This window comes from Hypomesus nipponensis, chromosome 22, assembly GCF_054491055.1.
Source record: "Hypomesus nipponensis isolate SF chromosome 22, ASM5449105v1, whole genome shotgun sequence".
Lineage (NCBI taxonomy): Eukaryota > Metazoa > Chordata > Actinopteri > Osmeriformes > Osmeridae > Hypomesus > Hypomesus nipponensis.
In genome coordinates, this window is record NC_140382.1 from 3259461 (window position 1) to 3373606 (window position 114146).

Genomic DNA, 114146 nt, shown 5'->3' on the forward strand with positions numbered 1-114146 from the left:
TCATTTATGTATTGCTTGAAAGTGCTTTCCAGCTCCTGAACAGCGTTTTCAATACATCTACAGTGCAGTGACGTGCGGTGATCAGTAAGAGGGTAGGCACTGAGTTATGAAAGCCAGATTATCTAATTTGTTTAGGCTAATAGGCTACGTCAAAACAGTACAAGCGTTGCACACATGCACGGTTGATATCAAGAAAGGTCCAATCAGGATGACACATCTTACTTTCATGACATGTCATATTATAGTCTCTCTCTCTCGCACACGCAGGCAGACACACCAATGTCCAGCATCAGAATACAACCATCTTTATCCTTAATTATTGCATAGCGGCCAATTGTGTTTGTCAGTTAGCAACAATGAGAACACATACAGGCTCAATTGAATATGAAGGCAAATGGCTTGCAGTCGGCATTAATTCAACCAATTCAAAATTAAACCCAAAATAGTTTCTGACTCACCAATCGGTAGATTATTTGTAGATAAAATCCATCCGCCGCTGACTGCTGGCACAGCCACACATAGCCAATCTTTTTTGTCATACCAGTCCCTTTGAAACGAGCGGACAATTTTTGGTCCCTTTTGCTGGTGTAGTTCAGGCAAGGTTGGCATAGGCCTCCCTCTTGCTAGCAACTCATTTTTGCCATTAAAATCGAGCTTAGAAAAAAATCTTAGTTCTACGATATGGGGAGATACTGCTGCCGTCATTTTTACTTTGAATTTCGCGGGGATTACGTTTAGCTGGTGTAATGACGTCATCTGTGCAAATGTCCAGTAATATCTCGATTTTAATTGGTCCATATGTTTGATACGCAACGTAATGATTACTGGCATAACATATTTACGTGCAAAGGCACAGCAGAGTTGTGTTTTTCGACGTACATGTTAAAGAATACAGGATTGAGTTTTTCGTTGTCGTCCACAATGAATGGATAGTAAAAGCACTGCTTATTCTACCATTTTGTTGTACTTGATTATGCGTAATTGCTACATTTGTCATCGTAACGTCTAAACAATTGGAATAACACACATATTGCATATATAAATCACAAGAATAATCAGTAAAAATACAAATACAAGATTATTAAATACAATTATTTAATAAACATTTTTACGTTTGAATTTTGGCAGGGTAGGCAGTGCCTACCTTGCCTACCCTGACTGCATGTCACTGGCAAATTGTTATGTTAAGCTAGCCAATAGCCTAGCAGGGTGCTAGGGAGGCTATTCCTAAGAGAGAGAGGGGGGGGGGGGCAAATGTAACGAAGTGTTCCCCCATTTATTCCAATGTGAAACAAAACATTTTTTAGCGGTCACTGGGGGGTGGCCGTCATAATATCTTGCACCTGGGCCAGTCGTTACTACGTTACGCCACTGCTTCCGGCCCAATTTATAAGCGGGCAGAGCGGCCCACCGTGAATTCTCATCCTACCGATGGCCACTAGGGGCCTGAAAACTATTAATTAACAAGCAATATTTTGGGGGGTGCTTTGGTCTTTTTTGGGGGTGCTGAAGCACCTGCTAGACCCTACCTTGCGCCACCCATGATTAATAGCCATAACTTTGGCTTTCTCCTCAGGCGATCTGTCAGCCATGAGGTGTAGCAAAATACGTAAGAAAAGTCAATGACACCATACCCAGTTTCCGGTTTCAAAATAAAAGTCGACAGGGGGAAAAAAACAATTTAAAAAAATATTATCGGAAATATTTTGACGAGCCAAATAAAAGCGCTGGCGGGCCACAATTGGCCGCGCGTTGCCGACCCCTGCTTTATTCCATGCAGTCGGGGCATCTCCCCCTCCTAGTGGACAAAGCATTGATGGGACTGATGGTGAGACAGTGCTGAATTTTGATACAAAATTTGAGTTGCATTGTACAAGGTCTTTACGGAACAATTATCACTCAGTACAAGCCCAAATAACACTGCTGGGTGTAATCTTCATGATAATGATGAAATGTAGTGAAAAAAACGTTCGTGAGGAAAACAAAATATATAAATTATAAGAGTAATCGTTTTTCCCACGTTTACTTTCTGCAGTTTGACTACAGTACGGTGATCTGCATCACAAATTCCCACTGTCTCCAAAATGTGCTCAGATCTATGAGTTTGCGTGGAGGACCGCACATTCTCCCGTCAAGTTTGTTTTTTATAAATCACAACCTTTGCGTGGGAAGAGGAGTACGCACATTTTCAGCCCCGTTTTGTGTGTGCGCAACATTTATAAACTAGAGAGGGTACAACTTCTGGGGAAATTGTAGGGTGTGCTTGCTTGCCGGTTGTCGGTTGCACAGGGGTCCGTTTTTTTATGACATTTTTACAACTGATATTTCTGTAGGCTATATTTTGTATAAAAAATGCAGAGCCTACTTATTATCTATAAAGATTAAATAGATGTAAAAGCATATTTTTTTCTGCTCATTTACAACTCAAAATATTTAGAGTGAGGAGTAAAATGAAATAGTTGTCTTCTCATTTCCCCTGCAAAAGGGAGCAGCCTCATAGTTTATTCAAAACGAATGCATTTGGCAGACCAGTGTAAAACTGGACCTAATCTCTATGATTTAAACATAATTTTAAGTTTTTCCCTTCTTGTGATGTTGTCAGGCATGTAGCCTACTCATGTTGCATTCATTCATTAATAAAGGACCCCCTTTGAAGCTTATTGTAACAATGACGTTACCGGGCATATAGCTATCTCAGATTGGATCGCGATTCAAATAGTACCATCTGCTAACTGAAAAATATACCCCCATAAACGTAAATAAGCTTGACATTTATTTAGGGGAAAATCCCTCATTCAAAAAGCTCAGAAGTAGCGATCATTGTCAGTAAAAACGCAAAATAGCCCTGTGTGGAGAAGCTGCCCTGGTAAATTGTAGTACTACTAGCTAGTCTACAGTACAGTAGGCCCTACTACCGAGTACTTCGTCTCGGTAGCGATTGACCGTTCCCCAGGCCACGCCCCCTTAGTTATTGTTGCTACGTCCGACACAATTCCCGGTGTTGTATCACCCGATGCATGACTCTCTGGATTGGCACCCCCCCGCGGGAGCGCGCGCGATTCAAAGAGTGAAAGATTTCGTCTTGATATTGCGTCCAAAAGAAGGGGAGACAGAAGTCTCACATTGTACCGTCTTTGTTGTTAAATTCAAGAGAAGGATGTCTGTTATCTGTGTAAATATCAGATGCTATTTTCAACACAAAATCCTTAAAATTCGTCATTCAAACGGTATACGCGAACCAACATTCTTGCTCCACGACATCGCATTCTGAGGAAATATACCCCCCAGTATGATCATGATTATTGCTACACAAAATGTATTTTGTGTAGCAGGTTCAAAGTATTTCACATGGCATGGCTCTTCATACTAATGTATAGGTTCAAAGGCATGCGATTTCAATGCAGTTAGCCTGTGCGTAGGGTGGGTTACTCAGACAGGTCGAAAACAACAGCCTTCTGATCCAGAATCAGCTGTCCTGAAAAGGGACCAAAGGTTCACATGCCTAGCCTACAAAAGACAAGTACTAAAAACAATGTATCAACTATGTATCAACATCAAAAGAACCATCAAATCCTTTTTCAAGATAGGAAATATTATTCTTATTGTTTAAGTCAATGAAATAAATGAAAAAATAAAATATATTAATCCCTCACCTACCATGGACTATTCTGTTTTCAGACCTGTCCACCCTATACATACACATGTATTGGTATTCAATTTATGCTATTAGATGTACATAATGCTGGCGTAGAAGGATAGAAACGTATGCGGGGGGAGAGCATTTCATGGCAGGTTTTACATGGGATGTAAGTGCAATGCACCCCCTGTTAACCCTGACTAGGACAGTGTGACATGCCTGAAACTTACTGTGCTTACTCATATAGTGCCCTCAGTGTACAGTAAGAATCATTTGATGCTGGGATATACAGAACTGCCTTGACATAAAGAAATACTTTGTAAAGATGTACCTCAATAAACATTAGTAACAAAGAAAATAACACAAAAGGAGTCACGTATTTATCATACACTAGATTGTATTGGTTATGCATACAACTACAACAGGACAGTGGTTGTCCTGTCAGCTCATTTGTACTGTTTCCCAAAATCAAAATACCTACCAGCAGGTAATATGGGACTGCAACTGCATTGCAAATAATAAAAGGTTTATATTATCTAATTGTATTCAATATCTTAAATTTTATAGTGTCTGTTATTCACAGAGTGTGTGCAGTGCACAATATGGGGCTAGTATGAGTAACCACAGCAAGTTTCAGGCATGTAACACTTTCCTAGTCAGGGTTAGCAGGGGGTGCATCAAGCCTGTCGTGAGATGCACCCCCCCCTCTATTGTCTGTTCTGTATATCCCAGCATCAATTGATTCTTACTGTACACTGAGGGCACTAGTATGAGTAAGCACAGTAAGTTTCAGGCATATGACACTTTCCTAGTCAGGGTTAGCGGGGGGGTGCATTTTGTGACAAGAAGGAATTAAACAAGCCTGTCGTGAGATGCACCCCCCCCTCTATTGTCTGTTCTGTATATCCTAGCATCAATTGATTCTCACTGTACACTGAGGGCACTAGTATCAGTAAGCACAGTAAGTTTTAGGCATGTGACACTTTCCTAGTCAGGGTTAGCGGGGGGTGCATTTCGTGACAAGAAGGAATGAAACAAGCCTGTCGTGAGATGCACCCCCCCCCTCTATTGTCTGTTCTGTATATCCCAGCATCAAATTATTCTTACTGTACACTAAGGGCACTAGTATGAGTAACCACAGTAAGTTTCAGGCATGTCACACTGTCCTGGTCAGGGTTAACAGGGGGTTCATTGCACTTACATCTAATGGGAAACCTGCCATGAAATGCTCTCCCCTTGCATACGTTTCTATCCTTCTACGCCAGCATTATGTACATTTAATAGCATAAATTGAATACCAATACATGTGTATGTATAGGGTGGACAGGTCTGAAAACAGAATAGTCCATGGTAGGTGAGGGATTATTATGTTTTATTTTTTCATTTATTTCATTTATTTAAACAATAAGAATATTTCCTATCTTAAAAAAGGATTCGATGGTTCTTTTGATGTTGATACATGGTTGATACATTGTTTTTAGTACTTGTCTTTTGTAGGCTAGGCATGTGAACCTTTGGTCCCTTTTCAGGACAGCTGATTCTGCATCAGAAGGCTGTTGTTTTCGACCTGTCTGAGTAACCCAGCCTACGCACAGGCTAACTGCATTAAAATCGCATGCCTTTGAACCTATACATTAGTATGAAGAGCTATGCCATGTGAAATACTTTGAACCTGCAACACAAAATACATTTTGTGTAGCAATAATCATGATCATACTGGGGTATATTTCCTCAGAATGCGATGTCGTGGAGCAAGAATGTTGGTTCGCGTATACCGTTTGAATGACGAATTTTAAGGATTTTGTGTTGAAAATAGCATCTGATATTTACACAGATAACAGACATCCTTCTCTTGAATTCAACAACAAAGACGGTATAATGTGAGACTTCTGTCTCCCCTTCTTTTGGATGCAATATCAAGACGAAATCTTTCACTCTTTGAATCGCGCGCGCTCCCGCGAGGGGGTGCCAATCCAGAGAGTCATGCATCGGGTGATACAACACCTGAACTGTCAACTCAAAAGCCATGGTGAGTACGGGGATAAGCGTGACAGCTGTCAGTGTGAGTGAGGATTTTTTGAGTAATACCTCTGCGATATCTCCCAGATCCAGGGAGAAAGGACTGCAATATGCAGTGGAAGGATATATTCAAAATATTAAAGTTAGCAACGAAGGGGAAACAACAAAAATCGAAGCCAAAGCATATAGGTCTCAAGTAGCCTTGTCTGGCCAGGCATTTGAACAGCAAGCACAGGGTTGGGATACTCAGGAATAGGTCGCCCACTCACAAAATTCTACGAAGATTAAAATAAAATACGTTTATAATGGCTTGTTGGGACGTTGTATTCAACATTGATACAGTATTTTAAAGCTCCTGCCAACTTGCTGGCGTTCGTTGGCTAGCTCAGCTTTACAGACGTTAACATTAACATTTTGATTTTAACATTAACAAATTTGTTGGAGTCACTAGTTATGCACTAGTAGTGGTAATAATACTAGTTTACATGAACCATAACTGTTTGGGGATGTTCTCTCAACTAACATCTTAGATATCGTTCGCTAGAAGCTTAATACTAGCTAGCTAGCGTAAGGGGTCCCATTATCGTCCACCTAGCTAGCTCTCGACGCTCGTTAGAAATGTTACCAAAATGTCGTTATATTTCAAATTAAAAACGTTATGTCACAGCTTTGTACTTTAATATATAGATACACACCTATATTATAACATTCCGGTTTTGAAATCCAATCAGGATATGCCTAGAAATGTTACTTTCCTGATTTTAGCAGTCAGCCAGGGGGTCCCATTATCGTCCACCCAACCACTTTCAATGGATAAATGTCAGTTTGACGCTGCGGAAGGCAGATGCTACACATACGGTTTGAGAGCGTATTTACATACTCAAATCTCAAAGTAAGAAGCTGTAATTTGGTGTGCAGCAATATAAGATGTGTACATATCGATGAATTACTTTCTTTCGTTGCTGCTGCATATCTTCTTTAAGAAATTAACGGAAGAAACGGTTGTGGACGATAATGGGGCCCCGAACGTTGGAGATTTAGAGTGGACGATAATAGGGCCCTTTACACTACCTTGGAGCAGACATATGCTATATGTTTGGTGATGTTCTCTAAATTAAGTTGGGAGTGGGGTCTCCCACACTGTTTTATCCACCGCCGGCACCTTCCCTCTTGAGTCTTCAGCTTTGTAAATGGAAAAAAGATCACACCTCCCTCTAAACTTTTGGGATATCTAGTGTCAGATCGACACGTCCCATAGGCACACCGTTTAACCATGTTGCTTCTGAGTCAAAGCTTCACGGACCTTCTTCTCTTAGTAGCGGTTGCTAAGGTACGATTGGACGAGGGCCGTTCTAGGGAGGAGTTTCGGGAACGGTCAGTTGCGTTGGTTGAATTCGATTTAACGTTCCGTTGTACGGTTTAGGCTGAAATGCATTATTTTCATTAACAGATTGACAAGTTTAGACTGTGGCAATGGACTTTAGGTTAGAAGTCACTAGTCAGATAGTTTCACCTATTGAAAGACTTTTTAAGTAAGGGTAGTGTCGATTATGAGCCGCCGTTTGACTTCCTTTAAACGGCTGTGCCTGTATGTTTTTGTTAGCTACTAGACTAGGCTACAGCGTTGCAGTGAGCTACTGTACACTGGTTTGAAACCACAGGTAATGATAATTTCACCCACACATCGTTTACTTGTAATTTAATGTCATAATAAATCCTACAACGAAAATGTATTTGTGAGGAATGTTTATTTAAACGATTGAAAACAGATGCATCATAGACCGCTGTAGTATGTGTTGCCCGGGCAACAGAGGCTAATGTCATGATGCTAATGCTTCAGTGAAATAGTAGTCTACTGTTTCCGAAAGTAGATGTACTTCCTTAATAATATTATCTTATATTGTACATTACTCATCACAATAGTGTGTCATATCACGAAGTAAAATGAGCAAATAGTTATCACCCAGGCCTCTTTGCTTGTGGCGTTTCTGCAGCTGCCTTGCAGTAAAGCAGTTAGCCTAGCCAATGCAATTGCCATCTCCCAGAAGTAAACTAGCTGCTAAACTAATGTTCTGCTAGAGATAGTCACGCGAGTTTTCGTGACGTTAGTGGCGTTGTCACTGACAGCTGTCAGGCCAAATAGTGTCCTAGGGCCAAATATTGTCCTACCTGACGTCACAATGCCGTTCCGAAGCAAGGACGCGTCCGTCGCTACGCCGACCTTAAATTCCTGAGATGGCTGCGCGCATAGATATCTATGGCTGCGCGTGCCAGCAGCGGGAAACTATCCTGGTTGCTACTCTGGTTGCTAGGTAGTCGCTTCTAAATTGCAATTTACCTCAGGCTCGCTCTCACACAGTTTTGGACCGTCATCGGCTGGAGTTGTTATTTATCTGCTGACGCATCAAGACATCCACCCGGAGACGATCTACTATCAGATAACCCTTAAATAATTCCTTTACATTTAGTTCTAGTCATAGTTAGTGTATTGTTTGTATGAAAAAAAAAGTAGAATAGTAGTAAATAGTTTATTTATAGTTTAAGTTATAGTAACTTAGACTTTTGAAACTAGCAAGTTAGCACTAGCTAGCTTTACACTAGAGTTTTTACAGAATAACATCAGTATAACATTTTGTAATAGCCTACCGATTGTATATATTATATCAAGTATCAAGATTTAACTAACTAGTTTAGTTACATTTAGATAGTCTTACAGAATAATATAAGGCATACATATAGGATCTAAATACAAAAGAAATAGACGGACATTTATACTTCATTAATACTTAACATTTTGTAAGTAGCTACTTAAATATGTCATCCTTCAGTGACATTTTTAATTATCTCTCAGCAGGGAAGTACAGGAGGATGCCTCTCCTGGGTACAAGCGCTCTCTCCGGAGATCGTCTGATAAATTCATGCTCCAGGGTGAGATTTGTTAAGTAACCATACGATATAAATAATCTTAACAACAACTAAATTGTTTTCCTTTATTTTAAGTTTTTTAAGACAAGTTTTCTCAGTCTTTAACCGTTTTATATTCTAGATGGTTGCATGTATTTGAGGGGCAAGGATGGTCAGCCACCAAGGAGGGTCATCATGTCTGACAAGGAAAGGGAGGCAGTGCTGACCGAGGTTCACGCTGGCCATTTCGGAGTAAAGCGCATGTTGGGGAAGATCAACCAGCGCTTCTACTGGATTGGCATTGTCAAGGATGTGGAAGACTGGGTAAGAAAAAAACCTATATCAATTACAAACTGTAACAATATTATTGTTGACACAATAACCGGAGTTGAAAAGCATCAAGCCTGTTTCCCCTTGGTACATGATTGGTGAGTTCTACTAATTCCACATTTAAATGAAACAGTTTCCTACGATTACTTAACGCCAAAACATGTATTTGACTGTATGCCAGGTGTAGACCTCATCGGACCGTTCAAGGCATCCAGGAATGGGAATCGCTACTGCCTCACAGCGACTGATTTCTTCACCAAGTGGGTGGAGGCCATTCCCATCCAGGTGAGTTACATCTGTGCATTTAGTAGACACATGTATCTCAATTTTCTCCTTGAAAATTCATATTTTAATATAACAACTATATTATAGCTCCATGTATTTTCTTGTGTTCTATGTACTGCTTGGACAAGACTGCCGTGGCAACATCCCAGGCCCTGATGGACATCTTCCACACCCATGGCGCACCAGAGGTCATCCTGACAGACCAGGGCAGAGCGTTCTGGAACAAGGTCAAGTAGATTTTTCAAGTGTTCAGGATATAGTACACACATAAACCAAACTAATGATTACATTTGTACTTATTTAGGTTAACCAGATCTTGTTCGAGAAGTGGGGGGCAAAGCATCGTATTACATCCGCCTACCATCCCCAGACCAACGGACTGGATGAGAGGACCAACCAGATGCTGAAGAGGGCCATCGGGAAGACTCTGGATGGGCATCAAGAACGGTGGGAGAATAACCTGAAGGTAATCTTGTTTGCACATAACACCAGTGTTCAGGCTTCCACCAGGTATTCACCCTACCGACTGATGTACGGTCGGGAGCCACGGCTGTCAACCGAGGTATGTAAACTTTTGATATTTTATTCTTATATATTAATTATATATGCAATATATTTGCAATAGAATGAAAAAAAACACTAACTTCACGCAATTATCTGCTGCATGTTCTGTATTATCATGTAATTTCAGATCACAGGTGACCTTCCTTATGAGGTTGAGGTTGACGGGCCTGGTGAGGGCGCCTTCGAAGACTACCTCCAGACGAGGGCCAACAATGATGAGGAGGTTTTCGACAAGGTGAGAGAAATGACCTTACATCACATATTACACAACTGTGCACTGTAGCTTTAAGGTGCACTCAGTTTCTGTAACACCAATGTGTATCACTCATCTGAGTGATGCTAAGTAATTGTTAACTTAATAACAATGGATCACAGACACAAAGTTATAAAACACTAGACAATATATAGCTTAGTTGCTTTCCTTTCTCTTGAACGGTCAAGGTGCGACTCAATGTGGAGAAAGCCCAGGAAAAACAACAGGAGGCCTACCGGAGGAGGACCAAGAAGGGGACCAAGTGCTTCAAAGTCCTCCCAGGCATGGAGGTGTTGAAGAAGGACGAGAGGAAGCGTGGTAGACCTGGACGCACAATGGATCCAGACTGGCCAACAATGTACCGGTTAATAGACTTAACAGTAGTCAGAATGAGAAGGTAGCGATTTGAAGCCAGTTTTGCCATTATAGCATGTCTTCTTTAGGGTGACTGATGTTGGAGACAACAACTTGGTGCAGTTGGAGACCTTGGACGGCCAACAACTGAAGACCAGGACACCCTATGCCTCAGTGAAGCCTCTGTTGAAGAGTGAGTGTAACTTATAGCACAGTTCTCAATACAAAAAATCATTATGACACCACATTTGATAGATAACATTTCTTTGTTACTCTGTGATTGACATAAGTATTCCGATCTAGCACCCCCACAGAGGAAGCTGTGTCCCATCCACCCGAGCCAGTGGGTTCTGATGACCCTGAAGAGCTGAGCTCTGAGCCGGAGGGGGACTCACTTCAGGTACATAAAAAATGCATTCAGCATACATTTTAAAAATGGTATATTATAGTGACTGAATACAGTCACAAGACAGCATCTACTCCTTTTTGCCAGTCCCTATAATCTAACATTATTATGTTTTTTAGGTTACATGCATTGGACTCCAGGAGCCTGTGTCCCATCCATCTGAGACAGTGTGTTTGGATGGGCCTGAACCACTGTGCTCAGAGTTGGAGCAGGATTGTCTTCAGGTAAACTAGCTGTGTTGCTTTATATCATTATTCATTTTATTATTCAAACATGAGGTTGTTGATGCCTATCATGTTAATAATCAATTTGTCTTCTCTCAGGATATCCAGGACTGTGATGTCCTGGACATCTGACCTGACCTCCCTCCCATTGACGAGTTCTCGTCCCACCCCACTAACACTGCCACTGACACCCTGTTAACCACTTTAACTGCATCACTTGACTCTCTCTGTCCCCTGTCAACCAGGCCTGCGCGATCTTCTCCCTCCTGCCCGTGGCTTACGGATGTTATTCGTGAAGAGCGGTCCACCCTTCGCGCAGCTGAGAGGAGATGGCGCAAGGTCCAAAGACGGTCTGGACCTCGATAAGTATCACTCTCTCCTTAAATCCTTCTCTTCTCACATAACTGGTGCTAAATCCCTCTACTTTCTTAACAAAAGTAACTCTGCTTCAAACCCCCACAAACTTTTCTCTACCTTCTCCACCCTTCTTAACCCACCTCCCCCACCCCCCCCCCCCCTCCACCCTGACAGCAGACGACTTCTCCTCCTTCTTTGAGGAAAAAGTCTCCGACATTAGCAGTCGGTTCCCTAAACCCACCTTTCTTACCCCCTCACCACTCATGACTGACCCAACTAAATGTCTAAACTCTTTCTCCCCCCTGTCCGAGTCAGAGCTCTCTGACCTCATTCTCTCTCATTGCCCCACCTCCTGCCCCCTTGATCCTGTCCTCTCCCCTCTCTTTCAAACCATCTCCCCCTCTATCACAACTTTTCTGCTCCATGTCTTAAACTCCTCTCTTACCTCTGGCACCTTCCCCTCTGCCTTCAAACAGGCCAGAGTTACCCCTCTACTCAAAAAACCCTCCCTTAACCCTGCTGTCCTCCAGAACTACAGACCGGTATCACTGCTACCCTTCTTTTCTAAAACAATTGAACGTGCTGTATCTAACCAACTGTCTAACTTTCTCTCTCAGAACAACCTGCTTGACCCCAACCAATCGGGCTTCAAGACCGGCCACTCCACAGAGACTGCCCTCCTTTCAGTCACCACTGCCCTCCAGTCTGCCAGAGCGGCTTCGAGGTCATCCGTCATCATTCTGCTGGACCTTTCTGCAGCGTTTGACACGGTTAACCACCAGATCCTGCTCTCCAGACTTTCTGAGATGGGCATCACTGGCACTGCACTCCAGTGGATCTCATCCTACCTCTCGGGAAGATCCTACCAGGTCTCCTGGGGAGGCAAACTGTCTGACCCTCACCAGCTCTCCACCGGTGTCCCACAGGGCTCTGTCCTTGGACCCCTCCTCTTCTCTCTGTACACCACCTCACTCGGACCAATCATCACTTCCCATGGCTTCTCCTACCACTGCTACGCCGAAGACACCCAGCTGTACCTGTCGTTCCCCACGACCGATCCGGGGATCTCAGCTAGGATTGAAGCCTGCCTCGCAGACATCTCCGCCTGGATGACCTGCGACGGTGACCGCCTGGATGACCGAGCACAACATCCCCATGTAGGAGGCCTCTACGCCACAGCATCCCTCGCCTTCTTCTCCTCTGTGCCTGCATCAACCCAGGGGTTTGTTCAAATTTTAAATGTTTGTGCGAATCACTGCGTAACGGTAAGTGACATCAACTGCAAGGTAAATACAGTTAATGTCTATGACTCCTCTGGTCACAGCAAAACCGAGGAGTTCATTTCTTTAATAACTGGTCTTCTGTCTTTCCCAGGTCCCCAGGTCCGACTGCAGTGGCCTAATGTCAAGCAGCAGAGAAGCAGCTCAGATTGTGGGCTGTTTGCAATCGCAAACAGTCTCACTCTCTGCAGAGGTGAGGACCCAACATGCGTGGAGTATGAACAGTCCGCTATGCGTCACCACCTCTTTTCCTGCTTTCAGGCTGGGCACCTGACACCATTCTCCAGCTCCACACGGTGTCCCACGGCCAAGCCAGTGTATGCTATGGAGGTTAGCGTGCACTGCATCTGCAGGAGGACCATCCGGAAGGGATTCGAGCCCCTGGTTTCTTGCAGGAGGTGTGGTAAGTGTTTTCATTCATCATGCCTGCCTGTTGTGAATAATCTCAAAGAGTTTGTATGTTCTTGCTGTAAAGTTGTTTTTTAAGTATTTTACAGATTTTCGAGGACACAGAGTAGGTTTGTATGTTGTGGAGTTGTTTTGTATATAGCTGTGTATATCATATATGTTATATAGTTTGTCAATCAGTTATGAAATCGTTTCATAAAATCAGTTATGAAATCGTTTCTTAAAATCAGTTCTGGAATCGTTACATAAAATCAGTTATGAAATCGTTTCATAAAATCAGTTCTGGAATCGTTTCATAAAATCAGTTCTGGAATCGTTTCATAAAATCTGTTCTGGAATCGTTTCATAAAATCAGTTCTGAAATCGTTAAATAAAATCAGTTCTGGAATCGGTTCCTAATTTAATATATACACTTGTATACATATTTATTTTTTATGTTGTACAAATATAACTCATTGGTTACACTGTCTTACATTTTCCCTACTCTTTTGCAGGTGTAGCAAACGTGTTTAGGACCATTCAGGAGTTGTCAAGATGCAGCAATTATGTCAACCTCTGTTACCTTGTTCAGTCACTGCCAATTTAATTTATAAAATGTAACACTTTTTATGAAACCCATATGCAGACGGCATTACGTATACAGCAGAATGCATGCAATTCTAATTGAGTTCCATTGATGTATGTAGTCATAGTATATGTATACAATAAAGAATTACAAATATAGTTTTGAATTAGCTATCTTTGTGCTGCATTATAAGTGTAATTTAATCCGTGCTCAAACATATATTTGGACTTAAATTAATATTACAGTGCATGACAGAGCAAACTGGTCAAAATATGATTGTCACATAAATATAGAGGAAAGGTAAGAGGTAGGTTAGTTTTATATACAAACCCCTTTGTTAATACATGGCAAGTTTTGTATTTAGGACTATTTAAAACAATTTAGCCTCCTCTACGAATTGTCTATACTATATGTTTTCACTCGTTCGATAGCTAGTGCTAGCTAGTTTGGTAAACAATAAAAATATTACAAAGGTTATTAAACAACTGCCTTCTATGTTGAGCTAGTTGGTACCTTTTTTGTCGAAAAAATACATTATTTCGCATCGATTTTAACCGACCGGGTAGGCAAAGCGTATAGTATTCTCCATGCGCGCGTTGCTATCTCAGGAATGTCAGGAATTTAAGGTCGGCATAGCGACGGACGCGGCATTTTGATGTCAGGTAGGACACTATTTGGCCCTAGAACACTATTTGGCCTGACAGCGTCAGTGACTGTGGCTAACAAGTTAGCCACCATTAGCTTCACTTTTCGCCACAAAAACGTAATTTCTACTTAAACCGTGCAACAGAACGTAAATCCCAATACAAGCAACTCAATTGCTACCAAGACGAAACGTTTGACACCTAGGTTGTCTATGTAGTCCAAATATTAACAAAGTTTTAGGGGGGCATAAAGAAATAATAACTAGAAAAGGCTGTTCCTGCGAAACAGCAGTGAGAATGCTGAAAACCTGAATGGGGATAGCTGACCATGCAAAAAAAAGCTGAAAATAGTGAAAATTTAGTAGAAAGTTATAAGCTGAATGCCTTGTGAACATTTTAAAGGTTGAATGGTGTCTATCTGAAAGTATGCTGAAGTAGTTAAGTTTGAAAGAGGAGGCTTTTTCAATGATTTGAAAGGATTTACCATTACTTTTAAAGGGAGAATAATTTGCACAAAAACCTTAACATTTTTATAAAAGTATAAAAGTATAAAAGGGAGAAATACCAAAACACAGCACACATCTCCTGAAGGAGCTGAACGTTTGTTTTTTTGATATATATTTTTTTTTTATTGCTGAAAATACAGAAATGAGAAAATACCAGCAAGCTGAAAGCTGAAATGAATTTCAAAAATGTGTGAGTCACACAAAAAAGGCAGTGTAGAAGCAGAACTGCATGATCTAACAAAGCTAAGAGCTAAAATAGCCTACAATGAGGGAAAAGCTGAACTGTTAAACAGAGAAGAAGTAGGCTAGCTAGTCATAACAAGAATATTATCGTTTTAATAGCTGAAAATATAGTTGAGATAGTAATAGCAGTAGCAGATGTAGCCTACCATTGAGTGCATTTACTCGGCTTTCTTAGTAGGATTCAAACATACAGGGCCGATACAAGAAGACATGGCGACACTTTGTTGCAGAAGGATGATGGTGCAAGTTTCGTCCGTGAAGCATACAACGATTAATAAAAAAGAATCATGTAGACGTGTTTATTGAGTAATCGCACAACTAATTACACATGTAAACGGAGTAATTGTATTATTGGCATGAACCGACAATTGATAGTAATCGGGTTTGATGAATGATGAACTTTATTGGTTCGTCGAGAATAACAGAAATTTGCCTAGCATCCATACCTCAAACAAGTTAAACTAGACGCAAAACTAACGTCCAATCCCCAAAAAACTGATATTTTCCGAGACCCAAGACTCTGCCGAAACCATTGATATCCTTTATGTGTCTGTGCGGTCAGAAATACAACTCTTTTTGCAGTTTCCAAAACGTTACCCAATTCTGCTTTCATGGTGCGTGTCTGTTTGGTTGCCACTGCAATGGAGCAGTTGTACTCGCTAACGAGCTGGGCAGAGAGAATGACACATTTAGCTAGAATCCACACCTCAAACAAGTTAACCTAGAAGCAAAACTGTACGTCCAACCCCAAAAAATTGGATATTTTCCGAGACCCAAGACTGCCGAAACCAGAGATATTCTTTATATGTCTGTACAGTCAGAAATAGACTCTACCTGCAGTCTTGAAAACGTGTTCCTTTTGGTTTCCTGGTGTGTTTGTTTGGTTGCCACGGCAGTGGAGCAGCTGTACTCGCTAACGAGCTGGGCAGAGAATCACGAATTTAGCTGGATTCCACACCTCAAACAAGTTAACCTAGACGCAAAACTATACGTCCAATCCAAAAAATTCGGATATTTTCCGAGACCCAAGACTCTCCCGAAACCAGACATGTCCTTTACATGTCTGTGCGGTCAGAAATACGACTCTACCGGCAGTTTAAAAACACGTCTATTTTCGAAATTCTCTGACGAATTTTACCCACCTCTCCATTGAAGTTAGTGAGAGAATTTGAAAGGCTGCTCTCGCTTCAAGGCTCAAAGCTGAAAATCTGTAAATGTGAGCTCTTTAGTAAGTTTTCCTACATTTTAAGGTATAATTTGTTTCTGTAAGTTAAACTATATGAACGTCAGAGGAATTTGTTTTACAATTTAGTTGAATATCAGAAAAAGAGCAGCCAGAAGAGTGTGCCACTCTGCTGGCTGCTCAACCAAGAAGGAGCTAAATGTTTCATGTAGCCTATTTAAACCTGTCACGATTGAAAATCGGCTGAATATTTGAAAAAGCTGAATCATTTGGGAATAGCTGAATGTCTTGTGAACATTTTAAAGTTAGAATGGTGTCTCTAGCTGAAAGTATGCTGAACTGGTTAAGTTTGAAAGAGGAGGAAGCTTTTTAATGATTTGAAAGGATTTACCATTACTTTTAATGGGAGAATAATTTGCACAAAAACCTTAATTGTCTAAAAAGTATAAAGGTGAGAAATAGTCATAATAGTCATAGCCATCCTCTCCTGAAGGAGCTGAACATTTTGATACCAAAATTGTAGGAATCGGTGAAAGTATGCAGGACTAGTTAAAGGCCAAAAAACGGCGGAAGAACTAAGAATATGGAACTAGAAAAGGCTGTTCCTGCGAAACAGCAGTGAGAATGCTGAAAACCTGAATGGGGATAGCTGACCATGCTAAAAAAGCTAAAAATTGTGAACATTTTCAGAAAGTTATAAGCTGAAGCTTCAAAGCCACCGAAAGGTATTTTAAATAGGGGCTAGAGCCGGACAAAGGCATAAAACGACAGAAAAGAGAAGAAAAATGCTAAACAAAGTGAAAAAAATCAGAAGGAAGAGAAACAATGCATAAAAATGTGAACATTTAGCAAAAAAATAGGACCTGCTGCAAGATGAAGGCAGAAAAGTACATAAAAGAGGGAAAAAATGCTAAAGTACTGGCAGTTGGAAGATACTGCTGTGAAATGTTTTTTTGAAAGGACCTGGAGCAAGATGAAGGCAGAAAACGGAAGAAAAGAAGAAGAAAAATGCAAAACAAAAAGGGGAACATTTGAGAAAGATGAGCTGCAGGAAAATGTGAAAATTTAGCAGAAAACCAGTTGCTCAAGTCTGGGTTGAACGAATTTGAAGGTAAAAGGACAACACTGGAATGACTTGAACTTGCTGGAAAAACGTAGCAACCGCTGGTCATTGGCAACAGACTGGCAACATTTTAAAATAGAATTTAGATTTCAGGTTCAAGACGGAGGAGAAACTTTTAATGCGTGCCTGCACACCCAGTCCTGTTCAGACAATTAATTTAAGATGACATCAAAATAATAATCCATAGTGCAGTGTAGCCGATGTTGTCGTTGTCCCTGGTGAGTTTTTTATACGTAAATAATATCATACTACATCTAACCAGCGGATCATTTCTTGCAAGAATAATTTGCACAAAAACCTTAATTGTATAAAACGTATAAAAGTGAGAAATACCAAAAGTCATAGCCATCATCTCCTGAAGGAGCTGAACGTTTTGATACCAAAATTGTAGGAATCGGTGAAAGTATGTGTCACAGGCTTGAAAGTGAGGTACAGGGTGGATTTGTATATTTAGTTAACTGGGTTATTATTTGGGTTGCAGTGGTGTGCTTTGTTTGGTTGCTGTGTGGTTGTTTTGCTTTTCTTTTCACAGCGGAGCTGTACCTCCGGAATCACCAAGCCTGGTTGCCAATAAGGGAAGGGATCAATTGGAGTGCAATTGGGCCTAATTGACAATAAGGGAAGGGACCAATTGGAGCGCAGTTGGGGTGGGCTACCTGGCCTATAAATCAAAGAAGTCACGGGGAAATGGGGAGAGAGACGACCGACGAAGTCACGGAGAACCCGGTCGGGACAAATCAAGGACGGAGGGAGATCTAAGGACGAGGCTATCAGTCGGCACACACGGGTGACACTGTGGGAACGAGACGGGAACCGAGGTAATCAGTGGACCGAAAGACAGTGATCCGGATTACGGAGGGAGACCTACGGACGAGGCCCCACGGACGAGGCTACCAGTCAGCACACACGGGTGACGCTGTTGGACTGAGACATTCCCTCTTTTAGACTTTTAGACATTCTGAAAGCTTGAAAATACCTTTTACTTATTAAAGTACAATAGTTTTATATGGCATGGTTGTTGACTGTTTCCTTTGGCCAAGCACACGGGTTCCTCCCTCTCAGAACGAACCAATTGAGTTCCTAGACTTGCAACTAGGTGGCGTAGTCGGAACCTCATTACTCGTCGGCCACATATGCAGGACTAGTTAAAGGCTAAAAAACGGCGGAAGAACTAAGAAGTTGAGATAATAATAAAGAGAAACAGAAAAACAATAGTGAAAATGCTTAACAGCATTCTTGCAATGCTTAACAGCATTCTCACAATAATAACTAAAACATGCATTTCCTGCTGAAATTGCGTTGGAATGCTGAAATCAGATATTTTTTTTTTATGGCTGAAAATACAGAAATGTGAAAATACCCTCAAGCTGAAATTATTTTAACAAATGTATGACTTACACAAAATATGGAGTGTGGAAGCTGAACTGCATCATCTAACGAAGCTCGGTGCTCAAAAACTATGCGGGAGAATACGTTTGAATGTTGTGAAGCAATCGAAGAAATAGTTTAATTTCAAGAGGCAGTGTGGAAGCTGAACTGCATCAACAAAGCTATAAGAGCTTAAATTACAATGCTTTCTCATAAACACCCATGTAAATCTCAGAAACGGTTTGAAAAAGTCATGAAACATAATCAGTGATATAAAAAAAAGTTGAATAGATATCAAAAAGCTGAATTATATAAAAATAGTTTAGGGTTTTGTCAACGTTTTAAAGTTTAAATGGTGGCTCTAGTTGAAAGATTGAGGAAGAAGAAGGATTTGGAAGTTGAAGTTTTAAGAAGTTTGAGAGGATTTGAAAGAAAACTCCATTGGAAACCCATGTTAAAAATATTATGAATATTGATTTATATTAAGTCAAGCATAAGAGGTACAAAGCTGAAAAGTCACAGCAGTCATAGCCTGAAACTGCTGAATTTTTTGATAGCTGAACGGTTTTAATAGCTGAAGATTTGAAGGCGCTGAAAGGTGCCGCGGAAGAAATAGAATAAGAGGAAGTTGAATAAAGATTCAAAGAACAATACTTGGAATGCTGAAGCAGCATTCCAACAATAATAAGAAAGAGAAACAGGAAAACAATAGTGAGAATTGTGAGAATGCTGTTAAGCATTCTCACAATTATCTCACAAAATAATATATATGTGAGATAACAATCAATGAGACCCCAGGTTGAACATGGAGAGGCCCAGGTGTCCTAGCTGAGACACCTGTTTTGTGTGTGATGTACAGTAGTCGAACGCATAGCAATTCTCATTCCAACACCATGCACTAAAGATGCAAATTACTTCACTGGTCTGTTGCTCTTTGACAAACCATGAAATTGGTATCATGGCAACATTTGCCTTTGTGTAGATTAGAGCAAGATACCCTGGGACATAGGTCCCATAAGGAAATGTAAGCCCAGATGTCAAGGCAGCAATGATACATGAGTGACAAGGTAGCTGGTCGTTATTTTTTTCTAAATTGGGAGATCTTGCTCGTTTCTCATCATTACCAAACTAAACTGGAACAATTGTGTACCTTTTGATGACCAAAAATGACATCTGTCCCACTTCCACAAAATAAGTATTGTCTGAGAGACAATACTTAACAACACAGTTACTGCAGATAATTGTACTATCATTTTAAACCCTAAAAGGAATAAGTATTGATTTCAACAGCATTGACATCCTTCCAGATAGCTGTCCTCTTTCCCAAACACACACCAGCACCCTAAAAAATTGGGGGCATCTGACAAAGGGGACAACAATGGATGGCATTGACGGGCTGGATAATGAGGCATCTGTGTGTTGCCAGCGATGTGCCACCCAGCTGCCCAACAGGTAGGGAGAGACAATGGTACCACAGACGCCAGTCAATGCAAAGCATGTGATGAGAATGAACGTATAAAAGGCCCGTCTGCCTGAAAGACACAATACACAGTTTTGGACTGACACCTATACTTTCAGAGACCTACTACAGAGCAAAAATGAGATTTGCAGTGCCCTTATTTCTGTGCTTGGCTACAGCAGCATTGCAAACTGGTAAGAGAATAGTGTGATATGCATACCCAAATTTCCCTGATAAGAGCTTGGTTGATTGTTCTTCTGTAGTTCTATAAAGCTTGAACTCTAATCATTACACTACTGACTTGGCTGAGATGGTTTGTAGTTTTGGGGTGTAGCCTACGTAGTTACATTTAAAAAATCATGTTTGTGGTTGCTTCAAGTTCAAACTGCTTTGGGCCTTTGCCTTGTTTGTTACAAATGCATATATTGTTTTATTTTGAGTGTCCATTTAGATTTTTGTGTTATATTGATATATATTTTTATATCTCCAGCACTCACTGCATCACTCCAGTCTACAGAGAGAGAGGACATCAATGGTGAGGAAGATAAAAGTTGTGGGAAGGATGATGATGAGGTGAAGGAGGAGGAAAAGAATGATGATGACAGGATGATGTCAGTGGAGATGATAACGAGGAGGGAAAAGGATGAGGATGATGACGATGAAAAGAGGATAGTAATGATCAATAATTTCATGAATGTTGTTTTTCCAGTGGGTGAACTAACTGAACTACAAAAGAGAGGTAGATGTATATTTAAAACTTCTTTCAATTTCTAATAATTTACTGACTTCAATAATTGAAGGCTGTTTCATCAGTTTAAGACCCCTTTTTTAAAAACATTTTTAAACGAAAATTACAACGTCACTTTTAGCTCTAATTGCTTTCTTTTTTTAATTTTCTGTTTTAAGACCACATTTATCCAATAGCATTGCAAGGCAAGACAATAGGACCATTGGCTATGTAAATGTGGTCTTTAAAAAATCTTATTTGCAAATGTGTTTTTTGGAGAGCGAAAGGTGATGTTGTCATTTTAAACCGGGTCTTACAGGGTTAATACTTCCAGCACACTTCTCATCTTAACTACTGCAAGTAGTTTGAATTTTGTCCCTATTCCATTCTCCTATCTTTTATTCTCATATTAAAAATGTTACTTGTTTGCACTGATAAAAACCACTCTTGACTTTTGATCTTAGATCAGATGGAGTTTGAGGCAGCTCAGGTGGAGGCAGCTGAGTTTGAGGCAGCTCCGAGGGAGGCAGCTGATTTGGAGCCAGCTGAATTGAAGGAAGTTCAGAATGGTGAGGCCAGGGACAACAGTGGCCAGGAACAACTGACTATGGCTTTGGCCTGATAGCTAAGGCAACATGCCTTGAACTCCAGGCTTGAGGTGTCATGGTGTCTTCTTTCATTGTTAAAGTTAATTAACTATTGTGCAATTCTGTTGTTCTATCTCCAGAAAAAAGCTACATGGAGAATCAACGCTTCTTGGGTGAGAAAATTCTAATATTACTTAGAAGTATTATGTCAAACTATTTCTTGTAAATGACTTATAAGGTTGATAAGACTTTTATTTTTTAACTATAGAGGCTGGTCAAGATGAAAATTGTAATTTTTTGTCTGTGGTAACTAAATTGGTCTGATGATTTCTAAAGATTATAGTAATTTAGTCAGTGAGTAATTATTTATATTTCTCTATTTCTCATATCACTTGTTTTTTCCAGCTGAGGAAATAGTTGAAACAAAGAATGAAGAGAAAGGTAATGTAAAACGTAATAAAAAACATTGGTCCTTGTTCACCGCATGTGAACATTATATGTGCTAAATGGCTATGCTTTAAATCAACATTATAAATCTATTTTCATCTTTCCCCAGATGATGGCAATGAAAACGTGGATACAGGCCATGAGGGTAGGGCAAAGTTGTATTCATAATAATTTCCAGAACACACCTTGAGATGGCGATAAAGTATCTTGAGTGCATTGACAATTAGTACCTTGTGAATGCAGATTCACAGAAAGAGCCTTGTTCTAAATGAGAGCTAAATGTTTAACAGGCTAGATATAGGAAATGCAAATAATATTAATTCAGAGGTATGTGATCAGTGGAATATTTTCTGATCTAACAGAATCTCAGTCTGAATTTGAGTCTATTGAAAGCACTGATGGTGAACCAAATGTTTGACACTTTTCATTTTCTTTATTCAAAGTGTATCTAATATAGAATGTGGGGGGAAACACAAAATAGTTGCTTCCTTATCAATGCATACTTGTAATACTATTAATATGTATTATGTTTGGTTTTGCACAGAGCTCAGGCAAACGCAAGGTAAACTGACATTTATCCCACACAAATCTTCTCCTCTCTGACGAACACACATTTTTAATACATGTATTTGCATTCACCTAGAATTTAGACATTGTCTATGCGTTCCCATTGAAATATTTACATTTAGATTTTAATACATATTGTAATGGGAACGCATAGACAAACTTACCTAAGCACCATCAATAGTAATCCTCAATAACTTAAATCACTAAATACATTAAAATCAAGTTACAATGTTGTACAATGCTGCCACCAAATAAGAATTCTTCACTGATCTCTGTTCCCTTTTAGAACACAATAAGACAGAGGAGATAAGCAATTTAGGTAAGACAGAAGCTAACCACTGACTGGACATAGCTTTAACCAGTCTTACTAACTATAAATATCCTTCCCAACAGATGAGCTCATTGAGGACAAGTCAAAAGAAGAAGGTGATATCTCTTTTTAAAAGAGATAATACTGTGTGTTAAGGTGTGTGTATTGTGTCCCATTCATTTAAAAAATAAACAACACAATAAACAAACTTCACTTTTGGCAAAAAATATAGTTTTAAACTAACACAGGGAAAACGTCTTGGTTACAGTATGTAATACAGAAACAATGGTTTGTGTCGCTAACAAAATGTTCACATCTCAGTGTTGTTGTGTGTCCCTAGTTTGATGACTTGGGGGTGTCGACAGTGGATGCCATGTTATTATTTATAGGCTACTCATGTTAGCTCTCTTTACCTTTTTGCTGTAGCCTATATGGGCCAGAAAACAAGGGCACCTAAAGACTACTGTCCCCAGCTGCTCATTGTGTGTGATTTATAGAGTAGGCCTACTGCATCATCTGCTCTGTGTCCAAGTTATATTTGGACACAGGATGCACTATCCATTGTACACATCCCTTTGCGTCAAAGGATAGATGGAATAGTGTGGACAAACTATAGGCTACTAACACGGACGTCTTTAGTGTGCATAATTTGACACCAACATAGGTAAAAGATTGTAGTGTACAGCACATTAATAATAGAATTGTAGCCCGTCTCCCGACTATTTACCATGAAACTTGTCTTCATGTCCCTGCTGTTTAGTGGCATTTAAAGCATGAATGAGGTACGACGATGCCTCAGACGTGTTGCTATGAGCAGCATGGAAAAATACGAGCCTAAGTTGTGTTGAGTTCTGGGGGAACTGAATACCTGATGTAGGCTAATTGTTTTTTGTTTTTTAATTGTCCTGCGTCATAGCGGTTCTCGAGTGATACGGTGCAGGACATGTGACGGGCTGAGGCGGATCTTACAAACCCTATTGTTGCAGTACCGAAGAGTACTCATTGGCAGTAGGCTACTGTGCATGGTGTGATTCCTGTGATTCAGACAAGACAGCGGAAGTTTACAGTAAATAAAGAGGAAATGTGACTACCCAATATGTAGGTGTTGTGTTAATCCATAATTAATCTTCACAGACTGGAAAAATATGTGAACTTCTTGTCCTTTTAATTTCAAGACTTAGACACTTTGAATATTGTACTTTATTTACACACAATCATGTTTCCTGCCAAAGCAAAACACTTCGATTCAGAAAAAATAATAATTAAAAGACAGACTAAATAGTTTAAATTTGTATTTATTGTTCACTTCCCACATCCAGACTAAGTGCAGACTAAAGAGCATATGTGCACAGTCTGTGCATAACAAACCTCCAAGTCTTATCTTTGGTACCTACGGGAAATATTAAGGCAACTACCTTAGTAGTAGACTACTTCTACCAGCATCTATATAAGCGTAGTACTGCAGCCCCAGTTCTCACTCTGGGTTGCATGACAGCAGCGATTTATGAATATCGCCCCCCATCCCCGCCCAAACTTTTTGGAAGGTCTTAAGTGTTTGTCTTTTTGCATTAGCCAACACATTCTCCAGCTAAAATGTGATCATTTACTTAATTGAAAAGAGCCTACTTTTTTTCTTTATCTACCCCCCCCCCCCTAAACCAAGTTCTCAAACCATTTGTGATTTCCATATAAATAAAAAGAAATGTTCCAATTATTTATGGAAGTTCAACTGTCAGATGATGTGGTAAGTTCCTAAGTAACACCAGCAATGCCTTACAGCATCTTACAGCAACGACACCGAACCCATCTTTTCATTAAATTAAGGAGTGTAGTACACTGCCATTTTAACTTGGAAATAAATACAACTAAATTCATCAACTTCAGTAAATCAAGAAAAAATAAATAAACTAAAGTTGATCATTACAACAGTGAGCACATGAGTAGTTGAGTGGAGGACAAGATGATTAGTACAGTCTATATGTCTATATTGTCCGATTGTTAAACCTCCAACTCAATTCCATCTGGAAATTACATGAGACACAATGCCTCCCTGTACATAGGAGGGGGGGGGGGGTTACAAGGTGAAGAGTAATACCACTAATGAGTTGATTAGTGACAAAACCCTCACATTCTCTCAACAATGGTCACACACAAAAAATACTGCCTGTTCTAGGTTAATTTCAGCATGTAATTTATGACTGGACAAATACATCTGTAACAAACACTAATACTGCATTTTACTTGTTTTTTTCCTAAATTGTAAAATAACAAAAAAACTAAACACGAAAGAGATGATTGTATGTACATAATTACACAAAAGGTTATGGAGCATCAGTAACACAACATTTGGTTGAGTACATTTAAGTTTGGCTATGTACAGGATCAGAAGCACAAAAAAATAAAAGGAAAACAAACACTCATTTTGGAAGAGATCTGATGCAAACGGTACAACCATCAATTTATGGTTGGGAATGATGCAGCCAAAAACCATAACACAACACCTTTCAACCCCACCCCTTTTAAACATTTTCTTTTTTCCTTTTTCTTCTGATGTGTTGGCTTGGAAGACAGTTAATGATCCACTCTTCAGTTTGCCTATCCTTTGCCTCCCTCCTCGTGTGCCTTGACATACTCTTTTCCCCGTTGTAGGGGCGGCCTGCAGCCTCATGTCAGGATGCCGTAGGTGAAGATAGCCATGATGCCAGCACTGATCAGACCGGAGATGGGCACGGTCACAAACCAGGCCATGAAGATGTTCCGGAATAAACGCCAGTCCACAGCCTTTTTAGAGCGGAGCCAGCCAACTGCCACCACCGAGCCCACCTGGACACAAACACACCAAGGTCAGGTGACCAGCAACATTCACCTCAAATTAAACCCCTTAAACGTTTATGGTTTAACTGACACCCCTAACAAGCACCCCCTCTTTCCACAGTCTAGGTTGTGGCCCAATGTCTGGCCAAGGGTTGCTTACTTTACAGTGGGTGGTGGACACAGGCAGACCAATGTTAGAAGCAACCACAACGGTCAGAGCTGAGGCCAGTTCTATGCTGAAACCACTGGAGTAAAAGAAAATCAGACTCATGTCAAATGTTGGTGTGTGTGAGAGGGAGAGGAGAAGTGTTACTTTTGAGGTTGAGTACCTTGAGGGGGTGATGGGGGTGAGGTCCTTGCCCATGGTCTGGATCACTCTGCGACCCCACACCCAGAGACCAGCGCAGATGCCCACACCTCCATACAGCAGCAGCCAGATAGGGGTGGGGGCATTGGAATACACAGATCCACTCTGGTACACCAGCCACAGCGCCACCAAGGGTCCGATGGCATTACTGAAAAAGAAGATGCTTACCTTCATGTTCAGATACATGCTGGCCCTACTTATGCCTGCCAATATTTCAAACTGCATTTGACCTAAATCCAATGTGAGAGACCCTTAATTTAGCTATAGGTATTATTACTGTACCAACCTGACATCGTTGCCTCCGTGGGCGAAGGAGCCAAAGCAGGCGGTAAGGATCTGGAGGAATTGGAAAAGCGTGGAAACTTCTGGCCTGTCTGCCTCTAGCCCATCATCTTCCAGGGAACCGCGACTGCTACCTGCGTCCTCCTCGCACATCTCCAGGGTCACCTCCCCCTCCCCATCGGGCGTGCCGTGCACTGCCACAGCGTTGCAGTAGCTTGTGTAGCTGTCCATCCGGATGCGCTTCCTTTCCTGGCCAGCACCCGTGCCCTTGTCCCCATCCTCGCTAGCACGGAATTCACCTTCCTTGTGCCGAAAGTCTCCATGCATGCCGATGATGGCCATGGTGTAGGATGTGTAGCTGTTGTTGCGTCTGATTGGTCGGTCACCACCCTCGCCCATGCAGTCTCCGACCTTGGCCAGGTGCAGCTTGTGGAGCAGCTCCTTGTAGAGTCCTGAGTCCTTGTGAACTGTGTGATACTGGCTGTAACCGTTGCTGGGGACATGGGCAGGCCCATTGCTGAACTGGACTTGGTTATTAAACTGGACTTGGTTAGTGGTCTGGACCTGTTTAGGGACTGATAATGAACAAGCCAGATTTTAATGGACTACATCCACTGGACTAGAACAAAAAGATGCTCAGCAATGAGGGAGACAGGGAAACTATTTGGACTACATCTTGAGGAATTCAGTTCAATACTGCTCACCACAAGCACAGACAGTCTAGCCATTCCAGTGACTCACACTCACCACCGTTGTCGGTGTCCGTGCCGTCCTTGTTGTCGCCGTCGTCGGAATCTCCGATGTCAAAGGTAACCCTGCGTGGCTCCTCTGTGGGAGGCTGGGGCTGCATGGGGGAAGTCTGGGTGGTGGCAGCAGACGGTGAGGAGGGAGTGGAGGTCTCCTCGGGGACAGGCTTCAGAATAGGACTGTGGGCCTCCCTCAGCTCCCTCTTCTCCATTAGAGGGCTTTCCGAGGGACTGGAAGACTTGTTTTCCCCTGCGGGTTGGAGGGGGAGAAGTTGTCAAGACTGTTGGTGGGTGTGTGCAGGGGCGTCTTCATAGCACTTGAGGCCCCTGGGCTATGGACCTTTTTTCAATTTTTTGAGGCCCCCCTCCCGCAAATCGCAAACGTCAAGTTTCGTCTTGGTAGTAATTGAGTTGCTTGTATTTTTATTTACGTTCCGTTGCACGGTTTAGGCTGAAATTCAGTTTTTGTGGCGAAAAGTGCCTTGTGTCAACAAAGGGAACTTCATGTGCTAGCATACGTCATAACGTCAGCACACGTTAGCAACGACGCATGGATCCAACGAGCATTGCTGCAGAGCAAGTATCGTATTGTGCTATGGTGTACTTACATAAATAACGCTATACATTTAAGCAATTCAAGACTTGCATGTACAGTAAGTAATGTCACGTTAAATCATGTATTTAAAATCAAGCTTGTGTGGTGCGTTGCTGTCTTCAATGCCACAGCCTAAAATGTATGTCAAAAGAAACGTTTTTAATTTCCAGCGCATTCAAACAATCCCCTCAGTGTAATTTGGCTAGCAACAGCAGCTAGGCTAGCTTCTCCACCCAGGGCTCTTGACTGAAACCAAAAAGTCACATTTGGGGGCATATTTTCAGTTAGCAGATGGTAGCTACTGTTTGAATTGCGGTTCCATCTGAAAAATATACTGCCGGTGACAACGTTGTTAGAATAGCTTGTCTCAAAGGGGGTTCAGCTTGTTTCATATTAAATGGACCCATCTGCAACCGACGCAAGTAGGCAGAGTGACACCGCAAATATGGATGTTTATCATCATTATTATTTTGTATTATTATTATTATTAGGAGGCCCCTGATTGGTTGAGGCCCCGGGCTTAAGCCCAGGTAAGCCTGTGCATTAAGGTGCCACTGGGTGGGTGCCCAAATATGCAGACTATATAAAAAGCACAAAAACTTGAAGGCACACATGCTTCCTTTTTCAATATAAAAGATACTACTCCCGGTGTTTCTCACAGATTAGAAAGGTATTTGGCGGGAGGGGGGGGGGGCAAAATGATTCCTTCGTTAATGATTCGTTACACAGAACTTTTATATGAAACCAAAATGATTCACACCCTCACAGTAAGTAGCTAGTAGCTAGCTCCTGAGACCTCTCACCAAAAGAACGAAGGGGAACCTTCAATTAAGACATGGTCATAGGTTCCTAGCGAAAAGTAGCCTGAACTTGCCTAGATCTTTAGCTACGGCACTGATGCTGAAGGCTCACTGATATAGCTGTCTGTCTTACTAGAATGGCGGATGTATGCATCGTTGCTAACGTGTGCTGAAGTTGTGACTGTATGTATGTAAGAAATACGCGTAAAGGCCGATATATGCTGCTGCGTTTTTCGAAAAACGGACACATGGGAACGCCCTCGTCTCCGTCGAACGCCCTCTACGGGCTCTGCGTCAGCCCTCAGGGAGCCTCGGAGAGCTTGACGTGCACCTCAATTTTCTAACTATCCGTCGTAATTTCGGAGAGCTACGGAGACCCCCTTGGCTGTGATTGGTCAGTTTAAGAACTGCTTGCGTCAGGGGCAGGGTTGCCGTGATAAACAGGACGAACAGAATCCTTTGACCTCCATTGCTGTACGTTTTTACAATTCATATTTCAGCTAAATAGTACATGTAGATCAGCATCTGAATTAAAATGTGACGAGAAATGGGCAGTGTAGTTGCTGAAAATTTGCTTATTTTATTGATGAAACGGCTAATTTGTAAATTTGCTCCTACTTTTCGATAACCTAGCTAGCATCGCAGTGCAGCGCTATCTACTGTTCTGGCGGTGAATTGCTTTCAGCACGCAGAGCCGTCGGAGTAGTATAAATTCAACTAATTCGTCCGACTGTCTACATTGTCTACACTATCTACATTGTCTACATTGTCTACACTGTCTACATTGTTTCAGTGGGTTAGGTCAATGCAGAATTCTAACTCGAACTCTGTCCAGGGCTCGACATTAACTTTTTGAGGCACTTGTCCTTTGGACAAGTACATTAACGTTTCACTTGTTCATACACAAAAGTCGGGTAAAGATTCATCATTTTATATAAAAAAATAAATAAAGTGTACCTAGCAAGCTTTAGCAGCATTTGTATCGGTTAAATGTATACAGTTGAATATTAGCTGATATTTAACTACAAAGTAGGCTATACACCATTGGTGATTTTAGATCCTTTATGGGTGCTCAAGCACCCCTAAAAAAATATATATTATTCTTTATTAGGGGCCAAGCAGCGAAGCACCTATTATTAGGATTCCTCCGTAAGGAGGAAACCTATTGTTATTGGTGGTTTTATTATTAGGATTCCTCCGTAAGGAGGAAACCTATTGTTATTGGTGGTTTTATTATTAGGATTCCTCCGTAAGGAGGAAACCTATTGTTATTGGTGGTTTTATTATTTGTAATTCTTGTACCATGGGAGTCAATGGCAGCCCCTAGACCCCATCGACAACTTTTTGTGAAATTTGGCACACTCATTAAGGACAGTTTCTTCTATACCTACACCAAGTTTCATGTCTCCCATTAGACCACTCTAGCGCCACCAATGGGTCAAAGTTGGACTTGTGTTTACACACGCAACTTTTGAACCGTATGACTCATTTTCAAAAATGAGGTACCATTGGATTCCCTGGATCAAGCCGAGTTCAACGCACACCATGGCGTTAATTTCCGGTTATATAGATTTCCCGCCATTTCCGGTTTTATCAAAAACCTTTGAAAGCCTACTCCTCCTACAATTTTTGTCATATATTCTTCAAAATCACCAGAGATGATCTTCAAACCAAGCCTCACAAAAGTTATCAAAGGAATTTTGATCCTCATAACCGTCTGTCCGGTACAGCCAATCAAATTCATTAGAAAAGCCGCCAAACAGGATGTGAAGTCATGTCTCAGCAAATCTTTGAGATATCAACACTAAACTTGGTCGATCGGAGGAAGACACTACAACATATTACCATGTGCAAAGGCAAATTCATATCTCTAAAAATGATTGATATAAATCAAATTGAACTTATCGCTAACGCTAAAATAATGCTTTGCACATCAGCCAGTCAAAAACTGATACTCTGATTCAATCACAAGTTCATATGAAGACTCTTGAGAATGTTCATAACACAAATCTGTGAAAAAGTTGACTGTAAGATGAAAGGTCGATTTTTGGTGAATATTTGAAACATGCTTGCTTGGCTAATTTCTAGGCAAATTTCCAATGAATGTCTCCCCTGCTCCTCCCCGCGCGTGCTCCAAAATCTCACACACACTCAGCCTTCCCTTGACACACGCGCGGCCAAGACGCACACGCAACATTTCAGGAGAGTGTGGGCTGACCAAGCCCCCACTCATTCCTTGGTCTTTAGCAAAGGCCCATGTGGCTCTTGATGGTATTGCATTTCCGATTTTGTATGCAATGGTAAAAAGGTCTCAAATCCTGAAACATTGATAGTATAGACCAAGAGTAAATACCACACCTCAAATGGCCCACCATTACCCATAGGTGGCGCTATAGGCCACGCCCAAAAGCACAAAGATACAAGGCTTTCTGGAATGGATAGGTTCACCAAGCCCCCTCCCTTCACGTATTGGCTTGAAAAAAGGCCCATGTGGATCTTGATGGTATTGCATTTCCGATTTTGTATGCAATGGTAAAAAGGTCTCAAAATCCTGAAACATAGATAGTATAGGCAAAGAAACAGTTTAACAAAAAGCCCATGTGGATCTTGTTGGTATTGCTTTTCCGATTTTGTATACAATGGTAAAAAGTTATAAAAATCCTGAAACATTGATAGTATAGACCAAGAGTAACTACCACACCACAAATGGCCCACTATTACCCATAGGTCTTCCCTTGACACACGCGCGGGCTTGGCAAGACGCACACGCAACATTTCAGGAGAGTGTGGGCTTACCAAGCCCCCACTCATTCCTTGGTCTTTTGCAAAGGCCTTGTGGATCTTGATGGTATTGCATTTCAGATTTTGTTTGCCATGGTAAAAAGTTCTCCAAATCCTGAAACATTGATAGTAAAGGCCAACAGTAACAACAACACTTTAACAAAAGCCCATGTGGATCTTGTTGGTATATTTTTCCGATTTTGTATGCAATGGTAAAAAGTTAAAAACATCCTGAAACATTGATAGTATAGGCCAAGAGTAACTACCACACCACAAATGGCCCACCATTACCAATAGGTGTCGCTACAGGCCACGCCTTAAAGCACAAAGCACTTCACTTCTTGTGAAGATTTAAGCACTTCACTTCTTGGCTTGAAATAAAGGCCCTTGTGGATCTTGATGTTATTGCATTTCAGATTTGGTATCCCATTGGAAATTCTGCAGCATTGATTTTTCTATACAGTTACAATTTGTCAAGAATATACATTTTTCAATGGTTCGCAATGCTTTACATGTAAGCCAGTCAAACAAGTTCATATGAAGACTCTTGAGAATGTTTAGTACACAAATCTGAGAAAAAGTTGACTCTAAGATGAAAGGTCGATTTTTGGTGAATCTTTGAAACATGCATGCTTGGCTAATTTCTAGGGAAATTTACAATGAAATGTGTCCCCTGCTCCTCCCCGCGCATGCTCCAAATTCCCACACACTCATTCTTCCCTTGACACGCGCGGGCATGGCAAGACATACACGCAACATATCAGGACTGTGTGGGCTGACCAAGCCCCAACTCATTCCTTGAATATCAGCATAGGCCCTTGAGGACCTTGGTGTCATTGCATTTCCTACTTTGTATGCAATAGTAAAAAGGTCTCCAAATCCTGACACATTGACAGTACAGGCCAAGAGTAACTACCACACTTTACCCAAAGCCCATGTGGATCCTGTTGGTATTGCATTTTCGATTTTATATGCAGTGGTAAAAAGTTTTTAAAATCCTGAAACATTAATAGTATAGGCCAAGAGTAACTACCACACCACAAATGGCCCACCATTACCCATAGGTGGCGCTACAGGCCACGCCTTAATGCATAAAGATACAAGGCTTTCTGGAATGGATAAGCTCACCAAGCCCCCTTCCTTCACTTACTGGCTTGAAATAAAGGCCCTTGTGGATCTTGATGGTATTGCATTTCAGATTTGGTATGCCATTGGTAATTCTGCAGCATACATTCTTCTATACAGTTACAATTTTTCAAGAATAAACATTGTTCAATGGTTTGCAGTGTTTGGAGGAATCCGCCATTACTGCTTGCAGTTATATTTTGTAATTCTTGTACCATGGGAGTCAATGGCAGCCCCTAGACCCCATCGACAACTTTTTGTGAAATTTGGCCCACTCATTAAGGACAGTTTCTTCTATACCTACACCAAGTTTCATGTCTCCCATTAGACCACTCTAGCGCCACCAATGGGTCAAAGTTGGACTTGTGTTTACACACGCAACTTTTGAACCGTATGACTCATTTTCAAAAATGAGGTACCATTGGATTCCCTGGATCAAGCCGAGTTCAACGCACACCATGGCGTTAATTTCCGGTTATATAGATTTCCCGCCATTTCCGGTTTTATCAAAAACCTTTGAAAGCCTACTCCTCCTACAATTTTTGTCATATCTTCTTCAAAATCACCAGAGATGATCTTCAGACCAAGCCTCACAAAAGTTATCAAAGGAATTTTGATCCTCATAACCGTCTGTCCGGTACAGCCAATCAAATTCATCAGAAAAGCCGCCAAACAGGATGTGAAGTCATGTCTCAGCAAATCTTTGAGATATCAACACTAAACTTGGTAGATCGGAGGAAGACACTACAACATGTTACCATGTGCAAAGGCAAATTCATATCTCAAAAAATGATTGATATAAAGCAAATTGAACTTATCGCTAACGCTAAAATTATGCTTTACACATCATCCATTCAAAAACTGATACTCTGATTCAATCACAAGTTCATATGAAAACTCTTGAGAATGTTCATAACACAAATCTGTGAAAAAGTTGACTGTAAGATGAAAGGTCGATTTTTGGTGAATATTTGAAACATGCTTGCTTGGCTAATTTCTAGGCAAATTTCCAATGAATGTCTCCCTTGCTCCTCCCCGCGCGTGCTCCAAAATCTCACACACACTCAGCCTTCCCTTGACACACGCGCGGCCAAGACGCACACGCAACATTTCAGGAGAGTGTGGGCTGACCAAGCCCCCACTCATTCCTTGGTCTTTAGCAAAGGCCCATGTGGCTCTTGATGGTAAGTTTTTAAAATCCTGAAACATTGATAGTATAGACCAAGAGTAACTACCACACCACAAATGGCCCACCATTACCCATAGGTGGCGCTACAGGCCACGCCAAAAAGCACAAATATACAAGGCTTTCTGGAATGGATAGGCTCACCAAGCCCCCTCCCTTCACTTATTGGCTTGAAAAAAAGGCCCATGTGGCTCTTGATGGTATTGCATTTCCGATTTTGTATGCAATGGTAAAAAGGTCTCAAAATCCTGAACATAGATAGTATAGGCAAAGAAACACTTTAACAAAAAGCCCATGTGGATCTTGTTGGTATTGCTTTTCCGATTTTGTATACAATGGTAAAAAGTTATAAAAATCCTGAAACATTGATAGTATAGACCAAGAGTAACTACCACACCACAAATGGCCCACTATTACCCATAGGTCTTCCCTTGACACACGCGCGGGCTTGGCAAGACGCACACGCAACATTTCAGGAGAGTGTTCCTTGGTCTTTTGCAAAGGCCATGTGGATCTTGATGGTATTGCATTTCAGATTTTGTTTGCCATGGTAAAAAGTTCTCCAAATCCTGAAACATTGATAGTAAAGGCCAAGAGTAACAACAACACTTTAACAAAAGCCCATGTGGATCTTGTTGGTATTGCATTTCCGATTTTGTATGCAATGGTAAAAAGTTAAAAACATCCTGAAACATTGATAGTATAGGCCAAGAGTAACTACCACACCACAAATGGCCCACCATTACCAATAGGTGTCGCTACAGGCCACGCCCTAAAGCACAAAGCACTTCACTTCTTGTGAAGATTAAAGCGCTTCACTTCTTGGCTTGAAATAAAGGCCCTTGTGGATGTTGATGTTATTGCATTTCAGATTTGGTATCCCATTGGAAATTCTGCAGCATTGATTTTTCTATACAGTTACAATTTGTCAAGAATATACATTTTTCAATGGTTCGCAATGCTTTACACGTAAGCCAGTCAAACAAGTTCATATGAAGACTCTTGAGAATGTTTAGTACACAAATCTGAGAAAAAGTTGACTCTAAGATGAAAGGTCGATTTTTGGTGAATCTTTGAAACATGCATGCTTGGCAAATTTCTAGGGAAATTTACAATGAAATGTGTCCCCTGCTCCTCCCCGCGCATACTCCAAATTCTCAGACACTCATTCTTCCCTTGACACGCGCGGGCTTGGCAAGACACACACGCAACATATCAGGACTGTGTGGGCTGACCAAGCCCCCACTCATTCCTTGAATATCAGCATAGGCCCTTGAGGACCTTGGTGTCATTGCATTTCCTACTTTGTATGCAATAGTAAAAAGGTCTCCAAATCCTGACACATTGACAGTACAGGCCAAGAGTAACTACCACACTTTACCCAAAGCCCATGTGGATCCTGTTGGTATTGCATTTCCGATTTTATATGCAATGGTAAAAAGTTTTTAAAATCCTGAAACATTAATAGTATAGGCCAAGAGTAACTACCACACCACAAATGGTCCACCATTACCCATAGGTGGCGCTACAGGCCACGCCTTAATGCATAAAGATACAAGGCTTTCTGGAATGGATAAGCTCACCAAGCCCCCTTCCTTCACTTACTGGCTTGAAATAAAGGCCCTTGTGGATCTTGATGGTATTGCATTTCAGATTTGGTATGCCATTGGTAATTCTGCAGCATACATTTTTCTATACAGTTACAATTTGTCAAAAATAAACATTTTTCAATGGTTCGCAGTGTTTGGAGGAATCCGCCATTACTGCTTGCAGTTATATTTTGTAATTCTTGTACCATGGGAGTCAATGGCAGCCCCTAGACCCCATCGACAACTTTTTGTGAAATTTGGCACACTCATTAAGGACAGTTTCTTCTATACCTACACCAAGTTTCATGTCTCCCATTAGACCACTCTAGCGCCACCAATGGGTCAAAGTTGGACTTGTGTTTACACACGCAACTTTTGAACCGTATGACTCATTTTCAAAAATGAGGTACCATTGGATTCCCTGGATCAAGCCGAGTTCAACGCACACCATGGCGTTAATTTCCGGTTATATAGATTTCCCGCCATTTCCGGTTTTATCAAAAACCTTTGAAAGCCTACTCCTCCTACAATTTTTGTCATATCTTCTTCAAAATCACCAGAGATGATCTTCAGACCAAGCCTCACAAAAGTTATCAAAGGAATTTTGATCCTCATAACCGTCTGTCCGGTACAGCCAATCAAATTCATCAGAAAAGCCGCAAAACAGGATGTGAAGTCATGTCTCAGCAAATCTTTGAGATATCAACACTAAACTTGGTAGATCGGAGGAAGACACTACAACATGTTACCATGTGCAAAGGCAAATTCATATCTCAAAAAATGATTGATATAAAGCAAATTGAACTTATCGCTAACGCTAAAATTATGCTTTACACATCAGCCATTCAAAAACTGATACTCTGATTCAATCACAAGTTCATATGAAAACTCTTGAGAATGTTCATAACACAAATCTGTGAAAAAGTTGACTGTAAGATGAAAGGTCGATTTTTGGTGAATATTTGAAACATGCTTGCTTGGCTAATTTCTAGGCAAATTTCCAATGAATGTCTCCCTTGCTCCTCCCCGCGCGTGCTCCAAAATCTCACACACACTCAGCCTTCCCTTGACACACGCGCGGCCAAGACGCACACGCAACATTTCAGGAGAGTGTGGGCTGACCAAGCCCCCACTCATTCCTTGGTCTTTAGCAAAGGCCCATGTGGCTCTTGAGGGTATTGCATTTCCGATTTTGTATGCAATGGTAAAAAGGTCTCAAATCCTGAAACATTGATAGTGTAGGCCGAGAAACACTTTAACAAAAGCCCATGTGGATCTTGTTGGTATTGCATTTCCGATTTTGTATGCAATGGTAAAAAGTTATAAAAATCCTGAAACATTGATAGTATAGACCAAGAGTAACTACCACACCACAAATGGCCCACCATTACCCATAGGTGGCGCTACAGGCCACGCCAAAAAGCACAAATATACAAGGCTTTCTGGAATGGATAGGCTCACCAAGCCCCCTCCCTTCACTTATTGGCTTGAAAAAAAGGCCCATGTGGCTCTTGATGGTATTGCATTTCCGATTTTGTATGCAATGGTAAAAAGGTCTCAAAATCCTGAAACATAGATAGTATAGGCAAAGAAACACTTTAACAAAAAGCCCATGTGGATCTTGTTGGTATTGCTTTTCCGATTTTGTATACAATGGTAAAAAGTTATAAAAATCCTGAAACATTGATAGTATAGACCAAGAGTAACTACCACACCACAAATGGCCCACTATTACCCATAGGTCTTCCCTTGACACACGCGCGGGCTTGGCAAGACGCACACGCAACATTTCAGGAGAGTGTTCCTTGGTCTTTTGCAAAGGCCATGTGGATCTTGATGGTATTGCATTTCAGATTTTGTTTGCCATGGTAAAAAGTTATCCAAATCCTGAAACATTGATAGTAAAGGCCAAGAGTAACAACAACACTTTAACAAAAGCCCATGTGGATCTTGTTGGTATTGCATTTCCGATTTTGTATGCAATGGTAAAAAGTTAAAAACATCCTGAAACATTGATAGTATAGGCCAAGAGTAACTACCACACCACAAATGGCCCACCATTACCAATAGGTGTCGCTACAGGCCACGCCCTAAAGCACAAAGCACTTCACTTCTTGTGAAGATTAAAGCGCTTCACTTCTTGGCTTGAAATAAAGGCCCTTGTGGATGTTGATGTTATTGCATTTCAGATTTGGTATCCCATTGGAAATTCTGCAGCATTGATTTTTCTATACAGTTACAATTTGTCAAGAATATACATTTTTCAATGGTTCGCAATGCTTTACACGTAAGCCAGTCAAACAAGTTCATATGAAGACTCTTGAGAATGTTTAGTACACAAATCTGAGAAAAAGTTGACTCTAAGATGAAAGGTCGATTTTTGGTGAATCTTTGAAACATGCATGCTTGGCAAATTTCTAGGGAAATTTACAATGAAATGTGTCCCCTGCTCCTCCCCGCGCATACTCCAAATTCTCAGACACTCATTCTTCCCTTGACACGCGCGGGCTTGGCAAGACACACACGCAACATATCAGGACTGTGTGGGCTGACCAAGCCCCCACTCATTCCTTGAATATCAGCATAGGCCCTTGAGGACCTTGGTGTCATTGCATTTCCTACTTTGTATGCAATAGTAAAAAGGTCTCCAAATCCTGACACATTGACAGTACAGGCCAAGAGTAACTACCACACTTTACCCAAAGCCCATGTGGATCCTGTTGGTATTGCATTTCCGATTTTATATGCAATGGTAAAAAGTTTTTAAAATCCTGAAACATTAATAGTATAGGCCAAGAGTAACTACCACACCACAAATGGTCCACCATTACCCATAGGTGGCGCTACAGGCCACGCCTTAATGCATAAAGATACAAGGCTTTCTGGAATGGATAAGCTCACCAAGCCCCCTTCCTTCACTTACTGGCTTGAAATAAAGGCCCTTGTGGATCTTGATGGTATTGCATTTCAGATTTGGTATGCCATTGGTAATTCTGCAGCATACATTTTTCTATACAGTTACAATTTGTCAAAAATAAACATTTTTCAATGGTTCGCAGTGTTTGGAGGAATCCGCCATTACTGCTTGCAGTTATATTTTGTAATTCTTGTACCATGGGAGTCAATGGCAGCCCCTAGACCCCATCGACAACTTTTTGTGAAATTTGGCACACTCATTAAGGACAGTTTCTTCTATACCTACACCAAGTTTCATGTCTCCCATTAGACCACTCTAGCGCCACCAATGGGTCAAAGTTGGACTTGTGTTTACACACGCAACTTTTGAACCGTATGACTCATTTTCAAAAATGAGGTACCATTGGATTCCCTGGATCAAGCCGAGTTCAACGCACACCATGGCGTTAATTTCCGGTTATATAGATTTCCCGCCATTTCCGGTTTTATCAAAAACCTTTGAAAGCCTACTCCTCCTACAATTTTTGTCATATCTTCTTCAAAATCACCAGAGATGATCTTCAGACCAAGCCTCACAAAAGTTATCAAAGGAATTTTGATCCTCATAACCGTCTGTCCGGTACAGCCAATCAAATTCATCAGAAAAGCCGCAAAACAGGATGTGAAGTCATGTCTCAGCAAATCTTTGAGATATCAACACTAAACTTGGTAGATCGGAGGAAGACACTACAACATGTTACCATGTGCAAAGGCAAATTCATATCTCAAAAAATGATTGATATAAAGCAAATTGAACTTATCGCTAACGCTAAAATTATGCTTTACACATCAGCCATTCAAAAACTGATACTCTGATTCAATCACAAGTTCATATGAAAACTCTTGAGAATGTTCATAACACAAATCTGTGAAAAAGTTGACTGTAAGATGAAAGGTCGATTTTTGGTGAATATTTGAAACATGCTTGCTTGGCTAATTTCTAGGCAAATTTCCAATGAATGTCTCCCTTGCTCCTCCCCGCGCGTGCTCCAAAATCTCACACACACTCAGCCTTCCCTTGACACACGCGCGGCCAAGACGCACACGCAACATTTCAGGAGAGTGTGGGCTGACCAAGCCCCCACTCATTCCTTGGTCTTTAGCAAAGGCCCATGTGGCTCTTGAGGGTATTGCATTTCCGATTTTGTATGCAATGGTAAAAAGGTCTCAAATCCTGAAACATTGATAGTGTAGGCCGAGAAACACTTTAACAAAAGCCCATGTGGATCTTGTTGGTATTGCATTTCCGATTTTGTATGCAATGGTAAAAAGTTATAAAAATCCTGAAACATTGATAGTATAGACCAAGAGTAACTACCACACCACAAATGGCCCACCATTACCCATAGGTGGCGCTACAGGCCACGCCAAAAAGCACAAATATACAAGGCTTTCTGGAATGGATAGGCTCACCAAGCCCCCTCCCTTCACTTATTGGCTTGAAAAAAAGGCCCATGTGGCTCTTGATGGTATTGCATTTCCGATTTTGTATGCAATGGTAAAAAGGTCTCAAAATCCTGAAACATAGATAGTATAGGCAAAGAAACACTTTAACAAAAAGCCCATGTGGATCTTGTTGGTATTGCTTTTCCGATTTTGTATACAATGGTAAAAAGTTATAAAAATCCTGAAACATTGATAGTATAGACCAAGAGTAACTACCACACCACAAATGGCCCACTATTACCCATAGGTCTTCCCTTGACACACGCGCGGGCTTGGCAAGACGCACACGCAACATTTCAGGAGAGTGTTCCTTGGTCTTTTGCAAAGGCCATGTGGATCTTGATGGTATTGCATTTCAGATTTTGTTTGCCATGGTAAAAAGTTATCCAAATCCTGAAACATTGATAGTAAAGGCCAAGAGTAACAACAACACTTTAACAAAAGCCCATGTGGATCTTGTTGGTATTGCATTTCCGATTTTGTATGCAATGGTAAAAAGTTAAAAACATCCTGAAACATTGATAGTATAGGCCAAGAGTAACTACCACACCACAAATGGCCCACCATTACCAATAGGTGTCGCTACAGGCCACGCCCTAAAGCACAAAGCACTTCACTTCTTGTGAAGATTAAAGCGCTTCACTTCTTGGCTTGAAATAAAGGCCCTTGTGGATGTTGATGTTATTGCATTTCAGATTTGGTATCCCATTGGAAATTCTGCAGCATTGATTTTTCTATACAGTTACAATTTGTCAAGAATATACATTTTTCAATGGTTCGCAATGCTTTACACGTAAGCCAGTCAAACAAGTTCATATGAAGACTCTTGAGAATGTTTAGTACACAAATCTGAGAAAAAGTTGACTCTAAGATGAAAGGTCGATTTTTGGTGAATCTTTGAAACATGCATGCTTGGCTAATTTCTAGGGAAATTTACAATGAAATGTGTCCCCTGCTCCTCCCCGCGCATGCTCCAAATTCTCAGACACTCATTCTTCCCTTGACACGCGCGGGCTTGGCAAGACACACACGCAACATATCAGGACTGTGTGGGCTGACCAAGCCCCCACTCATTCCTTGAATATCAGCATAGGCCCTTGAGGACCTTGGTGTCATTGCATTTCCTACTTTGTATGCAATAGTAAAAAGGTCTCCAAATCCTGACACATTGACAGTACAGGCCAAGAGTAACTACCACACTTTACCCAAAGCCCATGTGGATCCTGTTGGTATTGCATTTCCGATTTTATATGCAATGGTAAAAAGTTTTTAAAATCCTGAAACATTAATAGTATAGGCCAAGAGTAACTACCACACCACAAATGGCCCACCATTACCCATAGGTGGCGCTACAGGCCACGCCTTAATGCATAAAGATACAAGGCTTTCTGGAATGGATAAGCTCACCAAGCCCCCTTCCTTCACTTACTGGCTTGAAATAAAGGCCCTTGTGGATCTTGATGGTATTGCATTTCAGATTTGGTATGCCATTGGTAATTCTGCAGCATACATTTTTCTATACAGTTACAATTTGTCAAAAATAAACATTTTTCAATGGTTCGCAGTGTTTGGAGGAATCCGCCATTACTGCTTGCAGTTATATTTATTATTATTATTATTATTATTATTATTATTATTATTATTATTATTATTATTATTATTATTATTATTATTATTATTATTATAATAATAATTATTAGTATTATTATTATTATTAGTATTAGTATTAGTATTATTATTATTATTATTCCGCCATGGGTGTCTATGGCAGCCCCCATAAGCGCTTGGTCGAAAGTTTTGAAATTTGGCACACTCATTGGGGACAGTCCCCTGGTCCAATTCACAAAGTTTCATGTCCCATGCTTTGGCACTCTAGCGCCACCAACGGGTCAAAGTTTGAGTTGTGTTTACACACGCAACTCTTGAACCGTATGACCTATTTTCAAAAATGAAGTACCACTGGATTCCCTGGATCACGCCGAGTTCAATGCACACCATGGCGTCAATTTCCGGTATACAGATTTTCCGCTATTTCCGGTTTTATCAAAAACCTTTGAAAGCCTACTTCTCCTACAATTCTTGTCGAATCTTCTTCAAAATTGCCACAGATAATCTTCAGACCAAGCCTCACAAAAATTATCGAAGGATATTTGATTTACCAAACCGTTTGTCCAGTACAGCCAATCAAATTCTGCAGAAAAGCCGCCAAACAGGAAGTTAAGCCATATCTCAGCAGTTCTTTGAAGCAGTGACACCAAAGTTGTTAGGCCTACTCGGAACTTTATTCTAAGGATGTCCTCCAAAAATGGTGTCATGTGACTAAAAGGGGGCGTGGCCGGAAGCATAAACGTGTTTTGGCTAATAACTATGGAAGTGTTTACCTTAATAAAGTAATTTCTTTGTCTCTTGATGTCTTGTGAGATATCAAGCCTGGCCATTGATAATATTTCATAATAACCGAATTGACGCGGCCGCCATTTTGGATTTCATGGAAAAGTGTAAAAACCTTTTGCACGCCCCACATTTTGTCCAATGTTGACTAAATTTGGCACAGATGATCTTCAGACCAAGCTTCACAAAGGTGTTGCATGGATTTTCCATTTTCAAAACCGTTTGTTCGTTAGAGCTGATCAAAGGCAGCAGCGAAGCTGCAAAAGACACGTGAGAGCATAACTCAGCAAAAATGTGTCTGATCATCACCAAACTTCGGTTCCTTCGTTCCCATGAGGAGCAGAGGAGGCCTGTGGTGTTATACAAGAAAAAAATAAAAATTTGAACACTCAGTACTCTTGAACGCAAACAGATATTTCAACCAAACTTGGTGTGTTGCATGAGTGCAACAGGTTGTTGTGACTTCATTGTTGCGCATGTGCTATGGAGGCCTTGTCCTGCTCTGGACTGCTTGGCCCCTCCATTGCTGCTTGCAGCTATATTTATCATTTGATGCTGGTAGTTCATGAAGAACGGGACATACTTAGTTTTTTCATTCATTCAATATTTTGCATAATAATACATCAATCAAATCTTAATTGTTATCAAGTGAAATTATGGATTTATATTAGCAAGGGGGTTAAGCACTTTTGCAAGGCACTGTATTCATGTCACATTCTAATTGGGGGCTGAGCACCCCTAGAAGTCTGATCCTAGAATCGCCCCTTCTTACAGTGCGTGTCCACTGCAGCGACGCAAATCGCTTGCCATCGCTTGCCTTCCCACAGTTCACCACGCTCAGGGGCGTTTCAAACGGATGAATGTAGAATGTAGTTCTCTGAAATCACTGTTGTATTTGTCATGGCCAAGTATGCAGACTTGGGTTTACGTAGTTGCAACATCGCTCAAAATACAACTTGTTTACAAAATACAACTTGTTTACAAAATACAAAACTGCTTACTAGACATGTTGACATGCGTAAAAAACGTTTTACTATATTCCTCAGTCTCTGCTAATCTGTCGATACGATAGTGAGTTCCAGCCGGGCTAGCTAGCCCCTACAGAACGAAGTTACGTAATGTCACTAGACTGAATTAGAAAGTACAAGCACCAACAACTTCGGCAACCATGCACCATGCATCGTTTTTTTATTATTAACATCTCTACAAATACAGCTATGTATCGTACAGGACTGGGTAAGCAGCCACACAAACGATTAGTTTCTCCTCCACCTTGAAACCTAGAAAGCTAGAAATGTTTACTATGGTTGCTACGTTACGAGAAACAAGAAAACACTCCGATTGGCCATCGCTAGCAAAAATCGCTCCTTATTTGCATAAAGTTGAGAAAATCTAAACTCTGTTGCGTCGCAACCCACATTGCACCACGCAAGCGATTCTCCTGGCTCCATAGAAAATGAATGGAAAACATGTTGTCGCTTGCATCGCGTCGCTGCACTGGAAACGCACTGTCAGACGCTCGCACACCAAACCTTGTAACTACTTCTCACGCTGAGAAGGCAACGCCAACCAAGTAGTCCTGCTAACAATGTAAACAGTAATGGATGAGGTGCAGGCCCACAGAGTGAAGCAACATAGACACGCGAACACCCGTGAAAGCTCGTCTCGCGGCCATTTCTCTTATTTTAGATACAGTATAAGTTTAGCTAGCTTGCAAATACTGAGGATAGCCTACCGAAGTACAGTTAACCAATGTCGTAGCGATGCTAGCTAACGTTAGTTTGCTTACAGCGTTGCTTGATTTACTGAATTTATTATGAAATGTTCTACTAGCCATTTGCCTACTTGAGCAAGACAGTTTTTTTAAGCCCTCAGTGTAATTGTCTGTAGAGATCTTGGGACGAAGCCACTTATTTTGTGTTTTGCTAATGTAGAATTCAGTCAAATAAATTCGGTAAAATAGACGTAATAATTGGAACATAACGTTGAGTAACATAGCATTTTATTTAGTTTGAACTTGTTCAGTGGGACAAGTAAAGTTATCTTCCACTCAGCGTCGGAAATACACGAGGGCAAAGGGCGAAACTGCCCCCAAGAAATATAATTTTGCCCCTGATATCACTAGGAGGGGCAAAAAATGCCCCCCAAATTTCCTCTAATAATAATGATAATTTAATAAACTTGTCAAAAACATTGTGACCTGGTCCAGTTGCTATATAATGCTTTTGATTTTCACCATGACTAATGTGCGTGTGCGTAAAGAACCCAACGTTCAAAAAAAATGGAGCGCTTCTTAAATCAGACCTGTGAGTGACTGTGAGGAGAACTGATGAAGCAGTAAACACAGTCTCAGTCACAATATCACTCGCAGCATCCATCGAAAAATGGAAGCTAGATTGTCTTGGAGTGGACCCGATTTTTTGCGAAGCATGTCGAACTTGTGGACAACGAGTTGCCAAAGTTGTTGTCAATCAATGGCGAGTTTTTCTGCTGAATCTAGTTGAGCTAAAACATTAAGTGGCCTTTCGTCACCAGCGACCAAGCAACACGCCATCGGCTACGGTGATAATTAGTAGTAATTATTTGTTAATTATTTAGTTCGCTTTAGCTAATTTACCGTTAGTAAGCTAACGTTAGCCAGCGCTGATAGTGCGTTAGTCACAAAGGCTTGCTTGCAAGTTAGCCTAGCTAACTTGGCTAACGTTAGACAGAGTGCAGTCAGTCAATGATTTTCTCCCCATCCTCATAAGTAACTGTCATCTTGTAGTTGACAAACAATCCTCTATTTGGGGAAAGTTGAGTGTGCAGTTGAAAAAAAGTTTAAAAATGAATGTAATAATAACAATTAATAACCACAGAGAAATAAGATAAAATTGAATATGATGGTCTGATTTATGTTTTCTGTTAAAAGAAATCGAAGAAAACAATTTGAATCGGTAGACTACTGCTTACAGTAATAGTAATATTATTGCCATTTGATGAAAATTGCTCATACTGTAAGCCTAAATAAGCACATTTATAATCTTGAACAAAGGTTAAATGTCTTATTATTACATTTAGTAGACGCTCTTATCCAAAGCGACTTACAGTAAGTACAGGGACATTCCCCTGAGGCAAGTAGGGTGAAGCGCCTTGCCCAAGGACACAACATCATTTTTCACGGCCGGGAATTGAATTGGCAACCTTTTGATTACTAACCCAATTCCCTAAACCGCTCAGCCACCTGACTCCCTCTGGATAAAAGCGTCTGCTAAATGACTACATGTTGTTTCAAAAAGTGCCCCCAATTTTTTTTTTTATGCCCCTGGATTTCAGTCAGTGGGGGCAAAAATTGCCCTCTAAAAAATATGTAAATTTCCTACCCTGCTTCCACTTGCCCTACAAAAAATCCACTTGTCCCGGACAAGCCTTAATGTCGAGCCCTGCTGTCTACATAATTGCTGGAGATTTTAAATCAGGCCAAACTGAAGACAGTACTTCCACACTATTATCAACACGTGAACTTTGCAACCAGGGGAGAAAACACTCTTGACCGGGTCTACAATAGCATTAAACAGGCATTCAGAGCTTTCCCCCACCACCACCTTGGGGAACTCAGACCATCTCTCTGTTATTTACATTTAGTCATTTAGGAGACGCTCTTATCCAGAGCAACTTGCAGTAAGTACAGGGACATTTTCCCCGAGGCAAGCAGAGTGAAGTGCCTTGCCCAAGGACACGTCATTTGGCATGGCCGGGAATTGATCCAACAACCTTCTGATTCATAGCCCGACTCCCTAACCACAACACAGATTTCCTTAACACCTACTTTAGCAGATTTGAGGACGATGAAACACTTCACCTGGACCGAGCTGATGTACGGAGGACCCTACTCAAAGTGAGCCCCAGGAAAGCTGCAGGACCTGACAACATACCTGGGCGTGTGCTCAGAGATTGTGCTGACCAACAGACATCTTCACAAGTAACACCTCACAGTCAAGCCATCATACCAACATGCTTCAAAGCATGTTATTTTCACTCTATATGTTGCCTTTAGGAAACATAATTAGAAGCTCTGGGGTAAATTTTCACTGTTATGCAGATGATACTCAGCTATACATGTCCATAAAGCTTGGAGAATTTCCACATGCAAAGGAAAAATGTATTTCCGGGTAGAGAACTTGGATGACAGCAAATTTCCTTCTTAATTCGGATAAAACTGAGGTTCAAATTTTCAGCCCTAAAAAATACAGAAATAATTTATCCAATCTGACCTTAGATTTAGACGGCATCAGAGTATCTCAAAGCCAGCTGGTAAAAAATTTAGGAGTCACATTGGACCCAGACCTTTCGTTTGAGTACCATATTAAACAAATCACCAGAACCGCATTTTTCCATCTACGCAATATTGCCAAAATACGAAAATTCCTCTCAAAGGATGACGCTGAAAAACTAATACATGCTTTTGTTACGTCCCGATTGGACTACTGCAATGTGTTGTTCTCTGGCCTCCCAATTACCTACTTGAAAAATGGGTACAACAGTGGGTACAAAATGCTGCTGCTAGACTATTGACAAAAACAAGGAAGTTTGATCATATAACACCACTCTTATCTCTTCACACTGGCTCCCTATCCAAGCCAGAGCTGATTTCAAAGTTTTACTACTAACTTACAAATCTCTGCATGGATTGGAACCACTGTACCTCTCCGGTCTCCTTGCACCCTATTGCCCCGCAAGGACTCTAAGATTAAAAACGTTCTTGTTTAGTCAATTCTATGATTGTTAAAAGGTAAGTATGTGTTAGGGATGGGCGTGGTTAATCGAATATCCGGACATCCTAAAGTAAGTTAGTATTCGAATACTTTTTTCGAATACTTATGAGCGTAGTTTAATTAAAAAAAATGTTTTTATGAAAAACCGTTGTGTTGTGAATTCTAATAGTTGTGACGTTAGAAATGATGAAAACCATCAAAAAAGGTAGGCTACGCCTGCGTTCTGCTGCGAGTCTCCTTTCATTTCATTTGGCGCTACAAGAAGCATTGTGTCCTGGCTAAGCAGTAGGCTACCTCGCAGCAACCTCAGTTCATGCAGTTTTTTCTACGCCGGCCTGCTTGTAAATCGACTCCGTACTGGCCTCTCCCCTGAGCATGTTTACAAGCTAATTTTCCTGAATAAAAATGCGTACGGCTAATGCAGTTGTGGCTTATTTATTTTCTTACCAGTAGCCATGTAGAGCTAGCGTAATCCGCTGTTTATGTTTGCATTCTGTGGTGGCGCACCGTATCCTATAGGATTTCGGTTCCAAGTTAATATGCAATATTTCTCCATGTGTGTCTTTCGTTTTTATCGAGGATAGCCTTCCCAATGTGTTTAATTTAGTCCAATGTAGCCTACTTTTTATTTCAAATAATAATAGGCTAATCGCTTTTCCGCCAAATTAAGAGCCTACGTCTGAAGACGCAGCGTTTTTTCAAGTTCATTGTCTTTTCGTCATGTTAATAAATTGATCTTTCATTTGTTTTCTTTATTCAACCCTTATTTAATCTAATAGCTGAACAGTCCCAATTATTGCCAGAATGTGTGGTGGTTCATGTGTTTACTGTATGGTTTGCGTCACGGCAGGCTAATTAACGGAACCACATTAACAAAAATAGATTATCCGGATATTCGAAAATAATTTCGGATACTATTCGAATAGTGAAATCAGTTCAAATCTCCATCCCTAGTATGTGTGCACTTTCTATGTAAACCTGGGGTGTGCCTTTGCCTATGTGTGTATCACATGTAACTTTTAAATTGTAATTTTAGCTTATGTTCACACTGCCCATTTAGATGTTACAAATAAAGTAAACCTGTTATTGTATATTGTTACTGTTATAGTTCCGTTGCTGTATATCGTTATTGTTATAGTTTACTAGTTGGAGACAACTGGTTGTTTTCATCCTTATTCGTATAAATATAACCTATTTTAGAGTTGTTTCCCCCGGAACAGATTTGATGTTCCAAACGAGGGGGGCTGTCGCTGTCTTGGTGTGTGGGGCTGCATCAAATACCCTCTTAGCTTTGTTAAATTGCTGCACTAGTCCACACTTAACCGGTGGGGATCTCATTCTATTACGACTGTAACTGTTAGCTGCTCCTGGCATTCTCTAATCCCTGCTCTCCTTTCTCTGTCCCCCCCACACATTCCCTGTGGTGTGGGGGGTTTCAGCTGTCAGGACCTGCCTGGTCGTCAGTCTACCAACGCCGGACCAGGTCGTCTACCGGAACCCAGTCTCCATGACGGCCAACAGCGAGTTTCCCGGTCCCATCCAACGTCTATAAAGCTGAACAATGGATTTTGGTGTTTCAAAACCCATTGACACTGTATGACTATGTTTAGCTTGTGTTCTGCTCCTCTCTCTTACCAAGCATCTCTGGATAAGGGGATCCCTCTCTAAATTGCTCCTCCCAAGGTTTCTTCCATTTTGTCTCCCGTTGGGAGTTTTCCCTTGTCTTCCTTGAGGGTTTAGGTTGGTTGAGGGGCAGTTCTATAGGCGTATGTGAAGCCCTCTGTGACATGCGTGTGTATACACACACCACCACCACCACCACCACCACCACCACCATCATCATCATCATGGGGGTGAGTGCTATGTGCCGGTAGTCGTGTTGATTTTTTAATCAAATTAATCACAGGTTTCTGTGGATTAATCATAATTAATCACATATTACCGGTTTTCCTAATTTTTGTCATTAGTGTGCGTCTTTGATTTTGCGGTACCTTGATGTTCGAGTCACCCGTTGCCACTCGCAAAACTTTGGTGAACCCCTTGTCCTCAACAATATCAGTCTACAGCTTTTTGCAATACATTTGGCAACTGTGCTAGTCACCTTGTCACAGACAGACTTAGTGAGGGCCCTACGCTGTTCGGTGGTTTGGCGCATTCTACTTGAACTCCCCTCGCCGACCAACGCATGCTTCGCGTTGAGGTGGTATAGGTTACTTTAGGCTGGTTGCTTTGGTGAAACGATAACATTCAGTCATTTAGCATTCAGTCATTTAGCAGATGCTCTTATCCAGAGCGAAAACGTCTTCCCGCAGAGTAGGGCTCCAGACTGACTTTTTTTTACTAGGAGCACAGTAGCCCCTGACTGAAAATTTTAGGAGCGCAAGCAGAAAATTAAGGGGCACACACGTTATATTGACCTGCAATGCATTTATTAATGTAACTGGAGAGGGTACAATTCAGTGGCAATTTTAAATCCTTTTTAGGAGTGCTTAAGCACTCCTAATATGTTTTTAATATTTACTTAAATATATTGTTTATTATCATTTGATGCTGGTAGTTCATGAAGTAAGGGACATCCTTAGTTTTTTCATTCAATATTTTGCATAATAACACAAATGTAATGTTAATCCAGTGAAATTAGGGATTTATATTAGCAAGGGGGTTTACGTTTAGCACTTTTGCAAGGCACTGTATTCATGTCACATTCTCATTGGGGGCTGAGCACCCCTATAGGTCTGATCCTAGAATCGCCCCTGCAACGCACCATATAACCTAAGCTTGAGTTTAAATACATTATTTAATGTGACATTACGTACTGTACATGCAAGTCTTAGCTAAATTACTTAAATGTATGATGCACTTTTCGATCAGTCCTCCGACACCACAACACAATACTTGCTGAGTATAACAGCGCAACAGCTCAAACACAGTCAGGGATACAGTAGCAACGCTAGTGCGAAATAAGTATTTAGCTGCTAGGCTCCATGACGCCGGGTAACAAGGGCTCGTGAAACTGCTCACCAAAAGAACGAAGGGGCACCCACTTGTCTGGCATATTAAGACATGTTCGTTGGAACCTAGCGAAAAATATCCTAAACTTTCCCAGACTTTTAGCTAGGTTTATAGGTACCTAACGAAAAATAGCCTCAACTTTCCTAGACTTTAAGCTACGTTACTAATGCAGAAGGAAAGCTGATATCGCTGTCTTACTAGAACGACGTATCTGCGTTGTTGCTAACGTGTGCTGACATTGTGCACACCCAATTAATTCAACATTTGTAGGTCGCACATGCGCGAGTGCTTGTAAAAATTGCTCGCACAGACTCAAAAAATGCGGTCGCAAAATGGTCCAAATGGTCGCAAAATGCAACTATTTGGTCGCAACCTGGAGCCCTGCCACAGAGTGTGCATCACTTTGGTTTTATTGGATGTTCCATCTTAGTTTTTTTGGAACACTAACTTCTCATCGAGAAGTTACAGATTGGGTGGAATTGTGGTTATATTACGTTAAACAAAAATAACGAATTAATCCTGTAATTTAATCATAACGCGTTATGATTAAATTACAGGATTAATTCGTTATTTTTGTTTAACATATATATATGTCAACGACGGTGCGAGGGTTCTGATTGGCTAATGGGTAGTCATGCCAGTCTCGCCGGTCAATACGGATCAATAAGCTGACGTCAGCTTCAAAATGAGCGATATCGACGAGTCAGCTGCTGAGTTTTACTATCCAGATGATGTTGAAAAGATTTGATAGTGAGGATCGAAAAGATCGAAAGTGAGGATGAAGAATAGACTTTGAATCACTTGTGTCGTTATTTTGTGTTGAAATTAAAGCTATTTTAGCAGAACCATGTTGTCCGCTTTCTATCAAAAGTAGCTAATGAGTTGCTGGGCAACTCATGAAACACACCGTGAGAAGACTTGAGAGCTAGCTACAATTAGCCTAGATGTACCATTTATTTTCGTTTCCAAAATGAAGCTAAAAATGCCATATAATAAACTACTTACTAACCTCGACCGTTCGGTCATGCCGGGAAATATCAAACCTCAGCTTTGCCGTATCAAGCTCGCTATTTCGAGGTTATAAGCGATACGTTCGAGCCTCAGTTTGATATTTCCCGGCATGACCTCACTCTCGGTTAGTAGGTAGTTAATATTAATTTAAAAAATATATATATTTTTAAAATTTGTACTCAGATTAAAAAACATTTTTTATCCAGAAACGCATGACAAAACAAACCGATTTCCCCAGCATTAGTTATTTGTAATTAACATTTAGTACTTTTTAGCCCCCCCTTCCCCCCCCCCACCCCTTTCGGATTGATAGCCCGATTCCCTAACCGCTCAGCCATCTGACTCCTGTTATTATTTATGAGTCTTCACTAAAATAATATGATAATGCAGCTTAAAAATAAACTTGTTCGTTTTATTGTCACAACAGAACACAATAACCCCAAAATAAATAAATAAAGTTTGGAAAGTGCATAATATCGGCCCGCCGATAATATCAGCCCGTCGATAATATTGGTTGGGCTCTAGTATCTATGCTGCTATTTGAGCACTTTACTCATGTTGTTCTTATCGTATATGTTGTTTTTAACCTGTTGATGTCTGTTTACACTTTTGTCAAATGTTATAAATGTTGTTTTACTTGCACATCGAGTACGGGGAAACGCAATTTCGATCTTCTGTGTAACTACTTGTTGCATGGTCTGATTGACAATAAAGTTTACTTTGACTAAAACTTGAATTGGTATAATGCCTATACACCTTTGATGAACATTCTAGAATTTTCGTTAGTCAAGTTAGGCCCTTGAAAGCTTCCGGTTTCAGATGCGCGAATGATTGTTTTGATGGAGTATGGAAGTATAAGAAGTGAGCAAGTTACTGTGGTAATTTTTTTAAACAATGTCAATCCTGTTGCTGTGTTCGCGTATTTGTTGAGATTGTGTACAATCAAGATGTACATTTCCTTTAAAAACAGGACAAGATGACTGGGTTGCGGCTGTAAAGAATAGCTTACTTTGTTGAGCTTTGAAAAGGGGTGCCATAACTTGTCAAGGAAGGGAAATTCTAAGGTTACTGAAATGAATTTGCGCAACCGGTTCAGGGATCCACCTGAACAATAAATATACTTCATTAGAGATCATTTGGTGAATCTGACAGTACCATGCGTAGACTACAAGTAGCTAGCTACTGTGGTGAACCTGGCTTGTTTTGCAGAGGTTTACACAGTCTCGCTAAACAGATGATCAGAGTGTTGTGAGGGGCTCAAATAAACACTCAATGCCATGTTTTACAACCGGAGGATTGACCAGAAGACTAGAAACTCTTCTGTCGAATAAAAAAAAATGCCTCTGACTAGTTTTTACTGAGCCTACAACCCTTCGTTTACCAGCACAACATCTCATACAATTGAACCATTCCTAGATCTGGACTTTGCAATGTTCAGTAACTGGATAATAAAATAAGACGCTTCTCCTATGGCAAGCATTGTCAGATTTGGTCCAGGCTCAAACAGCTGTAATTCAGTCATATTTTCACATATTAAGGTGAAACTTTGGAGGGTGTCACCTTAAAGCCTATTAGGTTTGAAGAACCATCATTCAAAATGACAATTGATTTAGTGACCAACATATTGAAGCAATGTGGACATTTACATAAATACACCCCTTTCAGCCATGTAGTATTTGATTCAATTGTGCCAAGTAACATTTTGAAATAGATTATACATGTCTGTACACAATTTCAAGTCAATTGGAACTTTGGTTCAAAAGAGGAATTTTGAAGGTTTTCCAAAATTCACTGTACAGGAAAATCTATCATGGTAGACCTTATGGGTCCTTGAGGCTTTTTTGTTCCCTATGAAATGAGGCATGAACACCAAGTTTCAGAAGACTTGGCGCAATGGGGTTGCAATGCCATCACTTTGAAAAGTGGACATTTGGGCACTCCCTATGGTCTGATGTGGGCCAATCCTGGTATGGGCGTTAATTGTGGCATGTTGTATCAATTTGCCAAATTTCAAAACTTTTACCCATGAGTTCTTGACATAAATTACAATAATAATTATTATAATACCAACAATTACAATAGGTTTTCGCTTAACAGAGGAATCCTAAAAAGGCAAGAGGGGGAAACTTACGTTCAATTTTCTTCTTGAGTCGAGGGCAGACAACAAACCAGACCATCACAGCAGTCAGCGCCGCCAAGCCCAGAGAGATGAGCAGCGTTCCCCACCAACGGACCTTGTCAAAGCCCAGCACTGGAGATGTTGGGTGCAAGAGATCGAGAGGGAAAGAAAGACATGGAGCAAGATAAAGAATAATATGAAATAAAATAACTTGACTTCAGGACAAGTATTCAGACCTTGATATTCTTTCAGCAGGTCTACTTAAAATAATAAATGTACAGGTACTGTGCATAAGGTAACAGATCTGTAATATGAACATTTCTGAAGACTAATACAAACACAAAAGTAACTCATACAAACAAATAACTCATTGATGAGTTTTTTTTTAATTGAACAGAAGATCTTCAGCTAATAAGTCTACAAGGAATCTGAATGTGCTCTGGAATTTATCTACCCAATATGTTAAGTTGCCAAACATAAGCTCCCAGTCAACACCGCTTCATAGATCACACACTGCATCCAGGTAGAAAATATTCCCAGTCAATTATTAAGCATGTGGCTCACCATGTTTCTAACATGGTGTGAAAAAGACACAGGGGTGTTGCAAGTGCCCTGCCACTTTCCACATAAACAATCCTTTAAAAGGCAAGGAGATGATGGGGAGGGGGTACAAAAAAGGGAGGTGATGATTTACTAGTCTTCAGTGTAGCATAAGAAAACCTGCAAACGTCACAACGCATCGTGTCAATGCAGCTCTGTATGCTGGTGGCAACAGGGGCGCCATTAAATGAAACACCCAGGCAGAAAAACAACCCGCTAATGTCATACCAAGAAGATACAAGTTAGCTACGCAGTTAAAAAGGAAGTGGGTTGTTAAACTTCTGCAAGGTCTCTACAGTGTGACCTTGGTTAAGTGTACAACAACAACAACAACAACAACAAAAAACACGGAAGATGGACAAACAAACGGATTAGAAGGCCAGGGGCTGAAGGATAAGAGAACTTGGTCACATCGTTCATTTTAGGGTCTACAGTCCACAGCAACCTATAATATTTGAGTCACCCTCACATGCTACAGCAGCAACCGACTGCAGGACAGGACATATCGGCTCTGTGTATTTAGTTGCGCAACACAAACTCTGTGTCTCCGGGGAAAGGAAAGGAGGAGGGGCTGGGAGAGGAATCGGGAAGCGTGCAGCTTTTATAGCCCAGCTGTCTCACCCTCACTAGGATGAGTAAGTGCCTGTGGGACAGCCCAGGACAGGTGCAGCCAGCTCGGGGTGCTCAGTTTGACCAGTGTTGGAATTAGGTGGGGTAGAGGAACAAGGTGAAGTGCAAAAATAAGAGTAGACAAAAATAAGTAACCACTGGAAACAGAGATTTGGGTGTGTACATTTAGCATAAGCCCAGGTAAATTTCTATGTAGTCAGACAGTAGCACGTCAATGTGATGACGCCAGAATAGGTCAAACCTCTGGAAACAATCAAAGTATAAAAATATAGGCTGTCCATATAATAAACACTCCCACACAAAAGGGGCAAGTCTCCACCACAGCCACGCAGTGGGATGAATGGGAGTGCTCAGGAAATATAATTTAACCACAGCAACTTTCCAAACCCCTCACTTGTAACCCTTTGCATCCCGTGGCCCACATTACACAATAACACGGTTTGTTATACCCCCCTATAACTCAACTGTAGAAATGACTCAAAGTTTGGAAAGGATAGATGAAGGGTGAATATCCTCTTTAAACATAACTGCAATACACTTTTTACAGTTGTAACCCTCCCAGGTCAAGAGACATTTATTTAGCTTCATTTAACTTCAGAATAAGTTCCTGGAACGGTGAACTATTCCGCAGTAGAGTCTTTCCAGTATATAAAACCAAACAATTGTTTCATAGTCATACTTTAATCTAGATCTTGTGACACCCACTATATTTTTCAATGTACATACAAGCAATGCAGTTAGCAGATGGTACATCGTGATGATGCAACACAGGCATGTTGTGTAAATTAAGGCATGTGTTGGCTTGTTTAATCAACAATTCATCTGCTATACTGTCATAAGTGGTTTGTGTTGGACCCCCAAGCAACCAATGCCACACACAGTTTGTTTTCCAAAGGGGAAACCAAGCAGAATATTTGCATTCCAGTTTAACAACACAAAAACACCAACAGGAAGGGTGTCAAAATCATTGCTTCCCATTTTCAAAACCCATGCAGGTAAAAAAAGAAAGAAAACACCAAACATTTTAAAAAGGGTGTACTCAAAAGAAAGTGACAAATGAAGAAAATAGTTGCACCTAGCACGCACAAACTAGTCACATTCATGATAATGTGCTTTTTAAAGCCTCCTTATTGGACTCTTCCAGTAGTAGACCTTTTAAATGACCAAATATGGTTTGTGTGTTTACTGATTTAAGGTGTTGAACAACCAGGGCTTGAACCTGTATTCGTTTTGACCAATTGATTACTTTCATCTCTAGGTAGATTCATTTTACGACCACAAAATACTAAGACGTGAACATTCAAGTGTATGTGACGTGTAAAAAGGGATTCTCTAAAGAACACCAAATGTACAGCCATGATTCCTTTCTCCACATTCCATGGCACCCAACTCAGTTTGACAGGGCTGACTTATCACCACTACACAACTGCTACACAAGAGTCTGTATTGAGGAAAAAATAATTACTAAGACCCCTGTATTGGAAAATAAACACTCCTGCTGTGAAGGGTATGTGCTCCTGCTTTGCTTTAACTGTATAATCCCGGTGACATGGAGGAAGTCACTGCTTTTTGTCAAAGATCAGGATTATCCCATTAGGACCACCTTTACAGCCTATAGGTCTTGAAAAGAGCATGGGTGCAAGAATACACATCCTCCACCCGAGCAGTGTGTGTGTCAGTAAACCAAGTGTGCACCACTGATGACTGTGCTAGTTCAGTTCTGCCTCAAGTCTTTAATCTCCTGTCCATCTATATCCTGTGGTTATGCATCTGAAAGTGCCTCAGGAATCAAATCATCCCCTTCTCCGCACAAGGAATACCCACAGTATAGGTGCTTGAGTGTGATACACTCGCGTCTGGGTGTAAATTACATAACCGAACACTATGTGATTTGAGTCAGCAGAGCAGAGGCCCCTGCAGTGAGTGAAAGTGATCTTCTCTCTGCACGTTTGCTGATATGCATGAATACACCCACAAGCACGCACAAGCGCATATCTGGTCATACCCTGGCCTTAAGCCTTCATTTAATGGCCCAGGCCAGTTGACATCTTGAACTGTTCAGTCCTGTAGGTAGAAGAAAACAAAAGGAGCGAAAGTAGCTAATTAAATAGGGTTCTTTACCAGGGAAAAACAAAACTAGCAACTGCCACCATTAAGGTAAATCCAAGCAATTTAACCAGAGTGTGACAAACATGCATTTGCAGAGTTAAAATAACCCTGCTTTAGGTCGGAAAGGAACAGACATGCATGTCAAAAATAGAAAGATATCAGATTTTCATCTCCCTTATGCCCATTTTTGAATTTGTATTACGGTGGTGACCCAAATTGACAACTCCCAAACATCTCCCACTACCACTCAGCATCCGGCTGTGGTTCATTTCTGTAGCCCGTGGCTACAGGTAGAAATGCAGCGTGAGATGGAGAGTGAAACAAGGTTACTCACTCGGTGCACCAGAGAACATGATGGAGAACACGTTGGTTCCCATGGTGACAGCGTAGAAGACAGGCAGAGCCTTCAGTCCATTGGGAACAGGGTCTTTCTGCGGGGAGAGACTGAGCAGGTCAGAAACACTCTGCCCACTGTGAACAAAGTCACCCTATTATACTGTCAGGTTACAGTTAATGGCAGAACACTGGTATATTGGATAGGACATAATGATTGAGATTACAGACAATGAAAAGTACAAAGATGGGCTTTATTCTATCCGGAAACAGGATCATTAATGGTCTAGAACATGGTCACCAACACTTTCCTCACAGGAAGCTTCTACAATCCACATTCTGTAATAAAAGTGCATTTCAATTTGATAAGGCATACCTTGTGTAAGATGAACATGCGGATTAGGTAGAAGACAATGCCTGACATGATGCCAGACAGTAAGGGAGACAGAAACCAGGAGGCAACTGTAGAGCGCAGAACAATTAAACAGAGAATTTACATTTTTCAAATCACCAACACATACCATAACTTTCGGACAATAAGTCGCACTAATATATAACCTGCAGCAGCTAAATCAAATGATGTGTACATATAAGACGCACTGGACTATAAGCCGCAGGTGTTTTAATGTTTAATTACCATATGTAAGGGTTTACTTAACACACTTAAACATTTAAACCCCATCCCCCAAATTATTCCATATTCTTTTTACTCTGCTGAACTATTAAATGGGTCTCAAACAGATTTAGGTTCCTAGACAGCTGTCGTCTCACCAATCCTGAGAAGTTCCATCCACCGGACACCCTGCTGGCCTCTGGCAACCAAAGAGAAACCAATGGTAGCACCAACGATGCAGTGAGTTCCAGAGATGGGAAGTTTGAGGAAAGAAGCAGCCAACTGCCACACAGCAGAACCTATAGGGGAGATCAGAGCAACAGTACATCAGTATGGCATTCAATCCATACAGAAACAAAGCTTCAGGTAAGGCCACAAATCTTTTCGAGTTACAGAATATATCAGACATTGGGGTCATACTTAAAACACATTTTTACCTGCCTTTTAGATTAAAATCACTCACCAAACATGGCACTGACAGATCCAGCCATAAGCACGTGTTCGGAACCGTTATACATGCCCACGTCGATGATGCCCGTACGGATTGTTTCGCTGACCTTGGCCCCCAGGAGCACAGAGCCCACCGTCTCAAAGATGGAGGCCAGGATGCAGGCCTGACGCAAGGTGACCACTCCTGAGCCTACCGCGGTACCAAACGAGTTGGCAACATCGTTGGCTCCCACAGAGAAGGCCAGGATAAAAGCGATGATAAAGCCAACAATAAGCAACCACATGTAGGGTGTCAGTGGACCTTGGGTCATGGCAACTAAGGTGCTGGCCAGTGTTATGGTGGCTAGAGTTGTTGAAACCATTTTGCAGGATTGATTGGTTTCTCTTAACAATTATCCACTTCACTATGTTTGAGGGAATGTTTGCCCAAAAAGACAATCAATTCCAAAGCTGCTCAGGTAAATAAAGAGGTATCAATGTTTTCAAGCGGTGATTTCTTCAGGCCCCAAACCTTTTGGGTTTCTGAGCTGTGTAAATTATGGAATATAACTTTTTTTTTACGTACTTTTGTTTTGACTAAACATCAGTAAGTTATTAAAGTAACCTACAAAGTGGGCTTAATGCTATCCTGTAATTGTACTAGTTTTGCTACAGGTTCTTTGACTGCTACCAGCTACCAGACTGACTGAGTGTACTCCCATTGTGCAACAGTTACTGGAAGTGAATGGGTGCACATCCTGAAAAAAAGGTGAGAAACAAAAACACTAGTTACAGATTAACTGGACAAGACATGTGCATCCACTTTATCAATAGGCGCGTTCGACTTCATGCAGCGCCCGCGGCGCCGACAGTCGGCTGCCTTGAAGCTGAGAATGCCATTGGCTGCTTCAAGTCAGCCAGGCTGCAGGCGACACCGGCGCTGCATAAAGTCGAACGCACCTAATGCCTGCGAGCAATACAGGGACCAGGAAAAAAAAACATTTCATCTGACATCACAAGAGGGCGGTGTCAGCGGACCCATTGACAATGAATACAGGAAAAGGGTTCTCAACGAGACACTCAATATTCATGTCAACCATGGGAGGAGATGTTGAGTGAAGAAAAAAAAACACACGATTCGTGGTATTAACCACTCACTGTTCTGGGACTAAAAAACAATTAAGATTTCTGTTGGATAAAACACGTTCCATCTTACAACATAGATTGGAGCTAAATGAGGGCAGTTTTGGCTGAAATCACTAACGGAGGCCATTTTAAGGGATGTCGCAGGAACAATAAATGTACTTAGCTAGCTTGAGGCAATAATATACACAAATATTTTTGACAGCAATTACAAACCAAGACAGTAACGTAGTAAGCCATTACTCGACAAAAGTTCAATTGATTGTCTTATTTAATTTGTTGTCGGGAAAAAGCAAGCACGTGTAGTCCTCAATCATTCATGGCGTTTATCCAGATAGCTAACTACTACAGTAGCCATCCACCAGCTACTGTACAGTAGCCTACCACCCGCAAAGATAGGCAACACCTAGCGTCCTCAACGCCAGCAAATCTTATGGTAACAGAATGGAAGCAACATCAGATAGCAATGTAATAACGTTACATTTCGTTGTTTGATAGCTAACATATAACGCATGTCATCGTAATCTCTTAACACTTTAGTGAGCCATCATTCTTGGACAAAAGAATAGATCAAATTAGGAAACATGCTTCAAAGCTTAAGCTAGAAGGCTAACCTTATACAACACTGACATCGCCGTCACGACAAGACAGATTTACTGGAATCAGCAGATGCGTTTACTGTAGGAAGGTACGCGCTTAATTGAAGTAACTAGCTGTCGCTCGTTTGTACCACTAGTGAGCTTGCCAGCAGTTGTTCACTTCTGAATCTTTAGCTATAAAAAAATACATTAAAAAGTATTGACAAGTTTATAAAGTATGTATTTAACAACTTACCACACGTAGCACACGATACAAACATTTAAGAGGTGACGCGCGCAATATCAACAGCGCGCGGGATCAGGAAACAAAAAGCGGCGTTACCAAAATATCGATTCTACGTGAAAACGTTTGTATGCTCTAAGGAACACCGTATTAAAAATACGTTGAACACATCAGGTTCTCAGTTTTGTCCTCTGACGTCTAGTCCAGCTCTATTACGCCTAGTAGCCGCGTGCGTAGAAATTGCCGGTACCTGGTTCGGTGGATGTCTTTATTCAGAAACAGAAAAAGGGTGGGTCTTAAAACGTCATAACCCTACCCCCGTACTGTCGGAATACGGCTCAAACTGGTTTTCGTTGGTTTTATGAAAGATTATAGATGTCGCACAGAGGGATTTTAGTATACATAAAAGGCCGTGGGCGTCTTCCTCTTGGCGCATGCTTAGAAATGAACAGTTTGGCAAGCGTATAAGTTGTATGTGGGCCTAAACATAGTTCCATAACGATCCCATACAATCTGACTGCATGATTGTGCTCACAGCCAGTCAGTCTAGCGGTGCCTTGACTATAACCTTTACACCATCCTCGTTTCATCCACTTGGTTTCCAGTCAGAAATTTCATTAGTTATCCATTTAAAATTAAAGGTAGCAGTCTATACAAAAGATAGATCATGAAAACATTGATAAATCCACTATCTATTACTCATTAACAGTATTGTTAGGGTTACAATATTATACAGTATACATATAATCCAATATAATCTGTATTTAGAGTAGGTACGAGCCACAACCCTTCGAGAAATATGTAAAAGCAGCCAAATAAATGGTGTTCTGGTTAGTAGATGTGCAACACTGTATTGCACCATCTGGCGGTGAACAAGTTGTAGTCTAATTTTATAGTGAATATAATTCGTTAGAAATTTCAAATGTTTATAACGTTTAATGTTTATTTTCAAATGCACTTTACATATCATCCATAATTGTTGTTGCGTATTTATTGTGTAATTGATCTGTATAAATATATATTACTAAATTATGCCAGTCTCAAGCGAGGCATTTATTTAGACTACTTTTCACCTTTATCGTGGTCCTTTCACTTGCAATAAGCAGATGACGTAAGGAAGACAACTGAACTTGACTGTTTCATGAGCACCTAATCTAGGGACTGGCACTATACAAAGCCAATGACACTACCAGTGTAATCATAATACACCAATAAGAATCGTGTTTTTAGTGGAGGAGGGTCTCGTCCAGATTTTTCTGAAGTAAGCAGTCTGTAGGAGGATCAGGTCGACTGGCTGGACTGTGTAGAAAACGTGAGGGAGCATTAGAGGCAGGTTGTAAGAAGAGCGATTAAGCGATTGAGCTAATAAACCAGCGAATACGTTTAAAAACTCGTACCACTTGTAATATATATTCAGTTGTATTAGTGTATATATAGATAGTTTAGCAATCTATCCAAACTAAGTCATGGCTAGCTAGCTAATGGTAGCTAGCTAGCTACAATGTTGATTGGATCTCGTGTTGTCATGCGCAGCTAGCCTGATATCAAATACATTCGAAAGGGCATGCATATCACGAGCTTGTTCACGAAATAGATTGTGTGTAGTACACGGATCGTATGCAGTAGACCAATTGCCAGACTTCTGTTAACAACAAACGGGTTCTACTGGCACCAATAGAATGTTTCAGTCCATGCAAAGGCGTCCGATCTGTGAGATCGGTGTAAGTGCGTTGAGGCTTCAAAGCAGCAAGGCATGTCGAGAGGGTGTTGGCAAGGGCAATGGCAAATCCGTCACTGCTGCATGGATTGGCCGAAGGATGGGCCTTTTGTTGTCATGGCTCCAGAGATCAGGGGTGGGTACGAGTGAAACGGTGGGTTCTGACAAGAGGAAGCAAGGCCTACTGTCCATTTTTGCCAACCATTGTAGTTTTGTGACTGGGCAGAGGCTCAGACGTGCACATCAGATTGGAGAGCTTTACTCCAACCTATACTCCGAGCGAACCAGGTGGACCCTGGTCGGCAGCATATGGCGACGACTGCAGAGCAAGCACGCCCATACAGGGAAACTTATTGCCGCACTAGCTGGTGTCTTTATGTGGGAGGACCAAAAGATTCGAGATGAAGAAATACGCAGGTATTAGGATACTCTTGTTGTCTAATGTCAATAATGCAATAGTAAAAGTAGTTGCTTTAGATCTAGAATGTAAATGAGACAAAAGCCATCTGTTGTACTTTTCATACCATATTAAATCACATTGCACATTGCTGGATATTTTGATATTTTTTGTGTGTTCTCTGATCAAGACAAAAGCACCATGTAGGTTTGCTTCTTACTGTGTAATTGTATTCAACCTATGGTATGTATCTCTCTGTACCACCAACTATCTCTGGAGGAGGAAACCTCTCACTGAATTGCTTCTTCCAAGGTGTCAGCCATTTATTTTCTAGTTATCCTGGGAGTTTTCCCCTGTTTTCAGAGGGGTTTAGGTTGGTTTAGATGCAGTTCAATGGGCACATAAAAGTTGAGGTTTTGATGTTTGTCTACCTGTATCAGTAATGCTGTCTGGGACACTTATGGTATGCTTTTGTCAATGCAAAGGTGTGGACTTGAGCTTCAAGCATTAGAATCTGTGAAGAATGTAAGGACTTCCACAGAGAAGTTAGCAGGCCAGGTGGATGCTGGCTGGGAAGTTGTCATGGAAAGGAAGAACTTCCGAGTATGGAGGCGACCTATCCCAGACAGCCACTTGTATGAATACAGAGGTAGACAATCAATCTGTGTAGCCATTTACAATTTCTCTGTCTTTTCAGTATCTGACCATACTAGTTTTATTATTCATTCAATTCATTATTAACAATTAGCTCTTTTTAAATTGAATGACTGTTTGTGCCTGAAATTCCTTCTTTTTTTTTTAACAGTTTTGGGTTCCTATGACGATGTCACCCCTAGGCAGTTCTTCAATGTTCAGGTATATCATGAGCTTGCTATTTACGATATTAGCAGTGATGGCTGTACTGCAATTGCCTGTAGGTTCCATGTTTCAGGATTATATCAGGGATCCAACCAATCTCAAGTTTATGTATAGCATAGTGGAGCTGCTCTTGCTCCACTCTTAGGCATGTATAGCATGTACAGCCGTTTAAGATCTCTATGTAGCATTTGCTATTTATAGCTGCTGGCAGGTTTCTTGTCTCATGCTCTCTCCTTTGGCCCAGTTGGATACAGAGTACAGGAAGAAGTGGGATGCTCTGGTAATTAAGCTGGAGGTGGTGGACAGAGATGCTTACACAGGTTCCGAGGTTGTGCACTGGGCCACACATTTCCCTGTGAGTATGGTGGTGCTTGTTGTTACATAAGATGGGACACTGATGCTGTTTATTCCAGCATTTGTGTTTGATATAATTGTGACTTTTATTTATTATTTTTTTTTCTCGTTTTCTGCTTCCTGTTTTTTGCTTTGAGCTCTTTGTCCTGTTGGGACACTGTTCTTCCATTTTGTCTTGTTATAGATTTGACATGTTGGTTTTGTCTTACTACAGTATCCCATGTACTCGAGGGACTATGTCTATGTACGTCGCTACGACGTTGACCTGGAAAATAATTTGATGATCTTGGTTTCCAGGTGAGTATCTCAAAAGGCCTAATCTTGATCCAATTCAAATCAACATCTTGACATCCAAGATGTACAAATCAATTTTGTTTTTTGGGTGTAATAAGGGCTGTGCAGCATCCAGGACTCCCTGAAACCCAGGACTTTGTCAGAGTCCACGCTTACCAGTCCAAAATGGTCATACGCCCTCACAAGTCCTTCGATGAAGTAAGTAGGGGATAATGGGCTTTTAACATGGAGTAGGTCTCACCTATACTGGTCGGTGTGCCCTGCTGCGGAGTCATAAGCAGTGTTTGATTTTGTCTTGTTGCCAACAGAATGGATTTGATTACCTGCTTACCTACAGCGATGACCCTCAGACAGCCTTCCCACGTTACTGTTTGAGCTGGATGGTTTCCAGTGGTGAGCATTTTATATATTTAATGCCTTATCTCCTTTTTCACCTATTAATGGTGGCTGTCATTGTATAAAACTGGTGTTGTCCTCAAATGGAAGTAATGTGCAAGTCAACACAACAAATCAAGTTGACAACACCACAAATTCTGAGTTGAGCACAGGCTGTCCATACACAACCAACACCGTTAAGCTCGTAGATTGATGTTGCTCTAATGCAGCTTTCCAGGACACACTGGTTGGGGGGGGAAACAAAACAGGAGAGATTCTGGTTGTCTGCAACACTCGCTCACTTTACATATGTACTTATTACATTTTTTGCAGTCGTGGTTTTAAGAGAAGCAGCTTGTATATCCAGATGGCCTTTCAGGAGGACAGTTACATTTAGTGGTGACATTTAATAGTTAATCTTTCCTGTCTCACTTGAAGGAATGCCCAACTTTTTGGAGAAACTGCACTCTGCAACCCTGAGGGCCAAGAACCTGGAAGTAGGCATCTATGACTACGCAGCTGTTGTTAAACCCAACGACACCAAGCACCAGCCCAACCAGGATCGTCTAACCGGGGACAACACGCGCACGGGAGGTTCCGGACAGATCTACGCCTAAGTTTCAGAGTCTGGATGTCTTTTCTATCTAGGATGGATTGTGGGAAATGTGACTTTACCTGCTGTATACCTGTTCACACACAACTTCACCAGCCTCTTAAACTTTTGGATGCGTCAGCATTAAAGGGAGTATCAGACAGTTGGTTGGTAAATTTGCAAACTCTTTACTTTCCCTTAGATATATTTGATGGAATTGATCACCTCCTTTCACTGAGTGGTTGTGAGAAATGTGAACTGTGTGACCTAGAACATTTGAACCTCTTGGAAAAATGACTGTTGTGTGTGTGTGTGCTAGCCAGCCAGCATCCTGAGGGGAACTATGTTGAAGGCAACTGCACCAATGAGACGGAGACAAAATAACTACCCACATGGAAGATATTCTGTTGCCAAAGCACCGTGGAGCTATACACCTGGCATACTATTTTTTATGGACCAGAAGATTAAAAGCTGGTGTGGTCACTTTCAAATTATGGGAATTTTCATCCAATGGCAGTAGCCAGGTTCCTTATGATCCGTCCCTTAATCGTTAAGTTTTTTCAAACTGCCAGGTATGTTCTAACAGACTTAAACTGATTTAACATGATTTTGATCCACAAGGGGACATGGTGTCTCTGGACAACTGCAAAATCCTCCATACATAATACAAATGCTCTTTCAATTGCCCTTCACTTGATTATTTGAATGCTGTTGTCTGAGAATTTACAAGCATGCCAACAAATGGTAATTAACTGCATTTCAGTAGTTTCAGAGCTAATTGAAATAACTGCTACTGTATTTCCTAAATACTAAAATAGGTATTTGTGACATGTTGTCTTTGGAGAACAGACTGCAATATTGTTCTTACTGCTGAAGCGGTAGAATAGTTTGCAATGAGATGAAGTAGTGCAGAAGACTATTTGCAATTCCTCAAGACGTTGAGCTTAAATGTTCTTCTGGGTTTAATTAGTTTTTGTTTTTTGTTAGCTTTTTTGAGAAGTGGGGTGGTGCTTTTAGTGTAGATCCTGCTATTTGAATTACTTCTGGTTGAGTCTAAAGTGAGCAAAATAGATGTGTTACAGACATGCTCCATAAATAGAAACACACTCAGAAGAGACTACTCCGTTAACAGCCCAGGAATGAGGCGTGAAACACCCCCCAACTGTCTTTGTGTTACTATTATTGCTTAAACCAGGCCTTTTCAGTTAGTTTTTTTTTTAAAATCTCTACATAATGTGTATTTTTCTTGTGGGAATGCAGAGCTCAGTATATATTCTGCAGTACTTTGAAAAAGAATGGGTGTTTTTACAGTCTTTTAAGTACGAGTTGTCTAGTAACAGTAGTAGAGACTAATTAAAGGTTTTATGTAGAAAAAAGGTAACTCAAAAGTCCCAAATAATTACTTTTTTTGTTATGCAATGATCTTCTTTACAAATGTCCATTTAGCTCTGTAAAAAATAACTATGACTGTTTTAAATTTGTTACAATTGTGGAAATGAATTAAAGTGGTGTTTCAATTAAATTGTCTTGATGGTCAGTTGGAGGGAAAAGAGAAACACAGCGAAAATAGTTTAGATCACGCTTGGAAAGATTTTTGAGAATGTCCAGCTTGCGAATGTCAAATTATAATGTGCTTTAACATTTTCTCGGCACGTGTCCCCTCTGTTAGTCCACTGTGATGTACTCTGTAGCTTTCCTTTGTCAAGCTGTCTGACATGTTTTATGATTTGCAATGGTTGATTCCTTTGTTAAAAAAATATAAATAAAAAGCAAAACATAAAAAAATAACTGAAAAATCTGTAACTGGGGCAACTATGTGAGCCGTTGGTTGTAACAGGTTATTTTATAACAGCTTTGAAACAGTTGAACAACTAATCAATAAACAACTTATTAAAACTGAACTTCCTTTTGATGTTTTTGGGGGTGAAATTGTGTTCCAACTAGCAAATGTGTGCATACACAACACTAGGGTCTACTTAACAAAATTTTCATGTTACACATTTTGTCACAGGTATAGTCTGATGAGACCCCTGTCCTTGTCATGCGTATTTTATATCAGGAACACAAGCGGTTGGAGACAGGCATGTGTCAGGGACAATCAGTCTTTAAATAACACACTCCACCAAATACGGGAGCTCTTTGATCAGATGAGGACTGGCAGCATAGAGGTCTAAAATATGAACATGGCCTGACCTTCCATAAAAAGCACTGTGTTGTTCCAACACTGGCACGCAATTTCACTACTCACTTAGAATTATGATGACTACGCAGGAAAATACATTTTGCGCTTTCACATCACAACTCAAAGATTTGAAAGAGACTGGGAACTTGTTCAGAGAAAATACTGCAAGTTTCCATTTCTGCTCCAATATTGAAGTATGGCCATTAAAGAAATGGACAGCCTGACAAAATGCGGTGGTGCTGCTCAGTGACTTGGGACTGGACAACATAAATGTCAGCAATATGATTTTCAGTGGTTCCTCTGTGTCCAAAGACTAAACTGAGCCCCCATCTAGTTTTTTTAACACCTGACCTCTACTCGTTGAAATTAAAAGCCTCAGTCAAATGTTCAGAGCACTTATTGTAATTGATTGTGTCCAGAAATCTGCCACAGTGTAGCAAGTCAATGAAGCAATCGTGAAACTGCTTCATCTGCAACAATTAAACAACCCCCAGAGTCCTCTTACACTTTTGCTCCTTTTGTCCTTTTGTCTCCACCCCTCCAGTTAGCAATGACTTCACTTTAGACAGTTCCCAGAGAGCCAGACAATCTTTGTTGAAACATTTATTTAAATACACAAACATCTCCAAACCCGAACCAAAGCAGCTCAAGCAATCAAAACAGATCCAGTTCAAGGGAAAACACCTTTACAGTACAGAGAAAATAAAAAGTTTCCTTGTGAAGGTGGACAACAGTTAAAACTTTGAATTCACTTGTTCTCCACCAGATCAGTGTTCAGCAGCTTTTATCTCTTTTTAATCAATTTTCATTAAATATTGATATCCTTTAAAAGGGGTCATGCATGCCTTTAAAAAAACTAGTAACTAGTCAGAGTGTCTTTTTTTGCCAGATGGTTGACATTGGGTGTGAGATCAAGATAGAAATGATGCAATTGCTCAAACCTGAAACCAGGAGAAAAGACAGAAGAAGTGTGCTCACAAGCCCCCAAAGTGCTTGGCGCAACCATGGACAGGAGAAGCACTGCATGGTTAGATCAAGCACAATGGGGTCCTGGGCAAAGAGAAAACGCCATCAAAGTTCAGGTGAAGTCAAGACTCTGCGGGAGACTGAGGTCCTGTTCAAGACTGATCCAAGTATATGTAGCGGGGAGAATGGGGAAATTCAAACTAATCTATATTTAAGTCCCTTTAAATCAAATCTACACTGGTATTAGTGGCCTAGGTAGTGATGGGGTGGAGGTACATGAGAGGTGAAGATAGAGTTGCAGACCTGAGATGTACTGAAATGATGTACTAAAATAAAACAGCCTTAGACACAATAGAAACAGGGGAAGTGTTTGTGGTACAGTGCGGCTAAGGACATCTGCAAAATTAGAAAAAAGAGATTAGTCATAGGTCACACTCACTGCGGAAAAGTGGGCACCGCCCTTCCTGCGCCACAAACTGCGGCAAACCCCGCCCTCCCAGTCTTCGCACCCTATCCCACCAGTCACCTTTTGATTTACTGTATCAAAGGATTATAAAATAGATATTAGTTTTCCACAAAAAAACGACAACAATAAAAACCTCGTAACTAAAATGTTTGCAGGCCAGCCAAAAGGATTTGTTAATTGAATCACAACTCCATCTATCCAAAGGTGATTTTCAAGAGCAATCTTTGGAAACAAAGTTTAGAGCAATGATTGTCATCTTGTTAAAGAACAGCAGGATCTCCTATAAGTGCTCTAGGTTATAGGCTTCCATCTAACGGACAGAGAGCAGTTTCACTGCTCAAGGTCGATTCAATGTAGAGAATGGCAGATACAGTCATATCACCTCTGTCCATCTACTGCCATTTGCCATCTTAAAGTAGCAACAATACTAGTAATGTAATGTAACACAACCACTCCTGACATTCTGGTCCTAACCTGGTTAGCGGTCAATGATCAAAGTCAGGAGTTGGAATGCTGGTTACCATTGACATAAATTAATTATTTACAAAGACCAGAGAGGGAAATCCATCAGTGGGTTTTGACAATCTTGTTACTCTTCTTCTCCATATCTCCTGGGATATTTTACTGAGATGGTGTAGTAATCAACTTAGTGCTCTGGCAGATGAACCGCTTTGTTTGGTGAAATTAGATAAATATGCAGATGCTGGGGGTATTTGAAGGAAAAGAAAATGGGTTTGGTAATGGAGTCTTTATGAACATTATGGACATGGAAATTACCATGAAAGGTATAGTTTCTCAATCAAATAAACCAACATTTTGAGAAATCTTTTGGACATTGACAATGTTTAGGATGAACCCTATGGTGGGTGAGATGTTATTATGGTATTTACCCATGGATACAGGATTTCAAACATGCTGTCTTACCTTACGTGAAGTTTTGTAGATCTGGGATCCTTTAGCTTGTCAGTCATCTGAGTCTTTGATATTTTGTATTTAGATAATTTGAACTCTTAACTCAAAACTTAACCTTACCAATCAAAAGGAAATTAGGGTCTGCCTTCTTCTCGACAAAGATCGTCTTTGTACTCTTTGTCAGTAATCCCGCAACTAATACCTCAACTGTAACTGGTGACCAAGCATCGTATCTGTTTAAAGACAATATTCAGACACATTTGGGATTAAAACACAAATACATCCACCATGCATTGCCCGATATTTCAAGGAAGTGCTGCAACTGATTTGTCACTGGAAAACCTCTCACCTCTCAGATTGTCCATCCATGGACCGACCCTCCCTCTCCATCCTCTGGCCCTGGCTTGATAGTGGACGCTCGGCTTGGTGATGTCGTCGAAGGTGGTGATGGAAAGCAGGTGCTCTGAGTTGGGTGTCTTGGGTGGGTCTACTGGCTAGCTCAACTGGAGACAGACTGTCTTGACTGCATCTCCTCTAACACCCCCCAAGCGCCTCCTTCAAGTTAGGAGGGGTTAAGGATTTTCTCTTGGGATAGGTGGACTGGCGAAGGGGACTTGGGCAGGGTTCAATTGGTTGTGGGCTGGGGATCTTTTAGGGGGGGAGGGGGCTTGCATTTTATAAATATTAATACAGAGCCCTCCCTCTCTACAAAGGGACAGATTCTTTAATTTCGTTAGAGGGGGAAGTGCTTTATACACTAAATGGCTTTTATTAGTGCCCGGTCTTCAACTCTTTCATTAGCTAAAGTGCTGCTATAATTTACAGTGGGGGAGGGAGGAATGGGGCGGTGGAGATTGAGCTGGGGGTGGGGAAGAACCTCTGTCCGAGAAGTGTTGCTCCTCCACTGCTGGCTCGCCTCCCACTATGCTTCACTGCAGCTTTCCTCAGTAGCAGTAAGAATTTTATTCGCAAAATAAGGCTGATATGAATAGGATTATCCATCATAAAGGTGATATCTACAAAAAGTTCCATTAGATTCATGCAATTCAGAATGTGCCACCGACGAAGTTTGACTAAGAATGACGAGCACAGATTTATTGATAAACCCATTGTGTGTCTTGACATTCACTGTGAAATACATTCCCAGTCTGAAAAGGCTTACATAAAACTCATGTCAGATTAAAAATTATGATAACTACAAGGAATGTTTAAATGTTAAGAACAATGTGAACAGAACTGACAAACGAATTATACACATGGTACAAGGTGCAAAAGGATGCTCAAGCAGATTTTGCTTTTAGACTACTAAAAATCAAGTTTTAAAGGCATAAGAAGACCTTTGGGACATCTCACGGCAATACAACGTGATTAATCCTACAGCCCATTCCAAAACTTTATTGAAAGAATGTCCTTCATGAATGGACTAATTAAACCTTTGTGCATCCCTCGATAAAAAAGCTTGTCTACTTCTCTACAGCGGCTGGTGTGCAGGTTTGTACAGACACAAAATGACTGACCATTTCAAACATCTGTTGGCCATGGATAAATATCAGTGTAAGATTATGCATACAAACTTGAAGTGCTTGGAGAACATAAGTATTACTTTATGCAGTCTGTTAGTTGAATGCAGTAGATAACAGCTGGGGTAGCATGTCCCCAGACTGTGTCTGAGTGAATGAACTGATTAACCTGAGTAGCCGTCAGTGCTGCAAGGAGGGGATTGGTGTGCCAGTCAGAGTGAATGGCTGGACCATCAATGTCATATAAATCATTATGTTGGACAGGCCTGTTCAGATGAAGCTTGAGCATTGAGCAAAGTGAAAGTGGCCCTGCCATGCCTGGTCTTTTTTTTTTTTTTTCACAGCCAAAGGAAACATATTCATATACTGTAGCTGGCTTAAGTAAAAACTAAAAATACAATTATACACACACAAACACAGTATATACCAACACACATCACTTCCTTACACCGTTTATCAAATGTTCCTGTTTCACTTTAAGCTACCGTATTTTTCAGAAATTAAGACACATTTTCTATAAACTGCACCCCACCAGAATGGGAGCTTTGTGTTTGTAAATCTGAGTATAAACCGCACTGGAATTTATGCCGCACTTGATACGGGAACAGTGATGCACAAGTATAGGCAAACTTACAGCATGCCGTTGTGTAACACACTTTGAAAATGAAAGTAAGTAAGTGCGTAATGTATGTTTTTCCATTACCCGGGAATTAACCAATATTTAAATAGCATTCACGAAAAAAGTGTTTCTAATGTTGTTTTGTTATAAAAACGTGCTATAAGCCGCATACAAATATAAACCACACCACCACAAGAAAAATGTAAAATCAGGGTAAAATCGGGTATAATCAGTTTATAAACACACACAAATCGAGAAGAATTGAGGAATACATCAATTAAATATTTATAGTAGGTATTTATTTTGTGATATCCACTATAAGGTTGTTCTATGGATGTCGTGAACCTCTGATGGCACTTTTTTATGCAACACCGACATTGATATTAATTCTGTCTTCTGTTTAAAATCTCCCCATACAAATTTCAACATATAATTAGGAAGCGCAAACCACATTCTTATGGTAGAATGTTGGTGTGTTTGGGAGAGGGGGGGCTGATTAATAATAGACATGTCTTTGTAATGAACAGGTCCATGCAATAAATGGGTGGGATCTTCCTATTACTTTTTCACCAGCTGGATAACATCCTCGTCCACCATGACATGGTCTTTGCCCACCTTCTGGGGGTTGTGTTTCACAGACGCGCCCCATACTAGTGCACTGGAGGGAAAGAGAGGAAGAGAGAGATATTGGAGTGAGTGAAAGAGTCCTGGGGGGAGGGTTCATCTGCAACAGCAATTCTATGAGGCTGCGTGTTCAACACCATCCATTCAATATGAATGTATTGTCTCAATAATAACAACCATTCAATCAATACATCATTAAATTTAAAGCAAAAAGGAAAAGGATACTTAAGCTCTGTTGAGGGAGCATTTAACAGGAGGGGCCGATTACTGTTGTTCACACCTCTTTTTCATTGCCCTTTTCTTCGGATGTGTGTGTGTGTGTGTGTGTGTGTGTGTGTGTGTGTGTGTGTGTATATACACAGTCATGGCCGAAATTGTTGGCACCCCAGAAATGTTTCCGTAAAATCAAGTATTTCTCACAGAAAAGTATTGCAGTAACACGTTTTGCTATACACATGTTTATTCCCTTTGTGTGTATTGGAACAACAACAAAAAAAAGGGAGGAAAAAAAGCAAATTGGACATAATGTCACACAAAACTCCCAAAATGGGCTGGTCAAAATTCTTGGCACCCTTAACTTAATATTTAGTTGCACACCCTTTGGAAAAAATAACTGAAATCAGTCGCTTCCTATAACCATCAATAAGCTTCTTACACCTCTCATCCGGAATTTTGGACCATTCTTCCTTTGCAAACTGCTCCAGGTCTCTCTTATTGGAAGGGTGCCTTTTCCCAACAGCAATTTTAAGATCTCTCCACAGGTGTTCAATGGGATTTAGATCTGGACTCATTGCTGGCCACTTTAGAACTCTCCAGCGCTTTGTTGCTATCCATTTTTGGGTGCTTTTTGATGTATGTTTGGGGTCATTGTCCTGCTGGAAGACCCAAGATCTCAGACGCAAACCCAGCTTTCTGACACTGGGTTGTACAGTGCGACCCAAAATCCTTTGGTAATTCTCAGATTTCATGATGCCTTGCACACATTCAAGGCACCCAGTGCCAGAGGCAGCAAAACAACCCCAAAACATAATTGAACCTCCACCATATTTCACTGTAGGTACTGTGTTCTTTTCTTTGTAGGCCTCATTCTTTTTTCGGTAAACAGTAGAATGATGTGCTTTACCAAAAAGCTCTATCTTGGTGTCATCTGTCCACAAGACGTTTTCCCAGAAGGCTTTTGGCTTACTCAAGTACATTTTGGCAAACTGTAGTCTTGCTTTTTTATGTCTCTGTCAGCAGTGGGGTCCTCCTGGGTCTCCTGCCATAGCGTTTCATTTCATTTAAATGTCGACGGATAGTTCGCGCCGACACTGATGCTCCCTGAGCCTGCAGGACAGCTTGAATTTCTTTGGAATTTGTTTGGGGCTGCTTATCCACCATCCGGACTATCCTGCGTTGCAACCTTTCATCAATTTTTCTCTTCCGTCCACGCCCAGGGAGATTAGCTACAGTGCCGTGGATTGCAAACTTCTTGATAATGTTGCGCACTGTGGACAAAGGCACATCTAGATCTCTGGAGATGGACTTGTAACCTTGATATTGTTTATATTTTTCCACAATTTTGGTTCTCAAGTCCTCAGACAGTTATCTTCTACTCTTTCTGTTGTCCATGCTTAGTGTGGCACACACAATCAAAGCTAAGTGAACTTCTCTCCTTTTTATCTGCTCCCAGGTGTGATTTTTATATTGCCCACACCTGTTACTTGCCCCAGGTGAGTTTAAAGGAGCATCACATGCTTGAAACAATCTTATTTATCCACAATTTTGAAAGGGTGCCAAGAATTTTGACCAGCCAATTTTTGGAGTTTTGTGTGACATTATGTCCAATTTGCTTTTTTTCTCCCTTTTTTGTTTTGTTCCAATACACACAAAGGGAATAAACATGTGGATAGCAAAACATGTGTTACTGCAATACTTTTCTGTGAGAAATACTTGATTTTCTGGAAACATTTCTGGGGTGCCAACAATTTCGGCCATGACTGTATATATATATATATTATATTTAAAAAAAATAATCCAATGTGTGCATATGTGTATGTATACACACACATCCGAAGAAATACATAAATAAATACATAAATAAATAAATAAATACATATATATATATATATACATATATATAAATAAATACATATATATACATATATATACATATACATATATATATATATATATATATATATATAGCCAGGCTAACTGCACAATACTCACTATTTGAACTCTTTGATGAGGTTTTTGTGGATCTTTAGGCAAAAGTCTTCCACAGCGGTGTGACTATCAGGAAGTACCACTGGGGATGTGTAGTCTGGAAGTTGGCCTTTGGGTTTGGTGTATCTGGGGGAGACAACAATACAATTGTATATTCAATCTCTGAGAGGATGCTTCGTAGTTATTAAGATTATAAGGGCATAGTTAAATGTTCGCAGGATTTGAAATTCTGCTTTTTAGAATCAGCCAATCATTACATTTACAAGGCCTGTTAGTTGAGCCCCAGCATCCTTACATTCGCACTAACTGCAGATAGTCCCAGATCTTCTCCAACAAGTCGTCAAAGTTCCAGCGATGGTGGGCTGAGATAGGCACACAGTGAGGCACCTTGTAGATGATGTCTAGTTCCTCTATGGAGATCTGGTCGATTTTGTTGAGTACATAAATGCATGGGATGTACACCCTTGAAGAATAAATCAAACCAAACTTTGTTGTAAGCCTTTCTACAGTTCTTCACAGTTGTCCACAGATTGGCACAGTGTTTCCCACAGATTAGAAAGCTATTTGTGGAGTTAATGATTCGTTACACAGAACTTTATTGGATTAAATATTAATCCAAAATGATTCACACCTTCACAAAATCAACAACAAACAAATCATTTCTGCAACACTAGTGCTAAATAACTTTTTAACTGGTCGGCTACATGACGCCGGGTAAGTAGCTAATTCTTGAGACTTCTCACCAAAAGAACGAAGGGGAACCTTCAATTAAGACATGTTTGTTGGTGCCAAGCACAAAGTAGCCTGAACTTTCCTAGATCTTTAACTATGGCACTGATGCTGAAAGCTCGCTGATATGGCTGTCTGTATGCATCGTTGCTAACGTGTGCTGACATTGTGACTGTATGTGAGAAAGACACGTAAGTGAAAGAGAAACGGAGGGAGAGCAGGGAAAGGAAATGCAGCATACGCTGCGTGTTTTAACCTTAATAGTAATAATTACTACTATTAACCTAAAAATAATAATTACGAAACGCAATATGTGGCGGCCGGTGTTGATTCTGTGGCGCACCGCCACAAATTAGTTTGTGTGGGAAACACTGTTGGCAAACTTAAACCGAAAGACCTAAACTTTAAAAAAGGATGAAATGCCACCCCACTCCCATTGAATAAAGCCTGTAAAGGAGAGATTGAAAATAATGCAAATAAATAAAGCTGCATCTCCAGAGAACAGCAGCAAGCCGTTGGTTACCTGTTACCCTCTACTACATCAATGAGGTCGTCGGCGGTGGAATCACTACGCAGGGTGATGTCGGCATTATGAATCTTGTACTCTGCGAGGATGCTCTTCACAGTGTCTGCATCCAGCTCGCTCTGGGCACACTGAGGACAGAGGAGAGACAGGAGATCAGTGGAGAGACTAGAGTGGAGAGACAGGTTACAGACCGTGAGATGTGGTGTGTATCATCAGGGTGATTACACTCATAAGTTGATGAGGAAAAAAAGAAAAGAAATCCCCCCCACTCCCCTTCTTGCCATGAAAAAGGAGAGGGCTGTTGTGGAAAACAGAGCTTGACTAGAATCATCAAGGGTTATGGTGAATTGGTGGATCTGAACTGCCTTACTGTGGCAGTAAAGTTGATGCCCCCTTTGTCCTTCTTCTTGAAGCCGATATTGGGTGGTTGCTTGTTGAGGCGGATGCCAAAGCCCTCCAGCTCATGCTCTATCAGTTTCTTATGGCCCAGAGGTTTGAGGACATCCAGCACGATGAGAATCAGGTTGCAGGTCCGGGCCACTGAGATGGGGAAGGAGGGAACAGGATGGGGAGAGGAACAGGGACAGCAGGGCTGGAAATTGTGACCATTTTGGTCGCATATGAGCCCGAAATTGTGTCTGTACGACCTCAAAATATATTAGAGAGTGCAAATAATCGTTATGGTGCGACCTGTTTCAATTTCTTTACAAATATCCCCCCAAATAAGCCTACTGAACAGTATGTGCCTGCTGTGAGCTGATAGGGAACGGTCCCCTGTTCTATCCGTTACATAACCAATTAAACTTTCTTTACGCTCTACACTTTAATCAGATTTTAGATAAGTTAATATTAGCCGTCAGTCACTGCTTGTCACTGCACTGTAGTTGTAGAGCTTCTGAATATTTGGTGGGTGCTCCGAAGTTTTTGCTGGTGCTCCTAACTTGCTCCTAAGTTTGGAGCACCAGTGCCACCAAGTAAAAAAGTAAATTTTAAGCCCTGTACAGGGTTTGGGATTGAAACATTGACAGACACTTAGAAGCTGACTGACACTGAAACAACAGGGGCACGCCACATGACCTGACGCTACAATACTATTTGTGCATGCATTGTGACACTTCACAGGGATGGGAACCTTTACCAGTCTGACAATTCAATTTCAAAATGATTCTCAATCTTTTCAGAAATTACACCCATGTCAGTGCAAAATACCAGTGAATCCCCCAAAATAAAATATTAATATGCTTACATTAAATGTAACCTTGAGTATTTCAACTTTGACTTTCATTCGTTCATGATTTCCCCCACCCATTCCTACTTCACAGGTAGTCCTCCCTCACCAGCAATGACCTGCCTTCCCCTTCCCTTCCCGTCCTTGGCCCCTTCAATGATTCCTGGGAGATCCAGGAGCTGAACAGACGAAAGGAAAACCATAAGCATGGACAGCACAACAACTATATCAACACCTAGCAGCCCAGTAACAGCCTACAGGACCATTATTACAGCTCAAGAATGGGGAAAGTGGAAAGCTTAAAAAAGAGGGAAGTTAATAGTCCAAAATTGGCAGAGATAGAAGTGTCCTTGGGAGCATACCTGGATCTTTGCACCTTTGTAGCGGATCACTCCTGGTACGGTAGTGAGGGTGGTGAACTCGTACGCTGCAACTTCTGAGTAAACGCCAGCCAGGTTACTGAGCAGAGTGGACTTGCCTACTGAGGGGAACCCCACAAACCCAATACGGGCATCTCCAGTTTTTGCCACATCGAAACCTATTCAACAAACGGAGCACAGTACGAAATTGTCATTTTTGAAAGAGTGACACCATGATTCAGCCTTTGTATTATTTATACAAGTTTCTATGACTTAATGCTCAACTGTAAGCCAATCAAATCACAGGGTTGCTTTAATGAGCATCAGACTGAGTTTTATGCAAAAGTTTGGACACACCTGGTCAAAATTTCTGTTACTGTGAATAGCTAAGCGAGTAAACGATGACCTGATTTCCAAAAGACATAGTTAAAGACATTTCTTTAATATATATATATATATTTTTTTTTTACAGTTTCCAAATAAAATGGGCCCAAAGCGAAAGTTTGGGCACCCTGCATGGTCAGCACTTATTAACACCCCCTTTGGCAAGTATCACAGCTTGCAAACGTTTTTTGTAGCCAGATAAGAGTCTTTCAAGTCTTGCAAAAGGCTTCTACTTTTGTGCAATTCTTTGGCGGTCTTGCATGCACTGCTCTTTTGAGGTCTATCCACAGATTTTCGATTATGTTTAGGTCAGTTATTTTCATATTCAGGGTGCTCGGCAGCTGCTTAGAGGAGGCCATGGCTGCTGATTTTAGGGACACGGTTTGAGGAGTCAGAAGCTGTTTATCAATCCACGTTTTTCTCCATTCTTGTGTTTTTGCAAACTCGTTTGACGTCGTCTTTCATTGCCCAAGTACGGTTCCAATCCAAAGAACACAAGTCACCAAGAACGCCAAAAAACCTGGAAGTGTTCTTGATCCGCCCCTTTTATCGAGGACGCATCGGATGGTGACTTGGTCAGCGAGAACCAAGCCCCCACCGCCTCTCGCCTTAAAGCAACGGCCCCGGTGGATATAGGTGGTATTGCATTTACGGTTAGGTTCCCGTGTCTTCCGGTCATTTTTATTCTATTAACTCCAGTCAACATTTACAAAACTTTCTCCCCCAATAATTTTTGTTCGATTCTCGAACCTGGCTCATACTACTAGCTTTTTCATAGAATAATTTTTCCTTATTTTTGCCAAGATTGAAACCAATCCGAAATGGGTAAACTAGCAGCCCATTTATTTGCTTACGTCAAGAAAAGTTGCCTGCAAATGTGCCTGCGGATACTAACAGGGCACGAGCACAAAAGTTCACATTGGCCGATAGCTGATTTACATTGAGCTGAATGAGCACAGGGAGAAATGGCTTGAGTTGCCTGCCTTGTTGTAGCAAGTTTAGCAAATCGTTGTCACACATAGGCCAACATGAAATGTTGTTAATAAAGTTTATTCCCGTTATTTTCAAACAGATTTGATTTTTCGTAAAAACGTTCATGACATGATGGCAAATATATTATGTTAAGCACGAGCATAGATTGTTGACATGTCTATCTAGAGCAAAGATGAAGATTAATACGTTAACTGTTACCACAATAGGAAATGATATATATTTAAATAATATTAGTCTTGCCTTCAGAAGTTTTGTTAAACACACCCATTATTCTTTTTTTGATTGTGTCATCAAGCCAGACTGCTTTTGTGGGACAATGTTTCACCCCCACTTACATCTGATGGAAACGTCTTGTAGCCTATGATTCTATGAACATGCCCCTTTCAAAGGCAAATGTTCAATAAAGTATATTTTAGACACACTTCTCAAGCTTTTATTTATTACATTATTAACACGTCTTGTTGGATCACGTTATATCCATTAATAGACGTTTGGTTTTCTAGGTCGAGCATGTAAAACACAGGCTGCATTTCGACACTGATGTGAAATTGAAGGCAGTGTGAATTTTGTGGCATTTCTTTTGTATATAAAGTTGACAGTAAGCTGTGGTAAGTCTGCATTATGGAAGATTTCAGTTACCAAAATAACTATTAAGCTTTCTTTGCCTGGCGAGAACAATGACGGAGCTGTTCATGTTAACAGTTTATTTCATCCGATACAATGCGTTGTAAATCATACTCATATCACGAAGAAAAAAAGCTACATATGTGATGAGTTTCATCTAGAATAGCCCTATATTTAGCCATATAGCCTAAAAAAACAAGTGAAAGGAATACTATACAGTGACAGAATACATTTCCGTTAAGTTTGCATATGTCTGATTCTTATCGGACTTGTACCCCATTCTGCCCATAGATTCTGCAACTGCAATGCCCACACGCTCGTAACCATATAAATCTATGCTCACGACTGGTTGTCGCAAAGTATGACGTGTACAGCTAGTTGCAAGCGTGCACGAGTTCTCGGAGCTACGGAAAAAAAGAGCCACTGTTTAAATCTAGACCGGAAGACACGGAAGTGGAAAGATGGCTGCGTCCAGTCTCGCGCTCCCGCTTGCCTCACTGCGCCACTGAGCACTTTTCAAAGAAATGAATGGGGACGCCATCTTGGAAGACAAAAGTAGCTTACTCTAGTCATATTAACTCTATGGCGAGAACGCATCAGATTTCCCAGAAGTCTTTGCAAGAACACACGCAGTGGGGGCTATACTTCCACTGCAAACACATATCATATTTTCATGTAGTTTAGTGCATGACATGTGCACCAGTAGATACTATTTCAAAAGAAATTCCTGCATTAAAATAATGTATCATGACAGTTTGTATGATTTGGTCATTTATCATCACACTAGCACTTAATTATCACGGCAAACACTGCACTAAACTGTAGCCTAGTGTAAGTGTAAAGTGAAAATAACAAAACCAGTCAGTATAATGACTCGAGCGAATATCATTCACGTCCTACTAAAACAGCGGCCACGCGAAAGGGAATGAGGAAACTGTTTCCTCTACTAAAAAATACAATGCGACTCACGTGAAAAAAGGATCCAAAGACTAGTAGAAAGACCGAGTCGGGAAATGAACGCATCGTTCGTTTCCTCTAGCTACAGAGCCTATGCAGGTCACGTGAAAAATGATCGAAAGACTCGTAAATGAACGAATCACTCTTTTAGAGGACTCGTTACTCCCGAGTCCTTGTAAGGATTCGTTCAAAATGAACGAATCGTTCACGAACGACACATCACTAATCTCAAATCGTTTTCAGTCCTTGCGGTCTTGCAAGAACGTTCTCGCAAGACGCTTGGCAATAAAGTTTTTCTCAAGAACGCAAGTACGTTCTTAGCGTTCTTCAACTTGATAAACAGCCAGAGTATTTATAAAGTTTTGGAATTGACATCACCTGGCCTTTCCTGTCGATGGTTGTGAAGGTTTGAGAACTTGGTCAAAGTAATCAGTAAACTCAAGCTTGGGATGCCCAAACATTTTCATGGTGCTGCTTTCGTTTCTTTTTTTTACTGAAATTGTATGAAACTAAAATACACTAATCTTTCTTAAAATGTTGAAAAGAATGTTCCATCTTTAACTTTATGCCTTTTAGAAATCAACTAATCTACTCCCTTAACTATTCACAAAAAAGCAATTTTGACAAGGGGTGCCCAAACGTTTGCATAAAACTGCATAGTGTGCTGGCCAGTGAGTTTTATGACAAAATATTTAGCACTATATATTTATAGCCCATCCGTTTAGTCCTTAACTATCTGCTGCACTTCCTTTAAGTACTTTTGTATTCCGATTTGAATACAATAATCTGCTAAAGATTACATGTAGCTCATACCTTCCCCTGGGCCTCCTCCACTGCCTCCCTTTGGTGTGATGAGCTCTCTCCTCAGCTTGGCCAGACGGGCTTTCAGCAACCCCAAGTGGTGAGCTGTGGCCTTGTTCTTCTGTGTACGAGCCATCTACCAAACAAGACAGTGTGTTGATTTGAGATCACTTGATATTCTAGACATTATTACATATTTAAATATAGGCCTACAAGGTAGTAACTAGCGAGCTAGCTTGCTAACCGGTAAACGTGAGCTCCTCATCTACGTTAAATTACATAAGGCCATACAGTTGCTACTTGCTAGCAGCTGTCTAGTCTGGAGCTAGCTCTGGGTCATTATAAAGAAGCCACGCTGAAAACGTGACAGGTTGCTAGTTAACCAAGCTAGTCAACTAGTTTAGCTACAGTAGCTCTAGCGTTCCCTAAAATAACTTACCTCGTTCTCTATCTCTGCTATTTTAGCGAGTAAACTCATTTTGCCAATCCTTCGATGTAATCACTTACAAAGTCTACAGTATTTTAACAACAAAGGTTCTAAATTGTTCGGATTTAGTGTCGCAAACACACTACTACAGCTAGCGAGCACTCATACTTCTTTGCGCGACTGCGTTTTGAATCTCGCTTTTTCACGCGAGGAAAGCCACGATGGAGAGCCTGCTGATATTCATACATGCAGCTTTGGCACCCTCTATTGGATGTTTATGTAATTACTAGAAAATATCGTAATTATGAGAAAATATTTCGTAATTACGAGATCCTGATATATCCTCCCCTAATCAGAATCAGAAAGGGTTTAATTCGCCATGAAAGTTTGCACAGACAAGGAATTTACTTTGGCCGGAATAGACACCGCATGTGGCCCGCAAAATCATTTGGTCTGGCCCGCCATGGCACTGCAGGAACCATATTATTAGGTGCATCATTGGTTGGCAGCAGCACTATTTTAATATGTGGAAGAGGACCGTGGTGGCGCGCAGCGTTGCGTACCAATGCATATATCTATGTACCAATGTACCAAAAAAATTCTCTCGCGCGCTGTGCGCGCTCGCATTAAGTGTGGAATTCCTTTCACACCGTTCCTTAAGGTCTCCGAATAAGGTATGTAACATTGGTTGGGCTGAAAATGTCCCGGTGCTGTTCTATGCGCCCTAATGCACCCTGTGAAACAGCCCTGGAATAAAACGAGAGGGTTTCTTCTTTCTATGGTATGCTCATGAATATATAGATGAGCTGCGCGCTGATTAGGTTAGTTTACAACAAGTGACGTGCGGAGCAAAGCGCAACATGGCCAACAGTAGGCCTAGGTGAAACATCGAAGGTGGAGACTTAAAATAAAAACGTAAATATAAATCTATTATGTCTACACAACAGACAATCTGTTTTCAACAGATTGACATTAGTTGTTTTCACTTCTGTTGTCCAGCAAACGGGATCAACATAGGCAGTGTTGCTGCTCCCACCAAGCGCATTTTAGTATAGAAATATTGGGCCTTATTCTCGAACATTTTTTTAAGTTTCTTCTGAAATGTTTCTTACGAAATGTTTCTTACGGGCTTTGGTAAAACAATGTAAGAAAAAGACATCCGCCAAATTCATGAACACTTGAAAATGTGTTCCTACGCAGCAGAAGTTTTGTGGGGTCTCATTTGTAAAACTGTGTGTAGGATTCTAACTAAAAGTGTATGTACGCCCAAAAGCCTAAAATGGCGTATGCACACAAAAATTCAGATTTATAAAACCGTGCATATGCACACCTGATGTACGCAATGTTTCCTTTATAAATCACAGATTACCCACAAGTGTGCGTACCTGAATCAGCATTGTACCCCGCCCTGAACACGCCCATTTTTAACCATAAATAGTCAATGCAAAGCACCTCATGAATGCTAATCTAGTATCTCATCATGACCCTGGCATACGATTGTTTTTTACGGTGAATCATAGCGCATGACAACTTCTCAGACACTGTTAGCCTATTGGTGGAGCCCGAAAACTCCGAAAATGTGGTGGCCGGTAGATCACCAATTTAAAAAAACTGTGGGAGTGGCGTCAACTGTGCCAGTGATACTGCCAGTCCAGATACAATTTGAAAACAAAAGCGTTTTGTTATGAACAGTAATCTGAAGCCCCCCTAAAATGTTCTTCAGCCCCCCCAAATCATTTGGCATTATTGGCTTAATTAAAAAATAATAATAATTAAACTATTGTTTCTCACACGGACAAGTTATTTATAACTCTATAACTCTAACAAATTATAATCCAATAGCCTGTCATCATACTTTACGATACAAACCCCGGGCACTAGTACCGTCTCGACGTCAACGACAGCCAGTATTATAGCCAAGGAGTTCAAAGTAAATGATGCACGGAGTGAAATTGTAAGTACAAGGAGTTACAGAATGTGGCTATCTGTAGTTGTTAGCGAGTGTTACCTGCTTTAGGTTTACTTGATATGAGGCAAATGAAAGCGAATATTGTAGTGGGCTATGTTAAAACTAACTTAGCTTACTACTTTGTTAGAAACTGTCCCCAGTTAGCAAGAATGTGAACTAGCGAATTCGAAATACAAGAAATAACTGACATCTCTCTATTCTTTGCATTGATATATCTCTCTAGTATTTCAAAACAATATTATCAGTCCCTATAGAATGTTGTTATTTATAATCAGTTAATGCTAGTGAAAACTAAATGTCATAGTGTCCCTCATAACGCTTTTGTGCCGGTATATCATCCAATTCATTGACCAGATGGATATAAGAACATTCTTTAGGAGAGGTGGCAGCTCCGCCCAGTCAGATGAGAGAGAGAAGCAGGAGATTGACAGGGCTGAAGAAGGAGCCGGTGTGACGGAGGTTAGTGGTCTACAGGTCTAGAAGGAAATGAGTGGAGATTTTTTTATTTTTCTTCTACTGTGGTGGAAATGTATAAGCATTTGTTGTCATTTGTAGCCTAAACTAGATTATTACATGATGTTTTTATGCCAAGTCATAAAATTGGCTTGTGGATTTCGATCAGTTATGTTTCAATGTTTGAACTTATCTTAAAGGTGACATGACATGAAAACTCCATTTTATGAGGTTATTTAACATTAATATGAGTTCCCCTAGCCTGCTTTTGGTCCCCCTGTGGCTACAATTTTCGATAGGTCTAAACAAAGCCCTTGGTGTTCTTCTCCGCCTTTGACAAAATCAAGGCTCAAACGCTCTGTTTGAAAATCTCCTCCAAGTGACGTAGATACGAGAAAGGTTACCTCCCCTCTCTCTGCTTTGCCCGCCCAGATCATCTGGCCTGCCCATGAGAAACTGAGCTACCACCGTGCAAGGGCAAGTGCGATATCGGTTTTTCCTGGAGAGATATCATGGGGAGCAAACAAACAAAGCACAACAGTTGCTCAGTGCTTGGATGTGCAAATGCAAGCACAAATCTTTATTTAATTCCTTCCTCCAAACCTCTGCACAACCAATATCTCAATTTTATTTTCGCTGGAAATGCTCCGACACAACTTCCCAAAGTTTTGCATGTCTGCGCCAAACATTTCATCCAGGCATGTAGCCCTAAATCTCAGAACTTCTTAAGTGAATCACACTTAGATGAGCTTACCAAGCACTATAGCATCAATCTGAAAAAAGAAGATTAAAAAAACAAACAAAATTGCACACGCAAACATGCCACTTCCCTTGGGGCTAAGCCCCCCCTTTCTTTGAATCCTAGAAATGCCCCTGGTCTGGACTGATAACGAGGACGTAGTGTAGCGATTGCACGGGAGCTTGACAACTGTATTTCCAGTTTTTGACATATGAGGATATTTGCACATCAGTATTAAATAAATATATTTAGTTATACACTGTGTTCTGCAGTTATCTAAAGGTAGGATATGTGATGTTATCCTGTATTCCATGCAGTCGGGGAATCTCCCCCTCCTGAACTCCTGTAGTGGACAATCTGATGGTTAGGAAGCGCTGAATTTTTATCTAAAATTTGAGTTGGATTGTACAAGGTGGTTATGGAACAAGAATCACTCAGTACAAGCGCAAATAACACTGCTGGATGTGATCTTCATGATAATCATGAAATTGAATGAAAAAAACGTGTGTGAGGAAAACAAAATATATAAATATTAGGAGTGTTCTTCCCACATTCAATTTCTGCAGTCTGACTACAGTACGGTCATCTGCGTCGCCAATTCCAACTGTTTTCAAAATGTGCGTAGGCCTACGGGAGGGTCTGAGTTTGCGTGGAGGACCGCACATTCTCCGTCAAGTTTGTTTATAACACTGATGTGTTATGATATGACTGATATGACATGTTTTTAGAATCATGTTGTTACATTTTATATCTCTTAAATAAGAAAAAGCGAAACAACTCCCTTCAGAAGTTAGCCTTTCTCTCTCTCTGTGCCTTTACTGTCAAATTTCACTGAAAGAAACTGTCCAATAAAGCATGAAAAATGCTATAAATGCAATTTAAAAATATGTTATTAATTCAATCAACATTATTCAGCACAATATATGGGGTGGGAATAATTAATCTCCAAGATTTACTGACTTTCAGACACTCAATCTCTCCAGGAGGCAGTAGCACAGTGTTTCCAGAGGGAGTATGAGCAGTTTGGGACCCCCGAAAGCTACTTTCAGCAGCTGCCAGATAGGTTGCACCACAAGCGCAGGAAGCTGGCCACGTGTCTGAAGAGCGTGGGGCTGCAGCCCATCCTTCCAGAGGGAGGGTATTTCATGATTGCAGACATCTCCTTGATCAGTGAGTATCTTTTCCGAAAATCTACTCTATCACTTTCCAAGAGAGTTTTTTCTAATACAAATGATCCGATTAAGGCTTTGTCGCTGTTTTTGTGTAGAGGTTGAATTGAATGACCCAAACACTCAAAATGAGCCTCATGACTACAGATTTGTGAAGTGGCTGATCAAAGAGAAGGTAAAGGAGAGCAGATGCTAAAGCTTGGATTCAGTCTGATCAAGATGATGATGATGATAAATGTAATTCCCATACACAGAAGATTCGTACAGTATATAATGTGTGTGTGTCTTGTTTACATTTTGTAGGGATTGGCGACAATTCCTGTTTCAGCTTTCTATAGCCTGGAGCATCGTGAAGATTTTCAAAACTACATCAGGTTTTGCTTTGTCAAGGTGAACATTTGATAATACAAAGTATTTAAAATAAAATTTAAAAATCTCTTTCTGTACCCCTCCCTCTCACATGCCTCTCTCCAATAGGAGGACTCTACTTTAAATGCTGCAGAGGACATTTTAAGGAAGTGGAGTGATGGAAAGTGAAAAACCTATTAAAAAGCATCCACTTACAGCCACCTACAATAAGTTTTTTCTAACCTTGCATAGTACCCTCGCTAGGTAGCTCAGCTTAATCCGTCCTCAGGAAAATCTTTAGCACAATCTCTGTTGGACAAATGTATATGTTTTGTGGATCAAGTCTGTTGAATTGTAATTATAAAAAAAAAAAAAAAAGGAAAATTATTGTGAATAAAATGGCAAATCGTTCTACTTTGCTGTATTGCTGTCTTAAGTGCTCTCGAGTTGCTGGGTCAGAATTGGTCCCAAAAATACTGGTCTGATCATGTGATGTAGCCTGAATGTAGTTTTAATTCATTATTATGCACCATTGGCAATTTTAGACCCTTTTTAGGGGTGCTCAAGCACCCCTACATATAATCTTAGCACCCCTAAACATAATAATTATAAATAATAAAAAATATAATAGTTTTATCATTTGATGCTGGTAGTTGGTGAAAAAAGGGACATCCTTGGTTTTTTCATTCATTCAATATTTTGCATAATAATTAGTGCTGTCAAATGATTAAATTATTTAATTGCGATTAATTGCATTAATGTCATAGTTAACTCGCGATTAATCACAATTAATCGCACATTTTAATCTACTCTCAATGTCCCTTGATTTCTTTTTGTCACATTCTTTTTTTCAAATTTTAATGCTCTTATCAACATGGAAAAGTGGTTCGGATTGCTTCGTGCCAATATTTTTTTTTATTGAAAACAACATTGCAATCGCCTGGCTTTGACGAGGGGGCGGAGAATTCGCATCAGCTGTGTGCTTGGCCATCAAGTGGTATTTCAGATTGGACGTGCTGCGATGATAGCTCAGTTTACAATGACAAAACACACAGATCACTGGTCTTGTCAATGGAACCATTTGGCAACTTTTTAAAAGTAAAGTCTCCATTCAGAATCTTATTGGCATCCATTTCGGCATCTCGCACTCGCCATCCACTCAAAACGTAACGTTAGCCTACTACAAGAGAATGTCTAATATCCGTAAACGGGCTCTGCTACTACTCTTTAGCCGGCTCGCAAGCCAAACAAGTGTTTGTTTCTCTTTAGCCGGCTGTGTTTGTGGCGCGCCTGTTGTTTTGTTTCCGGTCTAGCTAGATCCGGTGTGGTGTTGTAGTTTTTCTAAAGTCGGTAATTGTTGCAACAGCATGTGAAAAAAACTACAAAGTTTGCAAGGCCAAAAAGAGCGTTAATCGCGCGATAAGAAAATTGACGCCGTTAATTTGGGTTTGCGTTAACGCCGTTAATAACGCGTTAAACTGACAGCACTATTTTTAATTAGTGCTGTCAAACGATTAAAATATTTAATTGCGATTAATCACATTAATGTCATAGTTAACTCGCGATTAATCACAATTAATCGCACATTTTTATCTATTCTAAATGTCCCTGATTTCTTTTTTCACATTTTAATGCTCTTATCAACATAGAAAAGTGGTTCGGATTGCTTTGTGCAAAAAATTTTTTAATTGAAAACAACATTGCAATCGCCTGGCTTTGACGAGGGGGCAGAGAATTCGCATCAGCTGTGTGCTTGGCCATCAAGTGGTATTTCAGACTGGACGTGCTTCGATGATAGCTCAGTTTACAACGACAAAACACACAGATCACTGGTCTTGTCAATAGAACCATTTGGCAACTTTTTAAAAGCAAACTTTCCATTCAGAATCTTATTGGCATCCATTTCGGCATCTCGCGCTCGTCATCCACTCAAAACGTAACGTTAGCCTACTACTAGAGATTGTCTAATATCCGTAAACGGGCTCTGCTACTACTCTTTAGCCAGCTCGCAAGCCAAACGAGTGTTTGGCGTGCCTGTTGTTTTGTTTCCGGTTTAGCTGGATCCGGTGTGGTGTTGTAGTTTTTCTAACGTCGGTAGTTGTTGCTTGTTGTTGATTTTTTATAAATCACAACCTTTGCGTGGAAAGTGGCGTACGCACATTTTCAGCCCCGTTTTGTGAGTACGCAAGCTTTATAAATGAGACCCCTGAGCTGTGCTCCCCGGGAAGAGTTTTTTTTAAGTTGAAAGCGCGTCCTCGTGCTCATGAATTTGCATACATACACGCCCGAAAGCTCCTTATAAGGGCACGCAACAGCAGCACGTGTGCAGTCAGAAGTCAGTTATGTCCAAGCGAAAAGCAACCGGTGTACAGGTGCATCGGTGCAACATCATACCAGTAAGATGGAATTGTTCTCCACTGGATCTAACAGTGTGCACACTAGGCAAGGTTAATTATTATAATTATGTAAATCCGAGGATGTCTGTTATGGCAAGCCATTTTATCATTTAACCAATGAATTCTTGATATCCAAAATTCGAATTCTTGATATAGAAAATACAATTCTACGCTTTTTACTAAGTAGGCCTATGACATTTTTTATCATTTAACCAATGAATTGTTGATATCAAGAATTTGAATTGTTGATATCCAGAATTGAATTCTTGATATCCAAAATTCGAATTGATATCAAAAATGCAATTCTGGATATCAATAATTCATTGGTTAAATGATAAAACGGCTTACCATAGTCTGTATAGTTCAACGCAATCACCAACGAGTTCTCATAACTTCATTAACACTTCAGACACGAAGTTTTCCTAACGGTGCGTTCACACTGCAGACTTTTTTCCGCTCAGCACCGCCGGCCTTCCCACAGTGCACCACGCTCGGGGGCGTGCCAGACAGATTCATTCAGAGCTGTAGTTCTCTTAAATCACTGTTGTAGTTCTATAATGTCATGGCAAATGTGCAGACAAAATACAACTTTTACACACATTAAGCAAGAATCCGACACGCTTTCTAGATCTGACATGATCTTATCTTCAGCACACAATAGGTTATCTTTTTCCACACTTTTTTTAGGCCGAGTGAAAGATTAAATGCCACCCGCACTCTATGTAACGGGTCTTTTTCCGGCTGGAAAAAAAGATGCATCAGACATAAACGTTGACATGTGTAACCTTTTATTATATTACTCGAAATCTGTGCAAATCATTCGCTAGATTATGACTTGCCTCTACACATTCACTGTATGGATAGCGAGTGGCCGCCAGCCAGCATTTCAACGTTGAATGTCATTCGTGTGCCGGGTGAGCTAGCTAGACTATGCAGCTAGCACAGAAGAAAGTTACGTAATGTGAAGAAACTGAATTAAAGTACAAAATACAACAAACCAAGGACGCCGACAACCTCAGCAACCCTGCGCCAGGCATATTTTTTTTTGTTTACGTCTCTGTAATCTAACATAGACGTATCATACAATACTGGGTAGGAAGACACATACGATGAGTTGCTCTTCCATCTTGAAAATTGTCAAACTTAGAAATGTTTACCATTACCAACAGTTGCTACGTTACAAGAAACAAGAAACCAACCCGATTGGCCATCGCTGGCGTTTTCACGCTCCTCATTTACATAAAGTTCAGAAAATCCAACTTTCGCTGCCCCGCTCGCCTTCCCACAATGCCCTATGCGAGCGTCGCCGCCCCGCTCACCTTCCCACAATGCCCTACGTGGGCGTCAACGCCTGGTTTCATTGAAAATGAATGGGAAGCCGACACCCCGCTCTGCCCGCCCCGCTGCAGTGTGAACGCACCGTAAGTGCGATTCCTTTGATCCTTGTGTTTTTTAAGGAATCGCCCATCAACAACTCTGGCCGTTTTACGACTGTGCCCCCCCCAACAAAAAAAACACTCGACTTCATGTATACCATAAAGACACGGCACTCCTTTCCCTGCAGAGAAGTGTTTAGCACATTTATCTTTTCAAAGATATCAGACAAATAGGCCAACCTTGCCACCCAGTTCATGTCCTCCATGTGTTTCACCAACGGAGAGTTGATTTCGGCGAGAAACAGGAGGCCTTCCTCACGCAAGTCACACAGGTGGGTGAGGACCTTGCCCCGGGACAAGCAGTGGACTTCGGAGTGCAGGAGTAGCAGAGGCCAATGTACGGTGGCCCTGAAGTGCAAAACACCCCCCCTAATATGAGTACAACCCCCAAAGGAAAACACTCCCCCCGAATACGAGTCAACTCCCCCCAAATCGGATGACTTGGTCACCTCCCCCCAATACAAAAACATGCTCCCCCAAATGGAAAACGACATTACATTAACTCAAAAACACATTACATTAACTCTGAACGGAAAGGGTAGGTACTACACTTCAGCGCTGATTGGATGCAGTAGGCTAACTAACAAGAAATAAGAAATTGATCGACAGAAGTACAAAATGCAATTGCCTGACAGAGTTACGTGCACCGGGACATTTATTTGGGTATCGATTTGGGGGGAGACGTTGCTTTCCGATTTGGGGGAAGTTGACTCGTATTTGGGGGGAGTGTTTTCATTTGGGGGATGTACTCATATTAGGGGGTGTATTTTGCACTTCAGGGACACCGTACCAATGCCAACATTTGGGACTTATCCCGAACCTAAAGGTGCCAGTATGGTACTCCGACTCCGTTACGGATGGGCGGGCCGCCGGATAGGACGGATTAATTAGCATTTCTGTTGCCTTTATGGTTCTCCGAAGGCTGGGGGTGCTGAAAACAATTCACCGCCAGAACAGTAGGTGGAGAAGCGTTTTTTTTGTCGAAAACACGTTGCTTTGTTGCGTCTTTGTAAGTTAGAAATTGTCGTTGTTTATCTCCCACCTCTCATCACACGTGTGACACTCTTACCAGCTGTCACTAGTCAGACGATGAGTGCAGCAGGTGCAGTCACATAATATTATATTAAAGACAAACTCAAGGCCCGCCGCGTCATTTTATGTGGCCCGCGGAAGATTAATGGGCTATTGAAATAAGTCTACGCTGCTTTACAGCGTGCATTGCCCATAAACGACATCTCTCACCATGCATTTCAATTGTGTTACGGCAAAGTGACGACATCCCGCCTCTAGAAAGCAGTGTATGCACATCAGTGTTAAACGCAAAGTTTAACTGGGTGAAGGCGAGCATGGTTTGAATGACAGCACTCCAATGCAGCCGGTTCTGCGAACGTACCCCATGTGCATTTTCAGCCAAGGTCCTCGGGCATTCAACCCAAGTTGGTATCGCTCTCGAACTTGGTTAGAGTACTCTGACACGTTGTCATTTACACACGTAAATTACGTCTCAAACTTTGAGACGTGTCAAAAGCACGCGTCTAAAAAAACGCGTGCTTTGAACGTGTCACGTGACACGTTGCCATTTACACACGTAAATTGCGTCTCAAATTTTGAGACGTGTCTAACAAACCACACGAAAATAACGCCTGGTTTGGCACAATCAGCGTCTGGTTTTCCAAAATTAAAGTCTGCTTGCTTGAATCTCCGATGGGAAATTAACAATTGTAACATCTAATACGTAAGTAAAGTAGGTATTAGGATGCTCGTGCGAGCTACTATCAAATACAATGTTGGTTAGCTAGTTAGCTATTAGTTTGAAGTTGGGGATCACAATTGCAATACTATGATATAACAAGGGGTTCAGAGACAAATAAATGCAGTAATATCAGGCTGGCTGGCCGGCTGTCTGGCTTGGAGTTTTGTGAACTGCCCTTGCACTGCGATTGCGTTGCCTCAGTATTGTGCGCGATTTGGTTTCACTGCCAACATTCCTTAATGTAAGAGGCAATGTGCAAACTCAGTTGGTGGCAAAATACAACTGTTGTTACTATTCATGTCAAGTGTATTTTATTGTCATTTTTAATTACTTATGGTTGGACAAACGAAACAAAACAACGTAGCCTACAGTGACAGGACAGTATGTATAGTGACAGGACAGTGTGTACAGTGACAGGGCAGTATGTATAGTGACAGGACAGTATATACACTGACAGGACAGTATGTACAGTGACAGGACAGTATATACAGTGACAGGACAGTATGCAGTGACAGGACAGTATGTACAGTGACAGGACAGTATATACAGTGACAGGACAGTATGCAGTGACAGGACAGTATGTTCAGTGACAGGACAGTATGTACAGGGATTGGAGGTAGCAGTTATGAAGTGATAAGTTCTCATGCCAATTTATTATGATGCCAATTTCTTGAGCGGTCATCTTCCTTGTATAGACCTACAAAAGTGAAATACACAGCCAAGGTGACATAAATAAAGGTTCATCGGCTGTCCTTCACATTCACACACTGTTGTCTTTATACTTAACAGATCATCTATGATGTCCCAAAGGCCCAACTCCTTCTCAGGTCACCTTCTGGCAGCAACCTTGCAGGTGGGTTTCACTGTGCAACCAGGCCTACCCAAGCTGCTGCTGGGCCAAGGGATGATTGTAATGGCACACTGGGACTTGTAGATGACCTGAAATAAATATTTGTCTTTCTGCTGTGTAAGATGTAGGCCTACTGCTTTTAACTTGAGTTGAATGCTGTTAAACACTGCCATGGTCATCAAACACTAGCCATGGCTCTACTTCAGAAAGGATACTGTTCACAGCTGTATGAGTCAATAGGACATTACCATTACCTGAATGACTTGTAGTGACCGGGAGGATATGCCTGTTGTGATGATAGTATAAACCATGTTAGATTGTTGGCTCTGTGTATTGTTTGGGTCTCCTCTCCCTGTCTTCTGTTTCTGTGTCTTTGGTTCTGTTGCAGGATGGCAGGCAGGTAGAGGAGCTGTGATTGCTGCTACAGCAAACCTGTGACCTGTGCCTTGGTCCTTAATAATCTGTGCCCTAACAAGCTGGGTCTCTCCATTACTAGCAGGAACAGCATCACTGTTTGCTTTTTAGTTGGTGGCCAAGCCGCGAAGCGGCTTATTATTATACATCTGCCATGGGAGTCTATGGCAGCCCCTAGAACCACATGCTCAGAAGTTGTGAAATTTGGCACACTCTTTGGGACCTGTCCCCTCATCACTTTCACCAAGTTTCATGTCTCCCATTTCTCCCATTAGACCACTCTAGCGCCACCAATGGGTCAAAGTTGGACTTGTGTTTACACACGCAACTTTTGAACCGTATGACTCATTTTCAAAAATGAAGTACCATTGGATTCCCTGGATCAAGCCGAGTTCAACGCACACCATGGCGTTAATTTCCGGTTATATAAATTTCCCGCCATTTCCGGTTTTATCAAAAACCTTTGAAAGCCTACTCCTCCTACAATTTTTGTAATATCTTCTTCAAAATCACCAGAGATGATCTTCAGACCAAGCCTCACAAAATTTATCAAAGGAATTTTGATCCTCATAACCGTCTGTCCGGTACAGCCAATCAAATTCATCAGAAAAGCCGCCAAACAGGATGTGAAGTCATGTCTCAGCAAATCTTTGAGATATCAACACTAAACTTGGTAGATCGGAGGAAGACACTACAACATGTTATCATGTGCAAAGGCAAATTCATATCTCTAAAAATGATTCATATAAAGCAAATTGAACTTATCGCTAACGCTAAAATAATGCTTTACACATCAGACAGTCAAAAACTGATACTCTGATTCAATCACAAGTTCATATGAAGACTCTTGAGAATGTTCATAACACAAATCTGTGAAAAAGTTGACTGTAAGATGAAAGGTCGATTTTTGGTGAATATTTGAAACATGCTTGCTTGGCTAATTTCTAGGCAAATTTCCAATGAATGTCTCCCCTGCTCCTCCCCGCGCGTGCTCCAAAATCTCACACACACTCAGCCTTCCCTTGACACACGCGCGGCCAAGACGCACACGCAACATTTCAGGAGAGTGTGGGCTGACCAAGCCCCCACTCATTCCTTGGTCTTTAGCAAAGGCCCATGTGGATCTTGATGGTATTGCATTTCCGATTTTGTATGCAATGGTAAAAAGGTCTCAAAATCCTGAAACATAGATAGTATAGGCAAAGAAACACTTTAACAAAAAGCCCATGTGGATCTTGTTGGTATTGCTTTTCCGATTTTGTATACAATGGTAAAAAGTTAAGAGTAACTACCACACCACAAATGGCCCACTATTACCCATAGGTCTTCCCTTGACACACGCGCGGGCTTGGCAAGACGCACACGCAACATTTCAGGAGAGTGTGGGCTTACCAAGCCCCCACTCATTCCTTGGTCTTTTGCAAAGGCCTTGTGGATCTTGATGGTATTGCATTTCAGATTTTGTTTGCCATGTTAAAAAGTTCTCCAAATCCTGAAACATTAATAGTAAAGGCCAACAGTAACAACAACACTTTAACAAAAGCCCATGTGGATCTTGTTGGTATTGCATTTCCGATTTTGTATGCAATGGTAAAAAGTTAAAAACATCCTGAAACATTGATAGTATAGGCCAAGAGTAACTACCACACCACAAATGGCCCACCATTACCAATAGGTGTCACTACAGGCCACGCCCTAAAGCACAAAGCACTTCACTTCTTGTGAAGATTAAAGCACTTCACTTCTTGGCTTGACATAAAGGCCCTTGTGGATCTTGATGTTATTGCATTTCAGATTTGGTATCCCATTGGAAATTCTGCAGCATTGATTTTTCTATACAGTTACAATTTGTCAAGAATATACATTTTTCAATGGTTCGCAATGCTTTACACGTAAGCCAGTCAAACAAGTTCATATGAAGACTCTTGAGAATGTTTAGTACACAAATCTGAGAAAAAGTTGACTCTAAGATGAAAGGTCTATTTTTGGTGAATCTTTGAAACATGCATGCTTGGCTAATTTCTAGGGAAATTTACAATGAAATGTGTCCCCTGCTCCTCCCCGCGCATGCTCCAAATTCTCACACACTCATTCTTCCCTTGACACGCGCGGGCTTGGCAAGACACACACGCAACATATCAGGACTGTGTGGGCTGACCAAGCCCCCACTCATTCCTTGAATATCAGCATAGGCCCTTGAGGACCTTGGTGTCATTGCATTTCCTACTTTGTATGCAATAGTAAAAAGGTCTCCAAATCCTGACACATTGACAGTACAGGCCAAGAGTAACTACCACACTTTACCCAAAGCCCATGTGGATCCTGTTGGTATTGCATTTCCGATTTTATATGCAATGGTAAAACGTTTTTAAAATCCTGAAACATTAATAGTATAGGCCAACAGTAACTACCACACCACAAATGGCCCACCATTACCCATAGGTGGCGCTACAGGCCACGCCTTAATGCATAAAGATACCAAGGCTTTCTGGAATGGATAAGCTCACCAAGCCCCCTTCCTTCACTTACTGGCTTGAAATAAAGGCCCTTGTGGATCTTGATGGTATTGCATTTCAGATTTGGTATGCCATTGGTAATTCTGCAGCATACATTTTTCTATACAGTTACAATTTGTCAAGAATAAACATTTTTCAATGGTTCGCAGTGTTTGGAGGAATCCGCAATTACTGCATGCAGTTATATTTGGTGGCCAAGCCGCGAAGCGGCTAAGCCACATAAGTGATTCTACCTTTTCTTATTATTGGTGGCCAAGCCGCGAAGCGGCGAAGCCACATAAGTGATTCTACCTTTTATTAGGATTCCTCCGTCAGGAGGAAACCTATTGTTATTGTTAGTATTATTAGGATTCCTCCGTAAGGAGGAAACCTATTGTTATTGTTAGTTTTATTAGGATTCCTCCGTAAGGAGGAAACCTATTGTTAGGGTTCCTCCTGTAGGAGGGAACCCTATTGTTATTGGTGGTATTATTATTATTATGTTTTACCCATGGGAGTCAATGGCAGCCCCTAGAGCACAATAGTAAAAAGTTGAGAAATTTGGCATGTTGAAACTGCAGACCATTAGTAACTACCATACCACACATGGGCCATGTGAGACAATAGGTGGCGCTACAGGCCACGCCCCAAAATGTCAATTTTTAAAGTGATGCCATTTGCAGGCCATAAGTCCCAAAATGCTGAAATGTATTACAGATGCCTTATTTCTTATGAGGAACAAAAAAGCCTCTAGAACCTATAACGGCCGCCATATTGGATTTTTCTGTACAATAAAGATTGAGGAAACACGTTTTTTCGCTACTCCTCCTACATTTTTGGTCGAATTTTCTTCAACGTTGCCAGACATGATCTCCAGACTGAGCCTCACAAAAGTTATCAATAGGATTTTTGATTTTCAAAACCGTTTGTCCGGTACAGCCAATCCAAATCATCAACAAAGGAACCAAACAGGAAGTTGGGTCAAATCTCAGCAAATCTTTAAGATATCAACCCCAAACTTTGTATATCGGTGGAAGACACTACAACATGTTCCCATGTGAAAAATTGACTTAATATCTTAAAAAATGACTGATGTAAAGCAAATCGAATTTATCGCTAACGCTAAAATAATGCTTTACACATCCACCTGTCTAAAACGGATACTCTGATACTATCACTAGTTCTTGTGAAGACTCTTGAGAATGTTTAGTCTTCAAATCTGAAAAAAAGTTGGTTGTAAGATGAAAAGTAGATTTTTAGTGAATATTTTAAATATACATGCTTGGCTAATTTCAGTGATTTTTGGCTAAATCCTCTCTCCCCTCTTCCTGCCCGCGCGTGCTCCAAATCCTCACACACACTCAGCCTTCCCTTGACACACGCGCGGGCTTGACAAGACGCACACGCAACATCTCCAGAGTGTGGGCTGACCAAGCCCCCACTCATTCCTTAGTTTCTAGCAAAGGCCTTGTGGATCTTGATGGTATTGCATTTCCGATTTTGTATGCAAAGGTAAAAAGTTCTCAAAATCCTGAAACATTGATGGTATAGGCCATGAGTAACTACCACACCACAATGACCCACCATTATCCATAGGTGGGCGTACGGCCACCCCCCCAATTGTCAATTTTCAAAGTGATGCCATTTGCATCCCATTTGTCCCAAAATTCTGAAATTCATTACATATGCCTTATTTCTCATGAGGAGCAAAAAAGCCTCTCGAACCTATAACGGCACCCCCACAAATCTGAAAAATAGTTTAATGTAAGATGAAAAGTAGATTAATTGTGAATATTTAAAATATGTATGCTTGGCTAATTTCTAGAGCTTTTACCCCAAATCCTGTCTGTAGTTTGTTTAAACAAATGTAGCCTTTTAAACCTCTAGGTTTAATTCTCTCTTTTATACATTTAAAGTTGGATTTGACATTTAATCATTTAGCAAGTTGTTTGACTCAAAAACCATAACAGTACATGGCCCCAACAGTACCAAGCTCCCACCTTCACTCCTTAGTCTAGTAGACATTTTAGACTAGTAGGCATTCTGTGATTAGTTTGGCCACAGCTAATTCTACTGTTAAAAGAAACAGAAGGTCTTCTTCTTCTTCAGAACTATACAGTTGAATCAACCAAACACAGCTTGGTCATGTTATCATCTTCTTTGGCACATCTAAATTAAGGACTAGACTTTTAAGAAAGCATGACCAAAGCAATTTGTTGAGGGATGGTTCTCCATAAACAGTTGCCGACAAAGAATGTCAGACAATAACTTTAACATAGTCTTGCATTAAGAGTAGAGTCAACAAATTGAATAACTGTGCTGATGGTTGTTGAAACTCATTGCTCTGAGTTGGTGCATGTCAATTTAGGCAGAAGTCCATGTCTGGTGATATTTGACAACCTCAAACAGCATGAGTGTGCTCGACATACGTTCTTTTACTTATATTCATGTTACTTATTCATTTGCCTTTAACTTGTAAATTTTGTTCATTGCTAATAAAGTATTTGTTTATTCTAAAACTGCTATCTATCTTAAGACCTCACGGAATATTTACCTTGCTTACATCTCAAACAGATCATACAATAAGAAATAGTCAACCACCCAGCATTCACATACATTTCCAACACAACAATGATATGGACATATTACCACATTTAACTACACTGACTACAATTGATTTAAAATTGAGTGTGTATGTTTATGTAAGACACATATGTAGTTATTCTACTTTGACATCACAAAAACTATGAAATAAGAGTGAATGCAATTAGGAAGCAACTTTGTCCATGTACAATATGGTTGATGTTTGTTTATAACTGGAATATAAATGTGTGCACAACAATTAGTTCCATTCAAGTAAGTCTATTTTATTGGACAAGAAGCATTCCATGAGTGGTGACATTTGACAACCTCAGACAGTCTGCCACTGGGCCAAATGAAAAGCTCTATTCTTGATTTGCAATGCAGCTAGGGGAAGTCCTAGACCATAAGGGGCAAAGCTGCGGCCACTTGTGATGTTAAAAAGGCCAGTTACATACAAAATATTGCTGTCATATACCATATTTCTTTGATTAAACGCTGCAGACAAACAACTAGACAAGGAGGTCAAACAAACGCTGAGTGTAAAATTGAAGCTGCGCGTGTCTCTCCTTTTTGTAGAAATCTGAATTAGCATGCCAAAACATTCTTATATTTTAGCTTTCAAACAGAAAGCTGTGCAGAAAGCACTCACAAGCAGCAACAGACCTGTAGCACGCAAACTTGGGGTTGATGAAAGGCACATTGACCCAAGCCGAGGACTTCAAGTATCTCTGGGTCTTGTTCACGAGGGAAGAATGCAGCGCAAGATCGACAGGCGGATCGGTGCGGCGTTCGCAGTGATGCGGGCTCTGCATCGGTCCGTCGTGGTGAAGAAGGAGCTGAGTCGAAAGGCAAAGCTCGCTATTTACCAGTCGATCTACGTTCCTACCCTCACCAATGGTCACGAACTATGGGCGGTGACCGAATACAAGCGGCCGAAATGAGCTTTCTCCGCAGGGTGTCCGGGCTTTCCCTTAGAGATAGGGTAAGAAGCTCGGTCATCCGGGAGGGGCTCAGAGGAGAACCGCTGCTCCTCTGCGTCGAGAGGAGCCAGCTGAGGTGGCTCGGGCATCTGATCAGGATGCCTCCTGGACGCCTCCCTGGTGAGGTGTTTTGGGCACGTCCCACTGGGAAGGGGCCCCGGGGAAGACCCAGGACACGCTGGAGGGACTGTCTCTTGGCTGGCCTGGGAACGCCTCGGGGTCCCCCAGGGGGAGCTGGTGGAAGTGGCCGGGGAGAGGGAAGTCGGGGCCTGCTTAGGTTGCTGCCCCAGCGACCCGACCCCCGGACAAGCGGTAGATGACAACGACGACAACAGCATTTTAACCCCGTTTGTCCAAAATTTCTAAAAGTTGGTACGCATGCCTCATATTGCTCATGGGGAACAAAAGAGTATCAAGAACCCACAATGTTGGCAGCATGGACATTTCTCTACAGTGACAATTTGTGAAGAATTTTTAAAAATGACTTAAAATCAGCCACTGATCCAATTGTCTTGGAATAATGTGTACATGTGTGAAATACATGTCTGTGTCATGTCAATTTGGTAATGGTTTGCAATGTTAAGGAGGAACCCGCCATTGCTGCCTGCAGCTATATTTAGGGTTCCTCCGGTAGGAGGGAACCCTATTGTTATTGGTGGTTTTATTATTATTATGTTTTACCCATGGGAGTCAATGGCAGCCCCTAGAGCACAATTGTAAAAAGTTGTGAAATTTGGCATGTTGAAACTGCAGACCATTAGTAACTACCATACCAAACATGGGCCATGTGAGACAACAGGTGGCGCTACAGGCCACGCCCCAATATGTCAATTTTTAAAGTGATGCCATTTGCAGGCCATAAGTCCCAAAATGCTGAAATTTATTACAGATGCCTTATTTCTCATGAGGAACAAAAAAGCCTCTAGAACCTATAACGGCCGCCATATTGGATTTTTCTGTACAATAAAGATTGAGGAAACACGTTTTTTCGCTACTCCTCCTACATTTTTGTTAAAATTTTCTTCAAAGTTGCCAGAGAGGATCTCCAGACTGAGCCTCACAAAAGTTATCAATAGGATTTTTGATTTTCAAAACCGTTTGTCCAGTACAGCCAATCAAAATCATCAACAAAGGAACCAAACAGGAAGTTGGGTCAAATCTCAGCAAATCTTTGAGATATCAACACCAAACTTGGTATATCGGTAGAAGACAATACAACATGTTCCCATGTGAAAAATTGACTTAATATCTTAAAAAATGACTGACATAAATCAAATCAAATTTATCGCTAACGCTAAAATAATGCTTTACACATCCACCGGTCTAAAACGGATACTCTGATACTATCACTAGTTCATATGAAGACTCTTGAGAATGTTTAGTATTCAAATCTGAAAAAAAGTTGACTGTGAGATGAAAAGTATATTTTTGGTGAATATTTGAAACATGCATGCTTGGCTAATTTCAGAGCTATTCTGCAAAACCCTCTCTCCCCTCCTCCTGCCCGCGCGTGCTCCAAATTCTCACACACACTCAGTCTTCCCTTGACACACGCGCGGCCAAGACGCACACGCAACATTTCAGGAGAGTGTGGGCTGACCAAGCCCCCACTCATTCCTTGGTCTTAAGCAAAGGCCCATGTGGATCTTATATGTGGTATTGCATTTCCGATTTTGTATGCAATGGTAAAAAGGTCTCAAATCCTGAAAGATTGATAGTATAGGCCGAGAAAAACTTTAACAAAAGCCCATGTGGATCTTCTTGGTATTGCATTTCCGATTTTGTATGCAATGGTAAAAAGTTATATAAATCCTGAAACATTGATAGTATATAGACCAAAAGTAACTACCACACCACAAATGGCCCAACATTACCCATAGGTGGCGCTACAGGCCACGCCCTAAAGCACAAAGATACAAGACTTTCTGGAATGGATAGGCTCACCAAGCCCCCTCCCTTCACTTCTTGGCTTGAAATAAAGGCCCATGTGGATCTTGATGGTATTGCATTTCCGATTTTGTATGCAATGCTAAAAAGGTCTCAAAATCCTGAAACATAGACAGTATAGGCCAAGAAACACTTTAACAAAAGCCCATGTGGATCTTGTTGGTATTGCATTTCCGATTTTGTATACAATGGTAAAAAGTTCTCCAAATCCTGAAACATTGATAGTATAGGCCATGAGTAACTAACACACCACAAATGACCCACCATTATCCATAGGTGGCGCTACGGCCACCCCCCAATTGTCCATTTTCAAAGTGCTGCCATTTGCATCCCATTTGTCCCAAAATTCTGAAATTCATTACATATGCCTTATTTCTCATGAGGAACAAAAAAGCCTCTAGAACCTACGGCACCCACACAAATCTGAAAAGTAGTTCAATGTAAGATGAAAAGTAGATTCATTGTGAATATTTAAAATATGTATGCTTGGCTAATTTCTAAAGCTTTTTCCCCAAATCCTATCTGTAATTTGTTTAAACAAACGTAGCCTTTTAAACCTCTAGGTTTAATTCTCTCTTTTATAAATTTAAAGTTGGATTTGAGATTTAACAGACATTTAATCATTTAGCAAGTTGTTTGACTCAAAAATCATAACAATAGCAAGCTCCCACCTTCACTCCTTAGTCTAGTAGCCATTTTAGACTAGTAGGCATTGTGTGGTTAGTTTGGCCACAGCTAATTCTACTGTTAAAAGAAACAGAAGGTCTTCTTCTTCAGAACTATACAGTTGAATCAACCAAACACAGCTTGGTCATGTTATCATCTTCTTTGGCACATCTAAACTAAGGACTTGACTTTTAAGAAAGCATGACCAAAGCAATTGGGTGAGGGAGGGTTCCTACATAAACAGTTGCTGACAAAGAATTTCAGACTTAAACATAGTCTTGCATTAAGAGTAGAGTCAACAAATTGAATAACTGTGCTAATGGTTGTTGAAACTCATTGCTCTGCGTTGGTGCATGTCAATTTAGGCAGAAGTCCATGTCTGGTGATATTTGACAACCTCAAACACCATGAGTCTGCCACTGGGCCTATTGAAAAGGCTCTTGTTTTCATTTGCAATGCAACTATGGGGTGCCAAGCTGGGCCTAGTTGTACTGTTAGAAAGGCCAGTTACATTAAACATTATTGTTGTTATATAGTTTTCTTCCGAGCATTGCATGCACTAATAAAAGCAATGATGCCCAGAAATGTTTTGTAGGAGTTGCGAAAAAGAGAAGCAGAACAGTGGAACACCATCCCAACTCAAAATGTAGTAGCGTAGAATAGAGGAACTGGGTGTACAAGCATCTGCTTGCGGAATGAATGCTCCGTGCCATGTTTTAGAAAACTTGAGAAGTCTCCCTTTATTCGTGGTGTGTGTCCAGTATATAACGTCTCGCCCTGCTTTATCCTACCGCCCTGCTCCCCGGCCCCTTGTAGTAGCCTCATCTCCATGCCCATAACATTACGCCATTAACTAGATCCAGTAACATGACACTGGGAAATGGGTGCTGAAGTGGAAAGTCCCCAAAAACAGCATAAAACAAGGAAAATATTAATCCACCAGTCATTTTTACATTTTAAATATGGAGGCATCTATTGGAACTGGTGGTAACTCCTTTGTTGTACACCCAACAAAAATGGGGCTACTTTACATATAATATATATATAACTATACTTATAGGCCTTAATGTAGTTGTCGTCCTACCATTGCATACACGTCCTTTACTAAAGTGTATCTTCCCTTTCATAAAATTATTATTGTAATCAAAGCTTTTAAAGAATGGATCTCTGCATGATGGGCCTGACCAGAGCACAGGTGGCCTGACAGAACACGCTTCAAAGTTGTCACTTTCAAAAGGGTGGCATTTTAACCCTGTTTGTCCAAAATGTCTAAAAGTTGGTACGCATGCCTTATATTGCTCATGGGGAACAAAAGAGTGTCAATAACCCATAATGTCGGCAGCATGGATATTTCTCTACAGTGACAATTTGTGAAGAATTTCAGAAAATGACTTAAAATCAGCCATTGATCCAGTTGTCTTGAAATGTTGTGTACATGAATGAAATACATGTCTGTGTCATGTCAATTTGGTAATGGTTTGAAATGCTATGGAGGAACCCGCCATTGCTGCCTGCAGCTATATTTATTGTTAGTTTTATTAGGATTCCTCCGTAAGGAGGAAACCTATTGTTATTGGTGGCAGGCCATAAGTCCCAAAATGCTGAAATTCATTACAGATACCTTATTTCTCATGAGGAACAAAAAAGCCTCTAGAACCTATAACGGCCGCCATATTGGATTTTTCTGTACAATAAAGATTGAGGAAACATGTTTTTTCGCTACTCCTCCTACATTTTTGGTTAAAATGTTCTTCAAAGTTGCCAGAGAGGATCTCCAGACTGAGCCTCACAAAAGTTATCAATAGGATTTTTGATTTTCAAAACCGTTTGTCCAGTACAGCCAATCAAAATCATCAACAAAGGAACCAAACAGGAAGTTGGGTCAAATCTCAGCAAATCTTTGAGATATCAACACCAAACTTGGTATATCGGTGGAAGACAATACAACATGTTCCCATGTGAAAAATTGACTTAATATCTTAAAAAATGACTGACATAAATCAAATCAAATTTATCGCTAACGCTAAAATAATGCTTTACACATCCACCGGTCTAAAACGGATACTCTGATACTATCAATAGTTCATATGAAGACTCTTGAGAATGTTTAGTATTCAAATCTGATTTTTTTTTAATGTAAGATGAAAAGTAGATTTTTGGTGAATATTTGAAACATGCATGCTTGGCTAATTTCAGAGCTATTTTGGCTGAATCCTCTCTCCCCTCCTCCTGCCCGCGCGTGCTCCAGATCCTCACACACACTCAGCCTTCCCTTGACACACGCGCGGCCAAGACGCACACGCAACATTTCAGGAGAGTGTGGGCTGACCAAGCCCCCACTCATTCCTTGGTCTTTAGCAAAGGCCCATGTGGATCCTGAAACATTGATAGTATAGACCAAGAGTAACTACCACACCACAAATGGCCCAACATTACCCATAGGTGGCGCTACAGGCCACGCCCTGAAGCACAAAGATACAAGGCTCTCTGGAATGGTTAGGCTCACCAAGCCCCCTCCCTTCACTTCTTGGCTTGAAATAAAGGCCCATGTGGATCTTGTTGGTATTGCATTTCCGATTTTGTATGCAATGGTAAAAAGTTCTCCATATCCTGAAACAGTGATAGTATAGGCCATGAGTAACTACTACACCACAAATGACCCACCATTATCCATAGGTGGCGCTACGGCCACCCCCCAAATGTCCATTTTCAATGTGCTGCCATTTGCATCCCATTTGTCCCAAAATTCAGAAATTCATAACATATGCCTTATTTCTCATGAGGAACAAAAAAGCCTCTAGAACCTATAACGGCACCCACACAAATCTGAAAAAAAGTTGAATGTAAGATGAAAAGTAGATTTTTAGTGAATATTTGAAACATGCATGCTTGGCTAATTTCAGAGCTTTTTTGCAAAATCCTCTCTCACCTCCTCCTGCTCCTCCTGCCTGATCCAAATCCTCACATACTCAGCCTTCCCTTGACACACGCGCGACTAAGACGCACACGCAACATTTCAGGAGAGTGTGGGCTGACCAAGCCCCCACTCATTCCTTGGTCTTTAGCAAAGGCCCATGTGGATCTTGATGGTATTTCATTTCCAATTTTGTATGCAATGATAAAAAGGTCTCAAATCCTGAAACATTAATAGTATAGGCCGAGAAACACTTTAACAAAAGCCCATGTGGATCTTCTTGGTATTGCATTTCCGATTTTGTATGCAATGGTAAAAAGGTCTCAAAATCCTGAAACATTGATAGTATAGGCCGAGAAACACTTTAACAAAAGCCCATGTGGATCTTCTTGGTATTGCATTTCCGATTTTGTATGCAATGGTAAAAAGGTCTCAAAATCCTGAAACATTGATAGTATAGGCCGAGAAACACTTTAACAAAAGCCCATGTGGATCTTCTTGGTATTGCATTTCCGATTTTGTATGCAATGGTAAAAAGTTATACAAATCCTGAAACATGGATAATATAGACCAAGAGTAACTACCACACCACAAATGGCCCACCATTACCCATAGGTGGCGCTACAGGCCACGCCCTAAACCACAAAGATACAAGGCTTTCTGGAATGGATAGAATCACCAAGCCCCCTCCCTTCAATTCTTGGCTTGAAATAAAGGCCCATGTGGATATTGATGGTATTGCATTTCCGATTTTGTATGCAATGGTAAAAAGGTCTCAAAATCCTGAAACATAGATAGTATAGGCAAAGAAACACTTTAACAAAAAGCCCATGTGGATCTTGTTGGTATTGCATTTCCGATTTTGTATGCAATGGTAACAAGTTCTCCAAATCCTGAAACATTGATGGTATAGGCCATGAGTAACTACCACACCACAAATGACCCACCATTATCTATATGTGGCGCTACGGCCATCCCACCATTGTCCATTTTCAAAGTGCTTCCATTTGCATCCTATTTGTCCCATAATTCTGAAATTCATTATATATGCCTCATTTCCCATGAGGAACAAAAAAGGCTCTAGAACCTATAATGACCACCCCCACAAATCTGAAAAATAGTTCAATGTAAGATGAAAAGTAGATTCATTGTGAATATTTAAAATATGTATGCTTGGCTAATTTCTAGAGCTTTTTCCCCAAATCCTGTCTGTAATTTGTTTAAATGAACGTAGCCTTTTAAACCTCTAGGTTTAATTCTCTCTTTTATACATTTAAAGTTGGATTTGACATTTAACAGACATTCAATCATTTAGCAAGTTGTTTGACTCAAAAATCATAAAAGTACATGGCCCCAACAGTACCAAGCTCCCACCTTCACTCCTTAGTCTAGTAGCCATTTTAGACTAGTAGGCATTCTGTGATTAGTTTGGCCACAGCTAATTCTACTGTTAAAAGAAACAGAAGGTCTTCTTCTTCAGAACTATACAGTTGAATCAACCAAACGCAGCTTGGTCATGTTATCATCTTCTTTGGCACATTTAAACTAAGGACTAGACTTTTAAGAAAGCATGACCAAAGCAATTTGGTGAGGGAGGGTTCCTCCATAAACAGTTGCCGACAAAGAATTTCAGACAATAACTTAAACGTAGTCTTGCATTAAGAGTAGAGTCAACGAATTGAATAACTGTGCTAATGGTTGTTGAAACTCATTGCTCTGAGTTGGTGCATGTCATTTTAGGCAGAAGTCCATGTCTGGTGATATTTGACAACCTCAAACAGAATGAGTTTGCCACTGGGTCTAATGAAAAGGCTCTTGTTTTGATTTGCAATGCAATTATGGGAGGTTCTAGATCATTGGGGTGCCAAGCTGGGCCCAGTTGTACTGTTAGAAAGGCCAGTTACATTAAACATTATTGTTGTCAAATTATTTTTTTTTCCCAGCATTGCAGGCACTAACAAAAGCAGTGGTGCCCAGAAATGTTTCGCAGGAGTGGCGAAAAAGAGAAGCAGAACAGTGGAACACCATCTCACTACCATTATCTCTTATTCACTCTCATCTGTGTTTTATTTCTGTAACTGGTAGAGTATGGGACTACATGAAAGTTTCAAAGTCAAAGTGTAGTAATGTACAATAGAGGAACTGGGTGTACAAGCTTCTGCTTGCGGAATGAATGCTTCGTGACATGTTTTATAAAACTTGAGAAGTTTCCTTTTATTCGTGGTGTGTGTCCAGTATATAACGTCTAGCCCTGCTTTATCCTACCGCCCTGCTCCCCGGCCCCTCGTCGTAGCCTCATCTCCATGCCCATAACATTACGCCAGTAACTAGATCCAGTTACATGACACTGGGAAATGGGTGCTGATGTGGAAAGTCCCCAAAAACAGCAGAAAACAAGGAAAATATTAATCCACCAGTCATTTTTACATTTTAAATATGGAGGCATCTATAGGAACTAGTGGTTACTCCTTTGTTGTGCACCCAACAGATATTGGGCTACTTTACATATAATACATATATAACTATACTTATAGGCCTTAACGTAGTTGTCGGCCTACCATTACATACACGTCCTTTACTACATTGTATCTTCCCTTTCATAAAGTTATTGTTGTAATCAAAGCTTTTAAAGAATGGATCTCTGCATGATGGGCCTGACCAGAGCAGAGGTGGCCTGACAGAACACGCTTCAAAGTTGTCACTTTCAAAAGGGTGGCATTTTAACCCTGTTCGTCCAAAATGTCTAAAAGTTGGTACGCATGCCTTATATTGCTCATGGGGAACAAAAGAGTGTCAAGAACCCATAATGTCAGCAGCATGGATATTTCTCTACAGTGACAATTTGTGAAGAATTTCAGAAAATGACTTAAAATCAGCCATTGATCCAGTTGTCTTGAAATGTTGTGTACATGTATGAAATACATGCAGGGGCGGCCTTAAGCATCTGGGGGCCCGTTTCAAAAACTAATATGGGGCCCTACCAAAACATAAACATAATAGAGCAGAAAAGGCAAGGATTCCTGTCGGTTTCCATCAATGGTATCTTATTTTATTACGTGCACTTTCAGCTTCATGAACAGGGCAGCTCAACATCGGAATAATCCAACCTTATTTGATTAAAACGATATCTAATTATACAGGGTTTTAAGTTGAAATAAGGCTCGCCCTTTCACGCACGGCAACTTCACTGCTAATTGACTAGCGCAGTATATGTTCAGCTGACTTGGCAAAAAAAAACAGCTCAAATATCCCGTCAACTTCAATTATTTAACAAAAAGCAAAGAAGAAAAATAGTCTGACGTGACACTGATCCGAACTTATCATAAACTAGCTCTAGCTCTACAACGATGCACTCACCGGGCGCACCGCTGCTGTCGCCGGTAGTAGGATCTACAGATGCTGAACCAAAGATAGAGATCACTTTTTGTAAACTGAATAAAGCTTTTTTTTTTTGTCCGATATTTTTAGTTTTTCAGCAACACTGGCATATGTACGTTTCATTTATTTTCCTGCTCAAACTAACATTTTAACCTTGGTCGCGGGGGCGGTAAACGTTGCCATGGTAACCACGAGTTCGACCAATCAGAGATATCAGTCAGTGTTGTTTTGCTTAGAATTGTGGGTAGTGTAGTATTTCAACAAAAGATCGCAAATAACAAGGTTGATTTACGGACTTGTGGCTTGAGCAGAAACTTTCGTTTCACAACCTCGTAGTTCGTGGTCAGTCTGCCTTGGATGGTTTAGAGTAGACATTGTGGCAGACAATCAATATCTTACTGAGAGAATGAACGGGACTTTTGCCGGTCTGTTGGGGGTCCCCTTGGAGGGCAGGGCCCGTTTCAATTGAAACGGATGAAACATAGGTAAGGCCGCGTCTCAATACATGTCAGTGTCATGTCAATTTGGTAATGGTTTGAAATGTTATGGAGGAACCCGCCATTGCTGCCTGCAGCTATATTTAGGATTCCTCCGTAAGGAGGAAACCTATTGTTATTGGTGGTTTTATTATTTGTAATTCTTGTACCATGGGAGTCAATGGCAGCCCCTAGACCCCATCGACAACTTTTTGTGAAATTTGGCACACTCATTAAGGACAGTTTCTTCTATACCTACACCAAGTTTCATGTCTCCCATTAGACCACTCTAGCGCCACCAATGGGTCAAAGTTGGACTTGTGTTTACACACGCAACTTTTGAACCGTATGACTCATTTTCAAAAATGAGGTACCATTGGATTCCCTGGATCAAGCCGAGTTCAACGCACACCATGGCGTTAATTTCCGGTTATATAGATTTCCCGCCATTTCCGGTTTTATCAAAAACCTTTGAAAGCCTACTCCTCCTACAATTTTTGTCATATATTCTTCAAAATCACCAGAGATGATCTTCAAACCAAGCCTCACAAAATTTATCAAAGGAATTTTGATCCTCATAACCGTCTGTCCGGTACAGCCAATCAAATTCATCAGAAAAGCCGCCAAACAGGATGTGAAGTCATGTCTCAGCAAATCTTTGAGATATCAACACTAAACTTGGTAGATCGGAGGAAGACACTACAACATATTACCATGTGCAAAGGCAAATTCATATCTCTAAAAATGATTGATATAAATCAAATTGAACTTATCGCTAACGCTAAAATAATGCTTTGCACATCAGCCAGTCAAAAACTGATACTCTGATTCAATCACAAGTTCATATGAAGACTCTTGAGAATGTTCATAACACAAATCTGTGAAAAAGTTGACTGTAAGATGAAAGGTCGATTTTTGGTGAATATTTGAAACATGCTTGCTTGGCTAATTTCTAGGCAAATTTCCAATGAATGTCTCCCCTGCTCCTCCCCGCGCGTGCTCCAAAATCTCACACACACTCAGCCTTCCCTTGACACACGCGCGGCCAAGACGCACACGCAACATTTCAGGAGAGTGTGGGCTGACCAAGCCCCCACTCATTCCTTGGTCTTTAGCAAAGGCCCATGTGGCTCTTGATGGTATTGCATTTCCGATTTTGTATGCAATGGTAAAAAGGTCTCAAATCCTGAAACATTGATAGTATAGACCAAGAGTAAATACCACACCTCAAATGGCCCACCATTACCCATAGGTGGCGCTATAGGCCACGCCCAAAAGCACAAAGATACAAGGCTTTCTGGAATGGATAGGTTCACCAAGCCCCCTCCCTTCACGTATTGGCTTGAAAAAAGGCCCATGTGGATCTTGATGGTATTGCATTTCCGATTTTGTATGCAATGGTAAAAAGGTCTCAAAATCCTGAAACATAGATAGTATAGGCAAAGAAACAGTTTAACAAAAAGCCCATGTGGATCTTGTTGGTATTGCTTTTCCGATTTTGTATACAATGGTAAAAAGTTATAAAAATCCTGAAACATTGATAGTATAGACCAAGAGTAACTACCACACCACAAATGGCCCACTATTACCCATAGGTCTTCCCTTGACACACGCGCGGGCTTGGCAAGACGCACACGCAACATTTCAGGAGAGTGTGGGCTTACCAAGCCCCCACTCATTCCTTGGTCTTTTGCAAAGGCCTTGTGGATCTTGATGGTATTGCATTTCAGATTTTGTTTGCCATGGTAAAAAGTTCTCCAAATCCTGAAACATTGATAGTAAAGGCCAACAGTAACAACAACACTTTAACAAAAGCCCATGTGGATATTGTTGGTATATTTTTCCGATTTTGTATGCAATGGTAAAAAGTTAAAAACATCCTGAAACATTGATAGTATAGGCCAAGAGTAACTACCACACCACAAATGGCCCACCATTACCAATAGGTGTCGCTACAGGCCACGCCTTAAAGCACAAAGCACTTCACTTCTTGTGAAGATTAAAGCACTTCACTTCTTGGCTTGAAATAAAGGCCCTTGTGGATCTTGATGTTATTGCATTTCAGATTTGGTATCCCATTGGAAATTCTGCAGCATTGATTTTTCTATACAGTTACAATTTGTCAAGAATATACATTTTTCAATGGTTCGCAATGCTTTACATGTAAGCCAGTCAAACAAGTTCATATGAAGACTCTTGAGAATGTTTAGTACACAAATCTGAGAAAAAGTTGACTCTAAGATGAAAGGTCGATTTTTGGTGAATCTTTGAAACATGCATGCTTGGCTAATTTCTAGGGAAATTTACAATGAAATGTGTCCCCTGCTCCTCCCCGCGCATGCTCCAAATTCTCACACACTCATTCTTCCCTTGACACGCGCGGGCTTGGCAAGACATACACGCAACATATCAGGACTGTGTGGGCTGACCAAGCCCCAACTCATTCCTTGAATATCAGCATAGGCCCTTGAGGACCTTGGTGTCATTGCATTTCCTACTTTGTATGCAATAGTAAAAAGGTCTCCAAATCCTGACACATTGACAGTACAGGCCAAGAGTAACTACCACACTTTACCCAAAGCCCATGTGGATCCTGTTGGTATTGCATTTTCGATTTTATATGCAGTGGTAAAAAGTTTTTAAAATCCTGAAACATTAATAGTATAGGCCAAGAGTAACTACCACACCACAAATGGCCCACCATTACCCATAGGTGGCGCTACAGGCCACGCCTTAATGCATAAAGATACAAGGCTTTCTGGAATGGATAAGCTCACCAAGCCCCCTTCCTTCACTTACTGGCTTGAAATAAAGGCCCTTGTGGATCTTGATGGTATTGCATTTCAGATTTGGTATGCCATTGGTAATTCTGCAGCATACATTCTTCTATACAGTTACAATTTGTCAAGAATAAACATTGTTCAATGGTTTGCAGTGTTTGGAGGAATCCGCCATTACTGCATGCAGTTATATTTAGGATTCCTCCGTAAGGAGGAAACCTATTGTTATTGGTGGTTTTATTATTTGTAATTCTTGTACCATGGGAGTCAATGGCAGCCCCTAGACCCCATCGACAACTTTTTGTGAAATTTGGCACACTCATTAAGGACAGTTTCTTCTATACCTACACCAAGTTTCATGTCTCCCATTAGACCACTCTAGCGCCACCAATGGGTCAAAGTTGGACTTGTGTTTACACACGCAACTTTTGAACCGTATGACTCATTTTCAAAAATGAGGTACCATTGGATTCCCTGGATCAAGCCGAGTTCAACGCACACCATGGCGTTAATTTCCGGTTATATAGATTTCCCGCCATTTCCGGTTTTATCAAAAACCTTTGAAAGCCTACTCCTCCTACAATTTTTGTCATATCTTCTTCAAAATCACCAGAGATGATCTTCAGACCAAGCCTCACAAAAGTTATCAAAGGAATTTTGATCCTCATAACCGTCTGTCCGGTACAGCCAATCAAATTCATCAGAAAAGCCGCCAAACAGGATGTGAAGTCATGTCTCAGCAAATCTTTGAGATATCAACACTAAACTTGGTAGATTGGAGGAAGACACTACAACATGTTACCATGTGCAAAGGCAAATTCATATCTCAAAAAATGATTGATATAAAGCAAATTGAACTTATCGCTAACGCTAAAATTATGCTTTACACATCAGCCATTCAAAAACTGATACTCTGATTCAATCACAAGTTCATATGAAAACTCTTGAGAATGTTCATAACACAAATCTGTGAAAAAGTTGACTGTAAGATGAAAGGTCGATTTTTGGTGAATATTTGAAACATGCTTGCTTGGCTAATTTCTAGGCAAATTTCCAATGAATGTCTCCCTTGCTCCTCCCCGCGCGTGCTCCAAAATCTCACACACACTCAGCCTTCCCTTGACACACGCGCGGCCAAGACGCACACGCAACATTTCAGGAGAGTGTGGGCTGACCAAGCCCCCACTCATTCCTTGGTCTTTAGCAAAGGCCCATGTGGCTCTTGATGGTATTGCATTTCCGATTTTGTATGCAATGGTAAAAAGGTCTCGAATCCTGAAACATTGATAGTGTAGGCCGAGAAACACTTTAACAAAAGCCCATGTGGATCTTGTTGGTATTGCATTTCCGATTTTGTATGCAATGGTAAAAAGTTATAAAAATCCTGAAACATTGATAGTATAGACCAAGAGTAACTACCACACCACAAATGGCCCACCATTACCCATAGGTGGCGCTACAGGCCACGCCAAAAAGCACAAATATACAAGACTTTCTGGAATGGATAGGCTCACCAAGCCCCCTCCCTTCACTTATTGGCTTGAAAAAAAGGCCCATGTGGCTCTTGATGGTATTGCATTTCCGATTTTGTATGCAATGGTAAAAAGGTCTCAAAATCCTGAAACATAGATAGTATAGGCAAAGAAACACTTTAACAAAAAGCCCATGTGGATCTTGTTGGTATTGCTTTTCCGATTTTGTATACAATGGTAAAAAGTTATAAAAATCCTGAAACATTGATAGTATAGACCAAGAGTAACTACCACACCACAAATGGCCCACTATTACCCATAGGTCTTCCCTTGACACACGCGCGGGCTTGGCAAGACGCACACGCAACATTTCAGGAGAGTGTTCCTTGGTCTTTTGCAAAGGCCATGTGGATCTTGATGGTATTGCATTTCAGATTTTGTTTGCCATGGTAAAAAGTTCTCCAAATCCTGAAACATTGATAGTAAAGGCCAAGAGTAACAACAACACTTTAACAAAAGCCCATGTGGATCTTGTTGGTATTGCATTTCCGATTTTGTATGCAATGGTAAAAAGTTAAAAACATCCTGAAACATTGATAGTATAGGCCAAGAGTAACTACCACACCACAAATGGCCCACCATTACCAATAGGTGTCGCTACAGGCCACGCCCTAAAGCACAAAGCACTTCACTTCTTGTGAAGATTAAAGCGCTTCACTTCTTGGCTTGAAATAAAGGCCCTTGTGGATGTTGATGTTATTGCATTTCAGATTTGGTATCCCATTGGAAATTCTGCAGCATTGATTTTTCTATACAGTTACAATTTGTCAAGAATATACATTTTTCAATGGTTCGCAATGCTTTACACGTAAGCCAGTCAAACAAGTTCATATGAAGACTCTTGAGAATGTTTAGTACACAAATCTGAGAAAAAGTTGACTCTAAGATGAAAGGTCGATTTTTGGTGAATCTTTGAAACATGCATGCTTGGCTAATTTCTAGGGAAATTTACAATGAAATGTGTCCCCTGCTCCTCCCCGCGCATGCTCCAAATTCTCAGACACTCATTCTTCCCTTGACACGCGCGGGCTTGGCAAGACACACACGCAACATATCAGGACTGTGTGGGCTGACCAAGCCCCCACTCATTCCTTGAATATCAGCATAGGCCCTTGAGGACCTTGGTGTCATTGCATTTCCTACTTTGTATGCAATAGTAAAAAGGTCTCCAAATCCTGACACATTGACAGTACAGGCCAAGAGTAACTACCACACTTTACCCAAAGCCCATGTGGATCCTGTTGGTATTGCATTTCCGATTTTATATGCAATGGTAAAAAGTTTTTAAAATCCTGAAACATTAATAGTATAGGCCAAGAGTAACTACCACACCACAAATGGCCCACCATTACCCATAGGTGGCGCTACAGGCCACGCCTTAATGCATAAAGATACAAGGCTTTCTGGAATGGATAAGCTCACCAAGCCCCCTTCCTTCACTTACTGGCTTGAAATAAAGGCCCTTGTGGATCTTGATGGTATTGCATTTCAGATTTGGTATGCCATTGGTAATTCTGCAGCATACATTTTTCTATACAGTTACAATTTGTCAAAAATAAACATTTTTCAATGGTTCGCAGTGTTTGGAGGAATCCGCCATTACTGCTTGCAGTTATTAGGATTCCTCCGTAAGGAGGAAACCTATTGTTATTGGTGGTTTTATTATTTGTAATTCTTGTACCATGGGAGTCAATGGCAGCCCCTAGACCCCATCGACAACTTTTTGTGAAATTTGGCACACTCATTAAGGACAGTTTCTTCTATACCTACACCAAGTTTCATGTCTCCCATTAGACCACTCTAGCGCCACCAATGGGTCAAAGTTGGACTTGTGTTTACACACGCAACTTTTGAACCGTATGACTCATTTTCAAAAATGAGGTACCATTGGATTCCCTGGATCAAGCCGAGTTCAACGCACACCATGGCGTTAATTTCCGGTTATATAGATTTCCCGCCATTTCCGGTTTTATCAAAAACCTTTGAAAGCCTACTCCTCCTACAATTTTTGTCATATCTTCTTCAAAATCACCAGAGATGATTTTCAGACCAAGCCTCACAAAAGTTATCAAAGGAATTTTGATCCTCATAACCGTCTGTCCGGTACAGCCAATCAAATTCATCAGAAAAGCCACAAAACAGGATGTGAAGTCATGTCTCAGCAAATCTTTGAGATATCAACACTAAACTTGGTAGATCGGAGGAAGACACTACAACATGTTACCATGTGCAAAGGCAAATTCATATCTCAAAAAATGATTGATATAAAGCAAATTGAACTTATCGCTAACGCTAAAATTATGCTTTACACATCAGCCATTCAAAAACTGATACTCTGATTCAATCACAAGTTC

The 114146-nt window shown here is 40.9% G+C and overlaps 6 protein-coding genes across 13 annotated transcripts; 4 read left to right on the plus strand and 2 right to left on the minus strand.

Annotated features, from left to right (window-relative positions):
- Positions 1-11190: 11190 nt before the first annotated feature.
- On the plus strand, positions 11191-17014 carry LOC146236000 (putative RNA-directed DNA polymerase from transposon BS). Of its 3 annotated transcripts, XM_084687513.1 has the most exons (3): positions 11191-11326; positions 11951-13016; positions 13516-14220. In XM_084687513.1, the coding sequence occupies exons 1-3, from the start codon at positions 11306-11308 to the stop codon at positions 13605-13607; spliced, it is 1179 nt and encodes a 392-aa protein (XP_084543639.1). In that variant the 5' UTR covers positions 11191-11305; the 3' UTR covers positions 13608-14220. The 3 variants fall into 3 exon arrangements, with proteins under 3 accessions (XP_084543639.1, XP_084543640.1, XP_084543638.1); XM_084687514.1 differs by lacking the exon at positions 11191-11326 and having other exon boundaries at positions 11521-12555; positions 12708-17014; XM_084687512.1 differs by lacking the exon at positions 11191-11326 and having other exon boundaries at positions 11532-13016; positions 13516-14224.
- A 3200-nt stretch (positions 17015-20214) lies between these two features.
- On the plus strand, positions 20215-23849 carry LOC146236001 (uncharacterized). 3 transcript variants are annotated; one of them, XM_084686378.1, is made up of 11 exons: positions 20215-20306; positions 20603-20647; positions 20822-20851; positions 21304-21408; positions 21567-21599; positions 21832-21867; positions 21983-22018; positions 22418-22435; positions 22727-22759; positions 22834-22906; positions 23667-23838. In XM_084686378.1, exons 1-10 carry the CDS (start codon positions 20252-20254, stop codon positions 22881-22883), a joined length of 441 nt encoding a protein of 146 aa, XP_084542504.1. In that variant the 5' UTR covers positions 20215-20251; the 3' UTR covers positions 22884-22906; positions 23667-23838. The 3 variants fall into 3 exon arrangements, with proteins under 3 accessions (XP_084542504.1, XP_084542506.1, XP_084542505.1); XM_084686380.1 differs by lacking the exon at positions 21304-21408 and having other exon boundaries at positions 23667-23849; XM_084686379.1 differs by lacking the exon at positions 22834-22906 and having other exon boundaries at positions 23667-23845.
- Positions 23850-24029: 180 nt separating this feature from the next.
- slc20a1b (solute carrier family 20 member 1b) lies at positions 24030-59790 on the minus strand. 4 transcript variants are annotated; one of them, XM_084686376.1, is made up of 11 exons: positions 59653-59790; positions 57472-58195; positions 57167-57307; positions 56772-56857; positions 56397-56493; positions 52736-52855; positions 26955-27209; positions 26218-26788; positions 25894-26079; positions 25725-25809; positions 24030-25573 (listed from the first exon to the last, which is right to left on the minus strand). In XM_084686376.1, exons 2-11 carry the CDS (start codon positions 57818-57820, stop codon positions 25415-25417), a joined length of 2049 nt encoding a protein of 682 aa, XP_084542502.1. In that variant the 5' UTR covers positions 57821-58195; positions 59653-59790; the 3' UTR covers positions 24030-25414. The 4 variants fall into 4 exon arrangements, with proteins under 4 accessions (XP_084542502.1, XP_084542503.1, XP_084542500.1 ...); XM_084686377.1 differs by lacking the exon at positions 59653-59790 and adding an exon at positions 59415-59646 and having other exon boundaries at positions 26961-27209; XM_084686374.1 differs by lacking the exon at positions 59653-59790 and adding an exon at positions 59415-59646.
- Positions 59791-60520: 730 nt separating this feature from the next.
- Positions 60521-65890, plus strand: stard7 (StAR related lipid transfer domain containing 7). The gene is made up of 8 exons (XM_084687901.1): positions 60521-61536; positions 62002-62165; positions 62322-62371; positions 62619-62729; positions 62943-63025; positions 63121-63220; positions 63331-63415; positions 63836-65890. Exons 1-8 carry the CDS (start codon positions 61082-61084, stop codon positions 64012-64014), a joined length of 1227 nt encoding a protein of 408 aa, XP_084544027.1. The 5' UTR covers positions 60521-61081; the 3' UTR covers positions 64015-65890.
- A 5041-nt stretch (positions 65891-70931) lies between these two features.
- drg1 (developmentally regulated GTP binding protein 1) lies at positions 70932-80699 on the minus strand. The gene is made up of 9 exons (XM_084687457.1): positions 80527-80699; positions 80100-80223; positions 76332-76507; positions 76079-76148; positions 75112-75281; positions 74739-74869; positions 73782-73949; positions 73490-73612; positions 70932-71312 (listed from the first exon to the last, which is right to left on the minus strand). Exons 1-9 carry the CDS (start codon positions 80563-80565, stop codon positions 71213-71215), a joined length of 1101 nt encoding a protein of 366 aa, XP_084543583.1. The 5' UTR covers positions 80566-80699; the 3' UTR covers positions 70932-71212.
- Positions 80700-82837: 2138 nt separating this feature from the next.
- On the plus strand, positions 82838-85413 carry LOC146236005 (kynurenine--oxoglutarate transaminase 3-like). Its single transcript, XM_084686971.1, has 5 exons — positions 82838-82942; positions 84659-84845; positions 84943-85019; positions 85148-85234; positions 85322-85413. The coding sequence occupies exons 1-5, from the start codon at positions 82838-82840 to the stop codon at positions 85379-85381; spliced, it is 516 nt and encodes a 171-aa protein (XP_084543097.1). The 3' UTR covers positions 85382-85413.
- The last annotated feature ends 28733 nt before the right edge of the window (positions 85414-114146 follow it).

Excerpts from the sequence above, each read along its gene's own strand:
- LOC146236000 (XM_084687512.1), top strand. The coding sequence starts at position 11,597 with ATGACTGACCCAACTAAATGTCTAAACTCTTTCTCCCCCCTGTCCGAG. Across the intron at positions 13,017-13,515 it reads GGTTTCTTGCAGGAGGTGTG|GTGTAGCAAACGTGTTTAGG; the intron begins GTAAGTGTTTTC and ends ACTCTTTTGCAG.
- LOC146236001 (XM_084686378.1), top strand. The coding sequence starts at position 20,252 with ATGAGATTTGCAGTGCCCTTATTTCTGTGCTTGGCTACAGCAGCATTG. Across the intron at positions 20,648-20,821 it reads AGAGAGAGAGGACATCAATG|TGGGTGAACTAACTGAACTA; the intron begins GTGAGGAAGATA and ends TTGTTTTTCCAG. Across the intron at positions 21,600-21,831 it reads GGAGAATCAACGCTTCTTGG|CTGAGGAAATAGTTGAAACA; the intron begins GTGAGAAAATTC and ends TGTTTTTTCCAG.
- slc20a1b (XM_084686376.1), bottom strand. The coding sequence starts at position 57,820 with ATGGTTTCAACAACTCTAGCCACCATAACACTGGCCAGCACCTTAGTT. Across the intron at positions 26,080-26,217 it reads CACGGAGGCAACGATGTCAG|TAATGCCATCGGACCCTTGG; the intron begins GTTGGTACAGTA and ends CTTCTTTTTCAG. Across the intron at positions 25,574-25,724 it reads TGTCCACCACCCACTGTAAA|GTGGGCTCGGTGGTGGCAGT; the intron begins GTAAGCAACCCT and ends GTTTGTGTCCAG.
- stard7 (XM_084687901.1), top strand. The coding sequence starts at position 61,082 with ATGTTTCAGTCCATGCAAAGGCGTCCGATCTGTGAGATCGGTGTAAGT. Across the intron at positions 61,537-62,001 it reads CGAGATGAAGAAATACGCAG|GTGTGGACTTGAGCTTCAAG; the intron begins GTATTAGGATAC and ends GTCAATGCAAAG. Across the intron at positions 62,166-62,321 it reads CCACTTGTATGAATACAGAG|TTTTGGGTTCCTATGACGAT; the intron begins GTAGACAATCAA and ends TTTTTTTAACAG.
- drg1 (XM_084687457.1), bottom strand. The coding sequence starts at position 80,565 with ATGAGTTTACTCGCTAAAATAGCAGAGATAGAGAACGAG. Across the intron at positions 75,282-76,078 it reads GGGAAGGCAGGTCATTGCTG|TGGCCCGGACCTGCAACCTG; the intron begins GTGAGGGAGGAC and ends TCCCCATCTCAG. Across the intron at positions 74,870-75,111 it reads GCATCAACTTTACTGCCACA|TGTGCCCAGAGCGAGCTGGA; the intron begins GTAAGGCAGTTC and ends CTCTGTCCTCAG.
- LOC146236005 (XM_084686971.1), top strand. The coding sequence starts at position 82,838 with ATGGATATAAGAACATTCTTTAGGAGAGGTGGCAGCTCCGCCCAGTCA. Across the intron at positions 82,943-84,658 it reads AAGGAGCCGGTGTGACGGAG|GAGGCAGTAGCACAGTGTTT; the intron begins GTTAGTGGTCTA and ends CAATCTCTCCAG. Across the intron at positions 85,020-85,147 it reads AGTGGCTGATCAAAGAGAAG|GGATTGGCGACAATTCCTGT; the intron begins GTAAAGGAGAGC and ends TACATTTTGTAG.